Consider the following 135,957-nt stretch of genomic DNA (forward strand, 5'->3'; position numbering starts at 1 on the left):
GGAACGACTCTCGTTCATTGTGTATACACCCTAATGCGATATCGGGATAAACGGTCGTTTATCGGGTAATTGGCCTTATATTTGGCTGAAAACCCTCCAGTGTGTACCTAGCATAACATTTCATTTTCTTTCTATTATGGCAAAATGTTATATAGAAAAAAAATTAAGTACACATTTTTTGCATATTAAAATAAATGTGGTTCCAATGTATAGTAATACAAGGCACAGAAGCTTAACATTTGACATTATATTATTGGACTATACACTATTTAGATTATTTTCTAAAACAGGAAGAAAAGGAAACATATAAATTAAAAACGGATCTTGTTTATTATTTTGGTGTATTTAATTCCAGGTTTTACTTTGTTCAATATTTAAGATTATGGGCTTTTGTTTCCAAGATGTTCATCTGTATGTGATGCTGAAAATCCTGCAAGCTGGGCTCTATGGGGAAGTCTAAGTAAAAGTTTATAATAACAAACATAAGACCTCCCCACATCAAACTCACCACAGTTGTGCTCATTCCTATCATCATGACACTGATGAAAGAGGCAATATCTGTTTTGTATAGTTAGTGTTTGGATCAACGAAACAGTTTAAGTGTATAAACCAAGGAAATACTGTGCATTGCACTTAGGGGCAGAGCTGCCATCAGACAGTTCAGGCTCTCTACAACTTTATAAACAGGTGGCTAGTATACAAGGCAGATGGCAATCTGGTGGCTACTATATAAAGCAGTGCTTCCAGTCTGGTGACTAGTATATACACCAATCCTCCCAGTCTAATGACTATTCTATAGCAAAGCTCCCATTTATCTTCAATAAATAAATCAGAGCCCTGGGAACTGTCAACTAGATGTTACAAACTTCTCTCAGTGGCTCTTTGCCAATGTAAGGAGTAAGCGGCAGAGTTGAGGTCCAGTTTTATAAAAACTTGTAAGCCACGAGCCCCCTACCACTGATGGATCATCACAAGTGGTTCACCTGACCAGGCCGTGCTTGGGGACCTGGCCATTCGTCTGATGCAATATTTCATATCTTTTAACAATACTAATGTTTTCTTGCTTGCTCAACAAGAAACATGTTTCTATGTGTAGGATGTGGCTGGCTGCTGTCAATATCCCATTGTTTTACATTCCTAAGACTGCTGAGTCAGGTACAAGGTTGCTCAATGATGACACATCAGACAGCCTCAATTTGTTTCTTAAATGGGGTTAGTCTTGTACAAAATATCCACACGTCTAGAATTTATGATCATATGATTATTTTTATTACATATCAGTGATTGCTGGAGCATGCGTTTCCTGAGAGCAAACTGAGAGGTAATTAGTCAGAACAATGGGAGACACTAGATATGCCCCACAAATTGGAATGGACAATTTTAGACACACATGTACCAAACAATTTACATATGCTAAAGGCATTACATTGAAATATTTAACGTTTAGCGTGTTCGCGTAGGGGGGGGTGTATTTTGAAATTTTGCCTAGGGCGCCGAGAACCCTAGCACCGGCCCTGCCACTAATTCTGCAGCAGCCAATTAACCTACTAGTATGTTTTTGGAGTGTGGGAGGAAACCAGAGCACCCGGAGGAAACCCACGCAAACACTGGGATAACATACAAACTCCACATAGATAAGGCCATGGTCAGGAATTTAACTCATGACCCCAGTGCTGTGAGGCAGTAGTGCCAATCACTAAGCCACCATGCTGCCCTTTCCATGCAGGTACATTAAGACAGAGTGGCAAAAACTTGTAGAAGGTCATAAAGGTAAAGAAGGAAATACAACTGAAGACGTAACCCAGACTGAAAATGTGTATGTCAGAAAGATACAAAGGGCCTCAGCCCCAGTTGAAGCACCTAGAGGACCTTTCCTTGTTCTTCTCCATCCACTGTACTGTTCTGTCATAACTGGTCATCTATAAGTATTAAGCTGCTTTCACATATTTACCATATCATATATCTCCTTCATATCCCCAACTTCTTCCACTCCCCCCAATAAAATACTGACCACCCTTTAGGGGCCACAACAGTTACCAGGTCCTGGCAACTCCTTAGTAGAAGAATGCACCAGTGAGTACCCTGACACATACACTAGGTACTAGGAAGGTGACCTTCCTAGTACCTCCCCACTGCTCTCCCCTTTCAGGGTATTTAGGGCAGGGCTCCGTACCACGCATATAGGCTGCGGCAGCTATTGTTATATCCCCCAAATACATACATGAGCAACCAGCACTGGAACGTTACCAGTTGTGCAAATCAAGTGCTATATAACAGAAAAATACCTCAGTTAACTTTAAAATTACATTTATTCAGAAAAACGTTAATAATGAAATGGATGAATCCAACAATTGTCAATATAAAAGGACATTATGCTCACTGTTCTCTGGTCATATATGGAAGAAAGATATATCTAGTCATATCCTGTGTATTTCCTGTGAACATGATGCATAATCCATAATGTTTTTATGTAGGAATACATTTATGTTCAGACACGTTACCTTTTTTTTTTTTTTTGCATATTTACGTTCCTTATCAGCCTTTTCTTTGAGGTTGTGCCTAAGCACGACTGCCTTGCTGGTAAAATCTTCAGGGAAGGAACTCCTCTGCAAGTATTTGCTTTAATATCTATAACATCCCTTCAAGTACACTGATTGCTATGTGAACCAATGGACACAAGAAACGTGCCATGCAAATACACATCCTACAGACAGACAGACATGAAAAGAAGGCTAGTTCCTGAAGCTTTAATTATCGCAAATGGGATGGTGCATCTGTAATCACACAGTATCAACAAGATAAAAGGCTTGTGGTGTGATTGCTGACAGAGGCTAACTTCACACAGACAATGCTGCACATTGGAAGCTCAACAACAACTGCAGCAATTCCAGGAGGCAATAGTGTATTAGGGAAAGGTGTATTGATGTATGCACATCAAACTATCCATTGTGATCCAACATGTACCCTAGATATCTGGGATGGGCAGTTGTCCATGTTCACAACTTCATAGGGAACAAAGTGTCCCAGAACAGCTGTCCAACCATTATCATCACATCACAGTTAATGTTGAACAGTAGTGACTGATATTATTAAGAGTGTTCTGAGTGATACTGTAGGTATCTGTGTGCCAAGATCAAGCCATATCAGAGTTACTTGCTAAAGTCCAATGGGAATTCTGTGGTCTAAATACTATATATATATATATATATATATATATATATATATATTTATATTTATATATATATATATATATATATATATATATTAAAATTTTCAAATTGTGAAAAATACACATATATTTGTTTAGAGCAAAGATGAAATAGTGCCGTGTTGTTATTACTTGCAAAAAAATCTGTTGACATGATGCACATTTACTATTAAATATGACGGGAAAGTTCTATTTTGTACTGATGAGTTTCAATTTCAATTTCAGATGCATTAATGTGCTGGTTTGGTGTGTAATACAATGATTCAGTGATCTGTCTCCTAGAAATGTATTAACCTAGTTGGAAAGTGTTGTATTAACATGATCCCAGATGAAAGGATATATGGCCTCTCTGTAAGAATGATTTGGCTGAATATCAAGCTCAGTTTATATGTGACCATGTGATGCCAGTTCCAGTGCTGTGATTGGTTAGTATGAATTTCAAATTTTCAGCCAATCCAATTGCTTATCTTGAATCAGAAAAAAATCACAATATTCTCCAAGTCAACCTGGCTGTACATGACACTGAGAGACTTCAGGGTGAAATGCTAAAAGCAGTCCTTGGGGCCGTTGACACATCTTTTAGTCTTCCATAGTCCATGCCAACAGCATGTCAAATAGACCAAAATGGGACATTTAACATTTGTGTACTCAGAAGACTTCTGGATAAAAGTTTAAAAATACCATACCACTGCTCATTAAACACAGCTTTGCAAAACAGTTGCTATACTAAAGAGTCATGAAAAACACACATACAGTCAAAATATTAGGTTTTGGTATTAGAATGACAATTTTAGTGGCTTTGTGACAAATGAAATGAAAATGCACCATGTTATTATTTATAACAAACTGAAATCACTTTTGCCAAATGATTATGCTGATCTGTTGTTGAAAATGGTTTATGTTTTTTTACGTTTAGTTTATTTTTACTTTAATTTTCCCTCCCCCATAAATTGATATCACAATCCAGTTTAGACCCATCCTAGTCTCACGGTCAGTGAAACTTAGTGTATCATCTTAGTGGATTATTTTCCTATAGATTGTAAGCTTGCGAGCAGGGCTCTCTTACCTCTCTGTCTGTCTGTATTACCCAGTATTGTTTTATTAATGTTTGTTTCCAATTGTAAAGCGCTACTGAATTTGCTGGCGCTATATAAATAAATAAATGTTGATGATGATGATGATCATCATCATTAAAGTCTCAACCTATTTATTTTGGTATGTTCAGTACACACCCCTAACTAGGTGTGCGTGATCTGACCAATCACATAATAGCATATTTGTTACTATAGAGACTGTTTTGTTACCTTTGCTTACAAGCGCTGAACTATGGTCAATATGTCAAAACTGCCATGTGATTGTGTGTTTGCACCTGCAGGGAGAGTTATAAACATGTCAGTATTCTCAGTAATGTGTCTCTATATTTATGTTTGTTTTGCATAATTACAATCAGTTACAACTACCTGTCATGCCTTTGCATTGCTTGCTTTGATTAATTAAAAACTAGCTTGAAGTTATTTGGGAAATTTTGCTGACAGGTTATTTCCAAAGCAAAACACTGTTTTAGGATGCAGACATAACCTTTTTTGCACACTTACCTGTGCATTGGTTTTCATAAATCTCCCCTATACATGATGTAGCTAAAAGGGAGCAATTTCGGCTGGTACTGGAAACTAGAAGACTGCCTGCATTGTCAAGGAAAATAAAATGACAGGGACATTTGCAAATTGAGTAACAGTAACAAGTTGATATGTATGGTTAGGATGGATAGTGATTCAGGCGTATTTGGGAATGGAGAGAAGTATGGGAATGAGGATAGGTGGGGGAATGATGAAACAGGGAAAAAGTAAAACTGTTCAAATCAATGGTGGGGAAGGAGAATGATCTGAGGGTACATGGGACCATAAAATGAGGTAGAAGTAAAGTGATTACATGGATAGGTAGCAAAGATTGTAAGTAAAAAAGATAATGAAATAGGTCAAATTAAAAAGTTTACATTGACAGATAGAACAGATTGTGATCTGCAGGTCACTTATAATATTGATAAAATGGGACGAGAGTACAAGTGTTACATGGTTGCAAAAGTCAAATCATTTACATGTACACTTGGGAAGGATAATGGTCTAAGTGTAAGAATGGTGATGGAGTTGGTAAAGTACAGAACATTGACATAACTGATTAGTACAGCTGGGAATATGGGAGCCCACACAGCAAAATTGGATCAAAGTTATATGCAATGGACTTTCATGGCAGGACAGACTGTTTTGCAGAGATACCAGGGGTACTAATCAGTTATGTCAATGTTCTGTACTTTACCAACTCCATCACCATTCTTACACTTAGACCATTATCCTTCCCAAGTGTACATGTAAATGATTTGACTTTTGCAACCATGTAACACTTGTACTCTCAGTTCTGCATAATGTTATTCTGCATTTCACTGAATTTATAGTCTATGTCATGTTATAGTCTATGTTATAGACTCTATAAATAGAATTGAGGTGTGTCAATCTCCGGACCGTGAGTGCCTCTGCGCTGGTGCGTGGTTCTCTAGCCTTCCTGCCGGCGCCTGTCCTGAGCCGCGGCCTTCCGCCATCTTGATGGACTGCGCATGCGCAGCATCCAAGAACTTATGACCTTTGCTTTTAATCTCATTGGTGGATCAGGCACCTCTCCCTATTTAAGGCACCTGTGCTCATTACCTCGTTGCCTGATCTTGAGTCTCATTCCCTGTGAGTCTCTGAAGGTGTCTCCTGTGTCCTGCTAGTGTCTTCAGCTCCCTGCTGATTACCTGTGCTACTCATCGGTGGTTTACATACCCGCTACTGATTCCTGTATCCTGCTCGTATCCTCAGCTGGCTTCTGGATTACCTGCTCTGCTCATCAGCGGTTTCCATACCCGCTACAGACTCCTGTATCCTGCTCGTGTCCTCAGCTGGCTTCTGATTACCTGCTCTGCTCACCTGTGGTTCCCATACCCGCTACAGCCGTTCAGCGCCTCTGCTGTGCCTGCATATCCTTGTGGACAAACTTCTCTACTCATCAGCGGTATGCTTACTTGTTATTGACTATCAACTGTTACCTTGCATATCCGCTTAGGACAAGCTTTTCTACTCAGCAGCGGTATCCATACCCGCTATAGACTATTTGTTGTTACGCTGCATATCTGTTTGGAACAAGCTTCTCTACTCAGCAGTGATATGCATACTTGTGATTGACTATCAGTTATTATCCTGCATATCCGCTCTGTGCAAGCCTCTCTACTCAGCAGCGGCATACATACCGTTAAAGACTATTAGCTGTACACGCTGCATATCGGTTTGGAACAAGTTCCTCTGTGCTCTCAGTGTCTTCATACCGTTATTGACTCTTTGCATGCCTCCACTCATCCGCACCCGAACTACTCCTCACTTACTAGCAGTGGTACAACTTGCTGTACGCAGACCACTGACTTCCCCGCTACCTACCTGCACCTGGACAAGTCTTCTCACCATAGCAGTGGTACAACTTGCTGTACGCAGACCACTGACTTCCCCGCTACCTACCTGCACCTGAACAAGTCTTCTCACCATAGCAGTGGTACAACTTGTTGTACGCAGACCACTCCGCCTCTCTGGTAAGCATAGTCAACTGGTGAAATCCTGGGCAAGACTCCTAGTGCCCTCGACAGGGTGACAATTAATTAATACAGCTCCGTGGTGTTTTTCACATTGGGTTGGGAACACAAAAGGCCATTTTCAACCAACAAAACATATCAAATTTAGCACTCTAAAAGTGGAACAAGGCCAATATTATATGTCACAGTTTTGAAAATTTTGCTCAGTTCTAGCAGACATGGTCTGATCTTGGTGATCCGCCTGCTAGTCGATCGTTCAAGCTGGTCACACTATTTGGCAAATTCGTTATTTGTGCCAAAAATTTGGATCACTTCTGGCCAGTTTATGCAATTGAAAGATGACTGCACCCACAAGCCAATAGAAGTCATCGTCTGACCATAGTTTCCACTATGCCCGTAATGATCCTATCGATTTCTATAGGATCAATATGTGGCATCACCATGTTTTGAGGCTAGCTTTAATGGGAATGATGATAAAGGGAGATCCATTAGCATGGCTGGGTAGGAAATTGTGTTTAGTCTAGACAATTGGTTAAAAGTCATGAAATATATTTAGGTTCTACGTCCCCATATAATGTGCTGATATTTTGAGTACAGACTGTTAGCGCCCTAATGGCAAATTAATACTACAAGCAACACCTGAATTGTGTATCATGCTATGTCGATTTCAAGGTAATGAAGAGATACTTCACACTGCATAAGAATGAAGTGTGTTAAGAATGTTATCATAAGGGCTTGTACACACAAGTGTTGAAAAACGATGCTACTTAAAATAAAGACAAAACCTTGTCGTCACAAAGCTCTACTGCAGCATAATGTACTATGTGAACTATAGTGAACCACAGAACGCCTTCTATTTAAATGAGCTTTAACAGGCAATATTGAAATTGCAGCAAAACTTGTCAGAAAGTATGTGTGTGTACAGGTCCATTTGTTTACATTATCTTGAGCCTATGCATTACATGCTTTAAAATAACGCCTGTGTGTACCAGGCCTAAAGGTTTTATTTGCCCCAACGGGGAAACCCCCAAACACTTCTTATTGCTTTTTGAAATGTAATATTGCCTTCATCCATCCTTTCCTCCAAACTGGAAATGTTAATTCATATCTAATAGGTCTCACAAAGGCTACAGGTGTAGGACTACTTTCTCTAGTATGATGTTGATAAAAGCAGCAATGGGTGAGTGAGGAGGATAGTGATCCGGAAGCAGTTGAGAATGGTGATTAAATGGTGTCAAATGTAAATTATAAATAAAGGGTGGAATAATGATTTTGGGTAGATGGGGAGGTAAACGATTTAAGGGGCATTTAAAGGGGTCTCCCACCTTCAGACTTTAATTTATTGTCTTGTGCAGGTCCTTTAGGGACTTTTATTACATATGTAGCTTTTGTTGTTACAGCTCTCTTCAGTGCTTGCTGGTCATGTATTTATCCCATCAAGCACTGTCATTTATTTTAATTAGTAAAGGGATTTTTTTACCTTTAAATTTAAATCTAATATGAAGGACGACATTTTCACCGATGGATCATTAGCAAACATATTATATACATCCTGCCAGGGGTGTAAGCAGAGGAGGGCTGGCAAATTTCAGCCCAGGGGGCAAGACATGAAAAATGAAGGTGGCCCAGTGACCCAGCCCAAGATAGCCCACTATGGGGCCAGCCCAAATGGCATATGCCCCTCTGCCCCCCTGTCCAGCCTGCCCCTGGGTGTAAGTACTGGAGCACCAGCTGCTCTGGGTCCTCCTTCCTCTTCAGTGTCTGAGGTCAGAAAGGAACTTAAGGATTTTCCTGCTATCCCACCGCTGGAACCACAAAATATTTCTATTGCTCAGGGTAAAGGAACACTTCATCTCTGAGCAGGAAGAGAATGCAGGTTGGGTACAACATCAGAGGAAGAGGAGATGGCCAGCTGGTAGATAAAGTAAGTGAGGGTAGGGGTCTTGGCTACCCCTTCAACAATTTGCTTTGGGACCCCCAAAGTTCCAGTCACGTCTCTGCGTCCTGCTTTGCAAAAGTGTATAAATTATGTCAGTCTGCAAAGAGGGACCAGTGCTAGAAATAGTAGTGCAATCGGTTTTTAATCATATTTAACATATGAGTGACATATAGGGAGTTCCAGGCACCTGGATACTACCAATCTCATTATTTAATTCAGTTTAATTGAATTTAAAATTATGGTTTTGTATAGATTTGATGGATACACTTTATTGCAAATGTTTTACGCTATTTAATTCAAGCACCATTATACAAACTGGGGAAAAATGAACTTTTGCCTGGTAATAAATGATACCCTATATTAGTCGCTCACTCACATGACATACAAGGATTTAATGTTTCCTGCATCACGTTTAGGGGATTAGAATTTGTTAAAGAAATGTCGAGAAAGTAAATTATTGCAGCATGAATGTTGGCTAATGGTCGCTAGAGGTTTATACACATAATGAACCAAAGTGGTGTCCATGACTAGTTAATAATGATTTGGTCATTTTTAGGTAACTGATTCGAAATCTAATTAACTAATGCAAAATAATGTATGGGATAATAAAAGCTAGGTAGTATGTAGTGTGGTTCTGACTTGGATTGCCAAAGAATTTCCCTGTAAAGGCAAAGTAGGCTGTTTAATTGTGAAACTATCATATTTTTTAGTGCGGTTTAGAAAATAAAAGAAAACATCTGATTGGTTGCTATGGGTTACAGCACCATTTCCTGTACCACACTTTAGAAATATTTTTTGAATGTTGTTGGCGCAGCTTTTTGCTTTCAGTCTCAAGCTTATCCATATGTTCTCAGTTTTAGAGTGGACAGGGCTATAGTCCAGTGGTGGGCAACGAGCGGCCCACCGACAGCTAGAGTCTTTACCTGTAGCCCCCAGCTCCTGATCCTATTATATGCTTAATAATAATCTTTTATTGGACCTGATTAGCCATGCGAATGCTTATTATTCCTGACTATGTATATTGTATCACACTCCGTCTTGCCAACTTTTACTCAGTGGCTTCCAGGAGATCCAGGAAGAGTGGGCATGTGGGGGCTCAACGAATTGCGTCATTTTGGTTCCCACCCCCTAAGCAAATGTCACCATTTTGGCCAACTACAACAGGGCCGGGGCCACGATGATGAGATAATCGCATAACTAAGCCCCGCCCCACCCACTTCACTAATTAAGTGGGTTCAATCTTGGAGGTTGCCCTGCTCTCTCCTGAAATTCAGGATTCTCCCGGACATTCCGGCAGAGTAGGCAACTATGATCACACTGTGCTATATAAATGTTAACAGCCATAATATGCTAAGTATATTATAACAAAGCAGTATCTATTGTACAAAGTACTAGAGTAATATAGTTTTCATCCCTATTCCATAAAGAGAATATGTAACCAGATCTTTCTTAGACTTAACTATGCCTGGCTAATATTACATACGTGTGCATTTTGTACGATGTAATAATATATTTTCCTCACTATGCACATTCCCATGTTTGTGCCTGGGTGATAAATACATTGAATAAGTAATATGTTTCTGAACACAGTCATCAAGCCTCTTATGGGACATAAAGGATAACAACAGCCATTGATTTCCTTCCAACAATCTTAGAAGTCTATCACTTGAAGCCTTTTTATTGTTGTTTTAAGATTTGGCCCTCTCTGCAAACCGACAACTAACAATGATGTCCAGATCTAAGCATGGGAACATTCTGGAATAATGTGCAGACCGTAGTTAGTATGATTTATTGCTGAGATATTATCTGTAAAAGAGACATGACTTGGTTCAAATCCTTATTATATTCCGAACAACTAAGTAGAAATCCTGGGATTAGAAATGCGGATGTTTGCAGAACATGGTGACTTACCATCACTGTCAAGCGAAGAAAAAAGTACGATAGTGTCAAAAAGATTTTCTGCAGATGCATAAAACGTTGTTGTTTTTGTTGCTGCCGTTCTGATTGCTCTGGTTCTTGCTGTTGCTGTTACATTTTACAGTGTACTCATTACCTACACACAGTGGAGGAAGTCATTCTCTGGGCGGATACAACAGTGCCTGATTAAGGCTTCGGGACACCTTAGGCTAATACGCTCGTCTTCCACGCCAGGTAGATAAAAACGAACTTGTTCTTAATTTAAAATCTGGCTACTTTCGCCCCTACAGTCACTAATGTTTATGTTCCGTGTTTTTCAAAGTCAGCTCCACTTGGCTGATTCAAAGAGATCAGGTCAATCATTGTCACTCATTTAGGATTTATTAAAATCAGAATTGTATAGGAGCATGGAGACATGAATGAGCGCTACTGAGGGTGAAGATGTGAAAGGGTAGGTGGCTGTCATGTCTGCTTCTGTCGCTATCCTTGTCTCCCCTACTCCCTTATCCTCAAGCACCTGTCCAAGCCTGACTCATTGTCTTCAGCCTCTATCGTGGGAATATGTCAAGACTAAAACTGACTACATTTTTCTTTCATGTTTTCTTTTTACTTTGGAGTAAACAGCTATTCTCTTACATTTTAAAATTAATTTCATAATATATCTCTCCCTGTCACAATATTGCACCCCCAAATATTTTGCAAAGCCTTGCACCCTAGACTGCAGCCTAGCCAGGCTATTGGATAAACAGGACCTGGGAATCAATATTCATGAAGCCTATTGAAATCACAGAGACGTTATGATGCACTAGTTCCTAGTAAACTGACGAGTTGCATTCTCATGAATATCAGTTCACCCCACCGAATGAGGCAGGGTGGACGATCACTGCCAAAACACTGGCAAATTCTTAGAACAACTAAAGAAAAATAATTTATTTTAAGAGCTATTGTTTATGAAAAGTAAAAATAAAAAGCATTACTATACATACAACTAGTAGAGAATGCATAAATTATTTAATATGAAACACAAAAGAGCCTTTGACGTTGTACAGTAGTGAAATAAAATAGCTAGAACTGCTAGTGAATTAAGAACTCGTGAATTTAAACATCATATAGTTTGTACTTTATTTCTTTAGAAAACACACACACACACACACTCACATATATATCTTTTAAATAACAAGAGGGGTCATTTAACAGAAGAACGAAAAAGTAAGCAAACCCGACTCCAAATAGTTGATTAAAACATCAATTTACAGTTATAAAACTAAAAACAGTTGCGTTCCGTGGCACTGAGTATATATATATATATAAGTTACTAGCAGGTAGTCAATGTTATGGAACTGGCGTCCAGCTTAAGTAAAAATAACTACACCTAAATTGCTGCTCAATGAGTAAAGTGGTACGTTGGAAATAAAAATCCTGCAAAGACCTATATGTATGTATAAATATATGTATGTATATATATATATATATATATATATATATATAAATGCATTTGTCCTCTGCTCAGCACAGATTTGTTTACCAGCTGCAGCCCTATGGTAGATTGATAGGACCTTTCCGTAGCCATGCAGGATTCAGCTATCAGGCTGTCTTCTCTTCTTTTTGTCTTTCTCCCCTCCTCAGAGGAGCACCCTGAAGAAGAATAACAAAAGTGATACAGATAAGCCTGCTTTTATTTATTTTCTGGTACGCATATTCACATACGGAGTGTGCAGTGTGGTGGAGGGACCCACATATTACTAAGTGATTACACTATGTGTGATTTTTTTTCTGTCTTCCTGTTCCCATGAGAGGATCCATACATTCAAGAGGTTGATCTGATCGGTACATCACCACAATTTGTTGATGTTCTTCATTCTTCTGGTACGCTTATACGAGTGATTGTCCTGGATGCTATATAATAAGAGGCGCCCATCTCTTTGTTTTGACCTCGTCATTTATTATCTGGACTAACCAACTAATTTGTTTTTGGAGTGTGGCAGCCACCTGTACATGTGGGGTGTATAATGATATTTTACTTGTTCATGTTTGATGTTATTTCAACCGCATAATAAGTAGAACACCTATTGTGTCTAGTTGGTGATTAATATATATATATATATATATATATATATATATATGTTTATATATATATATATATATATATATATATATATATATATATATATATATATAAAGAGAGAGAGAGAGAGAGAGAGAGAGAGAGAGAGAGAGAGAGACAGAGAGAGAGAGAGATTTGAGCTTGCACCTTGTGAAATTCTCAAGGCTTGAAAAAAGAAGTGTTATTGACAGTGGAGTATGAGAAGATGAATCCATCAATAGGAGGATAAAAGTTAATGAAGATTACAGGTGTTGGACAGACACAGACTGTAAAGCACATTTTATAATACGTAACAGTCTCATTTGGGCTGTTTTCCTCTTATCATCAGCTAAGTTACAGAGTCCATGATTGCAGTGCACCTTCTCAGCATCTACTAATTAGGTCACATAATGACTATTTGGGCTTCAGTGAATGTAACATTAAGGAAGCTGAGAAGTACAGGTAGCATTTAGCTTTGCAGTTAATAGTCACTTAAAATGCTGACTCATATCTATTGCGTAATTTTACCAGTTTCCTACTAATTCATCCCATTAATGTCTGTAGTAAGGACCAGAACAATGTTAGATTCTCCATTAAAATGTTGATCTACCCCTGTCCAGTAAACCTAGACATTTGTTTCATTTGAAAGAGTAGGAAAAGTTCAATTCAAATAAAATTGTAAGTCATGAATGGGTCTGATTCACAAAGACACAGCTATAAAACACTTTCCTACAAACCCAACTACATTTACTGCTTCTCTGGCTCTAAACAAAAGAAAGAGCATCATTGTCTGGACAGGAGAACAGAAGGTGACCTAAAGTGGCAAAAACCATGGCCTTCAAAACATAATTTATTTGGCCTTTGGAGAATTCCGAGAATGTTCAGTGTTAAACATAGCCTATGACAGGAAGGCATGTGAAGGGAAATTTGTAGCTTTGTAAAGATATGGAACCCTGAGATACAAAGGGAACAAGCTTAGGGAACAGTGTTAAAATACAGTATGATCTGTGCAGTTGCACATGGCGTTGCAAGCAGTCGGCAAAGCATGCAGTATGTTAGCAGAATCAGTGCAGGCAACGCTTACCCACAAGACAACTTAGGCTTTGAAACTCGTAGGGCACAAACATGCATGTACAATTGTCAATAGACCTCAATTCAAACTGTGAGTCAAAATATACGGCTCTCATTCTGCATTCTCGTTAAAATTTGTGTTTTTAATGTGAAAAAACAAAACACTATTTTTACTTAATAAAAAATATTGTACTGTGCACATGTTTTGCCATTTGTGATCTGCCGCTCGCAATAACAAAACCCCCCAAAAATTTATTTTGAACATTAAATTTAAAATATAAAAGCATAGATGTTCTCTGAAGTAAAGAGAGAACATGAAAGAAAAATTTGGTAAGGTTTTAAGTAAAGATTAAAGTATTCCCATGGTAAAAGCTGAAGAGAATAAGTCATCCTTAGGCAGATGCTGGAGGATACCCAAATAGAAGAGACAAGGACTTTGACATCCTCAGATGCGACAAGTCCCCCTCCCCACATACCCACAAACATCAATACCGCCTTTAACCTAAGTACTGCTATTTCACGCCTCTGTTCCACTATATAGTTCTGATTGTAAAGAAAACTGGGGCAGCACAGTGGCTTAGTGGTTAGCACTTCTGCCTTACAGCCAGGCCCGGCGCTCCCATTAGGCAAGGTTAGGCACTTGCCTAGGGCGCCGGGCTCTGGAGGGCGCCACAGAATGGTAAATTACTTTAAAACTGTGCGGCGACCGCTGACCATACCTGTCACGGCCGCCGCACAGCATTCAGATGCACGGGGAGAGGGGAAGAGGCTATCGCTCCCCACCGCCGCCTCTCTGCTCCGTCTCCTCCCCTCCACTCACTAGTGTCAGTGAGTGGAGGGAAGGAGACGGAGCAGAGAGCCGGCGGTGGTGAGACAAGGTAAGGAAAGACGGAGTGAGGGGGGAGGAGGGAGGAGGGCGCCGATTTTAGCTGGGGGGGGCGGCACCGATTTTTGCGGGGGGGGGCGCCGATTTTGTAAAAATGCCTAGGGCGCCATGGACCCTAGCACAGGCCCTGCTTACAGCACTGGTGTCATGAGTTCAATTCCCGACCATGGCCTTATCTGTAAGGAGTTTGTATGTTCTCCCTGTGTTTGCGTGGGTTTCTTCCAGGTGCTCCGGTTTCCTCCAACACTCTAAAAACATACTGGTAGGTTAATTGGCTGATAACAAAATTGACCCTAGTCTGTCTGTCTGTGTGTGTGTGTTTATGTGTATGTTAGGGAATTTAGATTGTAAGCCATAATGGGGCAGGGACTGATGTGAGTTCTCTGTACAGCGCTGCGGAATTAGTGGCGCTATATAAATAAATGGCGATGATGGTGATGAATGAGTGTCAAAAGAAAGTCATGGCGTGTTAAAAAGTCAAATGGAACTGAGTTTCAAAATGGCACAAAGACATGACCAAGAGGGTTTATTGAAAAAGGTTCCAAAAAGTTTACTCATTTTTCAGATGCTCTGTGGTGGTGGGTGGTGAATGAGACAGATTTTAAATTAAGGACAAGTTCATTTTTGCCTACAGTATAGTAGCCTGAGGTGGACGGACGTGGGCTCTATGAGGGTATTAGCCTAATAAAAGTATAATTTTTAGGCACCAGAAATTCTCACACATGCCGCTGCGAGACCTGGTGCTGGCCCTGATCTCACTTAAAAGGTAATGTTTGTTTTGTTTATTCTATTGTATATTTTATATTTCGTATGTGTGTTTTATACACATGTATGTTTTTGTTATTATCATCATTAGTACTCTTGGGATGCGGTTCTAATGGAAAATTGACATGGGGTACCACAGAATAAGCTCTATGACTTGAGTGGGGCCATTACTGAAAAAAGGTTGAAAACCACTTGTGTAAGATAATAGTTCATTCACCTGTTCCGTCAAAACTTTATTTAGGAATTTTCCCTCAGCAGAATGAACAAACCAGGAGTTTTACTATTTATTTCCTCTTTACTCCACAACACTCTTAGCGGGTATCTCAGGACACAGGCAGGTACCTTAGTATTAGAGCCATATTTCTGCATAATTGATTATATTCTCAGTTTCTTTTCTATGTGTCTGCCTGTGTGTCCTATGTGTATGTGTGTGTGGTGTTTGCCTATGTGTCTCATGTGTGTGTGACATGAGAGAGGTGGGAGACACAGAGGGGATAGCTCTTAATACATCTATGTAATTTAGTAAACAGTGGTTAGCATTGCTGTCTTACAGCACTGTGGTCATGGGTTGGATTGCAACCACGGTCATATCTATGTGGAGTTTTACGTCCTCCCTGTGTTTGCATTGGTTTGCTCCGGGTGCTCTGGTTTCCTCCCGCACTCCAAAGACACGTGAGCCATGAAAATCCAAAGAATTGTACTGGTGGTTCTACTACTATGGGGAGGGTTATTAGGAAACTGTGACATTTGGGTAGAGTCCTCATATAAGAAAACCTGTAATGGATTGTCCCAAAGGTGAGCTAGCCATCCTGCTAGTTATTGGTACTGGCTAACCTAGGGTGTGTAATGTAATGGACACTTCGCTTTTCACCGGAGAACCCTGTAATACAGCAATGACCTTTGCTGTAGGATAGTCACAGGTTTCATTTTTTTTCTTCCACTGGGCAGCAGCTGACAGTGACCGTGACAGGGAAATATTTATAGTCAGAAAGATGAATACAAGGTCAGAGACAGGTCAAAGGTCGGGACAGGCTGGTTCAAAGTCGGTGAAAACAAAAAAAAGGCAGGGTCACTAGCAAAGTAACTGAAAGACAGATATACAGACCTGGAATGCACAGGGTACTAGAAGTCAACATGTCGGTCAGGCACCACGCAATAGTTTTGGCAAGCTTTATAGCAACAAACTGATTTATCAAAAGTGTTAAATGAACATGATGTGAGGGTAAAAAGGTAACCTGAATGTGACTATAGTGATGTGATCATCTTAGGTCACTTAAATCACTACTAGTAGATACAACAGAGGAGAAATCTCCATTGTGGACAACTGCATTCTTAATAAAAAGGAAAAAAACATTGATAAATGAACATCAATAAATAACATTAAATGTACGAGAAATAGGCATAGTCATATATAACCTGCTTAAGCAAATCTAATTATGACCTATGATCTGTAATGATTTAACTTCTAATGGGTGCAACCAAATAAAAATATAATTATCTAATATGCATAAATAAAATGTACACCATCATCATCATCAACATTTCTTTATATAGCGCCAGCAAATTCCGTATCGCTTTACAATTGGGAACAAACATTAATAAAACAATACTGGGTAATACATACAGACAGAGAGGTACAATCTATGAGACAATGGGAGTTTGAAACACAAGGGCACGTGCTACATCATATTGCACATTGGACCAGCTAGAATGCAAAGGTAAAAAGTATTGAGTGGACTGTGTGATCAGTCACATAGTAATGTTTGTCAGAGGGTTGATGCCTTGTGTTAGCTGTGTAGAGGGTGGTAATAGGGTAACCTTGGGAGATTAGGATGCTGGTTGAGGAATATCATAAGCTTGTCTGAAGAGGTGGGTTTTCAGTGAACGCTTGAAGGTTTGAAGACTAGAGGAAAGTCTTATTGTGCGAGGGAGGGAATTCCACAAAATGGGTGCAGCCCGAAAAAAGTCCTGTAACTGGAAATGGGAGTATGTGATGAGAGTGGAAGAGAGATGCAGATCTTGTGCAGAACAGAGGTGTTGAGTTGGGAGATATTTTGAGACATGTATGTCGGTGCAATTTTGTTGATGGCCTTGTATGTAGAAGAATTTAATATTGGATTCGTTGAAAAACAGGCAACCAATGTAGAGACTGACAGAGTTGCTCAGCAGAGGAAGAACGGGTTGCAAGGAAAATCAATCTAGTTGCTGCGTGCAAAATAGATTGTAGGGGTTCAAGTCTGATTTTGGGAAGACCAGTAAGGAGGGAATTGCAATAGTTGTGCTGGAGATGATGAGTGTATGAATTAAGGTTTTTGCAGTGTCTTGTGTGAGATATGTGCGTATTCTGGAAATGTTCTTTAGATGTATGTAGCATGATTTAGATATAGAGTCGATGTGGGGAAAAAAGGATTGTTGTGAGTCAAGGATTACACATAGGCAGCGAGCTTGCGGGTGGGATTTATGATAAACAGGAAAAAAAACACCGCACCAGGTAATCCACCATGTTTCTCATCAAATGGGAATATTGATATCATTCAAATAATAATCATATGTACCCCTTGAAAAGGGTGCACCCCATCATTAAAATTAATCTTGTACAAAAAAATTCCCAAAAAGGAGGAGAAGAAATGATTATAAGGGGTGGGATTTATGGTCATGTTATCAACAGAAATAGAAATGTCAGGCAGGAAGCTTCTGTTTTTGGGTGGGAATATTATTAATTCAGTTTTTGACAGATTGAGTTTGAGTTGGCAAGAAGACATCCAAGATGAAATGGCAGAAAGACAGTCAGTAACGCGAGACAACACAGATGGTGAAAGATCAGAAGAGGATAGATAGATTTGTGTATCATCCACATAGAGATGATACTGAAATCCATAGGAGCTTATTAGTTTTCCAAAAGAAGTGGTGTAGATAGAGAATAGCAGAGGACCTAGGACTGAGCCTTGTGACACTCCAACTGATAAAGGAAGCAGAGCAGAGGTGGATCCAGAGAAATTAACACTGAAAGATCAATTAGATAGGTAGGATGAAAACCGAGATAGGACAGTGCCTTCAAGACCTAGGGATTGTAGCGTTTGTATGAGGAGAGAGTGGTCAACAGTGTCAAATGCAGCAGAGAGATCTAGGAGAATTAGAAGACAGTAATGGCCTTCAGTTTTTGCTATGGTCAAATCATTGACAACAGCACAGTCTCTGTGGAGTGTTGGGAACGAAAGCCTGACTGAAGAGAATTCAGCAGGTTGTTTGCTGTAAGAAAGTGTGTGAGGCGACTGTAGGCAATTCTCTCGAGAAGCTTGTATGGGCATGGGAGCTGAGAGATAGGGCGGAAATTTGAGAGAGAGTTTGGGTCAGAATATATTTTTTTCAAAATAGGAGTAATCACTGCATGCTTGAATAGTGATGGAAAAATACCAGTAGAGAGAGAGAGATTACAGATTTTAATTAGAGGTGGAATAAGCAGGAATAAGCATAGGAGACAAAGATCTACCAATTTGTGAGGGTATGGGATCAAGAGGACAGAAGGTAGAGTAGAAAATTCCTCTTCATTTGTGGTATCAAATATAGAGAGAGTGTCAGAGGGTGCTACAAAGGAATTGAGGTGATAGCTTGTCGAGGCTGATCTTATCTATTTTGTCCTTGAAATAGGAAGCAAGATCCTGGGCACTGATGGTAGTCGGAGGGTTTAGGGTGGGAGGAATGAGAAGAGATTTAAATTTGTTAAAAAAGCATTTGGGGTTAGAAGCCTGAGCATAGATGAGAGATTGGAAGTGTGTTTGTTTTTCAGTGTCTAGAGCATTTCTATAGGAATGGTAGATAGCAGTATACGTGATGAAATCATTAGAGGTACAAGATTTACGCCAGTGACGTTCAGCTTTACGAGAATTATTTTGTAGAGTTCATATTACTTTAGTGTGCCACGGTTGGCAACGAAGTCTACGCAGAATATGTAGAGTCGCTGGAGTCACTTGATCAAGGACAGTTGCTAGAGTTTGGTGGAAATGAGGTATTACCCTATCAGGGGAGGAAAATGTAGAAATTGGGGAAAGAAGGTGTTGAAGAGAGGTGGAAAACTGTTGAAAATCAATAAAATTAATATCCCTGCGGGTGTGAGGAGGCTTGGAAGAGTTTGACACTAGGGAGGGTAAAGAACTGGGTAGCTAATAAGGTGATGATCCGAGAGGGGGAAAGGAGTGTTAAGGAAATGAGAAACTGAGCATAGTCTAGAGAAAACAAGATCAAGACAGTGGCCATCCTGATGAGTAGCGGATTCAATCCACTGGGAGAGGTCAAGTGAGGAGTTTAGAGAGAGTAGTTTGGAAGCAGTATTGGGACGTAAATTAGCAATAGGGATGTTGAAATCACCCATGATGATGGTGGGGATGTCAGAGGTTAAGAAGTGAGGGAACCATGCAGAGAAGTGTTCAAGAAATTGCTGGTGTGGTCCAGGGGGCAATAGATAACAGCAACACGCAAAGAGAATGAGTTAAAAATCTTAACAGTATGTATTTCAAAGGATGTGAATGTGAGTGATGGGACATTTGGTAGAACTGTGAATGTGCACTGTGATGAGAGAAGTAGCCCAACCGCACCTCCTTGTCTGCCTTCAGGTCTGGGGTGTGGGTGAAATGGAGACCACCATGTGAAATTGCAGAAGATGAGGCAGTGTCTGATTGCGTGAGCCATGTTTCTGTTAATGCTAGAAGGTTGAGGTTGTCTGAGAGGAAGAGATTGTGTATGGAGGTAAGTTTTTTACAAACAGAGCGTGCATTCCAAAGGGCACATTTAAATGACTTTGGAAGAGAGGGGAGGCAGGTGATACATTTGAAGTTTGTGGGATTTCTGTAGATATATGCGTGTGGGAGAAGTGTGGGGGATCTAGATTAGGTGATATATCACCAGCTAATAGAAGCAGGGAGGAAGAAAGGTAGGAAAGATGATTGTAAGATATGTGTCCTTTTAGTTTTTGGCGACAGGGTGAGGCTGTTAAAGTTATTGAAATTAAATAGGAAAAGAGTTCATGAGTGTTAAGTAGAGTTGAGTGAAGTAATAAAGTGGCAAGGTGTGTGTTACAGGATGGATGAGGGATGTTATACTCCTAAAGATAATGCCATGAAAGGAGAGGAAGAAAAATAATTTGGCAATTTATGGATTTAGGATTTAGGCAATTTGGGATTTATGAGTAAAATAGTAAAAAGTGAAGGAACTAAAAGAATTACCTAGTCGCAGTGTCCTGTGCAATCAGAGAAGTAGTGCAGAGTGAGGCTGCAGTAGATGTAGTTTATTCCTGGATGTCTGGATAGCATGAAGTAATGATGGGAGGAGCCATGTGGGGGAGTGGGTGGAAGTGTTGAATGGAGAGCAATAAGGCACAGGTGATGGAGTAGCTGAGTTATTGCAGAGTCATGAGAGAGGAGAGTGGCTCTAACTGAGTTTCATTTCTTCCTACTTGTGATGAAAGACAAAGCCTTGGGTACAATTGAAAGTACAATGATGAGATAGAGGCAGCTGTCTCACTTACCACCATAGAGTCAGTATACATATATCCATATATCCTCACATGCCCCAAAATACCTCCATATACCCTTGTGTGCCAATATGTCTATACAATTTCATATGCCCATATATTAATCATGGTGTCATAGTATCTGGCTCCATTCTATCCCTGCGACCCAGATCATACTACTTGTGCTGGATATGGTTCATGGTAGCTTACATTCCTCCTTTCTTTACTATTTAAAAGCAAAGTGTGAGGGGAAATAGAGTGCAACAGGTGAGAGGAATCCAAAAAACTAAACAGTGATCAACAAAGAATAGTGTTAAACTTCTCGGTTACTGTGAGAGAGATCCATTCCCAGGCAAGAGACTCATAGCGGGAACATGACATTTGGCAGGTATGTGACAGATCCTTATTAAATGACTACATTTGTTACTTTCCCTAGCAAGATAGCAAGACTTTGGCACATTATGAAGTATTGATTAACACCATCTTCTAGAGCTTAATTGCCCATCCTGTGGGTCGGGATCCCAAATGCAGTCCCAGAATCTGTTTTTGGGATCCTCATTTTTGGTGTCCCAGAAGAATGGCACAATGACACTTAAGTCCAAGAACAATGATACACTGACAATTGAAGCAGCATGGTGGCTAAGTGGTTTGCACTTCTACCTTACAGCACTGGGGTCATGAGTTCAATTCTCGACCATGGCCTTATCTGTGAGGAGTTTGTATGTTCTCCCTGTGTTTGCATGGGTTTTTCTCCGGGTGCTCTGGTTTCCTCCCACACTCCAAAAACATACTGGTAGGTTAATTGGCTACTAACAAAATTGACCCTAGTCTGTGTCTGTCTGTCCGTCTGTCTGTGTCTGTCCGTGTGTGTTAGGGAATTTAGACTGTAAGCCCCAATGGGGCAGGGACTGATGTGAATGAGTTCTCTGTACAGCGATGCGGAACTAGTGCCGCTATATAAATAAATGGTAATAATAATAATAATTGGAGTCCCGTCACTTATCTAGATTAACTCTAAATCTCACCTTAGCCATGTTCAACTGCTGCCCTGCAGCCCTTCTGTGACAGGCAAATCCCAGGACTTCACTGGGTCATCCCATACTGTGGTTAGGCATTTGGTGTACCACAGAGCACCAGGATGTACAATATTATGGGTTGACCATGTTTTGTAATAGCCTAGCTTTTAACATTAGGATATGATTAAATTGTAAAAAGTACATGAAATGTTCATCTGGCAAAGCTTGGGGCAGGTTAAAGTCTGCCAAAAATGTGCAATTAGCTACAACTCCTCATTTTCATTAATACAGTCCTTTGTGGTGGCTTCTCACTTAAACCATATGTTATACATATGTAATTGAAAAAGTACGTTTTGTGTACCAGTTAAAACAACAGGATTCTGTTACTTAAACAAAGAAGTTCTATAATTAGTAACGTATATTGTTAATATTTTAAGTATTTTGAAGAGGACTGATTTCACCAAAAAGCAGCCTATTTGTAACAACAAAGTAACTTCTAATGTGTTTATATTCCACATTTCATTATTATTTACTAACCTTTGTTCATATAGTGTTAAGGTATTATGCAGCACTTTACAGAGAATGTTTAATCATTCATATATATCATTCATATAGATTAGAGCTTAGGCTAGGTACACACTACATTGTTTTCAGCCGATTATTGGGCCCGTTCAGCCCGCTATCACATTAGTGCGTACACTCTAACGATGAATGATTATTGTTCCAAAGCACATCGTATAGATTCATTTGTTTTTTAAACCAAACTAAAACTCTCGTTCAACGAAGGAACAACATTGTTCCAATTCTGCAGTGTGTATGCACTCAGGACCGGCAGTGTCCATAGATCTCTATGGAGTGTGCAGAGTCTCCATCTTTTCAGTCGATGGTTATGACAGATGAAGAGCACAGATCTGAAGGTGAATTCTGCAAAATGTGTTTAGTGTGTACACATGAATTGACATGCTGATCGGGACTTTTTTTTTTAGTCGTTGGTAAAATTGTTAAGAAATTTACTGTAGTGTGTACTCAGCTTTACAGTCTAACTTCTGTACCACACACACACACATGTACACACACACAGTGGAGCTTGCTTAGTTATTACCTTTATTCCCTACCACGTAGACATACACTAGGGTTAATTTTGTCAGGAGCCAATTGGCATAACTTTGTGTCTTTTGAGTGTACTCCACCCAAATGTAACCGTTTTTCAATAACACTCCCCATAGTGGTACAACCACGGGTCCGATGCTTTGGAAGTGTATGGTTCAGGGGTTATCCCCACCAGTGCATTTGGTAACTTCTACCTGGCTGACAGCCAGATGTTCGACAGTAAACTTTTATTCAATGGAGAGCTGTCGATGAAGCTGATTTCATGCTTGGAGCAGGATTTGCCACAAATTCCTGGGAATTCAGAAAAGCATTATTACAATTTGCAGACTGCATGCATTTCATCATCATCATCATCATTTATTTATATACCACCACTAATTCCGCAGCGCTGTACAGAGAACTAATTCACATCAGTCCCTGCCCCATTGGAGCTTACAATCTAAATCCCCTAACATACACACACACAGAAAGAGAGACTAAGGGCAATTTAATAGCAGCCAATTAACCTACCAGTATGTTTTTGGACTGTGGGAGGAAACCAGAGGACCCGGAGGAAACCCACGCAAACACAGGGAGAACATACAAACTCCTCACAGATAAGGCCATGGTTGGGTACTGAACTCATGACCTTAGTGCTGTGAGGCAGAAGTGCTAAGCGCTGAGCCACCATGCTGCCTATGAGTGTTAGCCCCACTAACGCCATCAATTTTTAGCTTGCATATTTTATTAGTCAAGGAAAACTGTTATTTGGGGATATTATGTTGTATATACAATATATTTGCTTGTGAATGTGAGAATATGTAACCCAGGCTTATCGCTAAAACTATTGATTGTGTTAAAAGACTTGATTTGTGCAGGAAATAGAATGTGAAAAACTGTCCTAACAATTTAGTCAGTGATCTGATTCTGTCAATATTTGTTTTGCAATACATACAAAGCATATTTTGCCATGTATCCCTATCATATACAGTAGGCATGTGTATTAAGGTTTAGGATTTAAACACATGAGAACTGAAATCAGGCTCTCAATGTACTTTTTATATACCCTTTAAAGATGTACACTTTTTGACAAATGTTAGTTTTGCATCAATTTCAACATTGGCTGCAACGTTTACAAGCAATGATCCTTGGTACTTCATACAATATGCTCTAAGGAGGCTTTGAGAATGTGATTACTATGCTATGTTTAACAAAGGCAAAGGTTTTATATATATTTGTGCTCCATAGTACTTTTAATTTAGAAATAAATAGTTTAATCCATATAACCCATAGAGTACTATGTAGTACTTCACATTTTGTTTTTAATTATTTGTATTCTATAAATAAATACTACTGTATTGAATTGTACCAATTTTAAACATAAAATCATAATAATAATATTTTTCTTTCATCTCCCTGCTACTATTTGTTTAACCTGCTCCTGAATATCCACGGTAAATTCAGTCCCTGGCTCTTATATCAATAGCACACTGCATCTGTAATGAACTCAGTGTGCTGAATGTGACGTGGATGCCAGGTATCAGGTAATGTCATGATAACGTCACCAGGAGGGTCCCATTAGCAGAGTTGGGGAGGTCTAGATCGGAACATCTCTGCCACAAAAACTATTATACCCAGTGTTACTTGGCTGTAATAGCAGCTTACATAGATGCTGTTAGTAGATCCAATAGCGGGTATCCATTAGAGCCTCCTTTAGTCATTGGGGGCCTGATTCAGGTTCGGACGCAACCTACACGCAACTTACTTTTAAAAACGAGCGCAGGACTTAAGCATAGTTCCGAATATATTCAAAACCAAGCGGATCTCAAGATACATTTCAATTTGAATCTGGGTGTAAGTACACTCTGCATAAATGTTACTTGCCTTATGTTAACAGACATAACACAGTGCAGGATACGCACATGCATATGTGCAATATAAAATCCCATCAGAAATGCAAAAACAATTGTTCTATAAATTAAATTAGTAACTCATAACACTATAATCATTTATAAAAATGTGTTAAAAAAAATTTTTCTTCCGTTCTTTACATTAAATACATAAATCTGGATGTTCCTAATGCATGCTGCATATAAAATGCATTTTTATATTCTCTCTTTCTTGCATACAAATGTTCTGTGCTAGCTAGTGGCACACATATCATCATCATCCTCATCACCATTTATTTATATAGTGCCTCTGATTCCGCAGCGCTGTACAAAGAACTCATTCACATCAGTCCCTAACATACACACACACACACACACACACACACACACACACAGAGATAGACTAGGGTCAATTTTGATAGCAGAAAATTGTGTGTTTTTAATACAAAGACGATGCTGTGGCAGTCATCACTATCAGTTGACACTTACACCTGCCCTGTAGCTGATGCAAACGATACGGTTAAATAAAGTATCTGCCTTGACACGCCCTTGGCACATCTTTACAGTACATTGCCTATATTCGTCCACTCCTTGCCTCCCCAGTCGCAGACAGTTGTAAGTGTAATTTGTGTTCAGACATGAATTGCGTTCATTGCGGTAAGGTCCATTTCTGAGCAATCGCACAGCTATTTCATGCAAGATACGGCATGCAAAAGGACTTATATCCAAACATGAATCAGGCCCAGGGTCTAACCAAAATGTCAAGAAAAATCAAATGTAAAAAAATAGAGTAATTAAAAAATATTAATAAATGACCCATGAATGATGGTTGACCCAGCCCCCAAATCACACAAGCCCCCAATATTTATCTTTCTAATCCTGGTTCCAACACACCATTGTTGCAAACTAACAATTTTTACACACAGGTATATTGTACCTGACTTGACCATCAACTGAGCTCTAAATTCCACAAAATGAGGAATTGCCATATACATTGCGGAATGGCCACAAAATCCAATTTCCCCTAAATTTCTCTGTAACTATTAACTATCTGTTAACTATTTAAGTCTTCAATTTAAAGAATACTGTTCTGTATATATACCAACACATCTGAATATTAATCTGCAATAAGTACTTATTCATAATAACATGCATATTATGTACTTTTTTTCTACTATGTGCCGTGCATTGGTGTATATTTCTGCAGTTCAATTCAGCCCTGAATTTCCATTCTGACAAGGTAAAAAAAAAAAATCCAGTTGGATCATGTGTTTTACAGATATTCATTTACTATAACCTTGTCAGATTCAACTACTTGTCACAAAGAGATATTATGTATCAGAATGCTAAACTGATTTAATGAGATTTCCTATTAACAAAACACGCATTCCTTGCAGAGGTACATTTCTGCACTAACTAGAGTAGTGTTAATGACACTGAAACTTTTAACCTTGCAAACAGTTACCTTTTAGAAAAGAATTTGGGTGGCAGAACATTTTTTAAGTAGATCTTTATCTGTAGAGCCAAGTAATGTTCTCTAAAGCTGTATATTAAAATACTCCAAAAACATATAAATAAGAGATAAGAAATGATTTCCATATATGGCACTGATACAAACCTGTTTGAATTGGAATGCTGAGTATCTTAAAAAGCAGTTTAATGTATTGAAATTGTACTGGACTGTACAATATCCAACATGCATTACTAATTATTGGATTTTCTAATATGAAAATATTAATTGATAGGGCCTGATCAATCAATAAGCTGATTCAGGCCAGGGCGCTGGATTTTGCAGATTTTTTTTAATTGTTTATGCCCCTGTGGCAGAGGCTGCCTCAACTCATCTGGGCCAACGTTGGTCTAAAAAGGGCGGCCCTGGTGGTCACAATTACTTGACAGGCAGCCTGGCAGCAAGTCTGATTGCTGTTAGCTGACTGTCAGTACGGGCCCAGGGGCAGGGATGGGGGTCAGGGGGGTATCTGCCCCCCTGGGCCATTCCCGTAGTGGGACTGGCATTTTGTTTCATTGCCCCCCACGCTAAAATTTGCCAGCCCTCCCCTGTGCGGACCCCTGTTTTTAGTCTGGTTTTGTGAGGTGAGGATTACCACATATCGCAAGGCCGGACTAAGAACCATGGTCCAGCTCTGACAGGCAGCTAACAGCAATCTTTTGCATTATAATACATTTTTTGCATAATGTGATAACAGGGCCCCGACTTTCTAGAAGCCAGCTACACAACAACAAAGATGCAAGTACAAGCAAGAGAGAACAATAAGTAGACAAAGCTGGAAGAACAGGCACATTCTGTCTAAATTTGAGCATGAGTTCCAGATATATGCCTTATATATTATGCTAAACTTCAACATATAGCTCCCTATGTGCAATTATTGGTTGTTGTGAATGTGCCATATGATATTTTGTGCATTGTAAATACAAAACATAAACAAACATCGGGGGGAGGGGACTGGAGAAAGGTGCTACGCGTGTATTAACCAAGGTGGCCGGAACCCTTAATCAGGCCCCTGTCAATTGACCAAATTGATTCCCTGTGTTCCTAAAAATATATGGTTGCAGCAGGGATATAATAACAAATTAGTGTAATTTATGAAGCATAAGACTTATTTAGAGCAGCACATCAATATATTAAAAGTTAACACAAGTGAGCGGGAGTGACTGACAGACTTGCAGACTTCCTATGAGGAAATGCATTGTGTGGATGGGTTGATTCATACATGGGGCAGAGCAAGTAACGTCACAGCAACTCAACTGTCATGTGACCTGTATCCTATGTATTTAGGACACTGACCTAAAGGTGACGGTGGTTCATCTGTCTGTAATGGAGTGGGAGAGTAGTACATTACTTTTAATAGAGCTGCAATGGAATATCAGGTTATATCTGAACAATTTATTTTAACTTCATGGTTAATATCTGAAATGTTTAATTTTTGGGATTAGTGGTCATTTGAATACAGGGTTTGTGCAACATAAAAGGCTAAAGATACATAATCTCCCAGTTAATTTGCCTTTTTTAAGAGAAAAGAATCTACAAATTGTTGTGCTGGGTCAATTAGTTGTTATTTACAACCTGACTCATTGTCCCAGAGGCCATAGAGAAAGAGTCATCCTTTAACACAAGCTGTAAAGCCAGGTGATAAGTAGCCATTTGAAGACACATAGAAATGTAACATCACAAGGATTCGTAGTGAGAGGCATTTTGGCGTTATGGCCAAACTTGAAAATTACCATCCTCTGGGCTGGTGCAGGCGGACTGTTTTGAAGCCAGTCACTGCTTCATGTCATTTTCAAGCTGAGAGCGACAACCTAACAATTAACCCAACTACAATCTCAAACTCCTGTCTGTAGCTAAATGTGTGGGTCACTATTTTAAAAAGAAGCATGCGATTAGATAAACCCAGCATAGTGTAACACATGACTGTCTATGTATTATATTTTGTATCTTACAGCATTTCATATAGATTTAAAGGTGCTGTTCACCTATGAATAGGACCACTCTAGTCATCTCACTGCCTTTACTCCTCTTGTGTAGCAGAAAGGAGAAGTGGTCAACCACCGACCCCGGAGAGAAAGGTCATCCACCCAATACACTCCGTCCATTACCTTAATGAGCATATAGGAACCAGAGAGGGCAAAGCTTGTGAGTGCTAACATTCAAGAGGATTAGGGATAGGGGTGGAAGGAAGTGAGGGGCAGAGGTAGGTGGAGCGAGAGGAGGGAATTGTCTTGGATTGGGCAGGGTAGGTAAGTGTAAAAAGATGAGTTTTGAGCGAGCACTTGAAAGATTTGAGATTCGAGTTGGGGGAGTCTGGTTTGGCGGGAGTTCCAAATGTGAGGAGCAGTGCGGGCAAAGTCTTGAAGGTGGGAGTGTGAAGTGAAGCGTAGAGGTGAGGGTCATTGACAGGATGTAGTGGGCGAGTAGGGGAGTATTTCTTGACAAGATCAGAGAATCACATTTAATAGAAAAGAGGTTGGAGCCAAAATATATAAAATACATAGATCCACTGCTTAAAGTTAGGAATTATGGGCCTGATTCATTAAGGATCTTAACTTGAGAAACTTCTTATTTCTGTCTCCTGAACAAAACCATGTTACAATGCAAGGGGTGCAAATTAGTATTCTGTTTTGCACATAAGTTAAATACTGCCTGTTTTTTCATGTAGCACACAAATACTTGATATCTAATTTGTACACTGAAATTTAAAGTTGAAATTTGTGTGCTACATGAAAAAACATGGTTTTGTCCAGGAGACTGAAATAAGAAGTTTCTCAAGTTAAGATCCTTAATGAATCAGGCCCTATGTTACTGCATTCCCAGGACAAACAATATCTCCTTAAACATACTGATGGGGACTAGTTTCTTACCATACTCAATCAAATTCAGCTAGATTGCATTTTGATTAGGTATTATCAGTCTATACACAGTACAACAGATAGTCAATGTTGTCAAAACTCACCAACCAAATCTTACTTTGTGTAGTCAACCTTGAGGTTAAGAGTACAGCCAGCCACACATGGTACAACCTTGGTTATATAGGTGGCAAAATTGGACAGGTTCAGGACACTCAGTGATCAAGCTGAATCTGACCTGGATCTCCTCCAACATTATTAGGGGCTGCGTATAAAGTCCAAATATGATTGCACAAATAGACCACTAGGGGCTATCTATGGTTGTCTTTCAACTGCATATACAAACATGTCAGATGATTATCCAATCACATTCAAGTATAAGTTGGCATGGGGGTCATTTTAGGACCACACCCTCTGTAATATTGTGCCAATTGCCCACAATGACCACAATCCCATGTAATCACATGCTGGTAAGGAAGTACAAAGGGAAAATTATTCTCCCGAGGGTGAAAGTGCAGTGATTCCTTAGTAGCGCATCTGAACTATTACGCAAGCCCTTGACTCATATCAGGATCCATATGGGGTGTAAAAGTGGTATTAACAAAGTGCATACAAAGTACGTGCCGAGTAATGTTTGACACTTTTATGAATACACAAGTGAAAGCACAAAACCACTAACGATAGGATAAAATGTACATTATGATGAAAAATTAGATATTCTATGTGTACATCAACCTGCTTCCTCAGGAGTAACACATAAACTTTATAATGCAGGCCCTACAATTAGTCAACGCAGACTGCTTGAACACTTTGCTAAAGCACTTTTACACTCTTAACTCTGAAATTCAGGACTATCTGGATCCTGTCTCATCATCAAGGACTCTGATGATAAAGAGGCCATAACCGCCTAGATACACTACAATGGTATCACTGTACCATTAAGTTAGTGAGTATAATTTTCTTTTTTCCCCTTGGTCCACCTGTGTTAAGGGCACCCTTGCTACATTTTATAACTAGGAACTTACTTCTCATATTACCTATGCAATCTCTGCAAGAGGATTGGCAATGCTGGTCACTTTTTATGATCACACTTTCAACATTCAAACAATGTATTTTATTCATGGTAAATTTATGATAAGGTACCATTCACATTTCCTCTTTTCTCTGCAGCCCCTGAGGAGTAAAATGTTCTTCCTGTTCATAAATGGTCAATTCCGCTGCCTTGGACAGGGAAATCTCTGAACACCTTATTTAAGAGCACTCACAGTTTCCTTATTAAGTACTCACATCCTCAGGCTGATGCACAGTTGTGATGAATTAAACAAACCGGCATGATTTTGGATCATTATAATTTCCTTTGTTCAGTGGTTCAATTTCAATTGGCTTATAAAGCATTATTTGGTATGCGGAACTGAAGAAAATTGTAGTTTTAAAATGAAAGTTAAAAAATAAAATAAATTTAAAAAATAAGTAATAAGCAAACACACAAATTTTGTTACCTCCAAAATATATTTTTAAAACACTTTCTCTGTGAGAACCAGGAATAATAATTTGCGTACTAATGTAGCGGATATTTTCCAAAAATGATGAATCATTGGTTGCTGAAGTGTTGTTTATCTCCATCTATCTATTCTGATTGGTAAACTGACTTCATTGTTGGTCAAGTGTCTCCATCGCTAGAGTAAATAAAAGATTCCCTACTGGGAAATGTGTTCAGTTTTTTACATCCCTTACACTGACCACCCATGTTATAATCAATTTAGATTGGACCGTTACAATATGCCCATAGATTGCGAGCAGGACTTACCTCTACGTATGTATGTATTACCCAGTATTGTTTTATTACTACTTGTTTCCAATTGTTAAGCGCTACAGAATCTGCTGGCGCTATATAAATAAATGTTGATGATGATGATATGACCACGCATGTGGAGGGCCACAGAACAGAAAATAGAAATTGTAAGGAAAATTTTGCTTGGACAATCTACCCCACTATTTAAGGTTTGGCTGATGACCTCACCAATCTGATTTTAGATGTTTTGGTAGAGCCGCACATTGTACAATGGTTGGTTTATTTGATCCAATTGACAAAATCTTATTTGAATTAACCTGCTGTTTGATCTAATTAGAAGGCTAATGGCTGATTTGTAAGTGACTCTGTTGCCATCACATGTCAATTTCATTCCTACTATCAATTTATTTAAGCCTCTAATGTTAACCTTTTAACCTTCTAATTGCTCTCTGCAATTTGTCTTACTTATAATTAATCTTGTTGTATATGCATATTTTGTAAGCTGATGAAAAAAGGTTGAACTGCTCTATATTTGATTCGCATCACAATCTAGCACTGATCATTCGTAGAAGCAGTGACAGCAATGATTTATTCAGCAGCTTGAAGATAGTGTCCAAGCAGATAACTGAGTTGAATAATCTGAACATAAGTTAAATCAACCAAATTGAGCCCAATTCACATCTCAGTTGTAAAATTGGAAACCAGCAAGTAAACATTTGTCTTTTATTAACATTTATTTATATAGTGCAATCTTTACAATTGGAAACAACAATTATAAAACAAGACTGGATTGTAACAGGCAGACAAATTGGTAAGAGGGCCATGCTTGCATGTCTACAATATATAGGAAATTAGGAGTTTGATACATGAGGATAAATGCCACAGATTAGTCAAATCACATTGCAATGGAAAAAGGGGCTTAAGTGGTCTCTATGATCCAGTTACACAGCAATATTGGTTTGTCTGAATGTAAAAGAAGAATAAACATACATTTTGCATGCATTTTGTAGAAGGGTGGTAATCAAGTATTACAGCCTAGGGTGGTTAAGAGGACTGTTCAGCAATTTGATAAGCTTTCCTAAAGATGTGTTTTTTTCAAGGAACACGTGAAGGTTTGTAAGGTAGGAAAGAGCTTTGTTCTATGAGGGAGAGGATAACACATAGTGTAAAAGTCCTATAACCAGGAATGAGGCAGGATGAAAGGCACAGATGTTGGGCAGAGAGGAGTGATTGAGTTCTGACAAATGAAGATATGTATGTAGGTGCTGTCTTGTTAGTGGTGTTGTATGCTAGTAGAAGTGTTTTATATTGGATTTGGAAAAAGTAAAGGTAACCAATGTAGTGGAGCATTAGTAGAAGACTGCTTAGTGAGGAAAATCATTCCAGCTGCTGCATTAAACATAGATTGTAGGAATGAAAGTCTGTTATGGGGAAGACCAATATGAAGGGAATTGCAATAGTCAAAGCAGGAGATGATGAGTGCATGAGTTCAAGATTTTGCAGTGTCTTGTGTGAGATACGTGCATATTGTGGAGATGTTTCTTAGAGACATGTAATATGATTTGGAGACAGTTTGGATGAGAGTTTGGAGCTAAGGATGACACCTAATCAGCAGTCTTCAGCCTTAAAGCTTATTATCACTTTGGCAGAAATAGAGATATCAGGTAAGTAGCTTCTGTTGACTGATGGAAAGATTAATTGTTTAAGGTTTAAATAACAAGAAGACATCCTAGGTTGAAAGGAACAAAGACATGAAGTAATGCTAGCCAACACAGGTGGTGAAATAACCACAGAGGAGAAATACATTTGGTTGCCAACCACACAGAGGTGATACTGACACCAATAGGTGCTTAGTTTTCTATAAGTAAGATAAAAAGAGAAGAAAAGAGAATCTAGGACTGGGCCTTGTGGTGAGAAAACTGAAAGAGATAGTAGTGATGGATCCAGAGAAATGAACATCGAAAGAATGGATTGATAGGTGCTATAAGGACCAGGATAGAACAGTGTCCTGAGGATTTAGAGGATGCAGCATTTGTATGGTAACTGAGTGGTTAGCAGTGTCAAATGCAGCAGAGAGGTCAATGGAAATTAGAAGCATCATCATCATCACCATTTATTTATACAGCGACACTATTTCTGCAGCGCTGTACAGAGAACTCACTCACATCAGTCCCTGCCCCATTGGGGTTTACAGTCTAAATTTCCTAACACAGACTCACACACAGACTAGGGTCAATTTGTTAGCAGCCAATTAACCTACCAGTATGTTTTTGGAGTGTGGGAGGAAACCGGAGCACCCAGAAGAAACCCACGCAAACAAGGGGAGAACATACAAACTCTACACAGATAAGGCCGTGGTCGGGGATTGAACTCATGACCCCGGTGCTGTAAGGCAGAAATGCTAACCACTTAGTCACCGTGCTGCCCTATAAGTTGTTTTCAGATTTATCACTGGTCAAACCATTGACCACCTTACTCAGTGCAGTTTTTGTGGAGTGTTGGGAATGAAAGCCCAAATGAGTATTTGGTAGCCAGGTAGGTAACAGGAACAAGAACATCGGATAGAGCCAGGAATCAGAACCAGAATCATAGTCAGACATAGCCAGGGATCAGAACCAGAATTATATTCAGACGTAGCCAGGGATCAGAACCAGAATTATAGTCAGAGGTAGCCAGGAATCAGAACCAGAATCATAGTCAGACGTAGCCAGGAATCAGAACAAGAATCATAGTCAGACATAGCCAGGGATCAGAACCAGAATCATAGCCAGACATAGCCAGGGATCAGAACCAGAATCATAGTCAGACGTAGCCAGGGATCAGAACCAGAATCATAGTCAGACGTAGCCAGGAATCAGAACCAGAATCATAGTCAGACATAGCCAGGGATCAGAACCAGAACCATAGTCAGACGTAGCCAGGAATCAGAACCAGAATCATAGTCAGACGTAGCCAGGAATCAGAACCAGAATCATAGTCAGACGTAGCCAGGAATCAGAACCAGAATCATAGTCAGACGTAGCCAGGAATCAGAACCAGAATCATAGTCAGACATAGCCAGGGATCAGAACCAGAATCATAGTCAGACATAGCCAGGGATCAGAACCAGAATCATAGTCAGACGTAGCCAGGAATCAGAACCAGAATCATAGTCAGACGTAGCCAGGAATCAGATCCAGAATCATAGTCAGACGTAGCCAGGAATCAGATCCAGAATCATAGTCAGACGTAGCCAGGGATCAGAACCAGAATAGTAGTTAGACATAGCCAGGGATCAGAACCAGAATCATAGATGTATCCAGGGATCAATCCAGAATCATAGTCAGACAAAGGTAGGGATCAGAACCAGAAAACACAGAATAATACCACTATATGCAAAATGCTATTACTGTCAATTATGGAGTGTAGGGCAGGCTTTTAATAGTTGCAACAACCAATCAGGGTAACGCAGGTAACACACCTACCATGCAGCTCAGCCTAATTGAAGGCAAAGAGCTTTCATACACAGCAGAAACTGACATCTAGCAACAGAATTTGAATCCTAATAATCAGCTGTTCAAGATTTTCACCAACAACGTTGTATTTTGCATGAGAGCTTTCGAAGGCAGAGCATTTCCTTTACATGCCGCAGCTAAGATCGTGGTCAAATCTGAGAAGAAAGAGTAGCTGGAGTCACTTGATCTGGGGCTGCTACTTGGTTGTGATTGTAACTACAATATTGACATAACAAAGTAGCTGACATTGAGGAGGTAGGAGGAGGATAACCTCTCCCAAAACCATAAAGCATGGGAAAAAGGGGAACTATTAGAGAGTGAAACAGTAATAGCTGAGTCTGTACCCAGTATGGTGGGTGATGCAAACAGGATAAGAGTCATTGATTGAAAAAGGGGGGTAAGACATAGGCATGCTGGAGGTAATGAAAGTGGAGGAAGGAGGACACAAAGGAAGAGGGTCCAGCTCGTGAGATCGTACAATCTAAAGGGAGAGCCAAATGATAGGTGTGAAACAGAGACTGTTTCAATAGCAGCCGACTAAGATGTGGTTATGACATATCAAGAAAAAAGAATGTAGAAATTGGGGAGAGAAGGTGTAGAGTGGTTTAAAAATGTTAAAATTAAGACAACTGAGATGTTTGTGAGAAGACTTTACTGAGTTAGAGGGCAAAAAGGTTAAAGGGGTAGAGGAGAAATTGCAGGTGATAAGGTGATGATCTGAGAGAGGGAAAGGAGTGTTAAACATGCTGAAACAACCCAAAATTATTGTTGGTAAGTCAGAGGATACGTCTCGGTACACACTGGAGGTTTTTCAGCCAATTATCGGGCCAATCACCTTATAACCACCACTTAGCCACATATTGCATTAATGTGTATAATCACAAGATGAACGTCAGTCTTTCCAAAGTGTCGATTGTCGTTTCATTTGGTTGGTCGTACTATTTAATAATCTCGTTCCAATCACCTTCCGATCCTGCAGTGTGTATGCCCTCATGATCATGATCTCCATAGAGTTTACAGAGTCATGGTCTTTTCAGCCAATGCCAGCAATGAACATGTCCCGGTGAAGAAATGTAGAAAGAGCTGTAGATGAAATAATTTGTTTGTTCATTCTGAGACTGAATATTTAATTTCAGAGTCACAGAAGCTAACGAAATTCTATTATGACACGTGGATAGCAATAACAAGGCGGTTAATCAGTGTGACAAGAATGATTGAATGAATGAATGAATACTGTGCTGTCATTCTGTAAACGACTATAGGACCAGATGAAGAGCACAGATCTGAAGGTAAATCGTGTCTAGTGTGTACGCATGAATCGTCTGACCGATCGGACCTCCAGTCAAAAAATAGGCATTGTTAATATATGATTTTATACTGGATAAAGCCTTCTTGTTTTAAAGTTGTAAGCTAATGAGTTTTTGCCATTTAGTTATAAATATGTGACCTACGAGGGTTAAAATAATCTTTGATTGGTCTACTCTAATCTTACAGATAATTTTTATTCTGCAAATTTTTTTAGTATTGTATTTTCTATTGGTAGATTTTGTATTGGTCCCCTTACCCCCTCTGCTCCACCATCATCTCACCACTCCACCCTTTTATAGATTTAGTTTCCCTTATTATTTGTGAAACATTTTAGCAGTAGTTCCTACCCTCCCCCCCCTTACTCTCTCAACTTTGATTTACCTTATCTTCTTGTTTGTTTATGTTTTCACTGTTCTTTTTTATTCTATTAGTATTATCATCATCATCATCATCATCACCACTATCATCATTATTATTATTATTATAGTTGTTATTATTATTCTTTCGTTATTTGCATTTGGGCATGCAACTTTCAAAATGATTTAAAACACATAGGTCAGTCATCACTGCTGGACTTCGTCCTGTCTTGATGAAAGACACTACAGGAGCAACAAACTTACTAAAAGGAACTGACCGCTGTGTTATGCACTGTGTGCCTTTATATTTATCTGTGTATTCCTCTCTAGTACCATGGTACATTACCAATAAAGGATTTATTTCATTTGGATATGTTCCAAAAGTAACAGCAGAGAAAGAGGGAACAAAAAAGAAGTGCTCTTTTTCATGCCTGACCCTAAACTTGTTTTTTGGTCCAGAAATTAAAATTCCCACGAGTGACGGATAGAAATTCCTCTGATAAAAGCCATGATGGCTGGGGGAGGGCAGTCTACTAGCACTTACTTTAAAAGCCCGGCCACTTCTACCAAGTGCTGCTGAGTGGGCAGCACACATTAATCTGGCATCATCATCTAGCCGATTATTGGGAAAACATTAATCTTCATTAAGGTAACACCCCTATCTGGTGGAAGTCCTATAACATGGAAACGCCAAACATGGAGAAGAACTGTCCTATGTGGCTAGCCAAATATAGATCTTATAGAACTATTGGTGGTCTCTCTTCCAGCCAGGGCCATCTTTTCCATTGGGCATGATGGGCAGGTGCCCGGGGGCCCCACAGGCAAGGGGGCCCCATCGACAGGGCTCTTAAGTAAAATAAATAATCCTGCAAAAAAAATAATAATCCTGCAAATATATCTATATCTATCTATCTATATATCTATATATATATATATATATATATATATATATATATATATATATATCTATATATGATACACATATATAGAGGTAGGGGCCCGGGGGCCCATAATGTTGTTAAGGTGGCCCTGCTTCCAGCAAGTGCACCTGAGATGTACTTAGTGCAGTGATGGGTCCAAGATAGGTGACAGAATATGTGTGCTTAGGTTTCTTATATGCTTTATATTATTTATTTGATTCCTAACGATATATATGGGTCAAATTGACACACACAACAACACATTAAGCCCCATCCTGACCACTAGCCATTTCTTTTGCACAGAACACAAACATATTATTATTATTATTATTATTATTATTATTATTACCATTTATTTATATAGCGCCACTAATTCCACAGCGCTGTACAGAGAACTCACTCACATCTGTCCCTGCTCTATTGGGGCTTACAGTCTAAATTCCCTAACACACACACACACACACAGACAGACAGACCCACACACATGGTCAGACACAGACAGACAGACTAGGGTCAATTTGTTAGCAGCCAATTAACCTACCAGTATGCTTTTGGAGTGTGGGAGGAAACCGGAGCACCCGGAGGAAACCCACGCAAACAGGGGGAGAACATACAAACTCCTCACAGATAAGGCCATAGTCGGGAATTAAACTCATGACCCCAGTGCTGTAAGGCAGAAGTGCTAACCACTTAGCCACCGTGCTGCCCCAAACATAGAAGCTTTATTGTTCTGTCACACATCGGATTCGAGTGGCATTATCTCCATATCAGATAATTACCCATCAGTAGTATTTCTCATCCTTTAGTTCAGCTTGCTATTGAAAAAAATGTTTGACATGCTTGCTGTGGAGGAAAATAACCACCTGTAGGTCACTGATACCCTTTGACACACCTCAGCAGCCTATTTTAAAATAATAAAATGCAGGTGGCCCAGTGACCCAACCCAAGGTTGCCCATTATGGGACCGGCTCGGGGGAGCAGATGCCCCCCTGCCCTCCAGCCCAGCCTGCCCCTGCTCGCTGCTGGTTCAGCAATCCATTGGCCTGGGGTGGCGATATGGAACATGATGTACCAGAGCAAAGCGTTACACAAGTCTTTAAGGCCTGGATATTCTCAACCTTATGGTTAGAATTCAGACTATTACACATGTAAAAGGCCAGACATTGCAAGCATGGGTTCAGAATCAGGATATCATATAAAGGTCTGGATAATGGGAAATCAGTGCAAGACAGAAACAGGTTAACAAGGTACAGGACTCAGGGACTGGGACATCACAGGATCAGCAATGGCTCTATATTGGTATTAAGTTTATTTATTACTTGTTAAGGATACTATTGTCTGCTATAGAGCACTAGAGTCACCATACCTGTGACAACCTCACCAATTTAAAAAATCATAGTAGAGTGCATACAAATGGAGGGTTGTAAAGTTAATAATGTCGCTACTTCCAGAGGTCAAAGTATAGTTTTTATAATCCCATATTATTTGTGAGATAAATTTACTGCCATGATTTTAAATATGTTTTTAGGTGAAAGCCTTTAGAAAATCAAGGAACCTAAACAATCACCTGGCTCTTAGTCATTTTAGAAATATAGTTTAAAGAGATACCAATAATGGTAAAACGGATAATACTCTCACCTGGCTGACGCCCAAACTCTCAGGATGCTTTGGATGTAATAAAATTGTACGTATGGCTGGTCAGACTATCCCCAATAAAAGTACAACCTTGTCATCTATTGTTAATAAAAAAAAATGCTCTATTAAAAGTTACATAAATTGTGATGCCAATTATACTGTTTATAAATTGAAATGTTCATGCTGCTTACAATACGTAAGCCACACTGTACACAAATTGAAAATTAGATTTTTTTTTTGAAGATAGATGGAATATCATAAGTAAATAGTGACACATATGATCCCTACACATTTTAGGGTTTTCATAATAGTGACCCAAAAAATATCAGGAGTACAGGCATTGAACATATCTCAACATCAGAGGAGGAGAGAGATATAAAGAAATATGTGCCAAAAAGATGCATATTGGATATTCAGACTCAGAAGACTCTTCCCCTAATGGTTTGATTGAGAACATTGACTTGAGTAATATTTGCGGTTAAATAGCAGTGGAGTGTTAGACCCATATCTGATGAATCTGCCAGAAGCAGTGAAACGCGTTAGCTTTTCCTATTAGCCACTTATGAAGAAGACAGTTAGAATTTACATTTACTTCACATAGTCACTTTTATTGATTTTATTTCCTCTGGTCATTTTAAAATAGAAGCAGCTTTACATTTGAACCTATTGTAATTCCTCTCAAACTACATGGCAAACTTGATCAGTCTAACATATTGGTGGTCACAGCCAGCATTAACTTTACAGCCCTTTTCCCAGGGCGTTCCTGTAGTCAAAATGGAAGAGCAAATTGCTAACGTGTTTGGAGATCTGCTGGCAAGACTTTCTCTGGACACAGATATAAAATGAACAAGTTACAAACTTGGAGATCACTATTTGAAATTTGGAATTAGGGTGACTGTTTCAACGTGAAGCTGAGCATACACCTCTGTTTCACTTCTATTAACGAGCTGAACATCTGAGGAACGCGGGACTGTACTCTAATAACTATTATTGCAATTAATTATTCACATTCTATCATAGCATAGCATAGTTGAATCCTCATTTCTTGAGTTGAATTTTGCACATTAACTATATTGGCTCCATTGACAAACTTAGGTCGATCCAGTGTTAAAATCCTTGAACTCTTTTTCTGTGACTCAGCACTGAAGTTTTTATAGTTTAGATGTATATAATAACATGTAGTTGTTGATACTGTCATCAGTCAGGGAAGTACACCTCCTCCCTCTGCCCTTGCAATACCTCTGCTTCTTAGGTTGGAGGGGGGTGGCATCCTTGGCGTGCGGCTCTTGGCTGCTACATAGCCAAGCTCCACACTGCCAGCCAATCATGAGCTTTCTAGGTTGGAGGGAGGGTGTCATTCTTGGCGTGTGGCTCTTGGCTGCTACATAGCCAAGCTCCATACTGCCAGCCAATCAACGAACATGGAGGAGCGTCAGCTTCACATGTGAGAAACTGCTGACTGCTTCTACTCCATATCAGCAGCCAGTGCTCCATGTGGAGGCACTACGGGGGCATTAGAAACACATTATGTCACTCATTCAGTGTTTTAGACTTCATTAACCATTGGAACCCTAGGCAACTGCCTAGTTTTGCTTAGTAGCACCAGCCTTGAGTGGTACTATCAAATGGGGCTTTACTTATATTCAGCACCAAACATCACACTAAAAAGACATACAATAAATCATCATCATCAGTTATTTATATAGCGCCACTAATTCCGCAGCGCTGTACAGAGAACTCATTCACATCAGTCCCTGCCCCATTGGAGCTTACAGTCTAAATTCCCTAACATAGATAGACACACACTCAGACAGAGAGAGAGACTAGGGTCAATTTTAATAGCAGCCAATTAACCTACCAGTATGTTTTTGGAGTGTGGGAGGAAAACGGAGCACCCGGAGGAAACCCACGCAAACACAGGGAGAACATACAAACTCCACACAGATAAGGCCATGGTCGGGAATTGAACTCATGATCCCAGTGCTGTGAGACTGAAGTGCTAACCACTAGGCCACTGTGCTGCCCAATGTCCCAGTAATTTCCAGCTTTACACACATGTGGGTTGCGTTACTTTTATTTTACAGTTTGTATTTTGGAGTGTTTAGGAGTCACTTCCATCATCACTGGGATCTGTAATTCTAGTCGGAACAAGACCGGACATACAAGAAGATAGTGATCATCTTCCAGTCATCTTCTAACCATATTTACCTACATGTCTGACAAACATCAATGTCATCAACACCAATGCCCCTAGATTGTAAGCTTGCAAGCAGGGCCTTCTCACCTCTTTGTCTCTTTTACCCAGTTTGTTTATTATTTTACTGTGTTTGTCTCCAATTGTAAAGCGCTATGGAATATGTTGGTGCTATATAAATAAATGATGATGATGATGATGAATGCTGACCCCAAATAAGGTGGATTTATTCGGTCATTTGTTGACATGGCCAACTGTATCTTGGCTAGTTCAGACAAGCCTTCACCAAACTGCACAAGATAAAGGTAATGGAGTAACAAACTTTTCAGCCTAAATGTGTGACATTCAAGTTTTGTTGCACATGGGAAGATCAAGCAAAGCATTGATTAATACAATGACAATCTTGCGTTTCTTCAAAATGTCATCAGTAAATGAGACTTAAAAACAATAGTTGGTGTTACTTTGTAGGGGAGATTTCCTGCTTTGGTTCAGGCTGTGGTATAACCGTTCTTCTACAAGAGTTATGTTACTCGCTCCTTAATTCTATATTTCAGAACAGTTGAAAGATAAGAGGCATTAAAATAAAAAGAAAATATGATTTATGGTAATCCTTATCTTCTGGTATTTGGCCTTTTTCAGCTTTACATTATTTTCTTTTACTCCCACGGGTAAGCGCATTAGAAAGGAAGTCTGAATTGTGCAAAGTTAAAAGAGATGAGCAGAACCTCCTACTGAAATATCAATGAAGAATGTTGACTGAATATACGGAATGACTAGGAGTCAAACCGCAGTCCTTTCATGGTATGTTGGTAGTAAAAGGAAAATAAGATTTTTTAAGGACATTCCACTTGCTAAGTTTTACTTTATTCCTGTAATTGTTTCTATATATTATTTCTATTTTAACAATGTAGGTAATAATACAAGTAAAGGTAAACTATATTTAATTCCAATGAAACTATAATATATTAACTGGGCAAATATGCAAAATTACTAATGAGCAGCTATTAAAAAAAAAAAATAGATACACCCCAGCTAACTATGGGCCTGATTCATTACCAAATGCAAAACAAACGTAATGTGCATTTTTGCGCCATCAGGAATATACACGTCCATACAAGAAGCGGATGTGAAGATATGTATGGTTATAAATACAGGTCTAGGTCCACTCTACTTTAATAGACATAACACTGTGGGATATGGCCAATACATATGTGAAATATAAAGTCCCAAATAAACAAACGTACAGGAAAAAATAGAAACTATTCCATTAATGTCACATGTTAGTAACATATTCATTAATGGCAAAACATTAAAAAAATAAACAAACATTTTTTTCTCTTTCCTCTCCCCAATGCAATACATTTATTAGATTGCAATTAATGTCTACTGTGCATAAAATACATATTTACAGTTGCTCCTGAGTGCAAACACATGTTATAGCATACATACTTACCATAATCCCTAGTAATCTTCACTTTGATTAGACCTGTAGCTGGTGCAAGTGATACGACAAAAAATCATGTACCTTTGACATGCCCAGAGCTTGAATTGAACGTTGCTGTGTGCATTCGCGCTTGGTGCGCCCTTACTGTACATTGACCACATGCATCCGCCCATTCCCCTCCCCGTTACGCTCCTGAAAACGTAGGTTGTAGTAAGTGTCCTTTGCATAGTAATACTGCACATTATAGGCAATGAAACGCCAGTTACGCTCCTTAATGAATGAGGAATTCTTAACAATTGCTGCTGTCATAAGAAAAGAGTCAAAATGATACTGTACCTATAAATAGCCTTAGTGTATTGGAGATGACAGTGAACTAATACCTGCAGTAGGGTAGTAATAATAAAATTATTATGCATTAAAGTCTCCATTATCAGACTATAGGTCACTAAAGTGCTCTGAGATTATTTTAGAAAAAGGTATAACCTACTGCATCCATACCTACAGCCCTAACTCATACAGAATATTAAACAACTTCCCAGCTCTCAGAATGTTATATAGTGACCAGTAACTTTGTATTTTATGCAGAAAATAGTTTATTTTTATTTTCCAGCAAATAATTGTTGTGTCTTTGTAACAGTATAAAAAAACAGTAAGGGGACATAATACAGATAATTTAATTCATAATTATAACATAAACAGTGATGAATTCATTCTTATGTTATGTAGAGTGATTAATAGCAGTTCACAATTGGCTGGGGTGGACCTGTTCATTAACTTTTCCGCTAATATTAGAAGCAAAATATATCACACGCCAGATCTGTCAATGTGGTCCACAGATATTGTAACCCACTTCATATCATTGTCTTTGGAGAAAAAAGGTTCTAGAGGTCCAAGCCCTGTTAATTTTAATGTTTTAATGTATTGATATGATGTATTGTATATGACATAAATGCATATATATTATTTGTTAAAACTATCAAACTGATCCCTATTACTGTAGTATTTAGCTATTAAATTTAGCCGCTCGTCCATCATAGATATTTATATTTTACATTATACAAAAAAAGTAATTGTTATATTATCAATTATTAAGAACAGGGCTTTTAGCACTGTTAAACCCCATTTTTATATACTCCAAATATAGTGCTAAAGTGGCAGTCTTTAAATTATTCCTAAAGAAATCTGGACTATAGCCCTTTAAACATAGTCTTAAAGAGTAACTCCACTAAAAATGAAGCTGATTTCTTCAACTTACCAGAATATCTGATGATATTTTAAATAGGATATCAACCTGTAATTGCCTGTTAAAGACTGAGAAACTCACTGTTGCTACCATTTGACAGATCAGTGCAGCCCATAGTTTCTTTCCATGGTTGCAGCTGTTGCTAATGAAGATCAGTTATTTACAATCTACCTGTCAAATGGCAGCAACATTCTTCAGCAGGTTGTTTCAGGCAGATGTCCTATTTCAAGTATCACGAGGTACTCCAGTAAATTGTAGAACCCATCATAAGGATTTTAATTAGACACAGGGCCGCCATCAGGGGGGTATGGCCAGTACAGCTGTGAGGCGGACAGACCCATCCGTTTGACCAGGCCCCCTGGTCTGTCCAGGCTCCATTAGTTTGACCGCCTGACCCCCTCCGTGATGCTGCGGCTCGTAGTCACTGACAGGCTGGGCGCGTGGCGCGGTGATGTCATCACTGTGTGCCACACTCCCTGTCTATCAGTGACCAGGAGCCGACGCATCGTGTGGACAACAGGTAAGTGAATTGGGCATTTATTATTATTTGGGGGTGGGGGAGCGGAGCATTTATTGTGATAGGGGTGGAGGGGAGTGGAGCATTTATTCTGAGAGGAGAGGGGAGAGCAGAATACTTATTCTGATGAGGAGGTGGGAGCGGAGCATTTATTGTGATAGGGGAGGGGGGAGCAGAGAATTTATTGTGATGAGGGGGGGCATTTACTGTGATCAGGGGGTGAGCGAAGCATTTACTGTGATGAGGGAGGAGCGAAGCATATACTATGATGGGGGGAGGCATGAACGCCGAAAAGGGGGGGGGGGGGCTGTCAGATTAATTAGTACTTGACCCTACAGTTTCTGATGGCAGCTGAGTAGATAACATGTTTTCTGAGTGCAGTCACCCTTTAAGATATCCAACAAGGCACTCCTAAGTCCAATTGGGCTTCTATACAAGGAAGAGGGTGGAGATAAATTGAACAGATGTTGTAGAATTTTCCACATGGAATATAATGCCTGCAACGATAATGATGAAAAACTAATCACAAAAGTTGATTTTGGTTTATGAACTAAGTCTATCTATATTTGATATTTTACAGATAGGAAATAAATGTATAGATTAATATATTTTATTACTCATGATGCCCATTATTGTAGATTCAAGAGTTCCCATTAATTTTACGTGAATTTACATATTTGTGAACCTGACCTTAATGTAGTTTTCTAAAAGCAGCTTGAAAAACTGTTAATAGACCATTGTAAGAATCTGAACATGATACAGTCTTATAGAACCTCCAATAAGTTTCATCACATTCTAAAGCACAACATTTGACTTTATGATTACAAACCTTAAAAGTACTTCAATCACCTTATACAGACGGGCTCCTCCCCCTTAATCTCCTCAAGAGGTAAACGCATGAAGGAATGGAAAAACACAGCAGTTAATGACTGTGTGTCCTTGTAAACTCCACAGAGAGAGGTAGCCTGCAATAATGGATGAAGTTTTACATGTTGTCGTTGTGTTTCAGCCGTGGCTGCGGCTTTGTCATTAATGCAGCTTGTGTTTTGCTACTTATGTTAAGCATTCTTTCTGTGGTCTGCTCCGATCTACAACCTGCATGTGACCACATGTAAATGTGTACTTTTATGGGCCTGTAACTTCAATGTTTTTTAAACCATATTGCTGGAAGGCACAAAGTGCTCTGAAGCGGAAAAGCTTGGTCAACTCCTAATCATTTAGGGGTAGTTTATTTGCTATTTCTCAGTGGGATCAGTTTCTGTGGAGACTTTTTGCCTTTAAAGTCCAGCATTTTCGATAACATCTCTTCACTTAATTAACCCTTCGGGCCCTGTAAACTGAGCTCATTAAAAAATTAGCTCACACATTGTAATTTAAGTACCTTATTTTATGCTTCTGTATCTCACTTTGTGCCCATACATCTGATATAGCTAACAAACATCAAGGGCAAGGTTTACTAAGCTGCTGGTTTGAAAAAGTGGGGATGTTGCCTATAGCAACCAATCAGATTCTAGCTGTCATTTTGTAGAATGTACTAAATAAATGAAAGCTAGCATCTGATTGGTTGCTATAGGCAACATCCCCACTTTTTCAAACCCACAGCTTAGTAAATCTAGCCCCAAGAATAAAAAACAACAGACTGATGGTGGTTAGCATTACTGCCACACAGCACTAGGAACATGGGTTTGTTTCCAATCAGGACACTATCCGTATGGAGCTTGTGTGTTCTCTCCGTGTTTGCACTAGTTTTCCTCCCATACACCAAACACATACTGATAGGTTAATTAGCTTCTGATGAAATGAACCCTTGTGCGGTGGAAATTTTGAAGTGACAGTTTGAAATATGTAAGTGAATGGAATTTTATAGTGTTTCAGCATACTTGCTGTCTTTTTAAATCCCTCTTCCGGGTGATCCTAGAGGAGAGGTCATGTGACAGGGAGTAGGAGGGGGCGTAGGGACGCTATTGCATCACCGTAGCCCCACCCCTGCTAGGAATTTACAAAATGCACTGCATTTTATAGCAGGGGGCAGGGCTTAATGCTGCAAAATCGCGTTGTTAATCAGCAGCAGCTGTTTATATAGCACCAGTAATTCTGCAGCGCTGTACAGAGAACTCAGTCCCTGCCCTATTGGAACTCACAGTCTAAATTCCTTAACATACACATTCAGACCAAGAGAGACTAAGATCAATTTGCTAGCAGCCAATTAACCTACCAGTATGTTTTTGGAGTGTGGGAGGAAACCGGAGCACCCGGAGGAAACCCACGCACACGGGGAGAACATACAAACTCCACAGAGATAAGGCCATGGTCGGGAACTCCTCTGTGACATCTAATAAACCAGTGCTGTGAGGCAGAAGTCTTAACCTATGCCACCATTCTGCCCACCTCAGGGCCATCTTAACAACATTATGGGCCCCCGGGCAAAGCAGTGCACCGGAGCCCCTAGATATAGATATGTAGATGTATACAGATACAGATATAGATATAGATATATAGAGATAGAGATAGATAGATGTACTTGCTCAGTGACCCTTGTGGGTTTTTTTTAAGGTTTTTTTCTTTTGCAGGATTATTTATTCACATTAAGAGCCGTGCCTATGGGGCCCCCTTGCCCGTGGGGCCCCCGGGCAGCTGCCCATCGTGCCCAATGGAAAAGATGGCCCTGGCCCACCTCGATCATGTCCTGAAGGATGCCTACTCTTCAAGGAATCCGGGTGGGCTCCCTGAAATTCAGGAGCCTCCCGTAAACTCCAGGAGAGTAGGCAAGTATGTGTCACAATGCAAGCTGTAGGAGAAGCAGCGGTATGGCATACCACCGTATATCCCCCCCACACTACACCCACTGCCTTTGTGTGAATAGAGATTATAATCTCCACTGAGGCAGAAGGATGTGAAGGATTAAATATTCTTTCTGTGAAGCATTGCATAATATGTAGGTGATATATAAATAAAGGGTAATAATTATTTGTAAATAGTCACTGATACTAGGAAGGAAAACCTATCAGCACTATTATCGGTTTATTTAGTGCTAGTACAGGGCTTCTTGATGGGGGAACAGTATGTGGTTGCTTGATGGGGCTTTAATACAGACAGCTGTATCTGCTGTGTACAGTATTTAATGTTTTTCCATACCGTGCATGCTAAGTATGTTTGACATACCATACATTGTTATATCCATGGACTTAACTACAGGTGTAGAAGCTGCTACAGGACTAGGCCGCAGAGGGACCCGGAAACAACTCTCAGCATACAACTCATGCTGCTCTTGGCCCTGCCATCTCCTCAGCTGGAGGAGAATAGTAGGGTGAACTCCCTGCTGTGTGATCGCCAACATCATAAGGTATGTGAACCCCAGAATGCAATGCAAGCCGGCTGGCGTTCTAGGGTTCCAGGTTAAATTCTGCTCAGAGGGGAAGTGAACTCTTATATTTCCTATCTGCGCAGATCGTTTAGAGCGCACAGCAGAGCGGTCCATTAAGATAATTGAAACGAGGCCAAAGGTCCCTCCCTTGGTGACAATTCAAAAACTTTCAATGCCCCCCTCCCATCTTCTACTTACACCCCTGGTTTATGTAGCATACTTTGCTAAATTTTAGGACGACTGATAAAATGTCAGCCAAATTAGCATGCTAGCCAGTAAACATGGAACGCAGCAGTGGCAGCTTTTTACTATTTGCCTTCATGCCAAAAGTTACCAGCCCTCCATTTAATGGGGTAAAACAATGATAAAGGGTCAGACTATGGAGACACAGAGGGGCAGACAATGGGATAGGACAATCGGAAGGCACATAAAAAGAGAAATGATAAGAGAGTGGAGACACAGGGGGGTCAAGGGATGACATAATGGAGAGCAGGGGGCTAAGAGGAAGGAGATTTGGTGACATAAGAGAAACACAAAGGTTCAAAGATGACAAAAGAGGTGACGCAAACTAGCAAAAATGCAAGTTAAGAACTAAGAGGTGGGAAGGCTGAACTGATGGCATCAATAAACAAACACCATTAATACAATTATTGTTTAAAGGAGTTTAGATATGTGATACAGTACCTATAGTGTAAATTACACAGTTTATTAGATGTCACAGAGGAGTTCTATGCCCGATAAAGGAACAAGGAGAAGGTTACTTCTAATAGCCGTAATCATTTACAGTACGGGGTACGTTATTCCTTATAATGTGCTAGTTGTATTTTTTTTCTTTTAATGAAGACTGCCGTGATGACATCAGAATCCACAGTTTATAGAGATATTATTAACAGGAAGCATCATGTGTCTAGTATAATCATTTGAATGTAATTCTATTTTATTTGAATAATAGTAACAACAACAACTTAAGCGGCGGTTCCCAAAGTGTGCGCCCGCGACTCCCAGGGGTGCCGTGGCCAGGAGGAGGAAAAATAACAAAACCTACCAATCCATAGGCGCCCGGGACCCAGCATCCCCCTCTCTCCTCGCATATATATATAAATATATATATATATATATATATATATATATATATATATATATATAAAAGTGTGTGAATTTGTGATATATTATTATACAGGACCATGTTCCTATTGTGATTTATTCTATTTCTGCCACTTATTTTTTTTTTTTTTTATGTTTATTAAAGCATGTTTTTTTACTATTGGATAGATTTGTTTGGCTGAGTGGATTAAAAAAATTATACCCTGTCCACACAGTTCTCTCCAATATGCCACCAACCCTTTTCTCTCCAAACCCCAATTCAACAAACACCCCCCCCCCCCACACCCCTCGCTATCACACAGACACGGTTCTCACATCATCCCCTCCCAACCTCTCTACTTCTGTTTTACTTGAAACCGGTGTTGTACTATTATTAACCGTAAGATTCTAGTCCTGCCCTATGCGCTTCTCTTCTGCAGCGGCGTCTTGATGGTAGGGCGGGCACCTCCCAGTCCAATCATACCCTGCCAGACATGATAAGTCTCCATCTAAGTGTATACTTATTATAATTCAAATGAGATGAGATCATTTCCCTAGAATACTGTCCCTAAAAAAATCCATGAATTTATTCTTTAATGTAAACATGCAAAGACATCCATTTAGTGCAAATTAGTGGAATTAAACTAGAAATCTGTTAATACTTCTATACAGGGAAAATAAATAAATCTGGTGAATCTTCTATCCATGTCTTGCCCACTTGTTACAAGAACATAAAGTGTCAAGGAATTTAATACATCTAAATGTTGTTATTGTTTTTACAATAAAGTATTTGCAAACTTTAATTGCAACAGACTGTTAAAGAATTTGTGGGGGACCTGTAAAGAATTCACAGGCTTTAGGTATCTGCAAGGCACATTTTCAACCAATTTGGTGTGAGCAACAAATGACCAACTCATGTGTCTTTCCAGACACAGCTAATAAGTCTTCCGTTGACAGATTTCTTTTTTAAACATTCCATTTAAAGGAATGTGTCCAAGTTTTTATTTTTATTCATTTCATTATTTTTTTTTTAAAAAAAAAATGTCTACAGTTAACCTCTCTCCTCATTTGTTTCCTATCATCCTTCATAAAGTGCTGTAGCAGGTCAGCTCGTTACGAGGTGCTGAGAAAGAAAAGAGCGCCAGCTACACAAGGGGTTAACTTTTCAACAATATCCAAATAATTCCTATGAAATTCTTGGCCAGTGATCAGTATGTAGCAAAACAAATCTGGTTCTGCTGCAGATTAGTCAACATTCAGTTTCAGCTGTCTAACATTTCAATGCACTGTTTCCCACATTTGTCCACGGGGAAAGTTTGAAGGGTACAGCAGACAGCATCAATGTACCTCAAGGTGAAAATCCCTACACGTTTTCCCCTGGAGATCTGGTCTGGCCATTAGTAATCCATTGCTTTAAATACAGAATGCAAGTGACCTGCTAATTTGTGCCTGAATTTCTTGTCTCAGCAATAAAATCTTAGTTGTCCTAGTTTGTTTACCACCCATTCCCATCTTGGTGACATTAATTAGCAAAAACCTGTGAAATATCCTGGAGTTTATAAGTGGGGGAAATAAAGAGCATAGTCAATTGTAAATATACTTACACAGTGAGTAATAGCAACGCTAGGACTTAGACCTTCTCAGTTGGGAGTCATTTTTCATGCTTGTAAGTGTAAGTGGGAGATAATGTAGGGTCTTAATTTCACATTAGAAAAAGTGCTTCTGTGAACTCCTCATGCAGATGAATGATCACTTTCTCAGATTATAAATCAAATATGTTGATAGCTCAGTGCCATTGCTTGCTACGGTCTTTACCCTGCAGAGAGGATTCTTTGCACAAACATTGCTTAGCAACAGAACCAATATTGTTACATACTCTGCAATAATTAATAAGCGCTCCTGGGTAATAAACAATGCTGATTGCAGTACAATAGTGTGTCTTTTAATGTGTCATAGTAGAGAAACAAAGAAGAACGGCAGCTAAAAAATGTATGTAATCAAGTAATCATCTTGAGAGGGCCAAGAAATAAATATTAAATCAAAGAGACCAAAATCTTCTGAACTGCTCAAAGACAATTAAAAGCAAGTGGGTATAATATTGTCAGTTGGCAGTCTAGAATGGTCGGATTGGTGCAAGTATATGGTAAAGCTCTATCCCTTCCCAAAACAAGTTTGACCTAGTAAAGAAGAACAGCAGCATACAAAGTATCAAGTGCAGAAATGTTAGCTATTTATTCAGCTAAAGTCCGTATGGTGCATTCTGGGCTTTATAAGCTCTTTGTCAAACCACTTGTCCAGAATGGCGAAACCAAAATAATAAGCAAACATAAAGTTTAAATTAATCAGCTTACCTATAAAGCATGTCAGTCAGCAGAACCTGAAAAACTCTACATTATTGCCAATGACAGCGGTTGTCGAAGTGCAACACAAAATACCATGGTTTTGCAATGCTGCACATTAATAGTCAGCTCAAAGAGGTGCACATTAATAGTCAGCTCAAAGAGGTGCACATTAATAGTCAGCTCAAAGAGGTGCACATTAATAGTCAGCTCAAAGAGGTGCACATTAATAGTCAGCTCAAAGGGGTGCACATTAATAGTCAGCTCAAAGGGGTGCACATTAATAGTCAGCTCAAAGAGGTGCACATTAATAGTCAGCTCAAAGAGGTGCACATTAATAGTCAGCTCAAAGAGGTGCACATTAATAGTCAGCTCAAATGGGTGCACATTAATAGTCAGCTCAAATGGGTGCACATTAATAGTCAGCTCAAATGGGTGCACATTAATAGTCAGCTCAAAGGGGTGCACATTAATAGTCAGCTCAAAGGGGTGCACATTAATAGTCAGCTCAAAGGGGTGCACTCTACCTTTCCACATTCAGGAGCAACCTCCACAAACTAAAAGTGAGCCTTGATGCGTGCGGTAGAAAACTTTTTAGGAGGTGAACTGTAGAAAGGTACAGATGTCACATCAAAGTCTAACCTTTCAAATTATTGCTTGGTTTAGACTTATGTTTGGCTTAAATAAAGCCTGAGTGAGGAAGCATCAGGACCATTTTATTACATGTATGTCTGTGTGTGTGTGTGTGTGTGTGTGTGTGTGTGTGTGTGTGTGTGTGTGTGTGAGAAGATTTTTGATAACATTGCACTGACTGTGCCTAGAAATTTTAATGGGACCTGTTGGGCAAAGAAACACATTGGCAGGTGCACTCATGGTGGGGTCTTGAACCCTGTCCGTGTCTGTTCCTTAGCATCTGGTCTACTGGATCAGCTGTTTATGTTGTTGTTGTTGTTGAGTTATTGTCTCTTCCTTCTGTGTCTGTCTACTCTGCCCTAATGAGCCCAGCTGTAATGAATTACTAGCAACCTTCAGGGCTAGTCTTAGTCTTCCCTTCTCTCTCTGTCCCTGTCCTATCACCCTCTGATTGCCATGTTATACAAAACTGAGGGTGATGTTTCAAGTCTCGGGGGAATCTGAATACCGTAGGGTAATCCCAAGAGCAAAGGTGGCTTCAGGTGGCCCAAGAGCCGGCCATGACTGGGAACTGAGATGCCTGTCACCCTAGTAGTCTGGGTGACAGGTCCTTTCCTTCTGCACCTTGTGTTATTCCTGCCACAGCCTAGTCTGATTAGTTGTGTCTGTGTATTTATGTTCTCATTAGACTTCATTGCATCACGCTCCGGACTCTTGACCCTGGACTGTCTGATTATTCTGTTTCTATTTCTTTCATCAAATATTATAATCTATGGGGGGAATTCAATTAGCCACAAAGTGTCTTGCAGACATTCCGGAGATACTTAGCGGCGGAGATTTTGACAGAAATTTCCGATGATTTCTCCTCGTGTCCCATAGAGATGTGAGGAAATATGAGTGGAGACTTCTAACGTAGTATCAGAAAAAGTACATAGCCGCGATGTTCTGAATAACATCTCAGCTAATTGAATCTGCCCCTATATGGAAGCCCTCTCTGCTGTCCAATTATGATGGTCCCTGCCCTGGGATTCTGTTCCCCACCAGTTCCTGTACCCTGCTGATCATTAAAACTTGCCACCTGTAGTAAAACGATCCCCAGTGCACCAGTTAAAATGAAATAAATAAATAAATATGTAACCACCCCACATCAAATCCTCATTCAGCCAAAGTGCTAGATAGCATGGGCTGGTTTCCACTAGAATAGAGAGACTAAGAGCCTAGGTTCTTCCAACTACAGTGAAAACCAGCCCGAGGCTGGTCAATGCAGTGTTGGCGCCTCTATGAGTGGAGTGCAGAAAACAACAGCGCATTCTTTCTTCCCAGAGGCTAGAAGCCTCAGGCTGAAAGCACCAAGGCTCTTTCAGACCCTCTAGGCTCTGGGCCCAGAGTATTTAACAAGAATGGGACCTCTGGTGTAGCAATGTAGAGACCCAATAGTCTCAGCATAATTGACAAGGGTCGCTTTCCAATTATGCCAAAAGAGTAAAAAAAGAAAAAAAATGCCAGTTGGAAACCTAGGTACACTTGTGCAAATCAAAGGTGCATGGAGGTTCAAAGTTTGTGCAGCGAGCTGCCATTTTGCACTTTGTAAATGACCTCCACTTTTTTGAGATGTTGGGCCACAAATAATATCTTTTCAGTACCCACTATTGTGAAACTGAATGTTCACCAAAGAGATAGTATTTACATCAACGTGACTTTATGGAGACCAGATACGAACTGTTTCTGTGTTGCAAAAAATTCACTGTAATGTAATACCTGTATAATTGCCTGATCATTTGGAATGGATATATACATAGGCTTGTATATGAAAAGAAACCAGCTAGACCTCTTCTGGAGGGAAGAGTGATATCTTACTACATTATCAGAAAATCATGTGTCCTTAATATCTGATTTACCAGAATGAACAGATGATTCCGGAATGTGCAGAATGTAGTCCAGGGCTAGTAAATCTGGGCTAAGGATGATATCAGCATTGGGGACTATTGATCTGCTGGGGAGGATGACGTTTCTCCTAACAGCTCAGAAAGAATCTACTTTACTGGTGTGATAGGAAAATTAAGTAGCATTTAGAGAATTTATTATCAATTATATCATTATACAAATCCCCAGTGACCACTATTTTCAATACAGATCTGATATTTATTTATCAAAATCTAATGTTTGGGAAAGGTCAGTAGAAAAGAGGGTATTAGTAAAATCTGGAACCTGGTTGTATTTGTATAAAAATCCTTGGCCATGAGCGTGATAGCTTCCCACTTATAATTATTTTAATTATACAAATGTAGTTTTTTGGTGGAATGTGTTGATTCTGTGATCCAGCAGGTCCAACCCAAAGTCTCCACGAGCCCAGCACTGCTCCTCTCTCTGATATAATGGCAGGCGTTTATAATACTGAGTGGTGCTGCTGTCTCTACAACTAGAGGAGATCACTCGAGAGCTCTTCATAAATATCCTCAACGCTGGGCAATTATTTTCTATGCATTTCATTTCTGTGCACTTTATTGTAACTTACTAAACTTGACAAAAACGAAATCATGTCAGCGATGGTGTCTGCACTCGCTCTCCATCTCCAAAGAGACTCCTTGGAACAGGGTTTCGGTGTATGCTTTAATAACTGAACTGGATCCTTTCAGATTGGCTGTTTTGTTAAAGAGATTAATTCTCTCTGCTGTCTTCCAAAGATTTAATGTTTGGGTTTCTTGATTGCTGAGTCTAAGCCCAACTCTGATGATGCCTCAGTCAAAAGTTTCTTTGGAACACAGCTACATTTTACAGAATAGGTTGAAAGACAAAGATATATTTTCGGTTGTTTCTCCAAAGTCTTCACATGGACCATACAGTCAGGTCCTGTGAGGCACAATTATCGGGGACAAACAATGTCTGCACGTACAGAACATGGAAATCACACAATAAAGAACATGGTCATCCTCCTCCCACATATTCCACCAATCCGGAATAACATCAGGGGGTAAATGTATCAAGCTGAGAGTTTTTTACGGCGTGTTTGAAAAGTGGAGATGTTGCCTATAGCAACCAATCAGATTCTAGCTATCATTTTGTATAATGTACTAAATAAATGATAGCTAGAATCCGATTGGTTTTTCCAAACCCGCCGGAAAACTCTCAGCTTGATACATTTAACCCCAGGGGGTAAATGTATGACCCCAGGGGGTAAATGTATGAAGCTGAGAGCTTTTCGGCGGGTTTGAAAATTGGAGATGTTGCCTATAGCAACCAATCAGATTCTAGCTGTCATTTTGTTGATTGTAGTAAATAAATGATAGCTAGAATCTGATTGGTGTTTCAAACCCGCTGGAAAACTCTCAGCTTGATACATTTACCCCCAGGTGTTTTTCGGTCATATGTTGATCCCATAAACACAGTGATTTGAGGAAAGTTTAGTCTAAAACTTTTAATTTGGCTGTAAGTCTGCATTTAATATTATCGGTCAGTATCCTAATTAAAACCCAACAAATAAGTCAACCATTAATTTACAGGTGAAACCATAACTTTAAAGGGAAAATGCTTATATATCGGTGCAGACCGTGCCAAAAAAGACCTTTTTCAGCGTGTCACTGGCCACGATATAAAATTCAGTATTAAAAATAGAAGCAAAACTTCATTCCCATGTAAGGCTCACTCGTTTCCTTTCCTACAAGGCTCAGCATGCAAGATCTAAGATTATTTTGCTAATCAGAAATGTGTTATTTTAAGTGACAATGTAGCCAGAGGGCACTAATATGTTATTCTTATGGCAAATTTTTGGGAAGTCCTGTTCTGCTATACTTATCCTGGGAAAGAAACACTAATGTTTCACGAACACATTCCAGTCCAAGCACATACCATTATTTATTTGTGCAGTTGTTTGGAAAAGCGCTTTGTTATTTTTGCCATACTGTAGGGTCAAATACGGAGAAAAATCATGGATTTATTTTATATTTTTACACATATATTTTTATACTTCTATTGAATTGTTTGTTAATTTGTTTTATGTCTAAGGTTTAAGGAAAATACTCCCTAGATATAAGTACAGTTTTCGTCTACTTCCCAGATTTTTGTTTTCTATAAATATTCATAAAAACCAAGGAATAGTTTTAGAATACTTTTGTTTACTAACATCAGAGGGAGCTATTATATTTATTGACATAAAATTAAATACTATTAAAATCCTCCAGTGGATTTGGTGATATTCTTTAGTCAGATGAGGATTGGACTAAAATGTTCCAAAATGTTTTCAAAATGTATTAACCATTGTGAAATGTTGGTTAATCTGACTTATAGAATGTATTTAACTCCTGAGAGACTGCATAGATTTTTTTATTGATTTTTAAAAAAAAAAAAAAATTATTGAATTTTACAAAACAACATATGTAAAACATACCAAACAATATACATATGGAAAACAAGATGTTTACAAACATTATGGAAAACTAAGAATTACAGAGAATAAATAGGTATGTTATCACAAGAGAAAAAGAATGTTGTTTTTCCTGTTTTGTTTCTTGAGGAGGGGGGGGGGGGCAAACATGGGGAAAGAAAGGATGGGGGGGAGGAGGGACATAGGGGTTGGCTACTTATTTATCATGTAGGTGTATAAGTCATCCAAACATATAGAAATCATGTGCTATGAGTACAGGGGTATGTCAAACGCTTGTTAATGTAGGTTCGGCATTGTAGTAATTTGTCCATGAAGTTTGAAATTCACTGGTTTGTCTTTAAGGACAGCCGTGATGCTTTCCATTCTATAGATTGACCAAACTTTGTTGATAGTGGCTAAGAGCGATGGGGGAGAAGTGTTTTTCCAGAAAGCGGCAATTAAGAATTTAGCTGCATTTAAAATGTGATAAATGAGTTTTTGTGTGGGCCAGGTAGTGTCCAGGATTTGTCTAGGAAGAAGGGAGTATAGAGGGGAATCAGGCATTTTAACCTGTGTAATAGATTCAATAAGGTTATGAATTTGCTGTCAGTAAGATTGTAGTTTAGGGCAATTCCACCAAACGTGCAACAGGATTCCCATGCAATCCACAACTCCTCCAACATCGGTCATTGGAAGTAAGAAAGATAGTGTGGAGATGGGAGGGGACCAAATACCACCTGTAGTAAATCTTGTGATAGCCATTAGGGCTGTGATTGGTCAGTATTGGAAATCTCCCACTCCCCTGCCTATTTCTGTGATAATTGATCAAATCCAAAAAAGCTTTGATATGGAAACCATTGGATTCCCGTACTCCACCTTTCTCTTAGTCAAATGGCTCGATTGGAGCAATTATTATTCAGAAAATTTTGCCCCTCCACCCTCTAACTCCATTTGAGTTTAGATTGATTGCTGTGTTTTATATTTGGTGTGTTTAGCTTTAATTTTTCTGTTGTACTTAAATGATAGCATGTTCTCTGCTCCCCCTACCTGATTTGTTCCTTCTCTCCTCTACTGTGTGTTTGTTTGACTAATGTTTATGTTTTTTGCCTTGTAAACCTTGCAAAACTCAATAAAAATCTTTTATTGTTAAAAAAAAAAATACTCCAATTGAACAACAGTGTACCAAGTGGCTACATTTTCATCAATTTAATAGAGTTCTTGTCTGACCTTGGCAAATAATAACTTATTCACAAAGCATCACTACGGGAGTAATGTACTTTAATTCTTCAATAACAGAATAATTTTGGAGTATAATGTCTATTTAAGTATACTAGCAAAAGTGGCCCAGTCATTCCCCATTGTGAAGTGTAATTGCAGAAACAAAGGTACATAGGTTTGTACCAGGCCCGGATTTACCGGTAGGCAACCTAGGCCTAGCGGCTCCCGGGGGCCCAGCTGGGGGAAGGGACAAGTGAAAATATAAAAAAAAACATGCAGGGGGGGGTGCCGCAATCGGGTCTTTTATTTTGAGAACTGTTTCCTGTCACCGGGGGCGGGGTTGTGATAGAGCCGGTGGCTGTATTCTTCTGTGATGTCCGGCGTGTGTCTCTGCATCTGTCACTGTTCCTTCCAATGCGGAGCTCGCGTGATGACATCAGCATCATCACGTGGGACTGCCTGTGCTGACAGCTGATGTTCCTGTCTTGGCTGGCGCGCTGAGTAGAAGGTGAGCACACAGGGGGTTCCTACACTATACACATATGTAAATGTAACAAAAATAATATGTATTGAGGGTATTATGTGTGGCGTGATATCAACTGGGGGTACTATGTGTGGCGTGATATCAACTGGGGGTACTATGTGTATGATAATATGATCTGGGGGTACTATGTGTATGATAATATGATCTGGGGGTACTATGTGTAGCATAATATGATCTGGGGGTACTATGTGTAGCATAATATGATCTGGGGGTACTATGTGTATGATAATATGATCTGGGGGTACTATGTGTAGCATAATATGATCTGGGGGTACTATGTGTAGCATAATATGATCTGGGGGTACTATGTGTATGATATGATCTGGGGGTACTATGTGTAGCATAATATGATCTGGGGGTACTATGTGTAGCATAATATGATCTGGGGGTACTATGTGTATGATAATATGATCTGGGGGTACTATGTGTATGATAATATGATCTGGGGGTACTATGTGTATGATAATATGATCTGGAGGTACTATGTGTATGGTAATATGATCTGGGGGTACTATGTGTATGATAATATGATCTGGGGGTACTATGTGTGGCTTAATATGATCTGGGCGTACTATGTGTATGATAATATGATCTGGGGGTACTATGTGTATGATAATATGATCTGGGGGTACTATGTGTAGCTTAATATGATCTGGGGGTACTATGTGTATGATAATATGATCTGGGGGTACTATGTGTAGCATAATATGATCTGGGGGTACTATGTGTAGCATAATATGATCTGGGGGTACTATGTGTATGATAATATGATCTGGGGGTACTATGTGTAGCATAATATGATCTGGGGGTACTATGTATATGATATGATCTGGGGGTACTATGTGTAGCATAATATGATCTGGGGGTACTATGTGTAGCATAATATGATCTGGGGGTACTATGTGTATGATAATATGATCTGGGGTTACTATGTGTAGCATAATATGATCTGGGGGTACTATGTGTAGCATAATATGATCTGGGGGTACTATGTGTAGCATAATATGATCTGGGGGTACTATGTGTGGCTTAATATGGAGTCAATGTAATATACCCCGCACTATACATTGGGAGGGGGGGGGCCCAGACTCTTTCGTTTGTACTGGGCCCCACAATTTCTGATGGCAGCCCTGCGTGTGTGTGAGGGGCCACTGTGTGTGTGAAGGGGGGGGGGCCCAAACCGATATCTTGTCTAGGGCCCCATGAGGCTCTGGTTTGTACACCATACAAATGTTTGCTATGATGTTATTGTAGTAAAGTAACATGAGAATACTGTACAGTAATGTTGAGATAGACATACATCCCTTATTCCTAACCAATAATATATAATTGATGAGTAAATAAGGAAAACTAAGTTGAAGATATATCATGGCGACTATATGTGAACAGAATACAGATGGTAAATGTAACAAATTAGCTCTATTTTACTTTGTTGTTTTTTTAATTATACTCATACATATTCATGATTCTGTATTTCTTTTCAACAATATTTAACTTAAACTGAATCAAGTGCCATCCGTGTCAGCAGGTGTGTCACATGCCACAACAGTCAGGATCCCCTGGCATAGATGAAACTAGATAATATTGATATAGCACGTTATGTTCATTCGGTAATGTAAAACTAGCAGGCTCCTATAGATATGATGGATGTGTAAATGACACTGTTTAATGTGCAGGAACAGAGAATAACTCTTATAATGATCAGTGTAAAGTTCTCTTCTTGTGGCAACTGCTGTCATGTTACTGCAGAGTAGCTACCACCTGTGCATCAACCAACTAATATGTCAGTTAAGTAGATGACTTAGGAGAGTGACAAAACATATGTGAAGTGACAAAGGCTTATGTAGTATTTATCAGTGTAAAATACCGCTAATAGGAATCTAATTACCATGTAGATTATAAACAGGAATTGTGACTAGTGTTATCACATGTGCTGTCATAGAACAAAAGGCATCGGTTAATATCATCATCATCATCGTTTATTTATATGGCACCACAGATTCCGTAGCACCTGACATATCATCATCATCACCATTTATTTTTAATAAACATAGTAGTACAAATATGACATACATGAAAACAGTAGACATAATGGACCTGATTTATTTAGGAAAGGAAGGCAAAAAAATAAGTAAGTTTGCTCCTGGACAAACCATGCTAATTGTAGCATTTGCATTGGCATTGGCAAGGGGTGCAAATTAGTTAATTATTTTGCATCATTTTTTCATGTAGCACACAAATAATAGCTTTAATTTTACACTGACATTTAAAGCTGATCTAGGACATGCCCTACCCCAACTATAAATCTGCCATCACATTTTAAATATACCTCCCACTCCAATGCAACATTGGTTTTCCCCAAGTGCAAAGTTACTCCTTTTTTTTGCTTAACTTTCCTTAATGAATCAGGCTCAACATGTACATGGCTGCAGAGCAGAATAATAAATGTATGGATGCAACAGAACAAATCGCATGACATACAGAAACAATTCAGCATCAGACATGAGAGGGACAAACAAGGAAGACAGACTGGACGTAGGTGAGACATTGGGTAGAGAAAGCCTGTGAGAGCTTACATTCTAAGGGTGGACAGCAGAGGAGGTGGAGGCTGCACAGTAGAACTGGCAGGAGGATGTGTTGAAGTGGCGATAGAGTAGGTTGAAGTAGGTGACAGAATACAGAATGAGTAGCAGCGCCAGCTCCACAAAATGTAACATACTACAGTGATTCGCCCTAGGGGTGCCCTGGGCCAAATATACCACTGGGTTAGATTTATCTCACCTGTTGGAGCCATACCACAGATTGACATATTTAAATGTCATAAAGGAGATGGGTGAGATGCACTATCCCTTCACCTGCTGTCTGCAGTAGTCATTGATTACCAGAGGGCTGAGCGCCAGGGCTAGTAACCAGTCTGTTTGGCAATGATGGTCACACATTCTGCAATATTGATGTTAATATTTGGCAATTGGCCCAAATGTAGCCTGAAAACTACCACAATGCCTGATTATAATCCAATCAAATTCAGTGGGCTGTTGATTGGGCATGTTGATAAATATGGCCAGAAGATGACCATAGATGACTGCTATCAGCCTGTGCACATGATCACCTTCCAAACACGTTAATGGGCCCCAGTTATGCTGGGAGTGATCTGTTACCATGAGGGTGACAGATTGGATATTCGGTTCTATTTCCAGGAGCTCACACATATTGGCAGAATCAGCCTATGTATAGTTGGCTATTTTAGCCACTATTAGATCTAGTAAAAGATAAATTACCTCTCTTAAACCATGAGTAAAGTATAGATATATACATACTGTATATATAGGAATACTATAGATCAGGGTTCAAGGCTCCCTAACAGTGCAGGTTTTCCATATCTCCTTGCTGGAGCACAGGTGTATTCATTACTGACTGACACATTGTAACAGACCCACAGGTGGTCCTAATTATGTCACATGTGATCCGGAAAACCTGCACTGTTGGGGAGCCCTGAGGACTGGATTTAGGAAACCCTGCTATAGATATTAAGTAACCCTATACTCAAAAGAACTAAATACTTAATACACAACACTCCATATACTCAGGAGAACTATAGATGTTTCCAGGCATGCAAATGTAACATACAATAACAGATCTACTATCTACTTCCATTTTCATCACCGTGGGAGAGTTTAAAATTTCCATTCTATTTATGGCCGCTTTTGAACTAGCATTGCATTCTTCCCCTGTTATTGATCAGTGATCCCCTTCAGATCATTTCATGGTGGTCCAGCCCAAAAACTAAATCCATAGGGATGTAAGGAGCAGTAATCATTCCTGGAATTCTTAGATGAAACATGTTAGGAGCAGTAGTCAATCTATGAATTCCCAGCCTAAAGACAAAATCCATAGCAAATAGTAGTCTCGTCCATTAAAGAGAATTACAGTCCTCTTTCCTCTCTGTCAGACATTATTTCCATCTTTTATCCACCTCCTAGATGTAAAGTCTTAGGCAAAATCAGTTTAACAAAGCATCAGGAGTGAAGTCAGGTTGCATTTATTAAATTATCTCCTGCATCTTCTGTACATGGATCACACAATTTGCTTAGCATCTGTTGGGGGGGAGGATGAGTTTTAAGATTGAGTTCACTAAATTTTGGATTGTAATAATTACCTTAGATATAACTCTCTGGAATGTCCGACCCCATCAATGTTTTTCTCTGCATCTGTGACTTTGCCCAAGCCTGCTAGTATTCAGCACTCTAATTCCCGTTTCAGCTCATACCTTTCTCACTACTCACCACAAATAGTAGCTCTATTCCTGAACTTGAGTCCAGTCATTCTGACTCGTCTGTGCTTTAATATGAAGATGACCGTAAAATCTGGTTCAAAGGTAGAGATTTTTTTTAGCCTATTTTGATTGTGAGGATTGTTTGATTGTGAGGTCAATTGTTTCTCAAGAGGTTGATCTATAGGAGTATAATCTGTTCATATCTAGTGCAGCGAAGTTACTAAGATCCTGATACTCTGATATCTGAAAACTTAGGTGTACTGCCTGACCTGATCTGTTCCTAACTCCTGTAATTACCCTGTCCACAGTTTCAATATGACCTTAGATTGATCACTGATTAGTTGTTCCAATCTGAATAGTGTGAGAATCTGGCTATCACTGTTTTCCTCTATTGTTACACAAACATCCTCCTCTGAGGTTCTGTCTGTCATCGTTATCCTCTCCAGGGGTTCTGTCTGCTATTCAGTTCTCCTCTTCAGAAGTTCTATCTACAGTAGCTCTCCTCTCCAAAACTTCTGTCCCCAGGCACTTTCACCTGAGGTGTTGTTAGCTATCTTACCTGTCACAATAGAGGATCTTGCTGTTCCTTTATTTTCACAGTACAAGCCTGCTACTGCCACTCTTCCTAAACCTGTAATGTTTTACTAACCTCTGTTATTGCAGTATTATCAGTAACTCTTACTCCTGTAGATGCAAGTGGTCCTCCAGTTGTCTCTGATTCCATTGCCCCCCTACTGGCTTTGAACCTGCTGGTCTTCCTGCTAGCTTGTGCATCAAGGATTCTGCTATTGATTATATTTACCATGGTGGTGATGCTAGTGGTCTCCGAGGATGTCTTAATGGATGTGCTTTCTGAGGTTACCACAATGCTGATGGTCTCCATGTTTGCCCCAGAGCCAGTGGTCTCAGAGATGGTCTAGGTGATGGTAAACTTATACGTGCCTCAGGAGAATCCATGCATTCTTCTGGGTACTCTAGGAGTCCCTAATCGCCTTGTGAATGGAGGTGTGTCACTATGCAACTATAGATTAACTAATAACTCTAACCATTGCTAGTTTCAAAAGAAAAAAGTTTTTTTAAAAAATAAAAAAGCTTGTTAGAGTTTCTTTTGGCATCTGTTACCCTAGTTTTTACACTTGTAATGCCTAATTCTGTACAATCTGATCCTAACGTGTAAATTCCTCCACTACCTTCTTGTATTGGAGATCCATAGGCCTGCAGAAGTTTCAATCAGTATTCAGTACACTTTGAGCTACAACCAAACAATTACTTCTCTGAGTTGTCAGGCCCATGCATGGTCATCTCCTTTGAGGAAAAACAGTTACTGTATCCTTTGTAATTGTCCTATCTCTATCTTGGCATTCTACAAGGTCTTTAACAAACCCTTCCAGACTCCTACATCTAAGGCAGAATACACCGACAGTGGGGTAATATGCCATAAGCTTCAGGATTTGATCCTCAGAATTGGGTTACAACAAATAGGCTTTGGTAGGACCCCGGACAACATTTGGTGATATGATTACCTTATGTAATAAGATAGATCTTTGTTGCAGGGAACATTGTTTGAGAAAGAAAAAGTCAGAAAATCTGCTCTAGTCTGTCTGATTCATAGTTTTCAGAAACGTCTGCATCTTCCCACTGATGAACCAATGCAAATTAGCCTTTCTTGCTGCTCCTTTAACGCTCTGGACTCTTTCTGAGGTGGAGAACACTCATGTGAGAGCTTTAGGTCTATGACTCTATTTTTGAACTAAAGTTCACTTTTGTTATCCAGTGTTCACTTAATCTGACAAACTTGAACGCCTAGATAGGAGTCAGAAAGACAATGCCAGGTGAAAATAAGTCCTCTCTAATTTCTATAAAATAACTATGTTTGTATTCAATGGTAACAAATATCTCCACCTGAGGACTGAAATTTCATCAAACACAGCTTTGTACAGACATTTTGACTTCTATTTGGCTCTTATTGCTATTGATCTATTCAGATTTGGTCAGTCTCTCTTACACTTCAAGTCGACATTCTACATATAGAGAAAATGTATTTTATTGTTATTTATAAGACCTTCAATCCACTGATTTTTGGCCCAATCCAGGCTTCATAAACATACTGTTGTTCTTGATTGGAATTGCCTATAAACTCTTTCTTGGAGCTAATCCTGTTTTACTTGGCAAGAATTGCTCTCAAAACATTCTTGCCTGTGGCATTAGTGAATAAACCTTCAGGGTCTGCCGCCTCAATATTCTCAATATACTGACGTGGTCAGTTAGAGTAAAGCAGAGACTCTGCATCCATATGACTACCACCAATATTTTGTGGTAGTCTCAGTTCATGAGACCAAGTCAATGTTCGAATATATAAAAGAGAATCTGGACATTCATAGATCCATCTTGACTGCTGGTGCCTGGGCCGATCACTCATACCCTGTGCTGATCACAGAGGCCTTAATTACAACACAATTAAAAATCACTATCCTTTCCTTTCATATGAGAATTGTGGGATCTGTGGAGCTTCACTGTTTTCTAAACACAATTTATGTGGAATCTTTTAATTTAATCTGGATAAAAGGTAAGGAATGGAAAACAATCTTCAGCACACGAGATGGTCATTATGGGTATCTTGTGATGCCTTTTGGGCACTGCAATGCCCCTGTAGTTTTCCCAAAAATTTGTTACTGAAAATTTTAAGATCTTCTGCATTTTGCCATTATGTACTTTGATACCATCTTAATATTCTTTCTTGATTTGTCCTTTAATGATTAAATGTCAAGATTATTCTGCAAAATCTACAAACAATGGTCTCAAAGCTAAATTGAAAAAAACGTTTTGAGCAATTCTTTTTAGGGTACATTGTGTCCATCTCTGGATTTCAGATTGATCTAGGCAAAGTTTCCATTATACTGGTTTCGCCTTAGCCTGCAAACCTCAAAACCACACATAGATTTCTTGGTAGTCCACTTATAGAGGAGAGGGACCTGGCAGAACTCTCATTACTGAAAGTAGAAAGGTCAAGTTGGGATATTTGGAACAGGGCTTTTAAGTACAGAATTACAAGTAAACAGGGACAACTGATTTGGGACAAGGCATCACTTTCTTCTCTACACACTTCATACCCAGTATGAGGACCTGATCTAATGAGAAGACTGGTTACACTGTTTTAATTAGTAATCACCCAGAGCTGCGCAATTAGTGTGCTGACTCTATGAATGGACAGTGAATCTGTAACATGACTAGAGTTTAGGCATAAGTTGACATGGGATGGGCCATGAGGCTGCTTGGTAATGCTTGAGAAGGGTGTGGGGTTTGGTTATTTGGGCAAAGAATGGAGGTGGAGCTTAGTGGTTTTGAGTTATGCACTTTTGTTAAGGAATCCAATTTATGATCAAGAAAAAAAAGACATTATTGTAGAGAGATATAAGATAGCAGTAAAGGGAGTTATTCAGTAAAACCAATGGATCTCAGCTGGAGCAGCTACTCAGCCAAATCAGGAAAGAAGCTAATGTACAGGTCCAAGTTTGGATACAGCTGTGCTTAGAGGATTTCCTAAAACACATAGAAAGAGTCCAGAGCGTGGAAGGAGCAGCAAGAGGAATTTGCAGATGGCGTCAGAATGAGGGTCAGCAGGGCGGTTGCAGACGTTTTGGGAACAGATGATGGAGGTGCAACAGAGGAATCTGTAGCAGGCACCATTAATTGTGCCAGTTCATGGACAGATGACATCAGGGGCTCACAGAAACAATTCACAAGTGACAGACTTTGAGATGACTTGTGTTTGTGCAGGGTCATCTTTGTCTGATTCTTCAAAGCAAGGGTTATTTGGAAAATTCTGTGGCTTCTTCTTCTATGGGTTTGGGTAGGAGGTGTTTCATCTCAGCTATTGCCATTCCATGCCAACACTGATAAACAAACACAGAGGAACAGCAGATCTGCCACTGGAAATCGTTGCGGCCATCTTCATGTTATGATTACAAAATCCATTACTTGACTATGATCAAAGTAAGGATAACAGGAACTGTCAATACTGAGGATTAATCTAATAGAAGTATGCCTGGGCCCCTCCATGTGCTTATTTGCAAAATCAGAGGTAACCTGGAGCACATCATCTATAAGAGTACTCATGACTTACTGGCTCCCAAGCACAACATATTTTATGTATTTATTTTTGTATACTGAAATCTCGGGAGCAGCGCTTTTGTGCCCAAGTGCAAAAAATATTGCTAAAACCAAAAAGTACAGAACTTCAGGCCCTCCTCAAAAGGGCTTCTCTATTGCCGACTCCCAAAACCAAAATGTCCCTTAGGGAGAAAGGGTCTTCATACTCCCCTTTGCTCCAATGCTAGGGGGGTTCTTTTGCCTTGGGATCCACCGGACCATCATCTAAGGCTCGGAAACTGGCCCAATCACTGGAAGGGAGGGCATCAGAGGTCTTCATGGGGATGGGATCCTCAGGGCCACAACAAACAGGGTCCACAAAGTCCTACCACACACCCAAAATCTGTGGAGAAATACTACACTTGATCTTAGCCAAAAGGCAGAGAAGTGCAAAAGACAGTCTGCAGATAGAAAAAGTTGAAGTAGGGTTACACAAGCAGATAAATTAAACGCATCTTGTCAGTCTTACCTTGATTTTCCACTAGTAAATGTGGTGGAGTAACTCCATCTCTATCACATGCAATGGTTAAATGAGTGGTGATACATGCATACCCACCAACATTTTAAAAGACAAAATTGGTATAAAATAAGACCCTTCCATGAGCCACCTAAACCACGCCCAGGTGCACCCAAACATATCTGCATTCTCATGGAGCCATACCCATTTTCTACAAGCCCCACCTCTTTTGGGATCTGCAAAGTAGACTTTTGGGAGATATGTGTAGAACAAAAAAAAACTAATGCAAATGTATATTGTGAGTTTTATACATGTACAGTATACGTAAAACTCAAATTAGTTTCCTATAAAAACAGAATAATGAAGCACAAATGTTACTAAATGAAATACACTATGATAGAAAACATTACGTATTTTATTAAATCACTTATATTAAAACATGTTTTATAGAAAATTCATAGATTTTGAATAAATTTTCCAGAAGCAGTCAATAAAGATTGTCATCCTTAAATGGTGGCGGAAGGGGTGTGTTAATTGGTGGCGGTAGGGGTGTGTGAGCATAAACCGTAATCTCTTCAATGTGGCTTGTGATTGGTCCCTAACTCTCCCACTCCCCGTTTTTGCATGGTGCTATGAGAGGAACAGAGACGCTCTAGGAAACATTGCTGCATAGAGCCCAAGCTAGTAAAATATTCTTCTATGTGGTAGCACAGCTTTAATATTGCCTAAACATTAATAGGAAAGTAAATCTGCAAAATATGTCTAAATCTAAACCATATATATATTTTGATTCACACTGCAATAAAAAACACAGATTGTACGTTTGTACTTTTGTTTAAATGGGCCAGGGTGTCGAAGTCTTTTCTCTCTCTGTCTTCCATGGACATTAACATAAAGGATTTATAAACATTACCAATATATCTTCCAGCCGCATAAAGATAGAATACAATAATAAATCTGTTTTCCACTTTATAATCCTCGCAGTAACAAAACCCATCTGTATTTTGCATTTCATCATTATTTTGCTATATAGTGTCATGCTACCCATTGATCCTTGATCCTTAGTCTAGGTTGGTTAATGTGTTCTGATTAAAAATATCTGTGCTTGCATTAAAAATCAGACATTAGTGTATAAACCTGAAATATGGCTTACACAGAATTGTATGGTATATTGTGTTTCTTGTGATAATTGCAGAAATAAGGATACTCATCATCAGGCATATTCTTTCGTCTGCACATTTATTCATGGGAAAATGTACTCCCTAATGTAAGTTATAAAGCTACAAGAATGCACCAAGGAGTTACAGAAAATCAAAGTGACTTACTTTCTGTAACAATTTACAGTAGGGGTGTATTATTCCTTATAATACACAAATTTTCAGAAATCACTGTTTATATAGATATTATTTACACAGGTTTAGACAGAAACATAAATTATCGTCACTTGTATATTATAACCCAATTATAACCCATTTTTAATCATAGCCATAGTCATGAAACTGCTATTTTAAATGACTGGCTTTAAAAATAAATAAAACTAAAGCACAATTTGTATCCAAGTTCATGTAAAACACTGTGTTTGAGGTTTCCTCCTAAAATAAAAAGAATTCTATAACGACAATATTGTAATGTCACATTATTTTCAAAAACTTTATTATTACACTAAGTGAACAATGACTATCTTTATAAGGACTTCACTTTCATTTAAAATATTCCTGTTGCCTACACACAATGGAGGCAGCCATCTTGTGGCCTGAACCACTGTCCATTAGAATGCAGTTTTAGTAGTTTCCAGTGAATTAATAGACTAAATTCAACTCCTTCTGAATATGTTGCTCTGCTCTAATAAAAATGCATATGGCTTGTTAGGCGCCATCCCTGTTTTCCTCCTTCCTTACAGGGATGGCTGCCTGCTTCCAGCTCTGTTCTTGCATCTGGTTGCTCGGCAATCAGACGCATTCATTCCGGGGCGTTCATTGGGCTTGTGGACGCTACTCGGGAACCCGGCAGCGGCTGTTGACGTCACCGCCACCAGCAAATAACATCTCCCCAGTGCCCTATTTAAAGCAGACTATGGCACTAGTATGGTGTCAGAGTATTAAGTCTTCTATTCTTCAGCTCCCTGTATGGTACTTTCGGTCTAGCTCCCTGGATACTGACTTGACGCTCCCTGATGTTATCTTGGGATTCTCCCTTGGGCATGATTATTTTTCGCCGGCATTTGACTCCTGGTTGCCTAACTATTCTTTCGAATCAACCCTGTGTACTTTGCTGACTGCACGGTTTGGACTCGGCTTGCCTGACTTACCCATCTGATTAACTCCTGCATTCGTCGCAGCCTGCACAGTCTGAGTTTGGTTTCCCTGGCTATCCATTACCATCAAATTACTTCACTGGTGGCTCACTTGGAGAACCGCAAACTGCACGTTTCTAGCAGTTAAACCCAAATTCCCTTGTGGGGGGGTCCCTGGTGAAAACCAGAGGCGTGTTAGACTCCAGATTGAGCTGCGCTAATACCAGCAAGTAAACTTCTAACTACTGACATGGCTGTGTTTTGGCAGACATGGGGTAGTCAGATTCATTGCAGAGACAGGTATACCAGTCCTGTGGTCACATATGGTGAGGTGGACTCTTAGCGTTCCCCCTCATATATCACTGATCAGCACCTCTTGTATGCCGCTTGCACAATTTTGAATTTCTGCCTTAGATGAAAAACCTGTTGAGTATCCTATCTGCTTCAGATGGTTCTTCAGTAGGGGGGTATGTATCAAGACAAGTATGGAGGAAAGAGCAGCACATTTCCTTTCCATATTCTTCCCCTGTAGTAGAGCGACCCCGGAGCACCCGTGGATAAGTGCCCATGAAGAGGAGCCACCCAGAGGAGCGCTGGTGCCGGACAGGAGGCAAAAAAAAGGAATATTCTACCTACCTGATCATCGCAGTTGTGATGTCGGTGAGACCCTCCTTTCTTTTTCCAGCGTTACCCATTATTGGTGACAGCAAATTTACAAATTAGCTGTTAACCAATTAGTGGCTGAGTACAGTGAGCTAGTCAGGGTTCACCTCCGGCTATTCTAATTTTGGCGTTGCAGTGACTCTGACGGTGGAGAGACCCAAGAGGAGCTCAAGTCAACAACCTCAAGTAAGAAGAGTTGCGGTGAAGCAGCAGAGAAGCAAGAAGGCAGCGGAGCAAATCAGAAGACTTTCAGTGGAAGACCAACAAAAAGACTGCTGGAGGCCATACACAGGTAAAGTTGGAGGGGTAATGCACGAAGTTATCATGGTTTCCCCCTGGTGACAACAAAAGCTGCCAGAGAAATGTAAGACCTTTGGGCAACCCTCTCACAGGCCAGCACCTGCACTCTATTTTAGGTCACATTTTCGGGCACGAGGCTTGTGGCACATTTTCAGGTATTAGGCCCGTGAAGCAGCTAGTGGGCACAAGGTCCATGGGACCCTTTAATATATTGTAGGGCCCTTATTCTCGATCTTTGGGTGTATTTTTATACTAGGCTTAGAAGCCTGTGGGCACCATTCATTCAGACACAGCCTGTGGGACACAGTTTTACTAGGTTCAGAGCCTAGGATAAAAATAGTCCAATATATTTCAGGCATTAAGCCTGTGTGACCAATTTAGGCAATAGGCTTGGCATCAGGTAGGTTGACCCCTGTCATTTAGAGAGCATGCCCGGTCTGGTACCCTTCTTTTTTACTATTATCCCTGGTGGCCATTTTTCCTAGTGGTCACTTAAATCTAGTAACACCATGTATTATGTCCTTGCACTCATTAGTTATTCCCCCATTGAGGTGCTTCCATGTATAGGATCCATTTGTCAGGCCCCTATTAAAGGTAGGCTTCTAGTATCTTGTCCTACATTTTCCTGTCTATTTCTCCTTTGATTAGCTGTATGGAATTGAGGGGTCATATAGTGATTTTAGGGCCAGGGCTCTGCTGTTGTTGTTGTAGTTAACACTAGAGTGGTTGGTACATACTGGTAAAGGTAGACAGCTCTGTGAGAGGGGTTTGCTTTACCCTTTTTCCTAGACACTAGGGGCCTGATTCATTAAGGAACTTAAATTAAGAAATTTCTTATTTAAGTCCCCTGGACAAAACCATGTTACAATGCAAGGGGTGCAAATTAGTATTCTGTTTTGCACATAAGTTAAATACTGACTGTTTTTGTTTACTAAATGGCAACAATCTCTGTTACCCCAATTGTGTCCTGGATCTGCCAGTGGAGAATATAGACTCAGACCTAGCAATTTTAGAGCATATTAAAGCTAATTAAGAGGCTTCATTCATTACTACGTATCAGGCTTTACTGATTAAGCAGCACGCTTACATATACAAGTACTTTAGTCACTTGTTTAGTCACTTGTTTAACATTACCCATATTCACATATAATATATACATGACCATGACCTACATATGGAAAATGGAAAATATTAGCGTATAACTTTCACATGCATATCTAGAACAGCATGAACAAGCTGCCTTTTGTTAAGTCTTTGGAAGGGTATTACTCAATATTATATCTATTGACTTTATCACACAGTTTTTATCTAATGGAAAAAGTTCTAGGTCTAGCATGTTTATATACTATCCATTGATAACATTGTGTTGTTATCTCAAATAAATAATTGTATTATATCAGAATTTGATAACTTGGTCTGTTTATTAAGTTGGCTCATTCATCGGATGCATCAAAAGAATGAGAGCCTGTTTACTCTTGTGATTGTGTGTTAGGAATGTATTTGTGGAAAAAGACCACAAGAGGTAAATGATTTTGACACCCCAATTATTACTTTTCTTGTTAAATTTATTTATTGAACTTAAACAAAACCTGTCAAATATCATATATAACTTGCAAGACACACCATAATAGATCCGCCAAAACCAATGGTCCAATAAGCAGTTCTGCACCGATCTACTCCATGGGCTGGGAACAGGGCAAAGGATGAATCAGGTGACTATTTACAACGGCAAACGGGAATATTGCAGTTAAAAAACAAATATTGTCCCCCCCTCCCACCTGTTTACTGCTTATTTTTTATTTGACCTTAACTAGTTGGCGATCCAGCAATAAGAATGCCCTATTACTCTGAATATATACTTATAAGTCATTTGTTGGAAGAAAGTTATTCTGGAGTAAAGGGGATATCATTTCCAGGCTAGAAATGAATGAGAAACCACAGGATTGTACTATGTAATTTATTTTGATTCAAATTTACTAAAGAATTCATATTTCCTCAATGTACTTGGAGTGGAGAGGAATGGTAACCCTCACAGTTAGGGTCATCTCACCTTCTCCTGATCTTAAAGTAGAGCCTCCACCCAAGCTGTTCCTTCTCTTCAAGTCGTGGGTCCTTGCAGGTTCAGCCAGGGTTTGACTCAGGAAACAGATATCTATCCGACTCCCTAAACAGCTTACACACACACACACACACATTGGCCTGACACCTGGCAAGTGGTGGCTGGTGTTCAATATCTGTGCAACGATGATGTAAATGGTGCAGGGGGCAATACGAGGACCCGCCGGCTGTATAATGTTTTATAGGAACGATTGTACATTATACAGGCACCGGTTCCTCGCATCAGCCCTTACAACTGACGTCAGTGTCACTCTCGGGATGTGTGTTTGTCTGAATTCTGGTATGTGACTATTTCACGACGTCTAATTTTATGTATATCACAATTTACAACTATGGCTATTAACATCTCGTAGGACATTACATCTGTCGCTTTGAAAATATTGTGCCAACTGTTGACCGCATTTTAGGGATTTAGTATAATGACTACCACCGCACCTATCCCCATCAGGGTGGAACGTGAGTAGGAAAGCTCTTAGTATTGTTAGTATTGTAAGATAATGATTACCTCATTTCACGGAACTAAGAATTCCGTGGCCCGCAAACTGCAATGAGAGACGGGTTGGCAAGCTGTCTCTGTCACAGAATTCAGAGTCCGGGCAGCAAGTCACGAGCGTACACCACCCCGGATGAAAAAAATAATTACCTATGAAAAACAAAAAAAAACAATAAAATAATTCGGGGACCTCCGTGCAGACCCTTTGTGCGCAATAATCATGGCAGATACCACTTAGCCAAAGCTGCATTTGTAGAATTGATGCAAGTCACCTTTCTCATTTACCACTTTTAAAAAGGGGAAAGAGGTCTTTCGTCTGTAGATTGAATATAACTATTTTTTGTATTTCATGAACATTTACTATGACAGTATGTGTTAGAATTTAAGATTTTCATTAACCTGCCTTCCCAGTAATATAATAAAACACATTATAATAAAACTGACAATGGAAAGCCGAGTGTTTTACAATGTCATTTAAAATACAATAAAATGTAAAAGCATAATCAATACAAAAGTTTAAATAAGACTGTGATGGCAGTCTAGGGAAGCTTTAAACCTTTCTGTCAGTAGTTTCTTACCAAATTAAATATATCACAGTGTGTTTTATTGTGCAAGCACATGCTCCACTGTCTTCATCTGTAACTAGTAAAGTGGACTCATCACCTATACACAAAACCAAACTGTGTGTTATGTAAGTAAAATATTACTTACATAACACACAGAAATGGACAGATTATGACAACTGCAAATGTGAAGTTCCGGAGTGTGTGAGGACAATGAGCAGGGTGTCTAAGGGGCACATTTATCAAAACTCGCAAAATATGAAAAATAGTTTTCAATTCTTATCGCATTGATAAGGATTGAACTATTTCTCATATTTATTAAAAAGCAACACAGGAAAAACTGCTTTTCCTGTGAAGTGGAAAACATACTTACCACTGCCTCTTCGTTCCCGAAGCAGTATGCGGTCAACGGGGCTCCTCTTCTGACTCCAGTGCGCATGCGCCGAGCGAAATCCTCGGGCATACGCACAAACATCTCTGCTCTCTGAGATTGAGTGACAGGGAGGGATCATGTGATCCCTCCACACATGCGCTGTCCAGCTCTGCTCATCGGAGCAGAGCTGACAGCACTGAAACTTTTCATTTATGATAGTGTACGCCAGGTTGAGCTGGTGTACATTAACATGTTTGAAAAGTTAACTTAATTTATTGGTAAATAGCGTTACTGAGCACTCCCCATACATTGTTATGGGGAGTGCTCAGTAAAACGATAGGAGATGCAAAGCAGCAGATATCATAGATATCTGCTGCGATGCTACAATCATAAATACCAATGTAGTGTTTAATTCCCGAAAACAACAGTTTTCGGGGCTTTTACCGGGGAAAAACCTTTGATAAATAGGCCCCTATGACACATAAGGTATCAGCGGATATGAGTCTTTGAACTTCTTTCAATTATTTGGCACAAGTCATTTCAATACATTTTGTGAATTACCTGATTGGATAAGGTTTAGGTCATAGCTATCCGGATTACCTCCATGCAAATAAGTATATATATATATATATATATATATATATATATATATATATATATATATATATCCTAGTGTTATTACCTGAGGTCAGAGATGAGTCTAATTAAACAGCGATTTGCAGATACCTCACTTATAATTTTATTTCTCTACCACAGCTACACAAACGCACACTAGAATCAGTGTAGTTAGAAGCAAACTTACCGGTATTACTTTCTACTGTGGTTGGAAATTGGAGCATGTGGAGGAAAGCCATGCAAACAAAGGGATTAAATACAAATGCCATGTAGATAGTGCCCTAGTCGGAGTCATACTCAAGGTCCCAGCTGTACACGACAAAGCACATTAAGAATAATATCATAAAATTGGTCAAGAAAATGCAGACTCTTCAAGTTAGTTTGGCTGAAGTGTTACTACACGGTTTATGTTCTATTACAAATAACATTAAAAAACACAACATAACTAGTCTGTGTATCTTGAGTTATGCCTGATAGTTTTTAGTTTGCAGCATTGCTAACAATTAACTTGTGATTGCTCACAGGAATGTTCTGTAGCAATGGTACCTGATCACTAATTAGTATTGCCTTAATGTTTAATGAAGCTGAAACGTGTAGCTTTTTTTTTTTTTAAATCTGTGGGGCAGGAACAAACCACAGCCTGAGTCAGATATTTAAAGTGACTTGAACCTCAAAATGATTATTTGCCATTCGTGCAGAAGAGTGAATGAGCAAATACTGTCCGTTTTTATGGTGTGTGCATGGACTCTGCGGGAGACAGTAACGGTCATTAATCAACTTCCAAAAAAATGTGGGCCCACAGTTTTTTTTTATTTGCGTTAATGTGCCTAATTGCCTGTGAGCATTTTGAGGTGCACATCCACTTCCAGGGTCTTTGGTAACACTTTGTAAAAGGGGGATATGCCTACATTGGAAAGTTTACGGATACTCTGGAAAATATGCATTGTGGAAACAGTAGAAACAGTTATACCTGTTTCTAATTTAGGACGACCCCTGTGAATTTTACATTATATTTTCTAATTAAAATACTTTCAGAGTAGTTTAAATTATATGGTTTTAAATGAATCATAAGAGTTATGTGACGACAGGGGGTAAATGTATTGACCTGCGGATTTTGCAAGTCCCAATAATCAGCGACACTGCAGGTGAAATTTAAACCTGGAATGACTTTAAAGGCAAGTTTTGCAGTCTTGCGCTTTCCCGCAAGACTGCAGCTGCAAGGTACAAAACGCATACTATTAAAACAATAGTGATGAGGTTAGGTTTCCGGAAACTCTGAACAGCTGGAGAAATCAAGTCCTTCTGTAGAGAGAATTCCTGCCACATTTGAGTTCTGAGTTCCACTGTTATGATAAAGAAATCACTAAATAAAAGCCCAATGGGGTTGCTGCCAGCAATAACAGGGCCATCTCCAGTGGTAACCCCATTATATATAGATGTATGGGCCGGTAACCTATACCTCGTAACTTTTGAATTTGGGCAACTAGAACAATAAGCGCACAGCACCGTTAAGCATGGTGCGTGCACGAGAAGTGGGCATTGTAACAAGTCACAGGGAGTGGCCGCATCCCACCGGGGACGTATTCAGCACTTCCAAGCGCAAGCCGGCCTCCAGCACCGGGGACGTATTCAGCACTTCCAAGCGCAGGCCGGCCTCCAGCATCGGGGACGTATTCAGCACTTCCAAGCGCAGGCCGGCCTCCAGCACCGGGGACGTATTCAGCACTTCCAAGCGCAGGCCGGCCTCCAGCACCGGGGACGTATTCAGCACTTCCAAGCGCAGGCCGGCCTCCAGAACCGGGGACGTATTCAGCACTTCCAAGCGCAGGCCGGCCTCCAGCACCGGGGACGTATTCAGCACTTCCAAGCGCAGGCCGGCCTCCAGCACCGGGGACGTATTCAGCACTTCCAAGCGCAGGCGGGCCTCCAGCACCGGGAACGTATTCAGCACTTCCAAGCGCAGGCCGGCCTCCAGCACCGGGGACGTATTCAGCACTTCCAAGCGCAGGCCGGCCTCCAGCACCGGGGACGTATTTTAGCACTTCCAAGCGCAGGCCGACCTCCAGCCACCTCCACAACACTCTTTGTCACGCACACCTGTGGTACAGCCCCAGTTCATCTCTGCTCTGTTATGACCGGGACATGCGTCCCACCTTTTCCATTGTGCGACAGAGCCATAAAATTGGGACAGTTGGGAGGTATGATTATCATCATATAAAGCACATGAAAAATGGGTGACTTTCATATGGAGTATGAAATTTACTAGATTTGAGGGAGACGGGATGTAAGAGTATATGAGAACCATATGCACATGATTGCATATTATGACCTAGAATGTGGCCTACAATTTAAGAGAAAGAGAGACCAGAGACCGACCTGCATTCTAAACCTGTACATCTGGCAAGTCTGACCTAAGGCACAAGCCGTCAACTGCAATGTTTGATCTGCACTTGTGCACAGTTGTTTCAGCGAATGCTTAGCAAACTAGGGAGGGAAGAGAAGCAACAAATGGAGAATATCGAAAACTGAACGCTCAAATTCTACTGAGCTGCAAACCATTATAGGGGCAGAAAGTGGTCAACGAAATAACCAGCTCGGCTTCCTGCTACACCTGCTTCAACGTTGAAATGTTTCAATTCACTCTGAAGCACTGAGATATCTTCTGCTGAAATACCAATTTAATAGCAAAGCTGCTTAATTAGTGTCCCCTCAAATAATGGACATTTGGAATAAAACACGGTCCACTACAACGCACTTCTCAAATGTAATGTACGTTGAAGTGGACCAACATTACAGACTTGTTGATGTGTGCATGCCCCTATCCCCATCTAGTACCCATAGAAGACTAATTGTATTCGTGATGATTTACACTATTAGGCGCCTATCCCTATTTCTTTGTTTTTATTTATATATATATATATATATATATTATAGAGAGCTATATAGATAGATACATAGATATAGATGTACAGGGGCGGGCTGGCACAGTTCAGCCCAGGGGGCGCACAGGCGGCCACATGACATGACACACGATGCGGCCGCGTCATTGATGATGCGGCCGCATCGCCTGTCATGTGATGCAGCCGCCTGTGCGCTGACGCGGCCGCATCGCTAGCTTTGTGATGCAGCCACAGGGAATATGAAAAAAAACCATGCATCAACGGTGGGGAGGGGGGGGGGGGGGGCAGCCCGAACAGGGGTTAGACTGAGCGGCCTGGGGGACCGATGCCCCCCTGCCCCCCGGGCCAGCTCGCCCCTGTAGATATATATAGATATATACACACCTGGATCCCATCCCCTCCCACCTTCTTCGCTCCCTTTCCCCCACCACCTGCTCCCACCTCGCTCACCTCTTTAATCTTTCCCTCTCCACCGGCATCTTCCCCTCCTCCTTCAAACATGCTCTCGTATCCACCATCCTTAAGAAACCTAATCTTGACCCTACTTCTCCCTCTAACTATCGCCTCATTTCACTTCTCCCCTTTGCCTCCAAAATCCTCGAGAGGCTCGTCTGCAGCCGTCTTTCCTCCTACCTTTCCGAACACTACCTCCTTGATCCCCTCCAGTCTGGTTTCCGCCCCCTTCACTCCACTGAAACGGCCCTAGCTAAAGTTACCAACGATCTCCTCTCTGCTAAAGCCAGGGGCCACTTCTCCCTTCTCATCCTCCTCGACCTGTCTGCAGCCTTCGACACCGTCGACCACCCCCTCCTCCTCCACACCCTCCAGTCCTTTGGCCTCTCCGGCCCTGTCCTGTCCTGGTTCACCTTGTACCTTGCTGACCGATCCTTCTCCGTCACCACATCTGGTTCTCTCTCCCCCCCGTCCTCCCTTCCAGTCGGGGTCCCTCAGGGCTCCGTCCTGGGACCCCTACTCTTCTCTCTATACACCTCTTCCCTCGGTGAACTCATCAGCTCCTATGGCCTCAACTACCACCTCTATGCTGACGACACTCAACTATACCTCTCCTCACCTGATCTCTCTCCCTCCCTCCTCTCTAGGGTGTCCGCCTGCCTCTCTGCCATCTCCTCCTGGATGTCCTCTCGATTCCTCAAACTCAACCTCGCCAAAACAGAACTCATAGTCTTTCCTCCCTCTCATACCTCGCCCCCTGCTGACCTCGCTATCACTGTCGACAACACCTCTATCTCCCCTGTCCCCCAACTTCGCTGCCTCGGTGTCATCCTCGACTCCTCTCTCTCCTTCGGCCCCCACATTCTCTCTCGCGCGAAATCCTGCCGCTTCCAGCTGCGTAACATCGCTCGCATCCGGCCCTTCCTCTCCCAGGATGCCACCAAATGTCTTATTCACTCTCTGATCATCTCCCGCTTGGACTACTGCAACCTCCTCCTTACTGGCCTGCCCCAATCTCATCTCGCTCCCCTTCGATCTGTTCTTAACGCAGCCGCTAGGCTTATCTTCCTTTCTCGCCGCTCCGCGTCTGTCTCCCCCCTCTACCTATCCCTTTACTGGCTCCCCTTCCCCTTCAGAATCCTCTTCAAGCTTCTCACTCTTACTTACAAGGCCCTCGCCAACTCCACTGCACCCTACATCTCCACCCTCCTCTCTATTCATGCTCCTTCCCGCCCTCTCCGATCAGCCAATGACCGTCGCCTCTCTTCTCCCCTGATCACCTCCTCCCATGCGCGTATCCAAGACTTCGCCCGCGCTGCCCCCCTCCACTGGAACAAGCTCCCTACCTCTATCAGAACCTGCCCTAATCTGTCCAGTTTCAAACGGGCTCTAAAAACCCACCTTTTTCTTAAAGCCTTCCAGTCTCCCACTTAACTCCCTACCTGATCTTCTGCCTCTTCCCCTTCACTCCCCTTCCCTTATCCTCCTTCTCTCCCTCCCTCGTGTCTCTCTGTCTGTCTACCCCACCCCTTAGATTGTACGCTCCTTCGAGCAGGGTCATCTCTCCTCCTGTCTTCACTTTAACTCTGCTCTCCAGCTACCTTGCCCTCCTCCTTCCCGTTCCCTCTTGCTCCCTCCTCTCCTCTCTGGGGGTTTCCCTGCCCTCCGTGCCCTCTTGGGCTCCGCCGTATGCGGGACCTTCCCCTCTCCCCGCCCCTCTAGCTGTGCTTTGAGATCTCGGAGTTACTGTGCATTTTGTTTACTGTATCGTGCTGTCTCACCTTGTATTGTACTTGTTTGTCCCTGTACGGCGCTACGGATACCTAGTGGCGCCCTATAAATAAAAATTAATAATAATAATAATAATAAACACACACATATATAAAGAAATGTGATTAAATGTTTGATTGTAAATGGGAATGAGAGCCGGAAGGAATGTAACTTTGGATCGATGCAGCGTGGAGTGCTGTGTGGTATATGGAGGAGAGTGTAGCACAAGGTGGTGAGATAATCCTGCCAAGTTCGGGTCAGAAACAGTCTGGTAATCACAAAGTATGAGAGCTGTGATGCCGATGTTAAATGCTGTTTAGGTGGTGCAGGTAGGTGCTAGGAGACTGTGTGCGGTATCTCCAATGTCCTCTGTGCCTGTATATATGTGTATATATATATATATATATATATATATATATATATATATATATGTACAGTCAAGTCCATAAATATTGGGACATCGACACAATTCTCATATTTTGGGCTCTATACACCACCACAATGGATTTGAAATGAAACTAACAAGATGTGCCTAAACTGCAGACTTTCAGCTTTAATTTGAGGGAATTTACATCCAAATCAGGTGAACGGTGTAGGAAGTACAATGGTTTCTATATGTGCCTCCCACCTTTTAAGGGACCAAAAGTAATGGGACAAACTAAACAATCCTACATCAAACTTTCACTTTTTAATACTTTGTTGCAAATTCTTTGCAGTCAATTACAGCCTGAAGTCTGGAACGCATAGACATCACCAGACGCTGGGTTTCATCCCTGGTGATGCTCTGCGAGGCCTCTACTGCAAATGTCTTCAGTTCCTGCTTGTTCTTGGGGCATTTTCCCTTCAGTTTTGTCTTCATCAAGTGAAATGCAGCTCAATCGGATTCAGATCGCAATCAGGTCAGGTGATTGACTTGGCCATTGCATAACATGTTAGCCTTAAAAAAACTCTTTGGTTGCTTTTGCAGTATACTTCGGGTCATTGTCTATCTGCACTGTGAAGCGCCGTTCCAATGAGTTCTGAAGCATTTGACTGAATATGAGCAGATAATATTGCACGAAACACTTCAGAATTCATCCTGCTGCTTTTGTCAGCAGTCACATCATCAATAAATACAAGGGAACCAGTTCCATTGGCAGCCATACATGCCCACACCATGACACTACCACCACCATGCTTCACTGATGAGGTGGTATGTTTTGGATCATGAGCAGTTCCTTTCCTTCTCCATACTCTTCTCTTCCCATCACTCTGGTACAAGTTGATCTTTGTCTCATATTTCCATAGGATCTTGTTCCAGAACTGTAATGGCTTTTTTAGATGTTGTTTGCCAAACTCTAATCTGGTCTTCCTGTTTTTGTGGCTCACCAATGGTTTACATCTTGTGGTGAACCCTCTATATTCACTCTTGTGAAGTCTTCTCTTGATTGTTGAGTTTGACACATATACACCTACCTCATGGAGAGTGTTCTTGATTTGGCCAACTGTTGTGAAGGGGTTTTTCTTCACCAGGGAAAAAATTCTTCTGTCATCCACCACAGTCGCTTTCTGTGGTCTTCCGGGTCTTTTGGTGTTGCTGAGCTCTCCGATGCGTTCTTTCTTTTTAAGAATGTTCCAAACAGTTGATTTGGCCACACCTAATGTTTTTGCTATCTCTCTGATGGGTTTGTTTTGATTTTTCAGCCTAATGATGGCTAATGATGGCTTGCTTCACTGAGAGTGACAGCTCTTTGGATCTCATATTGAGAGTCGACAGCAACAGATTCCAAATGCAAATGTCACACCTAGAATCAACTCTAGACCTTTTACCTGCTTAATTGATGATGAAATAATGAGGGAATAGCCCACACATGTCCATGAAATAGCTTTTAAGTCGATTGTCCCATTACTTTTGGTCCCTTAAAAAGTGGGAGGCACATATAAACCGTTGTAGATTCTACACCGTTCACATGATTTGGATGTAAATACCCACAAATTAAAGCTGTTAGTCTGCAGTTAAAGCACAACTTGTTAGTTTCATTTCAAATCCATTGTGGTGGTGTATAGAGCCCTAAATATGAGAACAGTGTCAGTGTCACAATATTTATGGACTTGACTGAATATATATATATATATATATATATATATATATATATATATATATATATATATATATATATTTATTTATTAGGCAGCACGGTGGCTAAGTGGTTAGCACTTCTGCCTCACAGCGCTGGGGTCATGAGTTCAATTCCCAACCATGGCCTTATCTGTGTGGAGTTTCTATGTTCTCCCCGTGTTTGCGTCAGTTTCCTCCGGGTGCTCCGGTTTCCTCCCACACTCCAAAAAAAAAACATACTAGCAGGTTAATTGGCTGCTATCAAAATTGACCCTAGTCTGTGTGTAAGCTCCAATGGGGAAGGGACTGATGTGAATGAGTTCTCTGTACAGCGCTGCGGAATCAGTGGCGCTATATAAATAAATGATGATGATGATATATATATATGTATATTTTCTTTATGCACTGGAGCGCTTAGTGGACCATCCTTTCGTATTGTCCACTTAGGAGTGTGGTTAACTCCTTTTCACTCAGCAGCTTGTACAGTCTCTATCCATTACTGTTCATGTGCATCCACCACTCCTTGTGTCCATTTAGGAGAAGTGGTCTGTGGGAAATATAACAGGTGCAAGTTCTAACTGTCCCAATCCTGTTAATTATCTTCTTTGTTTAGTAAGAAATCACACATGCCTCAATGACCCCACTGCTCTCAACCATTAAAGCTCACAAACAACCTCACTACCTTAGTAGCTGCTGCTTACATACAACTCTCATCATCCTTCCCCACACAGGGATGGGAGTATTTTGGTAACATCTGGGGCTCCTGAAGTTTGCCGACTGCTAATCTACTACAAAAATCTTAATTCTTTCCTAACAGTATTGTTCAGTAGCCTGCCTGTGTTTGATGTGGCAGTGGCTTGGAACAAACTATGGGACTTCTGGCAATCATTCTCTTCAGGTATGCAATTTCTTCAAAGGAAAAAATAGAGCCATTGAAGTGGAAAAAGCTTGGGAAATTGGCATAAACGGGAGAAATGATGTCTCATAGGCATGTGAATAATATGTGGATACTCAGCATAATACATTGTGCAGCATATATGTCATTACATCTCATCTGCGATATAAATTACAATCCGCATTTTAAAAACACACATAACTGTGAAAGGAGAAATGGATCCCATAGTGGTTTTAATGCGTCTGGAATTGTTGATTGAAAGTCAGGAAAAGGTGACCTGTAGACCTGTGGGAGAAAAGTTCAAACAGGAAGACAAAAATCCACCCCCGGCAATGAAGAACTTCCTCCCCTCCAGTACTATCATAGTCACCGTTACAAGAACCCCTTTGTCAATATTTTTTTTTATAGTAAGAAATTTTCACCAGCAATAGTACAAATTTCAAGCATCCTTTTGATCAGTCTACGCAACAATGATTTGAGAACTTTTCCCTAGGTACAATTCCTATATCTCAACGTATACAATAGAAAAGGCCTTGCCTACAGAAAAGTCCTCTCATTAAAAGCCTAATCTGTTCCACTACATTCTTGCCAGACAGAATGATGCAGCATTAGTGCATGCCTCAATAGTAAGCGGTAATAAGACTGATAGAAACAGCTTAAGTAATTGGATTGCTATATGGTATTGAATGTCTGACAACAAAAGATATCAATCTCTTTTCTACCACTGAATCTTTGTTCCAGCAATGAATTCATTTAGTCATGGCTTCGGAGGCTTGTGGTCCCCGTAGAAGAAATGACAGGCCGAGGACACAAAAGCCCGGGCCATCTGATGAGCACAGAGAAAGTGACTATACCATTCCAAGAAGTTAATTATACTGAACAAAAGCAGCAGACTTTGACTTGTTGATCATTACCATAATCACATTACTTCAGTGTTCTCATATTCCTATCACCGACACTCTTTGGTTCCATCTCCTTGGCGCATACAGATTACGTTTTATCACCTTAGTGGAAGCAGTGCACAGCTGGCCCAATAACCGTCATAAGGGCTCCGACTCACTGGTGGTTGGACAGCTGCCAATGGTATATTTACCTACACTGAAATCGCCAGACGGTGAATGCAGGTGAAGTTGACAGCAAAACAGTAATTTATTGATCACCATGATAAATGTTGTGTCTTTACTCGATGCTCTGAGAGTGTAACGTGAACTGCAACTGAAAATTTTGTTTTGATTAGTGGTAAATAATATGTTACAACATACTACAGAATACAGTTCAAAGATGCACTCCTTTCCAACCATGGCAGGCTTCTTTCAAATGCACAGAGTTGTAGTCTATGCCCCTCCCCTGTAAACTGCCCATTCATATGAATGGGAAATTTATAGAGGAAGGTCATCAACAACATCACTGCCTACTTGAAACTAGAAATTGGAAGAAGGACTGTTGGGGGCTCTCAGGTGACCAGCAACATCTAGTGGAACACTGAAAAGAGTAGCATTCTGTATTTCATCATAACTTGTTCAATTGCATCCAAACTTATCTATGTTTGTCTACTCAGACTGATCATCATCTATTTCATCAATTATTTATTTATATAGCGCCACTAATTCCGCAGCGCTGGAATTAGTGGGGACCTTACAGCTTACGATCGGAGCTTACAATCTAAATCCCCTAACATACACACACACAGACCGAGGGAGACTAAAGAGCAATTTAATAGCAGCCAATTAACCTATCACTATGTTTTTGGAGTGTGGAAGGAAACCGGAGCACTCGGAGGAAACCCACGCAAACACGGGAAGAACTTACAAACTCCACACAGATAAGGCCATGGTCGGGAATCGAACTCATGACCCCACTGCTGTGCTAACCACTAAGCCACCGTGCTGCCTGACTGATGAAAGCTTTGTGGCAGGATCCATAAATCATTTGGATAAAGAGCAGTGAATAGACTCAAACAGATTACTATTTTGAGAATTCCATTGTTCGGGGTTGCACTGAACTGGAGATTCTCAATGCATCCTTACAGGGTAGTGTTTGGAGTAAGTATTTAACTATTTTCTCCATATTGGTCAGTTTAGAAGAAAAATTGATTCTAGTGTGTATATTATGGCATCGCATTTTGGTTTACAATTTAGTCTGATTCTTTTGGGAATTCATAATCTAGCAATAATTAAGATTTTGGGGTCCAATAAATTAAGTTTTGATGTATATTTTGCTATAATAGTTTTTAATGGCCTGTTTGTGTATGCCATTTGTTTCACATCAAGACAACATCACATGGGGAAGTTAATAAAAGTAAAACTTTCTTGTAGCTGAATTGGAAATATATGGGTGTACACTCAAATAAACGTGTAAATCTTTTCATTAGAAACAGTGAAATTATACCCACATTTTACACAGCATTTTGATTGCAATAACAGATGTCCTGGACTTTCTCCTGTAATGATTTACTACAGCTTGTATTTCAAATGATAGAATGATTTATTTTTACAATTACCCTGTAACAGACTGAATTATAAGCTTCTGGGGATTTGCAGGGTCCCCTCTCATTTTTAACGTACTTGAAGGCAGAGTTTTCCACTCATTTTCCTTCCTTTTTACAAGCGCGACTCAGTAAACAAAAGTTGATTGTGTTGTGTGTACACTGGAGATTGTTCCCTGTCTATTCATTAATGACCAAGTTCATTTGAAATTTGCTGTTCACATAATGGCTATCATTGAATGCCAACAGAAAGGGATCCTGAAGCTAGGACAGTACAAAGTATCCTAAAAATGCACTGTTAAATTAAAACTCTGGAAATCTATCGTCCCGCGGGACACAGCTAGAGAAATATAATCTCAAACTCTGCATGCTGCAGGTTTAACGGGCCCAGGGGGTTTCAATAGAACAATACGAGCAACTATTTATATTGCAACTAAATATTATATTAGATGTCCACCACCAGTTAACTTTAAAAAATTAGGCTATTGTGGAATAAACTTGTATTAGAGGAACCATTTCAACGGTGCCGTGCTATTTACTGGGGAAATGCTGGGTCTTTCTCTTCGACTAAGAAACTTATGTGCCGCGGCCATATTTCTTTTTAAATGGTTTGGATACTGTCATTGGCCCAAAAAAATTGAAGGGAGGAGCTGATCAGAAAGTTTCAATTTGTCTAAATAGTAGAATATGTTATTGACCGCTATGGATTACCAACGCTACTACATTTACAGGGTGAAACCATACAGAACAATGAACAAAAAGTACCAATACTTCAGAAACTCCGGCAAGTCATATGCATTAAAGACGGAGCGGAAGAACAGGTATGGAGACAGGAGGGGAGGGGGCCCTGCTCATACGAGCTTACATCCTAAGGGAGGGTAAACAGACCAGGCACAAGAGGAGCCAGTTGAGGCATATATATATATATATATATATATATATATATATATATATATATATATATATATATATATATATATATACACACACACACACACACACATAGACTATATATATATATATATAAATATATGAGCAGGGCCCCCTCCCCTCCTATCTCCATACCTGTTCTTCTGCTCCATCACATATACATTATATATATATATATATATACACATTTAACATATTTAACATAGTTTGTCCTAGAATCACTAGTGGTCAATAAAATAGAGTGCAGTTAATTAACATGTTTAATTCGAAATAACACAGCTTTCTTAGCTCTTGCATTTTAACACATTAGTTTAAGCCTTTCATGTCGGGATCATAGGAGATGGTCAAGAACCAAAATATTTATTTAGTCTTTCTTAGTGGAGATTACAGATTAAACTTCTATTTGGTATTAGAGGGCAAGGGTTAAAGTAAGAAAAAACATCAGTACAGCAGAAAAAAAGTACTTTACTGGGTTCATATTATACCTTACAAATACAGGATAAACACACATAAAATAGCACCATAGGGTGTTTAAGATAACAATGTCTGACGTCTGAACACGCTGTGTCACATGCAGTTTGCCCTAGGGTACACTTTTTAACCATTGGCTTCGAAAAAGACTATGAAACTGGTTTGCAAAATATTGATGTAAGGTGCTATACAATTAATTAGTTAATTAATTATTGGGTAAGGCATTAGCATTGCCTAATGACTCCTCGGATCATGCATTTTGGTTATGCAAATCTTTTTTACCCAAACCCCATGTAAACATGACCCATTCCATCCAGGAGACATTTGTCTGGTCTCTTATTTTGCACTTACGTTCTGCTTGAATTTAACTAATTAATTGGTGTAAAAACCCTGTTACAACCATAATCAGTTATTGGTTATTTCTAGTTCTGGGTCATGTTGGTATGTCTTCCCTTTGCTCGCATCAGCTGCTGGGCATGGTTGTCTAGAGTGTAAGCTCTTACAAACAGAGCCCTCTCTACCCTCAGTCTCATGTCTTCATCTTCTCTATTAACCTTGTATGTCCATGTTTCTAAGAATGGTTTGTGGGTTTTTTTTTGGTATGATTTGTTTTACTACTGTAGATGTTTGCGGTGCCTTATAAATAAACGTTGGTGATGATGATAGTGAGCGTAGACATCTTTATACCCAGTCTAAAAAGCAATTACTTGACAAATGTTTTCATTGGCGCTTCAAAACAAGCATGAGTAAAAATTAAAAGTTTATTTTTAAGGTGTGTTTGACTGGGAACTGATCGCCTTATTATATTTAGGGTTTCCAATTTTATACTATCAGGAATTATTTATCAACACTGTTTTTTAGAAAGGCAGGGGTTTGAAATGCAAAAAACATTGTATTTTTCAGTAATAATAAAATAAGTATACCATAATTTGGTGTTTGTCTTGTATTTATTTTAAACATGGGGTGTTGAGGGACAGAATCACGGGATTGGGGACAAGGTGCCAGATATGAGGAGTACAGTGACAGGGATCTGGGAAGAGGGTCCCATGGAGAGGGTGTCAGGGGAAAGGGTGCCAAAGGACAGTGGCAAAGGTAAGGGGAGGGTGTCAGGAGACAGGGACACAGAGAGGATGCCAAGAAAAAGGGTCCCAAAGGACATGTTGCCAGAGGTGAGGATAGGATCCCAGAATACGACAGAGTGCCAGAGATGAGGGAAGTCCCAGGAAGAAAAGGTGTCAGTGGAAATGGTCCCAAGGGAGGGGGTATCAGGGTGAGGGGATGGTGTCAGAGGACAAGGAAGAGGGTCTCAGGAAGAAAAGGTGTCAGTCGAAAGAGTCCTAAGATTTATGGGAGGGTGTCATGGGAACAAGGAAAAGGGTCCCAAGGAGATGGTGTCATGGGAAAGGGTTTTAAGAGACAGGGTGCTAGGAGAGAGAGAGAGAGTTAGGGGACAGATTCCCAGAGGAGGCCAAAGTATGCCACAGGGAGGGGAGGGTGTCAGGGCACAGGTTAGAGGGTCCCAGGAAGAGAAGGTATCAGAGAAAAGGGCCCCAAAAATGCCAGGAGAGAGGGGAGTGTGTCTGGGTTCAGTATCAGTGTATCATCACCACCGTGCCTAACTGGGAAGTTGTAGTTACTAACCAACTAGGAAATTACTTCTTTGGAGAGCATGAGTTGTGTTGCAGAATATAATAGTATTATACAATAATTTTCCACCTGTGCTAACATCATAGCACTGTGTCATTCCATGTATAGCCATGCTTCCTGCTTGGTTCTACCTCCCTTCTTTTACTTTCGGCAGTCTCTCACTTGCTACATTTCACATATATAAGTATAGGTGTATATCTGTTTTTTATTAAATAAAAAGGAGAGTGACCTGGTGCCAAAAACCTTAAACATTTCAACCTATGTGTTTACGATTTAATTACTCAGCCAATTAAGGATTAAAGTAGGTGCTACTTACAGGTAAAATCTCATTAGACCACCTTGTGTCACTTTTCATTGAAGTGTCGACAATACGTCTGTGTTCTGTGGGGAAAGCATTTAATTTTTTATATACACCAGCTTAATACCAGCATATGGTTCCATACAACACAGTTAAAACTGACCTTGAATGGAAATAAGAGCTTCCCGTCATTGCTAATGCTGGTCACACGTTACTTTGTTGACAGTCATTTTTTTAGTCAACCGACTGGATATTGTAGCTTGTGTGGCCTCATCCTGTATAGAAATCCAATCCAATCTTACTTTAAAAATTTGAGCTAAAAAATATCACATTAGTATCATTCCAATGAGCATTTCAAGTATTTTAAATATTTCCTGTGAGGAATGTCGGTAGCTTATGAAAACAGTAATGCATCAGTTAATTCACAATAAAGTTCTTTTTTATACAGCTGTATTGTTCTTTAGAGACTGAAAACATACTGAAGCTAATCAATCCATTCTTAAAGTCACGCGAAGCAAAATAATTAAAATAAACATATCATTAATCTAAATGACACAGCAGATTAAAATATCAAACTAACAGCTATAATGTACACTTGCTTGGTAATGTATTTTATGCTACAAGGTGCACATATAGTGGAAAGTGTAGAAAAACATTTCTGTTTTCTAAGTCAGTCTTCATACTGTTGGTGTCCTTTCGAAAGGACAGATTTATTTTCAGGTGTAGCAAAACCTTATTTTCCGTGGCATAAAATTTTAGTATACAGAAATGTGGGCAATAAGTCATATACCTTTGTATTTGCTGATGTTCTAAAGTCATTCATCAAGGATTACGGGTTTTTTACCCTATTATCGGCCAATCACATGATAAACGAACGTTCACCCGATATTACATTAGTGTGTATGCTCTAACGATGAACGATTAACATTCCAAAGCACATCGTATCGTTTCATTTGATTTTATAAATGGACTAAAAATCTGGATGGAACGACGTTGTTCCAATTCTGCAGTGTGTATACACTCACAACCAGATCTCCATAGAGTTTATAGGGGGTAATTCAATTGACCGCTTTGTTTGTGAGAATAACGCAGCCCGCGCACTATTACAATTACTACGGTAATAGTGTGCACTATTACCGTTAGTACGGTAATTTCAACGCTGATTTTTGCTTGCAGCTCTGTGAGCCGCAAGCAAAAATCTGCGTTAAAATTACCGTACTAGCGGTAATAGTGCTCGGACCGTGCTATTCTCACGAACAACGAGGTCAATTGAATTCCCCCCATAGAGTCACAATCTTTGCAGCCAATGGTTGTGACAGATGAAGAGCACAGATCTGAAGGTAAATCTTGTAAAATGTGTATAGTGTGTACACATGAATCTGCATGCTGATCGGAACTTTCAGTTGTTGGCAAAATCGTTAATGATATCGCATCGGGAGAATTTTCTGTAGTGTGTACCCAGCCTTAGGCATACTTGCCAACTCTTCCGGAATGTCTGGGAGACTCCCGATATTCCCGGGGGAGCAGGCAAGTATCCCGCAAAAGGGTTGCGAAGCCAAAATGACGCGATTCACCGCGCCCCACCCCTCCCGCCCTCCAACTAAGCCCCCTGCCCGGGGTCTCCCAGAATGAAGTTTTAAAAGGTTGGCAAGTATGGCCTTAGGCCTTACTAGTTTTGTAAACAAGATTTGTATTCTTCACCAGTAGTTGCATGAATATGTTAGTGGAAGCTGACGTTATGTGTTACAATATGGACAGGGTCAAACAGATGCTTTATCAGCAATGTGTGTCTATTAGGAAAAATACAGATTTTTTGGGCTGTTATTAGCATTTAAAAGCCTGCTTGTCAACTTGTCAAACGCAGCAATAAGCCACTCTGGAAACAGAAAGCTAAAATCTTATTCTGATACCGATTGAGTTTATATGCGACAGTTGCATTACAATTGTACACATTACTACGAAATGCCACCATACACCATTAAGACTTCCCATTTGCCATAAAATGATCCCATATGCCCTCAGATCCCACATCTACACCAAAAGTCCTCTACATGCAAATCAGACCTCCTTACATGTTCACTGGAAGCTCAAGTAACCATCAACTACTAATCTACTAACATAACTAATTACACTAATGGCATCATTTATTTAAAATAAGTTTATTAACAGCAAACAAAAAAATCGCTTACCTTCAGTCCAGAGCCCGCAGAGGATGGAGCATTGACAATGACCATCCTGCATTGTGAAGAGGAGGTCACATGATGCGCAAGCCGGCTGCTCCCAAGTTGTCTTACTCTCTGCTTTATGACATAAAGGAGGGAATATGTGAGACCAGGGGCCACAAGAGAAGGTCCCATTGGAATGGTTGTGGCCCCTCACTGCTGTAGAGTAACAACTACATGTAGCGTGCCTTTCAACTAAATGCAATGATGCACACATGCACAACTGATGTGCGTATGGTTTTAAGTGGCTGTCAACAGCAAATTCGCTTGTGTTGACAGATTCATAATCAGATTTAATTAGGGTTAGCAGATCAGCCATGTAAATCCGGACACATATGAATTACAAACACACACAAGTGACCACCAAAGTGACAAAGTCATTGATGTCCCCTAACTGAGAAGTTAATAAACTGCACAGTATTTTATGAAAACTGAAAAGTTTAAATTAATGAAGCGTTGGTCCTAAGCTGTTAGTAGGCAGAACTTTGAAGTGATGTGTTTACTGTTTCCACCACACGCACTTCCGGTCACACCAACAATACTAAAACAAATTTAAAAAGTAGGTGTGGATTGATTTTCTGGGGGCAGTACCAAACACTCGGAGGTGGACATACACCTATAAATGTGCTAAGTGTATAATTAGGCACATCTTTGCATTTGCTCTTTCCTAAACTAGCTTCAGTAAGTTTACACACAGCAGGTACCTATGGATGGTTCCATATGTGTCTGAGAATGTGGGGGGGGGGGCAGGTGGTGGGATCTTATACCAGACACATACAGGAGGAGGTCTTATCTGTAAAGACAACAAGAACAATGGTGGTGCTTCAACTGTGCTGTTTAACTGCTATTAGCAGCAGCTGTGTCTCAGTCAAGGTGACATATGCGTCTATTGGCGTTGCGTATCTTTGTGTTCTTTAACACTGGTCGTGCTCAGAAAGGGAAGGTACACAACTGCGGCTACTCTGAGCTGCATCTTTTTGGCATTTACGACTCCTTACACCTGCAGTGGTGTATCGGGGGAGGGAAGGGGCGTTCTAACATAGGCAATGTACAGTAAATGCACATTCCAGCAATTGCTGATGGATTCAGACTGGAACATAGATGCAGGTTCGGCTGAAAAAGGGGTTTTACTTGCGGGTAGACAGAGGCAGGTGTAAGCAGCGGATGATAATGATGGCGAATGCCCAAACTAGTGAACTACTTGAAATTAGAGGTTTGCTATTGAATTACAGATGCTTATTGAGACTTTAGTAGTAGCTCAGGCACAGATTAGGATTTGTAGGAAAGATAAAAACTATTTTTTTTTCTTTTAAACATGTCAGGAAGTTGGTCCTCCTGTATCAGCTAGTTAATTGGAGTTTAAACGATAAGTCATTTTAACTTGTAAAATAAACATAGTATTTAAGGGGTGTGTCTGTTTCTCATTCAGACGCATGCGCTACACATTCAAACCTGGGCGCATTGTCAACTCTGAACACAGCGCACTTGCAAATTCACTTGCATGCAACTTTTTCAAACGCAAGTTACGCTTACACATGTGTTCCTCTCTGAATCGGGCCCATAATATAAAGGAACCGTTCTGTATAAATATTTATATCAAATATCTTTATAAGTCCAGGAAATAAACATTAACAATTGGGTTAGTGGGATAGAAATCATTAACAGATTGCCTAGTTTATAATAATATGTTGACACCCTCTACTTGATACACATGGTTGCCCATACAACCTAAGGGCAATCACTAATGTTGAAACTACGTACAAGATATAAACTTTGAATAGAACGTATGTAACTCCTGTAATTTCTTGTCAAGAACATTTATCCAACAATGTATAAACTATTCTGCATCAGGTACTGCACATGGGAAAAAAAAATAAACATATGTACATACAATCAATTGTGTGCATTAGTGATGCACTAATGCTATATTTTATTTTCATGATTGTTCCTTAACCATCCTAGGATAATCAGAAAGCAACTGCTCTAGATTAGAGGATTGCATATCTATGAGATGGCAAATAATAACATCCTCAGTTAATTATAGCGAACTCAAGGGCAATGACGAAACAAAAAAATATATAAATAAACCACTATTTGTAAAGCATAGTAAGGTATTCAGAAGAAAAACAAATTAGCAATGTACACCAGTTTATTGTAAGTAAATTGCAGAAGTCCTATCCGATTTATTACTAGACACATGATTCTTCTTTAGATTTTACCACTTTTATCAACTTTTCCAGAGGTGGCTCTCAGGCCGTTCAGATAGCGGCGACGAGGAACACCATCTGTAGAAAGAACAGGACTACCTAGCCCCTATTTGTGTCTGAAGCTTAGGGGTTTATTTACTAAGCTGCGGGTTTGAAAAAGTGGAGATGTTGCCTATAGCAACCAATATCAATATCTCCACTTTTTCAAACCCGCAGCTTAGTAAATCTACCCTTAGTCTCACAAGATTGTTCATCTCTCTCTTGTGAGATTAATTCTGATTCACTGCCAGACTCGCCAGTGCCTCCACCCCGGCAGTGAGAGACAAGACCTGGGACTGGATACATACAGAAGGGTCCGGACGGCCAAGCACCCTCTGTGCAAAAAAGTCACCAGGAAGAATTTTCTAGTTGTCATGGCAACCAGGCAAAGGGATTTTCTTGAGGCCTGACTTTTATTAAATAGATTACAAACTTGAATATTGTGCAAATGTGGATGTGCTCAAACATTAATGTGAGGGTAAACATAAAACTAGATAATGGAATTTATGCAGGAACACACTTCATTACAGATCCATTATATACAATATTAAACTGTTTACTACAAACCCTCCAGTTTTTTTATTTTATTTTATCTGTAATATATATATTGGACAATGTCTTTCTTCTTTTCTTTTTATGTTTGTTATGAAATCCAGTTACTGATTTGTATGATATTTGACATATAACTTTTAGTTTTATTTACCAAAATTGTTCATTAAAATGTCTATTGCAAAAATATCCAGCTATCGTTTAACTTACCATTTGACTAGAGTAGAATGAATCTTCTGTACAGTTCATGGAATGATTCAATTTTGGCCAAAATGATTCACAAATCTCTTATTGCTGTTTTGACCAAGAATTGTACAAACATATATTTAAAGGGTCGTTTATAATAAACATTTCTTCAAGTCATATACTGTGCTGTTTGGAAACTACATTTTAAAATAAAATATTGTTAAAAAATTTAATTTATAAAAGATTATTTTCAGCGCCACTTTCGCAAACTGAATCATCGACTGCGAAAAATTGACGTTTAGAGAATCCTGAAATAAGTCAAATCCTATCTCTCATCTCTGCCTTTGACATTTAGCATTATTTTGTATCTGTTACCTTGTCAGGATACCAGGTTCATGTGGAGCTCTTATAGCTAAGACTAGCTGGTTTGTCTGCAGGCAGCCTTATGTGCTAACTGAGGACACCTGGTAAACTTCTGGGTGTGGAATCACTTAGGCAGACAACTGGTAATGTACAAGTGTACTTTATCTTATATAAAAAATAGATGTGTTTATATATTCCACAAGGGTACATGTAAGTCTAGGTACACACTACACGGTTTTCGTCCAATAATCGGCTAAATCAGCCGACATACGACCGCTCGTTCAAAAGTCGGGTCAGTGTGTGTAGTGACACGACGGTCGAAAGTCTGCCCAAATGGACGATTATCGCCTCATTTGGTTTGTCGTACCATTCAATATTTTCGTTCCAATCTTGTTTCCGTTGTGTAGTGTGTATAAACTTCCGACCGATGTGTACGAAATTGCAATCATTGCTCACGACAAGATGGCTATAAAAAGTCGCTAAAGGGATGTCCACTCTTCCCTTTATCTTCGAAAACAAGGCTAGTGTGTATGCAGTCCATGGACCGAGCGATCGGACCATCAATTGCATGTAAAATCGATCTGCATAAAAAATTGATGGAAAATTCTGTAGTGTGTACCCAGCTTAAGTCTGTGGAGGCCTGAAGATCCACACACCAGCATGATCCTGGACTAGTTCCCCGTATATCCTAATCAGTCTATCCTGAAGTAGAACACACAGTGGATGGCTGAGTTTCCCCTTTCTTTTCCATAGCTGGTTCCCATGGTGTTGTGGCCTTGATGGGGCTGATCCTAGATGAGAGTTCCCCACTGGATTGATTGCCGTCTTATTGGAGGGTGGTCTGGAGCCTCCCCCCTCGGTCCTTAGGTTGCAGCAGGCACCCTGCAGAGAGTGACCCTTAGATGTCTTGCTGAGCTTGGTGGAGAACAAAGGGCAGAGTCAGGCAGTAAGTGCTAACTTGATTAAGTCTCCGTCTCAACCATTAACCCCATTTGGGCTACAGCTCACCGGCATTTTCGGTCGGCACTTCCTGCACAAGATGGCTGCTAGCACAGGTAGTACTGCAAAGCCTTTAGCCAACAGTTAGCGCAACTTCTCATGGTGCCTCCAGGTGGTAAGGCGCTCTGATACGCACAGACGACAACAACTCTGTTAGCGAACATTGGACCCCACCTGGCGACATTTAAAACCAGGTAAAACAATGTATAATAGCACCATCGCCATACAGTAATATAATCATCATCATCATTTATTTATATAGCGCCACTAATTCCGCAGCGCTGTACAGAGAACTCACTCACATCAGGCCCTGCCCCATTGGAGCTTACAGTCTAGATTCCCTAACACACACTTACACACACACAAAGACACACACACAGAGACTAGGGTCAATTTGTTAGCAGCCAATTAACCTACCAGTATGTTTTTGGAGTGTGGGAGGAAACCGGAGCACCCGGAGGAAAAACACGCAAACATGGGGAGAACATACAAACTCCTCACATACACATTGCCAGCTGAAAGGAGATGCCAAATGGGCTTAACCTTTATTCCTGACACCCAGCACCCTGCTCTCACCACACACTGACACACAGTGTCGGCAGCCATTTTGTTAGCTGTACCAATATTATGTCTATTAATTCACTGTGAAATGTAAATAAATGAAGTAAAGATTTACAAGCCGCTTGTAATGATTATCAGGCTACCTTTCTCTGTGATACAGTTACATATCGCAGGGAAAGGCAGCAAGGAAAGTACTGTATATTACGTAACACTAAACCTCACTAACCTCCCTTGTTTCCAGTAAAACGATAGAGTAAAATATTTACTTAATTGCTGTCCGAGTGTAGATTGCACACACCCCAATAATACATGGAAACAAACACATTTTATCAATGTTTTCACAAACTTTTTGTTGCCTCTCTTGAGATCTAGAAACACAATATTGTAAAATAACTGCTCCCTTCAAAGCTTTTTATTTTCTGTTACAATGTTATTAAGTTTTGCACCTGTACACATAAGGTGACAGGAGAAACTAAATAGTATTTCAATTGTAAGTTCTGTAAACCAAAAATAGTTTAAGCTGACATAGAAGATGATGAAGTATACACCTCACTCTGGTTACAATACAGTCCTCGCTGGTGGCTAATAAACAAAGCATCATCATCATCATCAATTTATATAGCGCCACTAATTCCGCAGCGCTGTACAGAGATCTCACTTACATCAGTCCCTGCCCCTTTGGAGCTTACACTCTAAATTCCCTAACACAGACACATACAGACACACAGACTAGGGACAATTTAATAGCAGCCAATTAACCTACCAGTATGTTTTAGGAGTGTGGGAGGAAACCGGAGCACCCAGAGGAAACCCACGCAAACACGGGGAGAACATACAAACTCCTCACAGATAAGGCCATGGTCGGGAATCAAATTCACGATCACAGTGCTGAGAGGCAGAAGTGCTAACCACTAAGCCACCGTGCTGCCTGCAGACCTCAATCTGGTGGCTAGTATATGGCAGGATATCCAATCTGATGGATTGAGATGTATGGTCTGGATCTCCAATCTGGTGGTAAATGTATGGTATCCCCCATTCCCTGGTATTCTCAGCATCCATTGGGTTTCTAATTACTCCTAGGTGAGATCGCTGGGAGCTGTCAATAACCTGTAGCTGACAGCTGACATTTGTAAGTAGTATCAGACAGGAAACTGTTTCTTTAGTTTCCTGTCTGGTGCTATTGCCAAAGCTCTATGAGCTGTGAGCAAGATGATACAGACAGCTCCAGCAATGACACAATGGCAGAGCATGGTCTGAGAGATCAAGGTTTATTTCTGTAGGTCCACCTTCCACCTCGTCTCTGGGGCCCAGTACACACATCCCTCCTTTATTCCCCTAAACCACTCTAGGTTCTTTCCTCAGGCAACATATATGGACAATCTTGGAGGAGTAGCAAAGATGTCCATCCCCTGTGGCATTTTATATAGAAATGCCTCTGCCACCACCCACTTTGAGAGATGGCTGAAATTAAGAAACAATGTCTGTATACTTCAGTCATTTATCATTTTGACAGGAATTAAAGGGTTGAAACTTTTGTACCTAATCTTACTTTAAGTGTATATATACTTTCTGAGTATATATAGAGTTTAAAATTATTATAGCCAATGCAGAATACATTAAACAGATTTTGAAAAATAACTCTAAAAGCCAATAAACATTTAAGCTGGAACATGTTTAGCATCACATACTAAGGGTCTTAATCAGATATAATCTACACCAGTAGATGCAGACAGTGCTATTTTAATAAAGGGGCATTTGGCCCTTTGCCCACCAGGTCAGATTCCCCTTATTAAACTTATTTGCAACGGAGTCTGGACTAGAGAGGTACAAAAATCTTCTTCATTATCACCTAGGAAGAAAAGACTCATCTTTCCAATGAGTTGCTAGACCAAGGTGATCCTAACATATTTCTGGTAGATTAATAAATAAATAAATAAATAAATACTAGCCTCAACCTTTACAAGAAAGCCTTAATCATAACCCTTACATTGCCTTAACATTAGCTTAAGTCCTATATCTGACCTATTACGAGTTTTAATCCTTGTCCTACAATTAGCAAACACCCTAATCCAAGCAAAAATTCTAATTGTGAACTTAGTTCAAACTCTAAATCTATCCCGAGTTCTAACTGATCTGTGATCTATATACAGAGTTGTCCCCTTGTACTTATCTTTTGCATTACAATGTACGTTTGGCATAGAAGCGCAGGTCCCCCCTTGTGTTTTGCAAAGGGCTATAGACGGCCTACTAAGGTGATATTTGTTCTAAGATCTTTGTATACCATTCAGGCACAGTATGTCTGTGTATGCAACTTACATGAGAGGGTGCAGGAGTAATTGGAAAGCTGGTAGTATGTGCTGGGGGATGGGAGTTGCAATTAACACAATTATAAATTCCGGACAGAAGAGACAAAGCAAATCCCAATAAAGCTGTAGCAGTCTGCTCACACTTTTAATCCATCCTGCACCATTCCACTTTTTTTTTTCCTAATTAAAACACGTATAATATGGATACGATCATGTACCCATATTGCACTTGCTTGCAGTGTCATAACATTTATAACAAAGTAAAATAAATCGTATAACTGCGGTATAAAAGAAAAATAAACCCTTTAGTTTTGAAGATTTTGAAAAAAAGTCTTATAGTAAATGACATAAATATTTAGATATATATATGCCACACGCTACCAAGTATATTGTCTATGCCTTTGGTGGTCTAGGAAGCTATCAACACATTAAAGACACTTTTAACATTAGCATTAGATTCAAATATTTAGACTTTTGGTTTTTTTTTTCCCAAGGAATCAGAGGGAGATGCACTTTCTCGCCCCTTCTCTTTCACATCAGTCACTGGGTGACAATTGATTAAGCGTTGTTCTATTACAGATTTATTAACCGCACGTGTTGGTGTATCTCCAAGTCTAATCAGACTGATGTAGCCTGAACTGGAAATTGATGGAGGGAGGAGCACAGCATAATCATAGTCTCCAAGACCCATCTGTTGAGTCCACAGTTTTACAATACCTTTAATTGCAAAAGTCAGAGAAGGGAGGACTTAAGTTTCAGTCTCTTGAACAAGTGCAATCTCTATACAGCTCCTGCAGGGTCAATCTTTGTAGATGATGTGACTCTGAATAGAAGCGAGGAAGGGAAGAAAATTTTCAGATCAATGGCAGATAAAGCCTGGGCCACAAAGGGCTGTATTCTTTTTATTCTTAAATTAGAGCAGCTGCGGTATCACAACCAATTGGAAAGCTATTAGCTTTTAAAGGAATTAAGCCAGTTGAAAAGTTTAAGGTTCTAAACCATTCACGTTCACACCATGTGCCTCAGCCATGCGGCTTTGCGTCCAGTTAGTTTAAGATAAGGAGAAAGACCATTGTAGACGGATGTCCTAAGGGTGAGAGAGAGTGAAAAAAAGATCCCTGTAGGTTACAAGCATCTTGAAACAAGGTACTCACCATCGGTAAAATATCCAAATAAGCACATTTTTAAACAAAACAAGTTTCCTTTCTGCGGCTTAAAAAGGAAACCACAGACCCAAGAGGAATGTAGATCAAAGTAAACTTTGCAAATGATGCAGAAAGGCATAAAACAACAAACAACTCTGGTGGGAAGTCGGAGCTTTTGTCAAGGAATCTGTCTCTTATTTGACAGAGATGAGATGAGAGATTTTATGGAAAGATACAGGAGTTGAAATGTTCTTGTTTAGAGATAATTACAAAGTATCATAAAATGCATGTGGGTGTTTGGCCAATGACTACCATAATATGTTGTGTTAATTTGAGAACTTTTTAAAAACAAAATGTGTTAACAGGTCAGGGTAGGAGACACAAACAATATAAACTGTTGACTGTGGCATTTTAGTAATGGTTTCAATTAATTGTTGCCGCTGTATGATATATGTTAATTAAGAGACTTTAGCCACTTGTCTCAATTCCTCATATTACAGGACAGAACTTAGGGCCTGATTCATTAAGCATCTTAACCTAAGAAACTTCTTAGTTGAGTCTCCTGGACAAAACCATGTTACAATGCAAGGGGTGCAAATTAGCATTCTGTTTTGCACATAAGTTAAACACTGACTGTTTTTTCATGTAGCACACAAATACTTGATAGCTTATTTGTACACTGACATTTAAAGTTGATATTTGTGTGCTACATGAAAAAACAGTCAGTATTTAACTTATGTGCAAAACAGAATACTAATTTGTATCCCTTGCATTGTAACATGGTTTTGTCCAGGAGACTTAAATAAGAAGTTTCTCAAGTTAAGACTTAATGAATCAGGCCCAAGGTTCTCAGTAAATCTAGGGGCTCTGGTCTTATGTGTAGATCCCCAACACAATAGTCCTTTGCCCCATTGGTTTCACAAAGTATCTGCCCTTTGCACACAAAGCTAAGATAAGATCCTTAATGAATCAGGCCTTTAATGTTTATGCAGTGTATGAACTAAAATACATTAGCATAATACTGATAAAGATCAAGGGGAGGAATTTGCTGTCCATTTTTTCTCATGTTCTAAAGCATAAGAGATGTTATGTAGGATTGCCATTTAAATTTGGACTTTTTAAAAATACATAAGCTGTATTGTTACATCAGTGGGGGAACTACCACCTACTGGTCTATTGGCTTCCGAAGCCCCGAATCTCCTCTCCCGATCAATTGTTGTCCCTGCACATTCTCAGAAGAGCAGAGCAGGGTCCTCCAGAATGGATCGATGAAAAAGCTGCACACCCAGATAGCCGTGGAAGTTATTTCTACTCAGTACTTTTACTGTGGAGAATGGTCCGAGCTGGAAGGCCAATAAGGCGCACTCTCCATCATAATGGTCTGTGCAGTCATAGACCCCCACTGCAGTGTCACACAGCCCAGGTTTTAAAATGGGCTGTTAGATGAACCATGGAGACCTAACAAAAATAGCTGCATCTAGAAGCCCCCAGGACTCTGATAAGGAGTGTTGTACCTAGGAGTGCAGCTTTTATAACACTATGACTACTGTCACTCTCCTTTGGTCTCTCCCAGTAAACATCTCCTAATTGTTTCCAACTTCTGTTGCAAATTTCTCCAACTGAGCATTTTCACTATCAGACCACAGCCATGGACAGTATGGTGGCACAATAGTTCGCATTTCTGCCTCAAGACATAGGCAATTCCCGACCAAGGGCATATCAGTGTGGAGTTTGTATGTTCTCCCGGTGTTTGTGTGGGTTTCCACCCACACTCCAAAAATATATTGGTAGGTTAATTGGCTGCTGACAAATGAGACCTAGGGGTAAATGTATCAAGCTGAGAGTTTTCCTGCGGGTTTGAAAAGTGGAGATGTTGCCTATAGCAACCAATCAGATTCTAGCTGTCATTTTGTAGAATGTACTAAATAAATGATAGCTAGAATCTGATTGGTTTTTCAAACCCGCCGGAAAACTCTCAGCTTGATACATTTACCCCCTAGTGTGTGTGTCTGTATGTTAAGGAATTTAGATTTTAAACTGCATAATTATTGGCTTTATATATATAACTGATTAAATAAGAGTAACCTCATCTCCTCATATGAATAACTAATTATAATAAGAGTAACCTCATCTCCTTCGGCCTCAAGCAGTCTCCTACACTCAACAGCACCCAAATCCACACACACACACACACACACACACACACACACACACACACACACACACACACCCCACAACTCCATCAACCAGATCCTCTTCTCATCTTCACTTCTACCATTCATCTCTCCTATTACTACTTCTCCTTTCCTGATATACAATATATTGTCTCTTTCTACAACAGTACTCACCAGTTCTCTGCTTAGATAGGCAGCTCCAGCCACCACACATCACTGCTGTGCAGTTTCACTGTTACTACGATAAAATCTCTGCTCATTTTTCCTCACACCTCTATGGGGTGCAAGGAAAAATCAGCGGAGATCTCTGCAAAAATCCTACAGCCACGGCTAATTCAATTCCCCCAATAGTCTCTGGCAATCTAAACCCTCAAGTGATAATTGTAGACCTGCCCGATATACTTTCAAATGTATACTCTTCTCACTCCACGAGTGACCTTCTACAATCGGGCTTCCACCTGTCAACACACCACTGAGACTGACCTCACTAAAGTGGCTAACGATATACTCACAGTTAAGTTGAAGGGTCACTTCCCCATACTCATCCTCCTGGACCTCTGCGTCCTTCAACACTATTGTTTACCCTCTTCTCCATCACATACATTTCCTTCTGCTGGCCTTCGGGGCACAGTTTTCTTACCTTCCTAACTGCTTCTTCATTGACTCTACTACTGGCACATTATCCCCTCCTCTACCACTATCTTTTGAAGCCACACAAGTCTCTGTTCTCAACCCTCTGCTATTCTCAGTTTATACCTCTTCTCTTGGTGGTCTAATTTGCTCTTTCATCCTCCGCTACGACCTCTACTCAGATGACACCCAAGTCTACCTCTCCAGAATATGATCTTATCTCACACTAGATACCACCAAAAAAACCTTGAACATTTTATCATTAGCTCATCTTTGACTATTGCAACCCCTCATTCCTGTCCTTCCTGTCACCTATCGAAAATGATCTTCTGCTCTCTATCAATCCATGCACTGGCTCCTTATATCTACCAGAATCCAATTCAAATTACTCATCAACACCTCCCCTCACACATCTCCAACCTTATCTCGAAATACTGTTCCCCATATCATTAGATCTGCCTCCAACCTGCGCCTCACCTGCTCTCACTCTTGCCTCCAATACTTTTCCCATATGCTGCTCCCTACTTATGGAACTTCCTACTGCGTCTGATCAGACTTTCCCCTGACCTTTACATTTTTCAAGGCTCTGTCAAAACATTTTTTCTAAAGCCTAACCAACACCCATCTGACACCACTCTCATTGGGTGCAACCTGCTATGGATACTACTCTTACTAGGATAAGCCACTACTTGTTATGGTTCCTAGTGAATTTAGGAAGAGGCAACAAACCTACAAAAACCAAGTGTCTTTATTAAAGCAAAATATGTGAACAAGTATTCAGTTCATGGGATATGCTGATTTCAGTATTAGAATTAACAGGTACACAAATATGAGCAGGAGTGATGAATAGCAGGAACAGTCCACGGAAGCAACAGGTTCCAAGTATTGGTTGAAATGACAATTACAGTTCAACTGCAGGAACAAGTACATTGCATTACCCAATTGCCAGGAGGCACGAGGCACCAGACTAAGGAGGCAAGGAACAAGATTCCAATTAGCCAGAGGCACGAGGAAGCCCAGGAAAGCAGACGGACTAGCCGAGTCCAGTGACCAGGCAGAGGTCAGGGTCACAAACAAACAAACATAATCCAGTAACAAGGCAGAGGTCAGGGCAACAGGCAAACAAGCAGAGTCCGGTAATCAGGCACAGGGTCACAACGAGAGATCAGACAGCAGAAAAGCAAACTGGAACAAGTTATAAGCAGGAGACAAGCAGCAGCCAGGTATAAGCGATGATCTGCACATAGCACATATAGGGGCATATTCAATTAGCTTTTGGATTCGCGGTAACGCGCCGGAACAGCCGCAAAACGTAATACACAGTACCGCAATAACGTGGATTTTCGTTCGCAGCCCATAGGGTTGCGAACGAAAATCCGCGTTGATGCGGTACCGTAATACCCGCAAGAACGCGCACTTTTCGCGGCAACGCGCGTTACCGCGAATCCAAAAGCTAATTGAATATGCCCCATAGAGAAAGGTATATGAAGCCGTGAAACAGGTGCTGGTACTAATTAGGTAAGGAGACTAACTCCTACAGGCAAGGTGTAAAGTTGAGAGGCAGAACAGCAGCACCTCTGGTGGAATTGAGGTACTGCTGCAACATAGAAAGTACAGGCAGAGTCCTAACACTACTATCCCATTTTAAATTTTATCAGAATTGCCCTCTCCTATTGTAAGCTATCATGAGCAGAGGCCTCCCTAACATTTTTTTCCCACGCCACACCTCTTCGTTAACCTCACTTATTCCTATTCTGTTATTTTTGTATACTTTAGTTTACCTACTGTCCTGAGCTGTGGAGTATTGTGGTGTCCTTCTTACAAATGATGATATTAAACTAAGGTAGCCTTAAACAGGGGTGGGAAGGGAAAGGAAAACATGTGGGTGAAGAATGTATTTGATATTCTTTGCATGCAGGTCATATGATCCCTTTAGCTTAACCAATAGAACAAGGTGTGACAATCTATAGTACTAGAGCGATGAATTTGAGTATTGAGTAAGACATCTGCAGTTCTTAACAAAAATTATCAGCAGCCATAACCTATGTAAAATAAGCTGTGGGTATGTAAGCCAATGAAGACATGAATTAGACTTATTAACGGATTTCAAGGCCAAAGTAATGGCGTATCAATAATGATGTGTAGTCCAATTAATGAAATTAAATGATATACAGCCAAACACGACAGTATTATTTTCAACCACCAGCACCTTTGTACAGAGAGTAGAGATATATGGTCCTATTACATCCTGTAAAAGCAGGTTATGGCTCAAGTAAAAAGGTCTAGAGAGGATTCAATCCAAGAGTTAAGGTTAAAAGCCTTGTTGAAAGTAGAGCTCTCCAGTGCTTGAGTGCAGTAAATACAGGGTGATTCATAAGTCGTAGTTCACCCTTTTATTTCAAAAACTCTACAGGAAATTGGGAAACCTGAATACTCCAGTAAGGTATGGGTGACGTGGTCTATCTTTTGCGGTATGTACCAAACATGGGCGCCATCTTGAAATCGGCCCAATTCCTGTAGAGTTTTTGAAATAAAAGGGTGTACTGCGACTTTTGAATCACCCTGTACTATATTATTAAGGCTAGAAGAAGAAACTTCAAAGCAGTAGTTCAGAGTACCAAAAGAATGGAGACAGCAAATATTAACATATAGAAGGTGTAAGTAAAAATAATAAGAGGAAGGCTGGCGCTCACACCAGTGGTGGCAGTCACCCTACCCAGCGCCGCTCACACCAGTGGTGGCAGTCACCCTACCCAGCGCCGCTCACACCAGTGGTGGCAGTCACCCTACCCAGCGCCGCTTACACCAGTGGTGGCAGTCACCCTACCCAGCGCCGCTTACACCAGTGGTGGCAGTCACCCTACCCAGCGCCGCTTACACCAGTGGTGGCAGTCACCCTACCCAGCGCCGCTCACACCAGTGGTGGCAGTCACCCTACCCAGCGCCGCTTACACCAGTGGTGGCAGTCACCCTACCCAGCGCCGCTCACACCAGTGGTGGCAGTCACCCTACCCAGCGCCGCTTACACCAGTGGTGGCAGTCACCCTACCCAGCGCCGCTTACACCAGTGGTGGCAGTCACCCTACCGAGCGCCGCTTACATCAGTGGTGGCAGTCACCCTACCCAGCGCCGCTTACACCAGTGGTGGCAGTCACCCTACCCAGCGCCGCTCACACCAGTGGTGGCAGTCACCCTACCCAGCGCCGCTCACACCAGTGGTGGCAGTCACCCTACCGAGCGCCGCTTACACCAGTGGTGGCAGTCACCCTACCCAGCGCCGCTTACACCAATGGTGTCAGTCACCCTACCCAGCGCCGCTTACACCAGTGGTGGCAGTCACCCTACCCAGCGCCGCTTACACCAGTGGTGGCAGTCACCCTACCCAGCGCCGCTCACACCAGTGGTGGCAGTCACCCTACCCAGCGCCGCTCACACCAGTGGTGGCAGTCACCCTACCCAGCGCCGCTTACACCAGTGGTGGCAGTCACCCTACCCAGCGCCGCTTACACCAGTGGTGGCAGTCACCCTACCCAGCGCCGCTTACACCAGTGGTGGCAGTCACCCTACCCAGCGCCGCTTACACCAGTGGTGGCAGTCACCCTACCCAGCGCCGCTTACACCAGTGGTGGCAGTCACCCTACCCAGCGCCGCTCACACCAGTGGTGGCAGTCACCCTACCGAGCGCCGCTCACACCAGTGGTGGCAGTCACCCTACCGAGCGCCGCTTACACCAGTGGTGGCAGTCACCCTACCCAGCGCCGCTTACACCAGTGGTGGCAGTCACCCTACCCAGCGCCGCTTACACCAGTGGTGGCAGTCACCCTAACCAGCGCCGCTTACACCAGTGGTGGCAGTCACCCTACCCAGCGCCGCTTACACCAGTGGTGGCAGTCACCCTACCCAGCGCCGCTTACACCAGTGGTGGCAGTCACCCTACCCAGCGCCGCTTACACCAGTGGTGGCAGTCACCCTACCCAGCGCCGCTTACACCAGTGGTGGCAGTCACCCTACCCAGCGCCGCTTACACCAGTGGTGGCAGTCACCCTACCCAGCGCCGCTTACACCAGTGGTGGCAGTCACCCTACCCAGCGCCGCTTACACCAGTGGTGGCAGTCACCCTACCCAGCGCCGCTCACACCAGTGGTGGCAGTCACCCTACCCAGCGCTGCTCCTTAAACTTAACAACAGAGCGTGCTGTTATTAAGTAAAGAGCCAGTGACTCTGTTGTTAGACCAGGAAGTGTGCACAGAGGCAACTTCAGTGGCAATCCCCTACCAATCGCACATATAGGATGTCTGATTACCAGTCATGGGTTTTGAACTCACTGGGTAAGTAGACTCAACATTCCCTGATATTATATGGCTTTTGAGTGACAGGAGAGCCAGGTCATGTGAATGACCAGGGTGGGTTCCCTGCAGGCATTACGGTAGGAAGGGTTGAAAGAAAGAGATCCAGTATGGAAGTAGAAATAAAGCAGAAACTGAAACAAGAGGGAAATTACAATGCTAGATAGAGATTCATTGGTACTACATTTACTTTCAAATATTTTTTTTCAAACAGATGTATTTTTGTTACAATGGTAATGTAATTGGCAAGCCACCCCCACACCCTAAACAAAAAGTCTAGTTCCACCCCTGGGTCATGCATATATATGAGCAGGGTCAAGCTAGGCTGAATACATTCAAAGTTGACACTAGGCTTCCAGTGAAAGAAAGCAAGGGCACATTGAAGCAGCGAGCTTCAAGAGATGCCTGGAGAAAGAAATGGTCACAGAATTCAGGAAACTCTTGCCATGGGCTACAAAGACACAACAGACCAGTGACAGGAAACAGGAAACAAGGTTTAAAAAAAAGGCTGATGATTATTAGATTGCCAGCAGGTGTTGCGAATTGACAACCTCACAACAGTTCTTAGCTTGTAGCTGTCATGATAAGATCATGAGCTGTACCTCACAGATAGCGCAAGATCCAGGAAGACTGAGATAGTGAACCAAAGTCTGTGACTGCTGCCAAGAAGAGGTGTCAGTGACTGGTGGATCAGAGAGAGAGAAAGGATAGATGCAGGGTGAAAGTGGAGGGGAAACCGAGGATAATTAAAGCATTTACATAGTGAGTAGATAAAGTGGATTTGAAGACAGCAGTATTTAGTATGAATTGAAGTAATATAAGTAGATTAGTCTGAAGTGATGATTACACAAGTCAAGTTATATCATTCTGAACCGATTTCATCAGTAGTGACTTAGATTTGTGAAATAATAACACTATAATAACTATGAAGTTAACTCATATAATTATTTAGTAATGCAATTTAACAAATGTCGCCCTTTTAACACCTTGTTATAAGTGTGCATACATTTATACTCAGGGTTCTCAGTAAATCTTGGGGCTCTGGTCTTATGTGAAGATCCCCAACACAATAGTCCTTTGCCCCTTGGTCTACGCTTCTATGTTTTTTGTTGGGGGGGGGGGGGTAGGGATTGTCCCATAACTATAGAGTACATATATGTTTTTTAAAATGCCTATACTATTCCCTGTAAACTGAGTGTCTCGTGATCAGAAGAGCTAAACTGACCAATTAAATGCTCATTTCAGTGGTGAACTTGCCAATATTAAGTTATTAACTCTTCATTGTTTAGACTACTCAGTCCACAGAAAACAGTGACATTTAAGGTTCACATTTTATGGCACAGATGATTCTAATGTTATCCTCATTTAATGAGGCAGACTTATTTATTTTCTTTACTTCCATTTATTTAAATAACGCCAGCACATTCCGCAGCGCAGTACAATTAGGTAAATGTCACAGGCATCAATACTTCAGCAAAATAGCTGGAATTAATGTAACAAAATGCATAGTTGTAAATCTGCATTTTCTATTTTCATGGTAAAGATCACAATGATTACAATTACAATATTCACTTTATCAAGTGCATAAATGTGAATGTTTTTGGTAGCTTTGTACGGGATGAGAAGGGTAACCATTCAGTTACCACCTCAGCCAGCAGGACAGCCCGAACCATGCTAACTACTGTGGAAACTGTGGGCAGAGTTTGCTTTGCATTCTTCATTTATATATATGCTGCCTTCCTCCTCTTCTATTTCCCCTGAGCTACGTGTAGTCTGTTTTACCTTCTTAGTTTTAGGTGTTTAAGAAAAAAAAAAAGTGCCGAAAAACAAAAACAAAGCTAAAACAATTGTAAACAGTATATGCAATAATGTCCAACAATGTTCCCCCAGGCTTTCAGATGTATGTATGTACGAAATTACAAACCAATGTGCTACAAAACTTGCTGGCAAGGAAAGAATTCATAGAATTCCAACGGCTTGTGGAAGGCTTTAGAGTTTAAGTTACTCTCATTAGGCACTTTTCAAGAGGAATTGCTATAATTACCCTTATTTAAGTACCCTGGTGTGATGGCACTTCTTATTAGTAGTGGGTTGGAATAAATGGCTCCCAGCAAAAAACCTATTACAGTCGCCCACATGAAAACTGATTCAAATTACAAGAAAGAAAGATCTTTTGACTGAGGGTTGAGAAATGAGCAGAGACCTCCTCACCCTGCCATTTCATTACATACCGTCAACACTAATTGCCCTATTCAAAGTCGTCACCATCTAATATCCCTGCATTGTTTTGAGCCACCAATTAATTCACAGTGAGAAACATCTTTATGGGCTAGTCCTGGCATGTAACAAGAAAATAAACTGCACTTTGCTGGTGCATTCACTTTAAACATTTTTATATAATTAAAAAAATAATGTTTGCTTTTTTCTTTTTTTTTCTTTTGGGGGAGAGTCAGTTAGTTTCAACTTTCATCACTCATTATCACTTTGTGCAAGTATTCAATCGTGTTTTTGCTAGTACATTCAGGAATTTCCCTGCTCCCGAAGCACAACACATAACCTAATTGCAGTGGCTATTTGTGTTCACAAAGTGCAATCATCATAGATGAAACGGGCTAACTCCTCAGGAAAGAGCACAAAAAAGATTTCACTTTTTAAAGCAGCAATCCCACATAGATGTTTTTTCTTTAATTAGCATGTTAAGTTTCGGATAATCTTTTTCTTAGTCGTTCTTCTACAAATCATTATGTTCTTTTAAAAATCTTTTTGAAGGGCAGACAAATATGGCTGCCAGACACATATACAGGCATTCGACACAGACACAGGCTCACAGCTCTCAGAATGTCATGTGATGGAAGAGCAGGGAGAAGTAGAAGAAGGATGTCACAGTGCAGATAGAGATCAGAGAGGCGTTCCAAAGCATCTCTGCTCACTACATCATGTGCCATGTGGCTATGGTTGTCATGGTAGTGCATGACACTGTACAGAATTATAAATCATTACTAGCAGCCTTTAGAAGAAGAAAAAACTAAGGGAAATGGAAAATATCAATATCCTTCACAGTGATTTATGTAAAAAAAAGCATACCTCATTTTCTAATGGGTTTGCTGATTTAAGTGTGAATTTTGATTAGGTAGAACCATAATCATAGCGGTCTGAGTATGAAAACTGTTCCATGGGTAACTGTTCAGAAAATGAGGTGTTGCCCATAGAAACCAGATATTTGCTTTCATTCTCTAAACTGTACTAGAAAAATGAGAGAATCTGATTGGTTGGCTACAGTAACAGCCTTTCTTCACACAGACCTCTGCAACAGTTTACATAAATATTCCCAGGTATGTAGAATTCTCATTACTATATATTATTAGTCTTTAAATCGCCGGCGGTTTAGTGGTCCAAACCGCCACATTTACTATAGGGCGGCTTGAGGCTTCAATTTAAAATGACTGGCAATGTATGGCGGATTGAAAAAGCTAAACCGCTATCAAAACCATCCAAAAGACAGAACAGTTTTAATACCTGCTTCAGAATGGCTTGATAGCTTAAACAGGCAGTTTAAACTATTTTGCCATTCAGAACATAAGAGAAAGCACCATTGACATTTAAATTATGTTGGCAATCATTATTTATTGATTAAGGGGCAAAATGAATTAAATATTAACTTATGAGGGAATAAGAAATTTCCATTATATTAAGGGGATAAATTACTTAATTATTATATTATTTGGACAATACGTAATGACAAATTGTGCAACATAAATAATTATATCCCCCATTAACAATCAGTTAATAATATTATATATTCACATTTTCTACATAATATAATGCTTTAATAGTGTCCCTTTAAAAAAAAAAATATAAAAACAAAATACTCTCATAAATTAATATTACATTTATTTTGTACCTTTATCAAAAAATAATGAATTTCCAAATGATTAAAATATCAATGGTGCTTTCTCTTATGTTCTGAATGGCACAATAGCTCAAACAGTATGCTGTTTATTCAATCTCGCCTATTGCAGCCACCTCTTTCATTTTGGCCGTTTGGATGACTGTTTTACGGCGGTTTTGAAAACCCCAGCTTAGTAAATCCGGCTGTTTGTATGTTCATCATTGTTAAAATCGGGATGGCGGTTTGTAAAGTGGTGGTTTTGAAAATGTAATTTCTGGCCGTTTTGACGGCGGCTTGGGTTTTAGTAAATCCGCCGGAAAACTAGCTGAAAAACGGCGGTTTGAGCAAACCGCCCTTTAGTAAATCTAGCCCTAAATTTCCTAACACACACAGAGAGAAACATAACTTGATCTGCATTACCAAAATATTTGTGTGTAATCTGTTAATTAGTAAATATCTGGTCTTTGTATAATTATGTTTAGTTTAATAATGTATTATGCAATGTTGTCTGTGTACTGTACTGTGTAATGTAAATTTCATGTACGGCACTGCAGACATTTTTTGGCGTCTTATACATAAAAGATAATTTTACCCCCTTCCACTACAGACGCTGAATCGCCTCCCACATGTTAAGATAGAGCCCCAGTCAGTCACCCTCACCCAGTGTATAAATCTACTGAACCAAATAGAGCATTGTATACTGCAAAGCAAGTCTACCAAGAGGTCAGTCCCTCTCTGTCTATTTGAGAAGTCTTACCATGACAACTTACTGCAAAGAAATTAAGAGAGAGTCTGGTGGACATATTTAGTTAAGTGTAAACACTCCATTTATTTCTTATATTATTCAGCTCAGTGATACACAGCCTTTGATATAGTATATATTCATTTCAAATAGTGACTTTACTAGCTCTTTAACCAATATAATTGTCCAGTAAAGAATGCTGAGTCCAGCATAACTATGTATATCTACATACAGAATAATATAAGCAAGGTGATCCTATACATGATATATGTATTTATATTGTCCAAGCAAAGCTACAACAGCTCTCCCTTAAGGTATATATATACCTTAAGGTGTGAGTGCCACACAAATAGATTTTTATCCAATTTGGCCACAAACGTGGGTAAGGCTGGGTACACACTACAGAACATTTCTCCCGATGTGATATCGTTAACGATTTTACCAATGACTTAAAGTCCCGCTCAGCATGCCGATTCATATGTACACACTATACATATTTTACAAGATTTACCTTCAGATCTGTGCTCTTCATCTGTCATAACCATCGGCTGAAAAGATGGTGACTCTGTACACTCTATAGATATCTGCCTACACTGCTGGTTGTGAGTACATACACACCGCAGAATTTGCCCAACATCTTTCCATCATTTATAGAGATTTTTAGTCAGTTTATAAAATCAAATGAAATGATACGATGTGCTTTAGTACAATAAAACATGATCATGGGAGCGTACACACTAATGCGATATCAGACCTATCTGTCGCTTATCGCGTTATTAGCACGATAATCTGGTGAAAAACCTGTAGTTTGTACCTAGCCTAATCAATTTGACTTGATCTAGTGACTCAATCCAATTAAGACTAGGGATGTGCACCGGCGACTTTTGAGGTCTCGTGTTTTGTGTTTTGGATCCGGATTTTCGTTATTTTTGAGGTTCGGATTTGTCTCGCAAAACACTTGACGAAAGGTCTCGGTTCGGATTTAAGGTATTGGATTCGGATTTTTTTTGAAAAAAACATAAAAAGTTTAAAAATCAAGTTTTTGGGCTTATTTTCACTCCTAGGCTATTATTAACCTCAATAACATTCAATAACAAGCATTTCCACTAATTTACAGTGTATTCTGAACACCTCACAATATAGTTATTAGTCCAAAACGTTGCAACAAGGTATCTTTCTGGACTGCGTAGAGGAGTGGGTCACCACAATATATATTAAAAACCCTGAACTTTTATGATTCGCACCAATAAATGTACCTGGACTGCGTAGAGGAGTGGGTCACCACAATATATATTAAAAACCCTGAACTTTTATGATTCGCACCAATAAATGTACCTGGACTGCGTAGAGGAGTGGGTCACCACAATATATATTAAAAACCCTGAACTTTTATGATTCGCACCAATAAATGTACCTGGACTGCGTAGAGGAGTGGGTCACCACAATATCTTAAAAACCCCGAACTTTTATGAATCGCACCAATAAATGTACCTGGACTGCGTAGAGGAGTGGGTCACCACAATAGATTAAAAACCCTGAACTTTTATGATTCGCACCAATAATTGTACCTGGACTGCGTAGAGGAGTGGGTCACCACAATATAAATTAAAAACCCTGAACTTTTATGAATCGCACCAATAATTGTACCTGGACTGCGTAGAGGAGTGGGTCACCACAATATATTAAAAACCCTGAACTTTTATGATTCGCACCAATAATTGTACCTGGACTGCGTAGAGAAGTGGGTCACCACAATATCTTAAAAACCCTGAACTTTTATGATTCGCACCAATAATTGTACCTGGACTGCGTAGAGGAGTGGGTCACCACAATATCTTAAAAACCCTGAACTTTTATGATTCGCACCAATAATTGTACCTGGACTGCGTAGAGGAGTGGGTCACCACAATATCTTAAAAACCCTGAACTTTTATGATTCGCACCAATAATTGTACCTGGACTGCGTAGAGGAGTGGGTCACCACAATATCTTAAAAACCCTGAACTTTTATGATTCGCACCAATAATTGTACCTGGACTGCGTAGAGGAGTGGGTCACCACAATATCTTAAAAACCCTGAACTTTTATGATTCGCACCAATAATTGTACCTGGACTGCGTAGAGGAGTGGGTCACCACAATATCTTAAAAACCCTGAACTTTTATGATTCGCACCAATAATTGTACCTGGACTGCGTAGAGGAGTGGGTCACCACAATATCTTAAAAACCCTGAACTTTTATGATTCGCACCAATAATTGTACCTGGACTGCGTAGAGGAGTGGGTCACCACAATATCTTAAAAACCCTGAACTTTTATGATTCGCACCAATAATTGTACCTGGACTGCGTAGAGGAGTGGGTCACCACAATATCTTAAAAACCCTGAACTTTTATGATTCGCACCAATAATTGTACCTGGACTGCGTAGAGGAGTGGGTCACCACAATATCTTAAAAACCCTGAACTTTTATGATTCGCACCAATAATTGTACCTGGACTGCGTAGAGGAGTGGGTCACCACAATATCTTAAAAACCCTGAACTTTTATGATTCGCACCAATAATTGTACCTGGACTGCGTAGAGGAGTGGGTCACCACAATATCTTAAAAACCCTGAACTTTTATGATTCGCACCAATAATTGTACCTGGACTGCGTAGAGGAGTGGGTCACCACAATATATTAAAAACCCTGAACTTTTATGATTCGCACCAATAATTGTACCTGGACTGCGTAGAGGAGTGGGTCACCACAATATATTAAAAACCCTGAACTTTTATGATTCGCACCAATAATTGTACCTGGACTGCGTAGAGGAGTGGGCACTGGGCACCACAATAAAATATATAAAAAACCTTCAACAGATCTGCATTACACTACACATACGGCTGCTCCTCCATCCTCTCCATCATATACATGTTGGAGTTTTAGCGTGTGACAACCTCTTGTTTTTGATAATGTCAGTGCATTTTGAATATTTTTCAATTTGCCCCACACCACTGAATGTACTTTATCTATGATACGCAATACGCATCTATCTATCTTGACTGCGTAGTGTGGTGGCCCCGGTACACAATTTGGTACCGAGGCCACAATATAATTAAAAAACCCTCCACGTGTCTGAATTCCACCAAACAAGTATCTGGACTGCATAGTGGGGTGGCCCCGGTACCCAATTTGATACCGGGGCCACAATACCTCCTCCAAACATGGTACAGACAATTCGTCATTGAGATCCCAGACAGACAGGGTCAAAGTGTTATTGTTTGACTTTGTAAACCCAAAAAACTGTCCCTGTTGCACATAGTCGTGCAATGAAGACTGACTTTTTCATTTAAAGGCACGATCTTTCAAGTGTAGTGTTTGTAAGTCTAAGTCATATTATACTTTTGGTAAAATTGGTTTATTTTGTTCCTCTTTATGGTAATTAGTAATAGAATTAAAGTATGAAATAGAATTAAAGTATGAAATAGAATTAAAGTATGAAATAGAATTAAAGTATGAAATAGAATTAAAGTATGAAATAGAGTGGTATAGAGTTGTAGTGTGGTATAGATAGAGTGGTCCACACAATATAATAATAAAACCCTCAACTGGTCTGAATTCCACCAAACAAGTATCTGGACTGCGTAGTGTGGTGGCCCCGGTACACAATTTGGTACCGAGGCCACAATGTAATTAAAAAATTGGGCATCAACTGTCACCGTTGTTTAATATCTGATACACCTAAATATGGACTGCACAGTGGAGTGGCCCCGGTAGTAAATTTGGTGCCGGGGCCACAATACCTCCTCCAACTTCCAAGTGTAGTGTTTATAAAGACAGACAGCGTCGAAGTGTTATTAGTTGACTTTCTTAACCCTAAAATTGTCCCTGTTGCAAATATTCGTGCAATGGACAGTTACTTTTTTATTGAAAGACTCAAGCTTTCAAGTGTAGTGTTTATAAAATATAAACAACAATACAGTAGTTTTAGAGCACGTCAATACCTCTTGTTTTAAATTATGACACGGCATTTTACTTTTGGTTTAATTTCTTGTATTTTTTTAAATTTGGTTTTACTTTTTGAACATGGCAAACGACTGTTGATTGGTCATATAATGCCAAAAAAAAAGGTCCAAGATGGAATTGTCCTTGGGCCCTCACACCCACCCTTATGTTGTTGAAATAGGACATGCACACTTTAACAAACCAATCATTTCAGCGACAGGGCCTACCAAACAACTTTGGCTGAAATGATTGGTTTGTTTGGGCCCCCACACCAAAAAAGCTATTCATCTCTCCCTGTACAGACTAAACAGGCTCTACTGAGGCAAGATGTCGTCCTCATCCTCAACCTCTGATTCCTCTCCCCCTACAGTGTGTACTTCCTCCTCATCACACATTATCAATTCGTCCCCGCTGGACTCCACAACCACAGGTCCCTCTGTAGTATCTGGAGGGCAGTGCTGTACTTCATTGAGGAATTGATTATTCATTTTTATAAACATCATTTTTTCAACGTTGTGAGGAAGCAACCTCCTTCGCCGCTCACTGACCAGGTTCCCCGCTGCACTAAAAACTCTTTCCGAGTACACACTGGAGGGGGGACAACTCAGGTAAAATAGAGCCAGTTTGTACAGGGGCTTCCAAACTGCCTTTTTTTCCTGCCAGTAACAATATGGACTGTCTGACATGTCTACTTGGATGGTGTCAGCAAAGTAATCATCCACAATTTTTTCTATTGTGACAGCATCCAATGCAGCGAGAGTAGACATGTCTGCAATGGTTGGCAGGTCCTTCAGTCCGGACCAGATGTTATCAGCATCCCCGCCAGTGCCTCTTTTGGGAAAACTGAGCTTTTTCCTCGCAGCCATAGATGTGGAAGAAAATGAGGGTGGAGCTGTTGGCATGTCACGGTCCTCTTCAGAGGACAATCTCCTGACCAGCAGGTCTTTGCACCGCTGTAGACTTGTGTCCGCCGGAAACAGAGACACAACATACGCTTTAAACCGAGGATCGAGCACGGTGGCCAGAATGTATTCCTCTGACTTTAAAAGAGTGACCACCCTCGGATCCTGGCAAAGCGTACGAAGGGCTACATCCACAAGAGCTACATGCTTGGTGTAATCGCAATGGCTTACCAGCTCCTCCCTCACTTTCTCCAGCTGCTTCTGCAACAGCCTGATCAGGGGAATGACCTGACTCAAGCTGGCAGTGTCGGAACTGACTTCTCGTGTGGCAAGTTCAAATGGCTGCAGAACCTTGCACAACACGGAAATCAGTCTCCACTGCGCTTGACTGAGGCGCATCCCCACTCCTTTGCCTATGTCGTAGGTGGCTGTGTAGGCCTGAATGGCCTTTTGCTGCTCCTCCATCCTCTGCAGCATATAGAGGGTGGAGTTCCAGCGCGTCACAACTTCTTGTTTGAGGTGATGGCAGGGCAGGTTCATGCTTTTTTGATGTGCCTCTAGTCTGCGGTAGGCACTGGCTGAATGCCGAAAGTGTCCAGCAATTTTGCGCGCCACCGCAAGCATCTCCTGCACACCCCTGTCACTCTTGAGGTAATGCTGCACCACCAAATTAATGGTGTGGGCAAAACATGGGACGTGCTGGAAATTGCCCATATTTAATGCCCGCACAATGTTACTGGCATTGTCTGACACCACAAATCCCCATGAGAGTCTAAGTGGGGTAAGCCACTGGGAGATAATTTCCCTCATTTTCTCTAATATGTTGTCAGCGTTGTGCCTCTTATTAAAGCCTGTAATGCACAATGTTGCCTGCCTTTGCATGAGCAGCCATTTTGTAGATGCTGCTACTGATGCAGCTGTTGCTGTTGCTGCGGAAGGGGATGCATCTACCCAGTGGGCTGTCACAGTCATATAGTCCTTCGTTTGCCCAGAACCACTTGTCCACATGTCCGTGGTTAAGTGGACAGTGGGTACAACCGCATTTTTAAGAGCACTGAGGACACTTGATCGTACTTCTCTGTACATTTTTGGTATCGCCTGCCTAGTGAAGTGGAATCTCGAGGGGATTTGGTACCGGGGACACAATACCTCCATCAACCCTCTAAATCCCACTCCACTGATGGCGGACACCGGGCGCACGTCTAACACCAACATTGCAGTTACAGCCGCAGTTATACGCTTTGCAATAGGGTGACTACTATCGTATTTTGTGGTCATGGCAAACGACTGTTGGACGGTCAATTGTTTTGTGAAAGACTTAGCGGTCTTACGACTTCCCCTCTGGGAAGATGACCGACTAACAGCAGCAACAGCAGCAGTGGCAGTAGTAGGCGTACCGCTGCAGGATTCCTCGGATGAATCCCGTATTGAGGAGGACTCAGTCTGGCTGGTGACTTGGGCTGCAGGACTGAATCTGATGGAGATTGTGGAGGAAGTTGACGAGGAGGGTGTTGCTGGTGTGTATCCAACTGGACCACGGGATTTAGGTGTCCCTGTACCGATGAGGGTCCTAGCCCCAGTTCCTGAACTAACCACTGAACTATGAAGGTTATTCAGGTGACGTATAAGGGAGGATGTTCCTACGTGGGCAAGATCCTTACCCCTGCTTATTTGAGCTTTACATAAGCTACATATGGCCATACATTGGTTGTCTGGATTTGGATAAAAATAACTCCAGACCGAAGAGGTGCATTTTTTGGTCTTCTGACCAGGCATGACGATGGGCCTTTTCATCCCATGGACATCAGCTGTTTCCCCCCCTGGTGCCTCATTTACAATAACCACATCACCATCCTCATCATCAAGTTCCTCCACAGCGCCAGCTACATCATCAATAGCCTCCTCCCGAGCCACCTCTTCCCGTACAGTGATGGGAAGGTCAGGCTTGACAACCACCAACACCCTTGGACTCGCCTTGGGGATTTGTGATAATTTCTCTTTAGAAGGCAGAGTTGTTTGCTGTTTTGTTGCTGACAGCATAACTCTCTTCAATTTTTTGTAGGGGGGGGGAGGAGGAGGAGGGCTAAGATCCGTGGGTGAAGCTGAACCACTAGTCATGAACACGGGCCAGGGCCTAAGCCGTTCCTTGCCACTCCGTGTCGTAAATGGCATATTGGCAACTTTACGTTTCTCCTCAGATGATTTAAAGTTTCTCTTTTTGCTACATTTTCTTAACTTGGGCTTTTTGGATTTTACATGCCCGGTACTACGAGATTGGGCATCGGGCTTGGAAGACGACGTTGATGGCATTTCATCGTCTATGTCATGACTAGTGGCAGCAGCTTCAGCATTAGGAGGAAGTGGGTCTTGATCTTTCCCTACTTTATCCTCCAAATTTTTGGTCTCCATTATATGTAGCACAAGATACTGCAGAATGTGTGAACTTGGTAATATTGCAGTACCAATGGACTTATACTGCTGTATTGTTTTTGCAAATTTGGTTATAATTATTATATATATTTTTTTTTTTTTAAATTTTTTTATTTTTTTTTACTTTTTCTTAATTTTTAAAAAACTTGGGAATAATGGGGAAATAACTATGCCCTTAGAAGCACAGAGCACAGGACACAGCACCACTGGACTGAACAGGACACGGCACAGGACCCAGCAGCACTACGGAACTCAGCAGGACAGAGCACAGGACACAGCACCACTGGACTGATACTGCAGAATGTGTGAACTTGGTAATATTGCAGTACCAATGGACTTATACTGCTGGATTGGTTTTGCAAATTTGGTTATAATTATTATATTTATTTATTTTTTTTTTACTTTTTTATTTTTTTTTACTTTTTTTTATTTTTTAAAAACTTGGGAATAATGGGGAAATAACTATGCCCTTAGAAGCACAGAGCACAGGACACAGCACCACTGGACTGAACAGGACACAGCACAGGACCCAGCAGCACCACTGACCTCAGAAGGACAGAGCACAGCACACAGCACCACTGGACTGATACTGCAGAACACAGCACAGCACAGCACAGCACAGCACAGAACTAAACAGCACAGAACTAAACAGCACAGAACTAAACAGCACAGAACTAAACAGCACAGAACTAAACAGCACAGAGGACCACCTAACACACCCTCCCTCTACCCTGATCAATGCCCGAGTGAAGATGGCGGCGACTAGCGGGGAATTTATAGGATCCGAGTATCGCGAGATCCTACAACGGGATTATGAGTCAGAGCCTCAGTTTCACTTTTGAATTTGGCGCCAATACCCGGATCTGTCTCGGATCCGACTCGGATCCGCAACGTTCGGGTGGGCTCGGATTTCATAAATCCGAGTGCGCTCATCCCTAATTAAGACCTAATAGTGCATGCAGTGACCACACACACTGACAAATGGTGAACGCTGTGAATTGTTGTCATCAGCCAATCAAATCGATCTCTCACACACACAGCAATTGGGGGTGAATCGAGCATTAAAGGACTAAATTGCCAATCAGAAACATAGTATGTATAGCCAGCTTTAAGTTAAAATTATTTATTGAAAATTCGTAGTGAAAAAACAGGCAAACACATGCTATTAATAAATAGGGTATACATTATTTTACCAGAATAATTAGCTTCTCTCTTCTAATCTAACCAAACTAAAAGTAAATACCTTACTCGCTTTGTATAAAAAGTGATTAGAAAAGGTATTTCCTACTTCAGTAGACTGTTCTTTGCGAAGCTGTGTCACATCAGAGACTCTACAGAGATAAGGAATATGCAATAGATAAGTTGTAAGATCTGGTAGTAAAACATGTTTGTTGAACATAAACAGACATCTGACACAAAAGAAGAACAACAGGAAATTAAAATCCACCCAAATCTCTGCTTAATGTATATACCAAGTTAGTTTTGATACATCCTTTTCTAAGGACATCATTACACGTCAGATGCTGAAATAACAGCGCAACTGCAGAGATGAGATACGAAGTGAAACAAAATCATGCAGAAGTTGCAATGCCCTCTGCCATTATTATTTATTACGTTTTATAGATAGTGCATACATATTACACAGCGCTTTACAGAGAATCTTTAATAATTCAGTCTCTGCCCCCAGACACACACACACCCTGGTTAAGATTGTCAGAAGCCAATTAACCTACCAGTATGTCTTTGGAGGGAAACCACACAGTACAAACTCCACACTACCATTAATTTAAAAGTTCATCCCCCCATACCTAGTTACAAATGTCTTAGAAGCGATTTATACTACAACTGACTATATTACATACTTGCCAACTCTCCCGGAATGTCCGGGAGACTCCTGCATTTTGCGAGAGTCTCACGGACTGCCAGGAGAGTGTGGCAATCTCCCGGATCTGCCCACTTCACAAGGAAGTGCCCACTTCCTAGTGAAGTAGGCAAAATTAGGTCCCAAACGCCGCGATTCCCGGTGAATCACAGCGCTTGGCCTAGGGTCCAAAATAATACGCATTTTGGAGGCCCGTCCCCCATCACGCCCACCTCCCCCGCAGGCTCCCGGATATCGTCATTCCAAGGTTGGTAAGCATGCTATATTACACCTCTTAGCTGTGTTTAAGGTCAAGTCATGAAATTAGTCTTTCCTATTTGGTTTGCCCATCAAAAATATTGTATTGAAAGAGAGTGAGCTCTTGTGTTTTGCAAACAAACCCAAATATGTGATTTGTACACAAAACAGGCAGTAATAAAGCAGGTTTTCCTCCAGATTTTAAAATTGTGACATTAATTCTAGTTCGTACTAGAAAATGCTTTTGCTGTTTGCAGGCAGGTATCAAGAGATAAAGTGCTTTGTCAGCTTTTTTCACTTTCCTATCATTTAAGCCTGTCTGGAAAATACAGCTGAAAGTAATAAAGATAGTAGTCAGGGTAAAGCTAGATAGGAAGTAACCCTGACACACTTAACTATTAATAAGTTAGTTTAGGCCACCACAGACTCTGTAGACCCCTGTGTGAAATCTACAAACCAACATTAGTCTCGTGAGCTTGCAGCAAACCAGCTTCTTCGGTGCTGGGTCCAGAGATGACACTGGTTTCTGACTCAACCAATTATTTTAAATTTTGAATTAAAGGTGGGCTCTGGCTAATTGAAGTGCCAGGGAACACCCTGGTGGGGTTCACTAACCCCCACTCATTCTTTTCAGTGAGCGAGCACAACCAACAAACAGAAACTTCCCTTCCAGGCTCTCCCTCCATTCCAGAATTCAGTTCAAACTCTTCAACCTCACTTACAAAGCCCTCTCCAATACATGTCCCCCATACGTCTCTGATCTCATCTAAAGGTACGCCCTCATCGAGCCACTCCGCTCTGCCTCTCTTCACCTCTGATCACCTCCTCCCACCCCCACCTCCATGACTTACCCCCCACCACCATTGGAACTCCTTACCCTGTCTCACACCAAACCTACAATCCTTCAAACACTCCCTCAAAACTCACCTGTTCATGCTCCCCTATCCAACCTCTTCTTGTGCACTACCTCTTCTTACAGAGGTCCTGTTGGTTATTGGATTTGTGCTGTTTCAGCAATGCATAATCAAGCCTGCTGCATTCCCCAAATGATAACAGATTTCATCTGCTGCCTAGCCTTTAAAACTCTGGCTCTCCCTGCAATCATGACCATTGGTGAGCTTATGCTGTCACACATATACGATTGCTGTGATTTGTCCTTAGTTCCTGGTATCCTGATCATGCTAATCTGAGCTCCTGCCACTCTGCTACCCGACTGCTATACTGCTACCAGTGTGCAATCACAAATTGCTAACACCCTGCAGTGTTCAATTGTGAATTCCTGAGTTCCTGGCATTCTGCTGTGTGCAATCCCGAATTCCTGACAAACTGATACCCGAGTGTAATCCTGAGTTGCTACCGGTATGCTATCCTGAGTTCCTACCGGTATGCTATCCTGAGTTCCTGCTACCAGAGTGCAATCCCAAGTTCCTAGAAGCCTGCTACCAGTTTGCAATTGTGAGTTCCTGATACTTTAATACCAATGTACAATCCTGAGTTCCTGACACTCTGCTACCCATGTGCAATCATGAGTTCCTAACACCTTGCGGAGGGTGAGGGGCCCTCTGGCATAGTGGTGTATCCACCATGGGGGCCCCTGAGTCAGTGGCCTGCACCTTGGCATTTAGATCAATTACTTCTTGGTGGCTCAGCTCCCTGTAAGCATAGGGCAGGATACCTAGACTGACAGACATGGAGAACATCCAGTCAGGTCAGGGTGCTGATTCGATACTCCTCCGTGATGATCCGACTAGCTTCCTTTCAGTTCCTATACTCAACTCTGTTAATCTGTGCCGTTCCTCTGGGGGAGTTATATGAGGTCTCTTAATTAAATGTGGGGGCTAGTAATGTAATGTGGAGTTTATGGGGACACTGTATTAGATGTGGAAGCTAATAATTTAATGACAGCTGACCATGCCCCTTACAAATGCTGACGAAGTCCCTAAGCAGCAGCACGGCTATTTTGGAGACCCCTACCATTGGTTTCCACAGTGGGCCCTTCATGACCCAGGCTGATACTAATTGAAAGCAGTGATTTCTGTAATTAGGTTTTCATGTGTGATAACTAGCTTACCTTGTTATTAAACCAATTCAAGGTTACCAGGAGGAATCAAATCAAGTCTAGGGTCAACTTATTATAAACTTTCAACAGGAAATACTATTCCTGTCACAGTTGAGTGTTTCAGCTGTGAGGTTGCTTCATACTTAGAGCTTGCACTATATCTAACTTATAGTGTACTGTCTGTGGTGGTGGTAGTCAGCCTCTACCCAGAGCCTTCCACCTATAGTAGCATTTCTGCCTCACAATACAGGATGCTATCTGCGTGGCGTTTCAATGTCCTCTCATTTTAGTGAGGTGCCCTCCAACAATCCAATGAATCCTGCTAGGTTAACTGACTTCTAGCTAAATTGGCCCTGGCGTTGATGCATAGGAAAATTAGACTGCAAACTACATTGGTACAGGGACTGATGTGTCTGAATAACAATGCTCTAATTGTATCTGAATATGTTGACTCTATATAAAGAATGACTATGATTATTACACAGCTTGATTGACCATTAATGTCTCCTGCGTACTTTAAAGCCAAAGAGACCGAACCTATACATGCAGTCACTCAGCTGGCGAGATGACCTGACGTAAGATAATTGTTTGCTTAAACAGGGTAAACCGGATCTTGTAAGGTTCAGTTTGCAGAATATTCATGATATTGGGACAACACTTCTGTTTTCATTGAATCGATTCACAAATGTATTTCTCTTTCGTACAGAAAAGGGTGTTTAGACATAACCAGGATGTCTGAAATACATGTGAAGTTTGTAAAAATTAATGTTAACAGGACATCCCTGCCCACGATTACACATAAACTGCTGATCAAAGCTGTAAGAATCACATTTGTTTTCATTATGCAGATGTCTCTGTCTACGTAGACTGTAATACTACGAGGAGGCCCCCTTATCTCTAAGCCTGGCTGTTAATAATAAGTCTTCTTTTATTGCTGTGTTTTCCCCTACTGTACTGGGGTTACATACATACATATTAGTCAATGGGGCGTATTCAATTGTTAAAAAGTCCCGCGGCGTTAAAACTATTACAGTTAATACGGTAAAATCTAGCTGGATTTCAGCTCGCGCCTCGGGGAGCTGCGAGCTGAAATCCAGCGAGTAAATTACCGTATTAACTGTTTTCCGTAATAACGGTAATCGTTCGCGGACCGCGGGATTTTCGGCGTTTCCACCGACAATTGAATACGCCCCATTGAATCCTTATTCATAAACCTATGTTCTAAACAAGCGCAGTGGTCTTGTAATATGATTAGCATACGGATTTTACAAGCAAATAGATTGAAGTTTGAAACTAGTTTATTGTTCTAACGTTACAGGAATAAACCAGCAAGTTTTCCTGGCTATAGCTCTATAACTTTTCATTGTTGAGGTCAAGCAAATATTGTAAAAAAGGAGGAAAAAGTCAACATGATTGTTTCTCCTCCCTGGAGTGGTCATCCACCAAATCTCACAGCATACAATATCCCCAGGGATTGTAAGAAGCCCCTGGGAAACAACTAATTTTGGCCATACGCTCACAGATCTGGTCATTTGGCACTAATGTGGACACATGTTTGGAATGCATGAATGTGCCACGTAGCTGATCATTCAAACAAATGGGGTCCCTGGCCTTGTTCCAGCAGGCCAGGGACGCTATACATGAACTGATGTGTATCATCAATCAATCAATTTTTGAATCAGATTTCGATTGTGGGCAGCACGGTGGCTTAGTGGTTAGCACTTCTGCCTCACAGCACTGGGGTCATGAGTTCGATTTCCAATCATGGCCTTATCTGTGTGGAGTTTGTATGTTCTCCCTGTGTTTGCGTGGGTTTCCTCCGGGTGCTCCAGTTTCCTCACACAATCCAAAAACATACTAGTAGGTTAATTGGCTGCTCTCAAATTGACCCTAGTCTGTGTCTGTGTGTGTGTGTATGTTAGGGAATTTAGACTGTAAGCTCCAATGGGGCAGGGACTGATGTGAGCGAGTTCTCTGTACAGCGCTGTGGAATTGGCGCTATATAAATAAATGATGATGATGATTGTACATAAAATTAAACAACCAAATTGTCTGTCATTGTCTGTGCGTGTTGGGCCAGGATCTGAAGGCCTTGCTTGCATTGTAAGTGACGGTAAGTCATTATGTGCAGATAGAACTCCAAAGATGAATCCCTGCTCTCCAAAAACATTATTACCACCCACCCAAAAACTTCATCTCAACCATGACGCATGGTGGTAAGAGCATCGGGGTTTTCGGCTGATTTGAAGCCTCCAGACCTGTCAGCTTGCAATCACTGAGGTAATAATGCATGACACAAATCAGTGAAGACAAAACAACTGTCAAATACCTTACTTGATTAACACTGCTCTAGATGGGTGTTTTATTATTACTAGCGGGAGACTCAAACCCCGCTGTAGACTTCGGCACTGCTGAAGATACATAATAAAAGTAACGTTGTAGAAAAAACACTATAGCAGTGTAAGCTGCAGAGTACGTAGCAGGAAAAACAGCTCACCACATGCAGATCTGCCAACTACAGTGCTGCAGGCAATAAAAACTCTCTTGAGCAAATTACCATTACTAATCCTACTGCTCACCTTTAGTGCTACTGTATTTTGACCTCTAATTCTTAGGCTCCAGGAAGCCTGTGCTTCCCAGCCCCCGTTTTATAATAGTATACAGTCTTAAGGATACTTAAGTCTGGGTCATTTAGGTGAAAGGAAACAAGCTGGCAGGAAAAGTCTCAAATATGCCTCTTATCTTTCTGTTTCTTCTTAGAAGAGCAAGTAAAGAGCAAGTAAAACAGGAAACTTTACCCAATAAAGCTACAAATAGGGTATACATACACATATACTAAATAGTTCAATATCCAACTTTTACATATGGGATAATATATCCGCAACTGCAAAATCTAAGAATAGCTTGTCACCTTGGGATCCAGAAAAACATTATATACAGGTCATGGATTTCCAAGGTGATATAATATCTGTAATAATTTGACTAGGGACGCATTACTCACTGATGACATCAGAACTCGCTTATTATAAGTAATAGCATCAGAATTCTCTGTTTATAGTTATTTACAGGAGCTTATAGATATATTAGCATCACTTCTGCATTATTGGGTATGATCATCTTTGATTATTCCACAGAATTGTTATTATAGTTCTGTTTGGCCACCAACTTATGTTCTTCAAGTGTTTTCAGTTACTGCCTTTTTAAATATCAATGATGTATTATATGTTTTACATGTATTATATGCTAAAATTCAGTGAAGAAATTCTTTTCAAGGACAGTCTGACAATTATACTATTCTCTTATTGGTCAATTTCTCATGGTCTGTGTGCAATTCTCAGTATCTATATACAAGTTAAGATTTAAAGCATAATTAAATTGATCACTTCCACTGGTCATGTCATGTTGTGGATTTAAGTGCTCTATGTGCATTTAATTGGGACTTCATGTGAAGAAACCGTGCAAAAAAAAAAAAAGTCCATGAAAATTTTATTCACTTATAGGTACGGTATTCATATACAGTAAAACAACTCCTTGGTCAATAAGCAACACAAAATTAATATAAAAGGTGATATTCACTGTATGTGCTTGTTGAGAAAGCTTAAAAACAGTTCCTAAACCTTCTTTCTGCAAGTTGTCTCCATTTAGCAGAGACTACCTACTGTACTCAACTGTGTATATGTTGTGTATGCGTGCTTGGATCATTATGTGATGCATGACTGCTACAGCTTTTCCAACTTTTTTTGTTTCTTTTAACAGCAGTTGTGGAAGCTAAATTTTAACATATTTTAACTACTTCAGCCTAGGTCATTGCAAATAGAAAAGTAGTCAGCAGGCCCGGCGCTCCCATTAGGCAAGGTTAGGCACTTGCCTAGGGCGCCGGGCTCTGGAGGGCGCCTGGAAGGCACCACAAGAATGTAAATTACTTTAAAACTGTGCGGCGACCGCTGACCATACCTGTCACGGCCGCCGCACAGCATTCAGATGCACGGGGGAGGGGAGAAGAGGCTATTGCTCACCACCGCCGCCTCTCTGCTCCGTCTCCTCTTCTCCACTCACTAGTGTCAGTGAGTGGAGGGGAGGAGACAGAGCAGAGAGGTGGCGGTGGTGAGACAAGGTAAGGAAAGATGGGGGGAGGAGGGCGCCAATTTTTGCGGGGGGGGCGCCGATTTTTTCAAAATGCCTAGGGCGCCATGGACCCTAGCACCGGCCCTGGCAGTCAGACAAACAAAGACAGATTATTATCACATTGTGGAAAGGAGTTAGTTTGACGGGCATGTTGGTTCATGTGTGGCATTATGGCCGCAAGACACGGTCAGAGTCCTAACAAATGTACTGTCTGTATCAAATAGATGTTGGTCAAGATCAACCTCCATTTTGGACTCAAACTCACTGCAACTTGAGGCCAGTTAGGTCCTAGCAGCATGTATGAGAACCTGTAGGCCAGATTTGTGTGACATTACACAGGTGCAAATAAGAGGAAATTAGAGTAAATAAGTCTCAAATGCCTAATTTGGTGGATTTAGATACTTTGGGGTATATTTACTATATTTACTAATACTATATTTACTAATCTGCGGGAAAAAGATGTTGCCTGTAGCAACCAATCAGATTGTAGTTGTCATTTTGTAGAATGCACTAAATAAATGAAAGCTAGAATCTGATTGGCTGCTATAGGCAACATCTCCACTTTTTCAAACCCGCAGTTTAGTAAATATACCCCTTTATCTCATATTTATTAGAGCCATATCATGCCTTATGGCACAGAGCAACACACCAGCATACACCTGGAGAGGTAGACGACTACCATTATGGAAGGCAGTAGATGCCAATTATAAGAATAAACATAATTATTCAAAAAAACTAACTTTTGTATGCAGCAAATATATATCTTTATTATATATTTGTTATAAAAATCTTTTTAATCTCCATTGTCATCAGCAGTAAAACAGTCCATACATAGGAATGTGCCTAATAATAGTCACAGCAACCTATTTCTCACATGCTTGGCTGCATTTAAATGTATGGTTTGTAAGTACGGTAACAACGGCAGGAACCTGTGTCGAGTGACACTCGCTCTTCAGACGCAACCCTCTCTTTGTTCCTGCAAGATGAATGGGAACTCCCCTCTCTAATCTACCTGCTGCTTTCCAGATCATATCAAATTCCAGCTATTTTCATGGCTTTGTGTCCATTTCTGGCTAGTTTACAATTACAACACACACACACATATTTATGTACTGTTTTAAAGAGTAACGCAACCCCCAGCATTAGGCAGAATACACGAAGCTCCACTCCCAAGCCTGTAATAATCACCATTTATTAACCTTCCCGTTCTTCCCAGCCCAGGCTGAGGTGACAGGAGGAGGGATTGGGTCACGGATTGCAAGAGGAGTCATGATTGGAAGAAGCGAGGGCAGAGTGTGATATAGGGTGAAACCTCTGGGGATACGATAAGTGCAGAGCAGATTACTGCTCATTATTGGGATGCTCACACCCACCCCAACCACAAGGAAGCTTGCACATTTTACTGGAAACAATGCAGATAAAAAGATAGATATATATATAATTTCTTGTACACATTCCAATGCAACAAATAAATCTAAAAAATAACCCCAAAATTTTGCATTTCTCAACTATTATTTTGATATGTGGGATGAAAGATGACGCACCCCCAAAATTTCTGAGTGGGTTTCCCCATAAGATAAAGGGCTGTAACCGTTTAACACCAAATAAAAAGATTAAGAAGAAAAAAAATATGTTAAGGTTTTTTTTGGTGTGGATCCCAAAACAATGGCTACATCTTTCATCTCACATTCCATTAGCAATGCTGTGTCCCCTGGGCTTACAAATCCCTTAGAATCGTCTGCTCTGCCAATGACCTCAGCCCCTTATTAGCTTTATAACATGCTTCAGGCTGCACACACACAACATAAAGCAGCGACAATCTGATTTCAGAAAGTGTCAGAAATGCAAAGTCACAACGTCACATTATACAGGGGTGGCGGGAATTGTCTGAGGCTGGATTTAAAGGATAAAAAAAAAACATCAAAAATTCAAAACCGCAAGTAATGAATATATGCCCTATTTACAGCTGTATTTACTAGGGGCGTATCCTCTAATACAGCCACTGTACTCAGCATTTCACTTCTGCAAATTACCATTCATAGACTGCACACTAGTACAAAAATGTAACCGGTGAAGTCTTACCTTATTATTACATAATTATTATGACAAGATACGCAAAGATGAGCTTGCATGGTAAATCAAAATCATTTACTTTACTTTGTGTCAAGTTTTTACGAGTTTGCCTATAGGAAGTAGGATATATATCCGCCGAGATGAAAGAGGGTTATTTTGTGTGTATAAAATGCAGTATGACGTTAGAGGCTTATTATGTTTATAATAAAGTACTTTCTGTAACATATGGTACAAATAAAATGTGTGCTTCAGCTGCATTGGGAATAGTGAAATCCAGAGAAAACAGCATTTTATGTGGTATATACAAGGTCATTGGCCCTTTTGGTCTATTAGGTATAAATAGCATTTACAGATCTCTCCCCTGGAACACCAACTTTCTCTGCTGTCCAGTGGATGATCAGGTAACAGGGGTGGTCTTTCCTAGTGAGAGACCACCGCACAGAATTGCTATATGGACGGTACTCTTTGTAAAGGGGGCTGTCTCTCTTTGATGCAGTAGTGATTTTTCCAAAAGGAAAAAACAGGGGGGGCTGTTTGTTCCCAATTGTAAAGCACTACGGAATCTGTTGGCGCTATATAAATAAATGATGATGATCCTCAACTCTTATACAGTCAACTTTGTTGGTTTCACAGGTGTGTCAGTCCCACAAGCTGCGGGTTTGAAAAGTGGAGAAGTTGCCTAGTGCAACCAATCAGATTCTAGCTGTCATTTTGAAGAATGTACTAAATAAATGATAACTAGAATCTGATTGGTTGCTACAGGCAACAGCTCCATTTTTCAAACCTGCCAGAAACTCACAACTTGATACATTTACCCCTTAGAGGGTCATGACCACATCAATGTCAATGTCATTATATTCATATTAGCATGCTGAACGTATATGGCTATGACCCTTTTTTTGTCTAATTTGGCGCTTCAGATACACTCCCAAAAAGGTTCCTGCCTTAACTTAATAAATGGCTATGGACAACTTGCTTTATAAAACGCCAGGTACAGGCATGAAAACTGAGGACTGTTTAAATTTTCACGCTCCGGGACTTGTGTCAATTTTTTAAAAGCAAATTAAAAACCGTCTGCCTGGACACACTCTAACAATCAATACTATTCACGGATAGAGGTAAAGATGTATGGTAAGGGGTTCTATATGAAAGTATTATCATATGCCCAGTGTCAGCGGTTGAACCCAAATTTCTAACAATACTGGAAAAAGGTACAAACTTAAAAGATCCTACAGGAGCACATACAGCATGAGAAACATACTGAGCATTGTATGTGGCACCGTTCAGCCGCAGGATTTTCTAACAAGCAACATCTTATTTGTGCACAAGTAGATTTATACAAAACCTGCAGCAATGCAGAACATGGAGAGTGCAGCAAACATTCTCTATCAGGTGTCGATTGCTCAGGTAGAGGAAGATATAAGCACAGCTGACATCTGTCTTTCTTCTGACATCATGCAGTATTTGTGAGGATTAGGCAAAGATAAGACCCAAGCTATTTTTATTAACATTAAAAGGATTATCCCTTTGATAACAGGATGTTTTGGCATTACCATGCTTCTGGATTTATGGTACCCATCGTTATGTGGAACTAGATGCAAAAAAATGAACACACTTTAAAACCCATGTCAGAGGCATGTATTTCTAAATGTGAATATGAGAATCAAGCTATGTACACTCACATCGGTTTCATAATCTCAGCATTTGCCGGCTGCCACAGGATGATCTCTTACAAAGATGACAGAACTGTTAGAATAAAAGAAAACTCTATGATAAGAATCATCATCGACATTTATTTATAGAGCAGCAGTAAATTCTTTGCCGCTTTACAACTGGGATAAGACTTACACCAATTGTCTCCGTTTTAAAAAGTGTTATGGGGAACTCAGTAAAGCTGGCAATTGTAAGTCACCTGACAGTCACCAGTATCATACATCACTGCTAAAGCCTGCCACACGAGCAGTGACATCCAAATCAATGGCTTTGGATATGGGACAAACTTTCATAGAAATATGGCAGTGTGTAGTGAGAATGATTTTGTCCTTACATTCAAGGGAAGACAAGACAGCACCATTTACTGTCTACTACAAGATATCACAAATCATCTATTGTTATAGTGGTTCTTTTCCTGCTTTGCTTAACGACAAAACTAGCCTGCAGTCTCTCACAAAATAAATTTTAAAGGAGGGTGGGAGATGACACAAGATGAAATGGGTGGCAATGACACCCATTAATATAGGCAGCATGGTGGCTTAGTGGTTAGCACTTCTGACTCACGGCAATGGGGTCGTGAGTTTGATTACCGACCATGGCCTTATCTGTGTGGAGTTTGTATGTTCTCCCTGTGTTTGCGTGGGTTTCCTCCCAAAAACATACTAGTAGGTTAATTGGCTGCTATCAACATTGACCCTAGTCTGTGTGTGTATGTGTGTGTGTGTGTGTGTGTGTTAGAGAATTTAGACTGTAAGCTCTATTGGGGCAGGGACTGATGTGAGCTCTCTGTGCAATGCTGCGGAATTAGTAGCGCTATATAAATAAATAAATGATGATGATGATGGTTACCATTACACCAAGACATCCATTAGCACTCATCTCAAAGGTAAATAAGTTATTTACTAACTTACAAAATGTGTTGTCTGTAAGTCAGATGCAGTTAACAAGGAAGTTGTTAATAAATCGAAGAATGTTGTATTCATGAAATTATTGAGTACTTTGAAAAAAATATGTGTATATATTAGATAATATTAAATATGTTATAATTCTGCACTATATTGTGTTTCACTGGGAATGTGATATTACTATGCATCTCATGTTTATAGAGAAAAAGTCATTTTCAAAAGTTAAGTAAAGTGAGATAATGCGTTTTAAGTATAATTGTCTTTTTACATCTTTTTTTTCTTTTACATAGGAACTTTGCAAAGGATCAAAAGAAAATAAAGATCTATGGACAATAAACCCCTCTGGCACTAGAGATGAAAAGGTTAACATTGAGCGTGCTAGTGTTTCACTGGGGAACCATGCAGTTAAAATTTCAAGCAGAGCCAGGTCGTACAATGTACACTCACATAAAATGATTGCTTAAGGCTACCTGCAACCATCTGAGTATCCGTTCACAGCCCTTGTGAAAACTAACCGAGATGAGGAAAGAGTACCTGACGACTAAAACTTGTATGTTAATGAGGTAAGGTGACCACACACAGTCCGATCCATTCCATTTCTAATTTGACCGCTCACATGGGTGGCCTATTTAGGTGACCCTGTTGCTGTCCGCTTTGGCCAAGAAGATGGGGCGCCTGCTAGAGCTCTAGGAAGAGGTTAACAGCAGCCACCCACAGACTGGATGTTCCAGCTTACTTTAAAATTGTCAAACCAATTTAGATCTGATTTTTCTCCAGAATGGAGTTTGATTTTGGGGAAACGTACGTCCTGACACTGGACAATTTGCTGACTTTACAACAGAAATGGCTAGCTTTCCAGTTCCATGTCATTATATTACATCATTGGAAACGTTCTCTATCTGTACCAAGTATGGTTGACACCTTGCAGACAATTAAGAGACCAGGGGGTAAATGTATCAATCTGCGGGTTCTTCAACACCCGCGCGTTCAGCCTCTTCCGCGATTAAATTTCAAGCGGCGCTGCATTGTAAAGGGAAGTTAACCCTTTACAATGCAGCGCCGCTTGAAATTTAATCGCGGAAGAGGCTGAACACGCGGGTGTTGAAGAACCTGCAGATTGATACATTTACCCACTGGGGCCTGATTCATTAAGGATCTTAACTTAAGAAACTTCTTATTTCAGTCTCCTGGACAAAACCATGTTACAGTGCAAGGGGTGCAAATTAGTATTCTGTTTTGCACATAAGTTAAATACTGACTGTTTTTTCATGTAACACACAAATACTTGATAGCTTATTTGTACACTGAAATTAAAAGTTGATATTTGTGTGCTACATGAAACAACAGTCAGTATTTAACTTATGTGCAAAACAGAATACTAATTTGTACCCCTTGCATTGTAACATGGTTTTGTCCAGGAGACTGAAAAAAGAAGTTTCTTAAGTTAAGATCCTTAATGAATCAGGCCCCTGGTCAATAAAAATGTGATTTAGTGGCAATGTTATTAATAGGAGCAGAAATAGAACATAAAAGATGGCAACCCCAGTGTCAAGCTATACAGGGTTTTGCAAACAATACAGTACAAAAAGAATATAGTATCTCAGGTTTTTTGTACATATTCAATTAGATTTGCAATGAAACACATGCGGTGTTAGGCCGACTGTCTGATATTACAGCCCACATGGCCAGTTTAAGGGTCTACACCAAATGTTTTTGGGCATATCTTAGTGTCAAGAATCTCATGTTTATTCTTCCAGAGTCTCTTATTCAGCGTTTCACCGACTTTTTGCTGCCACTTATTGTTTACAATTATTGGCAGTTTTTCACCTTCCATGTTGTTGCTCGTATACTTATAACCAAACAAATAAATACTAATGCAGTGTGTAGTACAATAGATGGTTTAAAAGGGTATCTTACTATATTACTTGGTGTAACGTTATGACTCCGGCCTACCGTACTGCCTCACGGACCCCTCTGCTAAATGTTCACTGAACTGGCGCTGACTGCTCGCTAACTAGCATGCCAGGCTCTGGAGGAAGCCATACCGGGCACTCAGTGTATTTATACAGAGCCATATCCGATGCCAAGACTAATATATAGAGCCATATCTAGTGCCAAGACTAATATATAGAGCCATATCCGATGCCAAGACTAATATATAGAGCCATATCCGATGCCAAGACTAATATATAGAGCCATATCCGATACCAAGACTAATGTATAGAGCCATATCCGATGCCAAGACTAATATATAGAGCCATATCCGATGCCAAGACTAATATATAGAGCCATATCCGATACCAAGACTAATGTATAGAGCCATATCCGATGCCAAGACTAATATATAGAGCCATATCCGATGCCAAGACTAATATATAGAGCCATATCCGATGCCAAGACTAATATATAGAGCCATATCCGATGCCAAGACTAATATATAGAGCCATATCCGATGCCAAGACTAATATATAGAGCCATATCCGATACCAAGACTAATAGATAGAGCCATATCCGATACCAAGACTAATGTATAGAGCCATATCCGATGCCAAGACTAATATATAGAGCCATATCTGATGCCCAGACTAATATATAGAGCCATATCCAGTGCCAAGACTAATATATAGAGCCATATCCAGTGCCAAGACTAATATATAGAGCCATATCCGATGCCAAGACTAATATATAGAGCCATATCCAGTGCCAAGACTAATATATAGAGCCATATCCAGTGCCAAGACTAATATATAGAGCCATATCCAGTGCCAAGACTAATATATAGAGCCATATCCAGTGCCCAGACTAATATATAGAGCCATATCCAGTGCATGGCTAATGTGCAGAGTCGGAGGGATTCAGAGAAGGAAACTGAAAGGTGTGCGCCATCTTCTGAACAGTAGAGGATTGTGTCTCGTCACCTTTAGCTGTTTAGTATGTTTCTATGTTGGAGGGCTTGGTTGCAAATCCCAAGAGGAAAACTCCTAATGATATATGTAGTACTGAGAGCAGCTTCATGTGTACAAGTTACACTCATAGATGTTATCCCAGGAAATGTCCCTATTTTTCAATAATGAACAAGTGTACTGAACCTATCCTACTATATTATATATTGAATACAAGTCACACTTTTCATTTTCTCTGTGCTTTTTAAGTCAGTATTTGGAGTATTCAAACTATTTGGGGTCAATGTATATGGAGGAAGGAGCGGCACATTTCTCCTCTTTCCTCCATATATGCATCAGATTGGGCGCACAGAGCCCAGCGTTCCTGGAGGAGGAGGCAGGGTAGAGCGATGGTCTGGCTGCATGGTAATGAGATTGGTGCAGTGCTGGTAGCTCTGAGCAAAGAACCACTTGGCTAGGGATGATTGGGCTCTTGGAAGTGTGGGTGGCTCTGAATGAGATCAGCTTCCAGTAACCGGAACCAACACACATTAGCACCCGCATGGTTTTGTGGGTTAGCAAAGCTAGGGTTATGGGTCGTCCAGCCACAGCTTCTACGGACATTGGCCTGATTTTAGAAACCAGAGGTAGTTCCATCTTACGGGAAAGTCCAAATCTATAAAATTCCTCAACGATCCAGAATACAAAAAGGCCTCTGTCACCCCAGGAGAAAGTGGATAGCTGGAATTGGAATATGGAAGAAAAATGGCACCAATGCTCCCCTGACTTGTCTCCTGTGAGCAATTCCATTTCCCGACAGCTCCAATCTTCTTAATTCTAGAAACACTTCTTCCATTGATCCTGGTGCCCACAAAAAAAGACATCTACCTGTCTCTAGATGGCGAGTTCTCTCCTCCATGTGCAACAAAGATCTCCCGAGCTGCATGGTCTCCTCAAAGCTCTCACTAGTTATCTGTGGCTGGTGAGCTGACAGGAGATAGTGAGCAGCTGTTTCTTTCTTCTGAAGCCGATGCTCCTGAATGCGGGTGTCGAACAGAATGGAGGTGAGAAGGTCCCGGCAAGTGAGTTCATTTTTATTTGGGTTTGACAATCTTTCTGGAAGTAGGCTAGCAGTGCCTCATCATTCCATCCAGTCTCTGCTGTGAGGGTCTGGAATTCGATGGCACACTGGGCAAATGATCGACCACATTGCTCAATCCGAGCCTGTCTTGCATAAGCATTGGTTGCGCAATCCGGAGAGTCACAGGTCAGTCTTAATGTGGTCCTTACTGCTACCCATCAGCAAGGATTGTCCCTTTGAGGGAGTTGTGGTGCCCAGGCCAAAGCCTGGCCAGTTAGCAGGGGATGATATACCCTACTTTTATCTGTTCTGTGGGGAATGAGGCTGTTTGTAGTTTAAACTGATGGCGAATCTTGGTCAGGAATCCCCTGCACTCTTCGGGGTTGCCATCAAAATGCAAGGGTGCAGTAATTTTAGGCTCCCGGACAACAAAGGGAGATCCTGGTTGAGTTGGCTGATCAACCATTCACAGCAGGCATTAACTGGGAGGTCTGCTTGCTTCAGAACACCAATCTCTGCTTCATGTATCTTTGAGCGGTTTTGCAGCATGCCACAGCTCTACCCCAGCATAGTCCATGTTTGGCAGAACCAAAATGTCACGGTGCTGGCGGATCCTAGAAAAGAACCACTTGGCTGTGCAGAGACACACAAAGTCTGGCCAAGCCTCTTAGTCATGAGTGGACTAGTCGTGAGTTACAAGTTGAAGTCAACGGATGTTATTTAGAATGTTGGCGTCTATTTAGAATGTTGGCAGTGGTAATCATATCAGAATAGGAAGGTTTGAAGGATCATGAAAACAAAAGTTCAAATATGTTGTGTTTACATTATCCTTAACACTCATTGAAAGGACGCTTTCAGTTATTCACATGTGCAAAAAGATGGCAACTCTAGAACCAACTGACCAACCTGCAGCTGGTAGCACAGAAACACAGTATCTATAGAGAGCAGTGGTCAAAATGCAAATTTAGAAGTGGCCGGTATGGAAAATGTAAGTGAATGGAATCCAATAGTTTTTACAATGAAAGCAGTAGAAGTGGTGCTATGACAACAGCCCACTCCAACCACTGACACAGATTACATTGGGAAAGTAAAGCACAGATTAAACGCAGCATGCATGCATGTTTTAAATGGAGGAGAAATAAATTCTTATGAAGAGATCAGTGATCTCTATGGGGACATAGGTACCATGCACATGGTTGAGTTACCAAAAAGGATGATGGAACTGGTAAAGATAGAAATAACACATGGCCTCTTTTCCATCATTCACTTAGGGAAGTCGGCCGG

At 40.5% G+C, this 135,957-nt stretch overlaps 1 long non-coding RNA gene across 2 annotated transcripts; it reads right to left on the minus strand.

Annotated features, from left to right (window-relative positions):
• Window positions 1–12,180: 12,180 nt before the first annotated feature.
• On the minus strand, window positions 12,181–88,307 carry LOC142143010 (uncharacterized). Of its 2 annotated transcripts, XR_012689463.1 has the most exons (5): window positions 88,199–88,307; window positions 88,054–88,118; window positions 74,276–74,397; window positions 72,550–72,687; window positions 12,181–12,312 (listed from the first exon to the last, which is right to left on the minus strand). It is a non-coding gene; the product is annotated as an uncharacterized LOC142143010 (long non-coding RNA). The 2 variants fall into 2 exon arrangements; XR_012689462.1 differs by lacking the exon at window positions 12,181–12,312 and having other exon boundaries at window positions 71,542–72,687.
• Between the last annotated feature and the right edge of the window lie 47,650 nt (window positions 88,308–135,957).

Source organism: Mixophyes fleayi, chromosome 3, assembly GCF_038048845.1.
Source record: "Mixophyes fleayi isolate aMixFle1 chromosome 3, aMixFle1.hap1, whole genome shotgun sequence".
Taxonomy (NCBI): domain Eukaryota; kingdom Metazoa; phylum Chordata; class Amphibia; order Anura; family Limnodynastidae; genus Mixophyes; species Mixophyes fleayi.